A 144179-nucleotide genomic window follows, 5' to 3' on the forward strand; every position below is an offset into this window, starting at 1 on the left:
TTCTCTCAGATTAATAGAGCAGGGAATTAATAAATGGTTCTTATTCTGAAAAACAAGACTGTATGTGCATTTTACATCTGAGATGTGAACAGAATAAAACACTCTGGCAGAGTTTACTTTCTCTGGAGGCCCCAAGAAGACAAAACGCATTAAATAAAATAAGCTAAAGCGGGTAAAAATCAATATATTTATTACTTTGATTTAACTTTTTTTGATGAACCAGATATATTTGCACAAGCTGGAAATTAAAATAAAATGCAAATTTCTAATCAGCCAATCTCATGGCAGCAACTTAATGAATTTAGGCATGTAGAATATTGGTGCAAACCATGTCCATCCCTTAATGACCACAGTGTACCCATGTTCTGATGGCTACTTCCAGCAGGATAACAAGCCATGTCATAACGCACCAATTATCTCAGACTGGTTTCTTGAACATGACAATGAGTTCACTGTACTCAAATGGCCTACACAGTCACCTGATCTCAATCCAAAAGAGCACCTTTGGGATGTGGTGGAACGGGAGATTCGCATCATGGATGTGCAGCTGATAAATCTGCGTGATGCTATCATGTTAATATGGAGCAAAATCTCTGAGGAACATTTCCAGTACCTTGTTGAATCTATGCCTTGAATTATTAAGGCAGTTCTGAAGGCAAAAGGGGGTCAAACCCGGTACAAGTTAAATGTACCTAATAAAGTGGCCAGTGAGTGTATATAGCATTTTATGACTTTTTTTGCCAAGACATAAATAGTTACATCAGGTAGATAGCAAATAAGCCATGCGCTCTATAATTTAGTAATTTATGGGTTGTCAGCATTTTATAAGGTTACCATTCTCTTTATCTGACTCACTCATAAAAAGCATTACAACATTTACTATCAAATAAATGAAGAATCAACTGACAAAAAAAGAGATAATGGATAATGAATTAACATAATGGGTCATGATAATGCGCAACGAATTAACATAATGGCTGATGAATAATGTATAACCTGTAATTTGGTGCAACAAAACGTTTAGACGTAGCTCAGTCACAATCTGTTGAAAGCTAGTTTTTTCAACGTCATTTGTCAGTCAGGGGAATTTTACATACGGCAGGTTTATAATTCAACACGTGTTCCACAACAAGGACAATCTGCATGCTTGACATCAGGATCGATATCGAGTACCTGGCGATTCGATTTCCTCAATACACAAATGAGGCGATGACATTGGTGCATATTAATGGTCCATCAGTGACACCGAATGAAAAAAGATGGTAAATTTCTATTGAAATGTCAATATCAAGGTGGCGCCATTCTAACCATTAGCATTAGACTATAAACAAAAGAAGCCAAACATTATCAATTACATTAGTCGGTATGTGAGAATGAATTTAGAGGTTAGTGTAAAAGCACTTGTGGTCGGACGGCTTGAATTATTAAAGTGTTTGTCAACGTCACTCCTGCTATCAGAAGAGGACTGCTTTAAAGGACAAACATTAATGTAATGTTGTGGGAAAACCCAAAATATTCTACTATGTGAAGCCAGGAGACACTGAGCATCTGCAATGCAGCCCCGGCTCTCGTACCAGAGTCAGCATAAGTCTTGTATAACAGCAGCTGAACAGCAAGAGACTGAAAAATGAAAAAAAGAAAACAAAGCTAAATTAATAATGATGGTGGAGCCCACCAGCAGCAGGAGAGTGTTGCTGCAATATTGATGAGATCTGAATAGGAACAGAGTCTGAATTCTATGAGCGTTTGCGCTGAGGCTTATCCACGTCATGAAAAGCTTGTTATCGGTGTAACATATAATGTTACTTGCTTATTAAGCGACATAAGGCCCCCTTTTAACAAGACTCTGGCATTTACACGATAACTAAGCTCACAAACTTGGTTCACTAGTTTTGATGCCAATAGAGATTGGATAACTTGCAGTGCAGGTAAGGATGTTTACACGGTGGGCTAAAGCATGGTTTATCGGATTATGAAGCATTAGTAATCGCTCTAATGTTTTACATTTAAGTGCACTCAGAGTGCTTTTACATAAAAACTACATTTAGCAATTTTTCTGCAATGCAGTTCCTCTAAAAGTTATGCTTGAATTATTTGTGCTCCTCAAGGATAAGAAATAACTCACACTAGCACTGAATAGCAATTCATTTGCTTGGTTTGGCTTTCAGGAGTTTCAAATCGATATCTGCCCCGTCGTTGATGTGACTCATATGTTTTTGCAAAGCATATCGCTGGTTTATATAACCCATAGAACTGGGGTGCTTACCTGAAACACATAAGCTTACAAATTATTTCACTGATTTTGTCAGCAAAAGATTGAATAACATGGTAAGTGAAATCATAGTAATTATCTTATTACAGAACACCAATTACATTTTCCCATTAAAAACTAGGGTAATCTTTGACTGGTGTATCAAGCATTGGTAATCACTTTCATTCAATATTTAGACCAAAATGCAGTGATATTCTTCTAAAAGTGGAGCTTGAATTATTCTTGTTGAAGTCTTGTTGTGGTGAATATAAATTCATTCACTTGGCTTGGCTTTAGATCAATATCTGCAACATCCTTAACGTGATTCATCCATGTTGGCAAAGCTGTCAATGAAATTTCTGTCTCATTGAACCCATAAACTGAAGACATTTATGATGTCAAACATAAAAAGAGACCGTACAAGATGTTCATGGTGAGTTAAATTCAGGTAACTGTCTTATTACAAGTTGCAAATGATATACCTATTAAAAATGCAAGGTCAATATTGTCAAGTTATTTAGCATTAGTAAACCCTTCATGCAGTAGTGAAAATTTTTTTTTAAAAATTATACTCAGCTAAAGATACCATTACTCACTAAAACAAGTTAAGTACAAGCATAGCCTCTAAATAATACTCATGGCCCTTGTGAAAGTACTCTTTCTGAAGTATTCTGAATGCGTATGCCTTATATACATATCTGGAGAGCGCCAAATATGTCCCTGAATATGTTCGCCGGACTCTTTGAAATCGTTCTTTACCGGATTTATATCTTGTCGAAGTGGTCCTCTCTGCGTGTCAAGTTCACCAACATACACTGTAAGCCACTGGACAAACAAAACTTGTAACATCGGGAAAGCAGTCCATACGAAGGTAAGCAGGCAGCTGCTAGCATGGAAAGGAACGTCATCACACCCCACCGTATCGTTTGTTTTAAAGAGGAAATGCAGTCATACGTACCTCTATCTACATAAATTGCGATTTCCAGAAATGTAGTGCTACGTTTTCAGATTGAGTTAATGTTGTGTATTACACTGTAAAAATTACTCAGCTTATACCCTGCAAAAAAAATGTAGTTAACATCAAAGTCATTTGCTTTTAAGGGTGTTTCTAAGTCAAAGTTAAATTATTTACCATTAATGAACTATAATTATAATATTTTTTGGCGAGAAAACATTTCTTTATGCAGCTATAATATGCTGGCAGAAAGCAGGCTAATGCATTTACATGCAAAGCAAATTCTGTGTAACAAAGGGGCAAAAATCCAGCAGTGACGATATGTTAATGCTTAGAATATACGGCAAGAGCAGTCAGGTGTGGAATAAAACCTTGCAGTAGCGGGACAAAATAGTCAGTCCAGTGCAGACCTCTAGTTCAAAGTGCATATAATCTATGCAAGGTTTATTCTGAAAACGTAGTCCCGTGGACGTTTCTGAAGACCGTGAAATACATCCCGGGAGGTACGTATTTTTACAGTTTTTGGTTTCACGAATCCATGAGAGGCCGATGTGTATGCGTTTTCCTATCTTAAATGCACCCACACCCTGTTCGGATCCACGCTGTTCTCACGTAAACCCACCAGAAGCCGCTGTCGAACGACCGTCTGTCTGACTGACTGAATGTTTGACTTGGCGACCGGCCAATCGACTGACCCACCCTCCTCCTTCCCAAAACCTAACCAATTTTACCGATTGACCCACCCACCCGCTTACTTCTCTGAACCCAACCAACAATTTACAAAAGCCGTCCAGAAAAAGAAAAGCCCTCGTCTGATTTTTACCACGTTTTCAGATTTTACCACATTCTCACCCTGTTATGAAGTTGTTCACTCTATTTTTTGGATTCTGTTTTTGTCTTACCTGATTTCTGGAATCACTCTTCCCCAGACTCGAACCCGGTCGTCATCGTCATACATACCTCCGGCTACATAATTCGCAGTCTCCAGAAACGTCCAGGGGACTACTTTTTCAGAATGAGCCTGGGTTGCTTAGATTATGTGCACTTTGAACTAAAGGTCTGCACAGGACTAACTATTTTGTCCCGATACTGCAAGGTTTTATTCCACACCTGACTGCTCTTGTCGTATATTCAGCCTTTGTTCACCCGCTGCCAATTTGAAATCATTTTCTACACAACCCGACAGTTTCAGCTAAATTTAAATCTGGTTTCCAAAATCTCACATTTAAATTGGTTGCTACTAAAAGAGAGATAACAGATAAAACTGTACAAGGACTGGAGGCTAAATGTCAGTTTTGTTTGCTCCTTTGTGATGCGATGTTAGTGCCGCCTTATACCTGAGGTTCCAGTCTTATGACTGCTAAAGGATAAAACTTTGAGGTATTGTCACATTGCTCAAAGGGTAATTTTTTTCCATTTGCGTCTATGACACATGACAAAGACTCCCATACATCAGACTTGCCGGATGTGGGTTTTCTAACAGTAAACTGACCGTTTTCTAATGCAAGCCTAAGTACAGCGTATCTTCACTTTGCTCTCCCATGTTGGTAAATCCTGCTCTGAGGACCATTGTGCAGATGATGCATGCAGACTGTGTAGAAAGAAGCACCGATCCTCAATAAGAATAAGAAAATCACAGATTTGCTGTTTTGAAATAAATCAAGAACACTGTATTGTTGTTAGCAAACCTGCTCCCTTTGAAATTACACCACAGTTACCGACCGCTACTGCGTTTTATTTGGAAATGTACCCCCGCGCTGCAAAAAATGTGGTTGGGTCCCACAGAATACTCTACTTTAAACCATGACTGACAAGCTACGAGTGTACAGCAGCAACCAAAGACAAGAAATAGGTTAACACAAAAATTAATCAATACAGCACTAAAAAACTACTCAAGTCAAAGTAAAATTTCACATTTTTTAATCTACTTAGTAAAGTACAACTCCTGAGAAAAAAATACTCAATTACAGTAGTTTGAGTATTTGTAATCCATTACTTTACACCACTGACTACACGAAAGTGCATTCACAACGCTATACCAAATATTTACACAAAACTTTATATTGCAATGTTGCTGCAATCCAATCCATCTCAAACTTATGCATGAATTATTCCCATTCCTCAAAGATAAACAAAAAAACCCACACACACACTCTGAATATCAATTCATTTGCTTGGTTGGGCTTTTGCAAGTTTCAAATCAATATCTGTGCATCCTTAAAGTGACCCATCTGTTTTTGCAAAGTACATCACTGGTTTATTCAACCTATAAACTGCTGAATTATTTATACAGGGTAGACGGATAAAAATGTTGATGTAGGAACTGTGAGAAAAAGTACTGAGGCGAATAAGTTGTTTGTGAATAAATGCACAACTTGCTACTGCTAGGACAGATATATTTATGAAGGCTGATTAAGATGAATGATAGTGTTTTCGCTGTAGATCTACTCTCTTGTTGCTCTCCTGAGTGATTTGCACAGACTCAGAATGCACCTCATAACTGTATATCTCACCTATTACCGTTCAAGTATACAGTTTTGTTTGAGTGGGTCTATTGTTTCTCACAGGAGCGAAAAATGACCACTTATGACAATGATTACTGATGCTAATCAAGGCAATTTTAACATAGCAGTTTGTTTCCTCTGCTCTCTCATCAGTCTAAACAACAAACACACATGCACATGAACACACATACACACACAATTCAGTTAACAGTCACAGAAAATGAAGGGAAATTAATCAGGCTTACTGGAGCACAGAGGCCTATTGCTTGATGCTTAAAACAACAGAATAAAGAAAAATATCCACAATAGCAGATTAACAATAACAGATCATATCTGCTAGAATCAGTCTGTTAGGGTTGGGATTCAACCAGCAAAGGGATTGCAGGAAAATTTTCTAACTAAAAAACTATTTCATTTAAAACAAAGACCAAGGCATCCAAAAAAATAAAGAACATAGAGATTGAGAAGTTAAAATGGACCCGTAACATGGACATGTTCTCGTCTCATCTGCAAAAAACATTAAAAAGCACAATTCTGAGTCACAAATCTGAGTCATAAAGCCAACCACTTACAATCAATAACAGTAAAAAGCTTTCCTCTGGAAGACAACATGCTCAGACCTCAAATCTGAAACCATTACATAACACAGTGAAGATGAACATCCTCTCGCCATCAATATGGCTGCAAGATTGAGTGGTCTGGAATAAAATTTTTAACAATATGCATCATTTTATGAGCATAACTCATTCCTTAAGTGTCTTCGCAATGAGAGTTAACTTGCTTAAGCATTAAGACACTGATCAATAAGAGATTTGGCCTTCTTATAAAATAAATTAAATATCCAGTGGCACTCCAGAGTATCTGAACATGGGTAACCCAATCCTGTCTTGTGTATCAGTTATGTATCATTATTTCACAGGCCAGCTATCTTACCATGCCTGAGGGTAGAGTAGAACCAAATTGATGCCATGATCTGGATAGTAGTGAGGTTTGTTGGATGAGTGTAACAGAGGCCAACTAGTAATTGAGTGTAAATGCCATGGCTTTGTCATACCTCACATGCTAATAATGCAGACTTGAATTTCTCACAAAGTGTGGTGAGTCGAACCAGAAGGATTACACTGGTGCCATGACCCGGATGGAGCACTTGCAACTGATGTTAGTGGTAATAGTCTTTAACACATTTGTTAACACAGACCTTCCAATTTGAATCTCCATTAGTGAAAAGCAAGTAAAACCAGAACATTTTCAGGATTGGTGTTATGACACAGATGGTGCATTAGCAACTAATGGCCTGTTTCCACTGACTGGTACGGTACGAGTCGGTCCCCTTTATCAGGCTTGCATTTCCACTGCCTAAAGCCTAAAGGGCTTTTGATGGGCGTGGTGTATGACAGACAGGTTCAGTCGCCGTCATTCTCGCTCGAGGAAATGTCAACGGAATGCTGTACAAGTCCTTCACATATCATATGAGAAGCTCCTCTCACAAAACAAAAGCTTTATACAAATGAATACTTGTGTATAAATGTTCATTACTAACCTTTCCATGAACATAATTTGATTATAACTGCAGATCAATGAGTGTGAAATAGCATACCGTAATCTCTGCAATTGTATGAAATGAATAAATAAATTCTACATATATGAACACATACAGACCCATACAGTCTCTGATATGTTACCAAGTACAGAAAAACTACACCCAACATATATTTAGTCCTTATTTGGGTTCAAAAACAACGTGCAACATGCCCGGTCAGTATTGTTAGTCTTCACTAGCACATGTAACCTCTGGTTGAAAGTAATGTCTTCATTCCGAGTTCTTAATAGTCCAACAGCCGATGATACACATGGCAGTTTGTTCATGATTTAGGTTGCTGAAACAATTTGCTCCTGTGTTTTGTCGAGCTTCCCCTTTTTTTTCACGATACACTCTCGCGTTAATTCTTTTCTGAAAGGATCAGATGTCAGAAACACTTTAATACGCACACAAATTATCATCAACTCAAGAAGTTCCTTATTTCAAATATAGACACGCAGCGAGCGAAGAAAGCAAAACCCCTCGCACTTTTAGACAGCCTCGTAAAACAAAAACAGGACAAGGCAGATTTTATTCTTCTAGGCTTTGTGGTTGTACATCAAGACAACGACAAGATTTGTTTGAGCTCGGGTCATCCATGGCTTGTCATGTAATGCATATTGTATTATGATGTAATGTCTCAGCTGTGTATTTAAAACATGACGGTTCTTTTGTTTTTATTCTGGCTAGCTCCACGAGCGAGTGACAAATCTATGTAAACCAATAGCGTCCAGCTGCGCGTCTAGTTCTGCCTTTTGCTACCCTTTAGACCTGTATGGTACCCTTGCAAAGGGTTACCAAAAAGTGGTACGGTTCGGTTCGCATTTAGGTACCTTTTGACATTGGAAACAGCCATAAAAGCATACCGAACTGAACCACACCATACTTGTACCACTCAGTGGAAACGGGCCATAAGGCAGGCGTGCCCAAACTCAGTTCTAGGTATAAAATCGCATACTTCCATACTATATAGTACGCTTAAAAGAGTATGCAAAATGAATAGTATGTCCGAATTCATAGAAATTAAAAAAAAACTGTACGCAAGAAGTACCCGGATGACCTACTACTTCCAGTGAGATTTGAAGTGCCCATCTGGATGGATGCTACGCTACCCATGATGCGTCGCAAGAGAATTCATGAATGGGAGTAAAATGATGCGACTGACATGGGTAGGTCAAGTGATTATGACAAAATGGTAGATGTAGTACATCCGAGTTCCATTCATACTACTGACACTCATACTGTATAGAATGTACTTTTTTCACAGTCGAGTAGTCAATTCATTTTCAAATGATGTACCTTCTGAGTAGTAGGTGACTTCAGACGCAGCCCTAAAGGTTTAGTTCTCAAAACACCTAAGTTAGCTAATCAAGTTCTTTCTAGGCTTTCTAAAAACATCAACTACATATAAACATTGTTGAAGCAAGTTGGAGCTAAAATCTGAAGGGACACACGGCCCTCCAGGACCAAGTTTAGGGGCCACCTTGACTAAATTATCTGAACTAAGATCTAATTTGAATATTGAAAAATAAAATTATGACCAAGGGGGCTGAATTGGTGAAATGACCCAAAGACAGGTCAAGTTCAGGTACTTCAAAGCTCAAATATCCAACTGCATTTCAAAATGCCTGAACATTTTTAATCTTGAATTTTGAAAGTATCACTGTATCAGAATCCAGCAAACTGACCATGCCAAAGACTGTGGTTCAAATCTTGCTCAGAGTGGGATTGAGAAGGACCAGAGGGGCTTACATCGGTGGTGTGGCCAGACATTAGTGCACCTGCCTCACATGTTGGCAAAACATTTTAAAAGCCCTTGGAGCAAGTACAAACAAAAAGAATACATTGGTAGAGTGCACTAACAACTTTGGCTTTTGGTTTTTATTCATACAGCTTTCTTTGCCGACAATAAGGATTAGGATCCCGCATAAAGTAGGGCAAAGTAGAACCAGAAGGATTCCATTGGTGCAGTGACCCAATGGCACACTATAGCAACTGACACAAGTAGCTAAGATCTTTAACATTCATGCTAGAAATGCAGATTTGTACCCTACTTAAAATTGAGGAATTAGGAACAGTGAGGTTAAACTGGTACTGGGATCCAGAGACAGGTGGGGTTGCAGGGGGTTATATGGAGCTTTATGCTCACCACAACCTCTAACACCACTATTGAGCATCTTGAGATCAGCACAGTGAGGTTTGCCTGCACAGCATTGATAAGCTTGCCTCTAATACATTCACCTCTAAACTTAATTTCTACACGGGTCACGGCACCAGTTTTATGTTGTTTACTCAAATCAGTGTTTTCAACATGGTAGGCTCACTAACAAGGATGCAAAAGAGAACAGTGCCAGTTACTAGTGTGCCTTGAGGACAGGGAAGTGAGGTTTACTCTTGCTAGCTGACCTCTGTTACATCATCACCAAATAAATCTGTGATTTCAAGCTGCTCAAAGCTTTAATCGAAGCAACTGTTGAATCCACGAAGACCGAAGTGATTATCAAGCATAAGTGGAGTGACGTGCACAGAGCTGCCCTCTTGCTGTTGCAGAGATGGCACAACATGTGACTCTTTTCTCCTGAAAAACACGTTGGGCTTTATTAGAGTACAAATTACGCATAAATGTGGATTAGAAGGCTCACTATGCAGCAGACACCTACAGTGCAAAAGACTAGTTCATTTGTGTACGACGGCAACGGTAAATCCTGTTAAAGTGATGCTGTAGTGGAGTAATTGGCTTGATGTCTTCCCACGGCTCTTGTGCCAAACTGTGACACTCGACTCATTCTGTACTGCCAGTGAAATTCACTGAGGTGGGTTAATGTGGTCAGACAGGAGTCTTTTTTATATCAGGTCTTATGAGTCAACATTCTCCCAAACCACCTGTGTGTTGGGATCAATATTCAATATCTTGTGCGGACCTCAGAATGTGTTTCAGGTGATCTTAGGAGGTTTGCTGGATAAAAACAGAGTGCATATCTCTTTACACGTGCCTCTCATCTGTTCAGCGACTGAAACATCAGCCATCAATTATGCATGAGAAGTAATGCACACTTTGTCTATACTGTAGAGTGCAACTGGCAAAAACTGAAAGCTCCATGTAAACGTTGTTAGGTAAATATTAGTTAAACAGATAGTTTGCAATGTTTATCCTAGATTTGTCTAATTCACTAACAAAAATCTTGAGTGATTTTTTTAAAAGTCAGATTATCTAGTTTACAAAACTAGTCTAGTTTATTCACATATTGATCATCAATTCAGTGATTCACAATTAACAGCTCTCTGGAAGAAAGGATTATTACTGAAAATGGACTTTTCAGTCTGTTTATTTGAATGGAACACCGGTTTGATTTTCATTAATTAATTAATTAATTCATTCATTCATTCATTCATTCATTCATTTTCATTGGCCCAGTCCCTTCCCAGCATGTAAATGTAGAGAAGTAGGCTAAAACAAGGGTAAACTTGGGCTTTTAGATATGTAGTCATTCATTGTTGTCACTAACAGCCCAAAATTAGCCTTGTTTTAGCCAAGATGACAATGTTTAGACATCTATTAGACATCTTTTAAAAACAAAAAGTGCTTACTGGGTAATTTATCAGTGGTCACCACAGCGGAATGAGCTGGCAACTTATCCAGCATATGTTTTACAAACAGAACGCCCTTCCAGCTGCAACCCAGTACTGAGAAACACCCATATACTCTCACATTCACACGCAGGGGCGGATTGGCTATCTGACAAATGCCAGAAGGGCTGGACCATTTTTTAAATGTGGGCTGGTCATTTTTATTTTATTTTTTCTACATTTTTAAAAATATATATTGTTTTTAAATGCAGTCAGCTTTTATCTCTTGCAAGATGTGAATATGATAATGATGATGATATTGATAATGATGATAATAGTATTAATAATAATAAATGTTAAGCATTTGTTCCAATTGGCGACGGCTGGCTGGTTTTGAGATGGACCAACCCAATCAGAGGTTACGCGGACGTAATCAAAATCTGGCAAGAATGTCAAATAAACAGTCAGTACGTGCAACACAAGCTTATTGTCAAAGATGGACCATAAAAAAGCAAAGGCGGTGCTGAAACGGTGCTGGAGAAACATCAGTCTATAGCGATCAATGATTGGCTCCTGTTCTAGTATAGGCAGGCTTCATTCGCCATATTAACGTTACACTTTTCCCCATTCAAAACTATGCAGTGACATGTCTTGTGTATTATATAGTCTTTGCATTTATCCTTACCAGCATTCTATTTTTTAGTTCGGAAATTACCAAATAAAAAGGAAAGGAATCCCACTGATGTCAGTATCGAATTCTCTTCACCAACGACATTTCTCTGTTTGATGCTGTTTACTCAAAGTCTCTGTGAAATCTACTGTACAAGTGTCTCTTACCCTTTCCATATCTCCGCCATCGCATTTGATTAGGAAAATGTCACCACTTCTTGTCAACTGTACAGCAGAGTGTCTCTTTTTATTCCTAGCCCGACTGTCAGATCACAGCCTGGGAAAATTTCACATGCGGCTCCCTCATTATAATGCTATGAACAATGCTTTTGACACAATTACGTTGAATTTCAATAAGTGCTAATCTCATCTCCGTATCTTTTCATGTCCAAATACTTTGTAACTTGCTCTGTTTACAAAGCCGTCAGACTCGGTGATAAATAATTAAAGGAAGAATGAAAGGGGATTTGAAATCAAACCACATACACTATTCCCTGTAGTGCTGAGCAATATGTGCTCCAAGACCTTCTGTTTAAGAAGCTCACGATCAAAGAACCAGAGCTCAGCCTTGGCTCTTATGTAAACATCCAGCACATTTGCAGCAGTCCTTCCATTTAAGTCCAATTTGAGACCAGCTTCACATGGGAGCGATTTTAATTAATGTGGATTGCCCTAATTAGCCTCTTTGTGACTGTCTTAATTACCAGGACAAAAACCGGGACACCCCAGTCTGAATTAGCGTCATGCTAGTGGATTCTGAACCTTATTTTTATGCAGCAAGGTCAAATGTTTCCGTTCTGCTCTCCCTGCATTAATGAGGCTGAATTTGCATGTGTATTGAATTATATTTGACAGATTATCGTTACTTAGCTAATCTCTGCCATTGTATCGAGGAAGTATTTTTTTTCAACATAGGCTCATTTTAAAAATGTACCCCTATATACATTTCTGGGGATCGGGAATTATGTAGCCAGAGCTATGCAAGGCTGCATTTAATTTTTGAAACGAACGCTACAGGGCGGTGTGACGCAGTTCCTTTTTGTGCTTACCAGCTGAACGCTTACCTCTGTAAGGACAACTTTCCCACTGTTACCAGCTTGTCCAGTAGCTTGCCATGTATTTTGACAGACTTGAGACGCAGAGAGAAGTTGACCATGATGACAGGGTTCAAGTCCAGCAAGAATGGTTCTAGAAAGAGGGTAAGACAAAAACAGAAGCCAAAAAATTTAATTAACAAGTAAATAACAGAATGAGAATGTAGTAAAATCTGAAAAGGTGGTAAAAATCAGATAAGGGCTTTTCTTTTTCTGGATTGTTTTTTAAAACTGTAGGTTGGGTCTAGGGAAGTGGGTGGGTCAATCGGTGCTTTTGAATACACTATAGGTTGGGTTTAGGGAAAGAGGACAGTGGGTCCTCTGGTGGATTTACGCGAGAACAGCAGGAGCGAATGGCACTCGTGAAAGAAATTTGAGATCTCAAAAAGCATACACAGTCACCTCCGGTGGATTTGCAAAAACAAAAAAAAACAAAAAAAACCTCCTGGGACAAATTTGATGCTATATATATATATATATATATATATATATACTGTTTTCGGAATGAGCCTGGGTTGATTTTTTTTTTTCAAAACAAAAAAAATAATTAATTAATTAAAACAAAAAACACTGTTGCCTCACAGCAAAAAGGTCAATGGTTCGAGTCTTGGCTGGGCCTGTTGGCTTTTTTGTGTGGAGTTTGCATGTTCTTTCCGTGTTTGCGTGGGTTTCCTCCGAGTCCTCCAGTTTCCTCCACAGTCCAAAGACATGTGCTATAGGTGAGTTAAGTAAGCTAAATTGGCCGTAGTGTATGAGTGTGTGTGTGAATGAGAGTGTATGGGTGTTTCACAATACTGGGTTGTGGCTTGAAGGGCATCCGCTATGTGAAACATATGCTGGAATAGTTGGTGGTTCATTTTGCAGCGGTGAAATAAAGAAAATCCAAAGGAAATTAATTAAATAACCTGACATATAACGTTTTTAACGTTTTTGAGATCTCAAATTTCTCTTACGAGAGTCATTTTTGCCTGCTCTTCTTGTCTAAATCTACTAGAGGCTGCTGTCGACTGACTTACTGACTGACCAATCCCTCAGCACCCTCTTTCCCTAAACTCGACCGATAGTCTTTTCAAAAGCACCAATTGACCAGCACCCACCCACTTTCCTTAACCCAACTGACAGTGAAAAGCCCCCGTTTTAAGACTTGTTTACTTTATTTTTTGGCTTTTGGCTGACATCCTTTCTGGAAGCACTCTTCAGCGAACTTGAACCCCGTTATTACGGGCAACTCCTCTCTGTGTCTTAAACTATGTATGTAGCGAGCCACTGGACAAACTGGTAACAGTAGGAAAGCTACGTAAGTAGTCAGCTGGTAATCGCAAAAAGGAACAGCGTCATATCACACCATATCATTCATTTAAAGACGAAATGCAGCCATACGTTCCTTTGGCTACATAATTTGCGATCTCCAGAAATGTATATAGGGGTACGTTTTCAGAATGACCCTATGTTGCAACTATGTACAGTGGCTCGTCACGTACATGAGAGAATTTGAGATGCAGAGAGGAGTTGACCACTTCGACAGGGTTTGAGTCCAGTGAAGAATGGTTCCAGAAGCGGGTAAGACATAAGCAAAAGCCAAAAAATAAAATTTTCTTTTAAATAGCAGTGTGAGCATGTGGTAAAATCTGAAAACATGGTAAAAATCAGGCTGCCCACAATGGCTTTTCTTTTTCTGGATTACTTTTGAAAACACTGTGAGTTGGGTTTAGGGAAGTGGGTGGACGCTGGTAAATCAGTGCTTTTTAAAACACTATTGGTTGGGTTTAGGGAACGTGGTTGGTGGTGGAATCGGTCAGTCAGTCAGTTGACAGCGGCCTCTGATGATGAAGGCATGAATGGCACCCGCAAGAGAAATTTGAGGTTCTCAAAAATCATACACAGCGACCTCTGGCAGATTCTCGAAAACAAAAACTGCAAAAAAGTGGCTTCTGGGATGTATATGGTGCACTACTGAAATGTTTATAGAGGTATATAATCAGAATGAACTTGAGTAGCACATGACACTTAAAATCTTATTGGCATTAATAGTCGTATGAACACCCCTTCAAGTAAAGTGTTAAAGAAAAAAGTTTTAGTCGGAGAGAGATTTGAGATCTAAGGATGGGATTGTGTAAAATTAAATTGCAAATATAAACTAGAACATTGCAGTTATGAGATATAGTGTGACACTGTGTGAGATATAAGATGGCTTCAGTGCCAAAGTGAGAGATTGATTTATTGTCGTGAATGGAAAATGTCAAAATTCATAAAAATCTATTGAAAGGCAAAGGTTTTCTATCTGCAATGAGTATACATGTGGCTTCACACGCCATTTTTATGAATTTCCATTGCATCCGAGACCCTCAAAGGAGACAAGAATATATGAAAACACTCAGAAGCTCAGAAATTCCCAGCATTGCCAGCAGCCGAGGATTTATGATGTTCCATAAGTTTGCCGGCCACGCAGCAAGAGTCAAAACAAACATGATTTGACAGAGCTGATGTACGCAAAGTCGTATGCCGAACAGCCTTTGGCAGCTCAGGAGCCTTAATTAAATGGAGATTGAAGAATGAGAGGCTTCGCCAAAAGGATTGAGCTTCCATGGCAACAAAGTTGGGAAGGTTTAATTTGCGCATGAGGATTTTCTCTCGGTTTTTCCCCTCATATTATGGGGATTCTCAATAAAACATCAGTGAATAGTGATGACATGGCTTCTATTGGAAAGCCTTGTCACCCAGGGCTACTCATTGGTCTGAAGATACAGCTCATCAGGCGCTGTAGATTTGGTTATTGGTCTGGCCTAAAAATAGCAGCAGGGCCGCTAACAGATGAGAGCAGACAACTGGTCCCTGGAGTGAAGGAGCATTTGCAGAGGCATTCAGGCAGTGGACATCTAGCACACACTAAAACGCAACATGTGGAAGTGAATTGGGGTTTGAATTTCATTTAAGAGCAATATCACTTTTAAATCTAATATAATGCCATCACTGATTAAAAGCGCATAAGAATGAATCTCGAACGGTGCTTGTTGGAGATGTGAGCTTATATTTGACAAATGATAAACACAGAATAGGTCTGCACAATATTGGAACAATCTGACATTGCGGTATTTTGTGTTTCTGCGATAAATAGTGCGATAATAATACAGGTTCATCAGATGCTTTGAATAAATCTATTTGGAAAGTGTTCATCAATTCAGACTGATTGCAATAGGGGATTGAATAAACAAAATTACATGTATTGTTGCCTTATGTTTTTGTCAAACAATATTCAGGAACAGAAATTGGAAAAATTAAATGTAAAAGAACACCGCATCATCATCAAACCCAAAAAGTTAAGGTAACTAAAATCCTTTGAGCAAACCGATCACAACAAACCATTTAAGTTCAAAAAATAATCCTAATGAGTACTGTGAACTTAATCCATTTGAGTAAATGAAGCAATTTGAGAACAGTAAAACCCAATAAATGAAGAGAACTCAAACCAACTGATACTGTAAAACACAATAAGTTAGCTCAAACCATTTGAGGAAACCGATTACAACAAAACATATGAGTTAAAAAAAAAAAAACAATAATCTACATGAGTACTGTGAACTTACTCCACTTAAGTTGAAGTAATGAGGTATTTAATTAACTCATTATTTTCAACACTGAGTTCAAAACTCTTTTCAAATGAGTAGAATTAACTTCTAGTAAATTTTGAGTTAACTACACTCATTTCATTTGATAAAGTTGACTGTTGGGTTTTACAGTGTAAAGATACAGATGCACGCTTGAAATGTTCATACAGTTGAAGGTGGATAAAGGCAGACTTCCACTTTAAAGGCAAAACTATGGCTTCTGATCAACAATAAACCCAACTCAGGATTGCATATCCTGCGATGTGACTATTGCAGATGCACACAAATGCAATATTGATGCTAAAAGATTACTGGGATTACTGAAAGTTTGAAAATGCTTCTTTATTTATAAAAAAAATAAGAAGAAGAAGAACATATTATGATAAAATATCATTTATACAATGTATCAAATCTTTTTTTTTTTTTTTTTTGTAGTTAATCACAGTTAAGCATATTAGTCAGCCCATAGGGGTGGAAATCAGACTTTTTTTTTTCTAAAATGAATAAGTTTGATCTTGAACAACAGGCAGTTGTTTATTACAAAATATATTTGGTTATTTATTGAATAATTTAAAAAAAAGTTAAACTATTGCAAAGATTTGGGTTCAACAAAGCAGATAAAAATGGTATGTCTTTAAAAATTAAATAAGTTATTGTTAAAAAAAAATCAATATTGGTAAAACAACATTTGGGTTTTTTGAGTACATTTTACAAGGAAGAAATTTCAAATTCCCAGTTTTATTGATTTTATACCTTGATTTTTCTTTGTAAATAATTGTGATTTTTAAGTCAATGTTTGGTCTCTTTTAAAGTAAATTTTACAAGAAAGTAAAATTTCAGTCATTCTACTTTTTTTCAAGTCTACCAAAGTCCGAGTTTATTCCATTGTGTGCTTTGCTTTTTCTTTCTATCAATGTCTTTCTACACCAATAATAGAAAAAAATTAACCTATTTCTTACCTAACAATTATACGGAATTTTAAATATTGTTAGTTTTATAGTTCAGTAATCTTTCAGTTCAAAAATTTGGTTTCAAATTCTCACACAATCCAGGCTCATTCTGATTATGTACCCCTATTTACATATCTGGAGAGCGCCAAATACATCCCAGGAGAATTTTTTTTTGTTGCAGTTTTTGTTTTTGCAAATCCACCAGAGGCCTCTGTGTATGGTTTTAGAGATCTCAAATATCTCTCGCAAATGACACCCGCACCTGCTCTTTTCGCATCAATCCACCAGAGGCCTCTGTCAACTAAATCACAGACTGACTGACCAATCAACTGACCCAACCTCCTCCTTCCCTATACCCAACCCAAGTATTGCCCTAAATTAAAGTCTCTATTTCTGACTCGCTTCAGGAGCTGGTGCTGTTTGGGTTAGCGGGGAGGCTTCTGATGTAAAGCTATTGACATATTTTATTGGAATCCCTCATGAGGAACAGACACAATATTATTTGCACTGAATTATGTACTGTTAATGCGCACTTTTCCAGAAGGGCCAACTGAACAGATTCTGTCAATGCGCAACCATATGATCTGAAAGCGGCCCAGTGCACAAGTGGGTTGCCATGGTGAGAAGAGGAAAGGTTCTCCCCCATGGAGACTGACTGACTCTCAGACTAATTCCAATTGGGCAAAAATCTGTTCAGTTGCTGCTTGACGGATGTTTAGTCTGGGGGACCAATTAATTTACGGCAATGCTTTATCTTGTGAAAAGAAGAATATATACTTTACCTTACTGCGGGATCAATCTACAAACAAAATGCCTGAGTCAGTGTAGTAAACATTCATGTGTAATGAAGTGCAAGTCAACAGCTCGCCTTAAAATATAGGTGAAATTAAAATTTAATTTGTGGCTTTTAGTTTTCCAAAAAGTTATTTTAGATACCCACATTATTCAGTGATTTATTGCTATTAATTAAGTTTTCATTTTTGAAACGTCTTTTTAAATGTAATCACTTTAAATAAAAGAATCCTTTTATGCAAAAGTGACAATGAAGACTTTTATAATGTTTCTATCAAAACAAAACTGTGCATTCTTCAACGAATCCTGACAAAATTGTATCCCACAAAAAATAGCAAGCAGAACAGTTGCTTTCAGCATTGTTGATAATCTAATGTTTATATCACCATCAGCATATCAAAACGTTTTCAAGCAGTACTATGTCATCCAAATTCAATTATTAATTTGTCTTTCATTTCAGTTTACTATTTGTTTCATTTTTAAGTAATATTTTTCATTCAAAACATTGTTAAAAGGATGGCTGCAATAGGCTCAGTCTGAAAATGTAGCCATATATACATTTGGAGACTGCCAAATACGTCCCACCAAGGGACGAATCCACCAGAGGCCGCTGTGTATGCTTTTTGAGATCTCAAAATTCTCTTGCGAGTACCATTCATGCCTGTTGTTCATGCATAAATCCACCAGAACCTGCTGTCACCTGACTGACTGACCAACTGACTGATAAACCACCCTCCCTCTTCCCTAAACCTAACCGACAGTGTTTTGAAGAGCAATTCAAAAAAAGAAAAGCCCTCGCCTGATTTTTACCACATTTTCAGATTTTACCACATTCTCACCCTGTTATTTACTTGTTGATTTTATTTTTTGGCTTCTGTTTTGTCTTACCCACTTTTTGCAATCGTTCTTCACCGCACCCGAAGCCCGTTGTCACAGTCAACTCCTCTCAGCGTCTCAAGTTCACATATACTGCGAGCCACTAGACAAACTGATAACAACAGGAAAGTTGCTAGCATGAAATGGAATGAAGTTATACCACCCTTTGGCATTAGTTTTAAAGATGAAAAGCAGCCATACATGCTTCTGGCTACATAATTCACAATTTTTCAAAAAACTATATAGGGCTACATTTTCAGAATGAGCCTATGTTGCTGCATTACACTAAAACTGAAAATTCAGTAGCCATTAACTCTTTACTTAGTTTGGTTTAAACCCGTTTGTCTTTTGTTTTCTTCTGTTGAACACAAAAGAAGATATTTTGAAGGAAGCCGGAAACCTGTGACCACTGACTTCCATAGTATGTGTTTTTCCTACTACAGAAATATCTTGTTTTGTGTTTAACTGAATATAAATTCAGAAATAGTTCTGGAATCATTTGAAGGTGAGCAAATGGTCAGAAAATTTAAATTATAAGATTAACTATCCGTTTAAACATATATGTAAATATAAATATTTTTTTATTAAGAACTCAACGTCCAGCACATGCATTTTAAACATGCTTATTAAAAGCTCGACCAATAAGCAGCTCTTCAAATCAACAGTCTGTAGATCAAACATGATGAAATAGTTACCCAATAACACATTTCTGAAGATTATATATTCATTCATTCATTTTCCTTTAACTTAGTCCCTTTATTCATTAGGAGTCGCCACAGTAGAATGAACCGCCAACAAATCCAACATATGTTTTACACAGCGGATGCCCTTCCAGTAGCAACTAAGTACTGGGATACACACATACATTCTCACATTCACACACATGTACTGTGGACAATTTAACTTGCCCAATTGCCTGGTAATCGCATGTCTTTGGACTGTGAGGGAAACCGAAGCACCCAGAGAAAACCCACACGAACACGGGGAGAATATGCAAACTTGACACAGAAATGCCAATTGACTCAGCCGGGGCTCGATTTAGCAACTTTCTTGCTGTAAGGCAACAATGCTAACCACTGAACCATCGTGTCAACAAGATTATATATTGAGTTAATAATAAATATATTATTAATTATATATAATTATATATATATATATAATATATGTTTTATGTTTTAACACTGCTATTAATTCAAACCTTTTAATGTTAGGCTGAGGAGAAAGTGTATCACCATTGCCTGCAGTAGTAATGAGGCTGGGAATCCATATATGCAGTGTAATGCGAACATTTAACTTGCGCATATATTACAATAAGTTCCTGCTCCTTTTCCTTACTCCACCTTACATGAGGTAAGGCAGAGTAAACTTCAGCATTTCTTACTCTTTTATTAGTGTTATTTGTAAATAGCTGATATAAGGGATTTATCCGACCACACGTTCTGAAGCAAAGAATGAATAATTTCTATTGGGCTTTATTTTACATAGCTCAAACTACTCATTTAAAATAATTGCTTGATTTATTTTTATTTTTATTTTGGTGGTGGGGGGGTTAATTGTTTTATGTTCAATCCACTTAAATTTGTAAAAACAATTAAGCTTAATTCCTTCATGTTGTCACAACACAAATTGTTTGTGTGGAACCCAGCTTTTTTACAGTGTAAGTTGGGACAGTATGGAAAACACAAATAAAAAAAGGAAAGTAGTAACTTGTGTGTCATTGCAGACAATTTGAACACAATATATACATACAAACATTTCATGTTTTGTCTGGTCAGCTTCATTTCATTTGTAAATATACATCCTGTCCTGTCATTCAGACCTGCAACACATTCCAAAAAAAGTGGGGGCAGGAGCAATTTAGGGCTAAAAATCAGGTAAATTGATTAAATAATTATGTGATTTGAAACAGGTGATGTCAGCAGGTGATTGTAATTAGGATTTGGTACAAAAACAGCATCCAAGAAAAGTCTAGTCCTTTAGGAGCAAAGATGGGCCGAGGATTACCAGTTTCACAACAAGTACGTAAGGAAATTATTATTCAATAATTATTTCACCTTCGACAGTGCATAACAAAATTAAATGACTCAATGAATCTGGAGGAATTTCAATGTGTAAAGGACAAGGGTGCAAACCTAAGCTCAACAATCGTGACCTCCAGTCCTACTGCATCAAGAATCGTCATTCATCTAGCGATATCACCATATGGGCTAAGGACTACTTTGGCAAAACTTTAAGTACCACAATACGTAGTTACATCCACAAATGCCAGTTAAAACTGTACTGTGCCAAAAGGAAGCCCTATGTTAACAGTGTCCAGAAGCGCCATTAACTTCTCTGAGCTTGGAGGCATTGAACGAACCACCACACAGTGGAAACGTGTACTGTGGTCAGATAAATCAGTATTTCGGGTATTTTATAGGGGAGAAATGGACGCCGTGGGCTCCAGACCACAGAAGAAAAGGATCATGCAGACTATTACCAGCAACCAGTCAAAAAGACAGGGCCTGTCATGGTTCTGGGGTTGTGTCAGTGCCCTTGGCAAATGTAACTTGGACTTCTGTGAAGGCACCATTAATGCTCAAAAGTACATAGAGATTTTGGAGCACAATATGCTGCCTTCTTTTCCAGGGATGCTCATGCAAATTTCAACAAGGCAATGCAAAACCACATTCTGCACATATTACAGAGTCCTGGCTGTAGAACGAGAGAATACAGGTACCTGACTGGCCTGCCTGCAATCCCGACCTTTCTCCAGTAGAGAATGTGTGGTGCATTTTAAAACATTTCACAACGAAGACTACATAATATTGCCGACCTTAAGATTTTTTTGCAGTAAGAATGGGACAAAAATACACCGGAATCACGTCATCACTTGGTGTCTTCAGTCCCTAAAATTTTTTTAGGCGGTAGAAAAAGAAATGGAAACACGATAGAGTGGTAAATGCTTTACTGTTCTGTTTTTTTTATGTGTTGCAAGAACCAAAATTGGAATATGTGTAAATTTAGAAATCTCTTCTTTTTTATTTGCGTTTTCCATGATTTTTCTGATTTGGCCTTGTAGATATATAATTGTTGGTTTTGCTTTTACCATCAGAAGCACAAAGAAGCTGACTGAAAAACATAGAGTGTTATATCGTTGCCTAATGACTCAGTGATAAGATTCTAAATGATGCCTGGCTTAAGGTGCATAATCTGCGTGACCTCAGAGGAGATGTGTCGTGTCTGTGCACCCCGGGTCCCTGTTATTACATTACTGTCTGATAAAGTCACAGAGAGAGACGAACGCAGCCATTTGAGGCTAGCGGTGCAGCCTGACAGGGAGTGGAGATCAACAACGTCAGGGGGGACGCCTGTTGTCCAGTATCAAACTGACAGAGACATCAAATAACCCTGATTTCCGAGAACAAGCATTTCACACATAGGGAGAAGTGTGACTCAACAGTTAAAATGTCACTGGGAGGTGAACAAGTGACCTTTACAGCACATTTCGGTTCTAATAAAAAGCCACTAAAATTAGGCCATCAATATAACTGTTGGAGGACAGGCGCACATCTGGAGGCAGTCGGAGTCTATCAGCTCCCCTCCTTCATGAGGCTGAAGAGACGGCTTGGTTTTTTATTCTTTTTTTGTTTGTTTTTTTGTTTAAGATTTTGAATACCAGAAGTATTTTTCAAACACTAATGCTACCCAGCAGGCACACAAAGACATGGGATGTTAATATTAGGTTAAATTTAGGTAGGGATGTCAGGTGACCAAAATTCAATGTCTAGCCAGCGTCTAAGAAAAACTTTATTTTGATGTCTAATAATGATGTCAAATGACGTTAATATTTGGTTGATTTTACGTTTTGTTGGAAAGTGACCAAAATCTGACTTCGAGCCACTGTGCCACTAACTTAAACCAACATCATATTAATGTCAAATTCTGATATGTATTCGTCAGGTATAGCAATAGACATCTAAGTGGTAACATCCACGCAATGTCAAGCTACCTGTATAACATCTTTAGACGTTGATATTTGGTTGTTCTTAGGTTGCATTGGAAAGCGACTAAAATCCAACATTGGACACTGATGTTGGTCTGATGCTGGGTTCTGACATCAACCAGATGTACATTTCCACCCAAAATGCAACGTTTCCACGGCATTGTACAACCTCAATCTGGCGTCATGTTGACGTCCTGTGCCTGCTGGGTACACTGTAAAAATGTTCATATTTTGTGATTCACAGATGTTTTCCATTTATTTATGGATTCTTTGACTTTCTTTGGATTTGAGTTTCTTTATTGTCCACAATAAATCTTCCCATAAATCGCTTAATATCATTGCATAAATCACATAAATTAATAATAATTTAATAATATCATTGCATAAATCACATTGAAAACTCAATTAACCCTATTCAAACTTGACACCCAGTGTGTAAAATTCTAATCGCAGTTGGCACAAATCACATTGGCACAAAAATTTTTTTACTTGAGGTTACAAAAAATTTTTTGAGGCCAAATTTTTGAGGCAAAAAAAAAATTTTGAGGCCAAAAATTTTTTACTTGACATTACCTAAAAGTCTTTTTGATAGCAAAAATTGAAATTTTATATTTAAGGGATGGGAACTATTTTTATTAATGACATGTTTTTTTGGTGTAATTCTCATTAGATACACTTCATTTAGTTGTCGTTGTGGTTTACCTACAATTGCACTGGCAATTTAAACTACTCGACACAGTTTTTGCTGTTCTTTAAGAGGCAACAGTTGGTTCTCACAACATTTTCAAGAGTTAAATTTAGCTGATGATTGATTATAAAGCGAGTTTGGCGTGCTGTCCCAGGAGAGAGCCCTGATCTCATAAGATCCTCGAGCCCAGGGCTCCCTCCCGTTTGCAGGGCGAGAGAGGGGAGTTTGAGCTCAGGTAGGTCTCGAGAACTCACCCCTATTTAGAGCTGATATACTGCTGGATAAGAGCTCACCTATAGTGCTATTTTAAAGTGATAAAATCAATGACGACATACGTTTTTGGTCTGTAGGAGAAAACCCACACGAGCACAGGGTGAACATGTAAACTTCAAACAGAAACATCAACTGACCTGTTAAGGATTTGAACCAGTGACATTCTTTCTGTGAGGCAACAGTGCTAACCACTGGGCCACCATGCCACCTTATAAAGAGAAAGGCGGAGGAGCAGGAGTGGAATTCTTCAAGGAGAAAATAACTAAAGTAAGAAACTCTGGTTATATAGAGTTAGGAATCATCTGATTGGTGAATCATGTGTTAGTTAATGCAGGACCAGCGGTGGTCAATCACAAGCACGCAATCCTCTCAAAATTAGTTTAAAAATAAACTTCACTTTGAATCATTTCTTATATACCACCTCCAAAATATTTTGACTCCAATAATTTGACACCACATTGTTGTAATCTCCAAATAAGATGTAATCTCTGCATTGCTTTTTTTAAATATAATTCTACATTTCAAGCAAAAGTCAATTATAAGTTGCTTTGTGGGATTATTCCATTCAACTTCGGATTTTTCTAAAGCCATGAATCACAAAATATGAAAAACTGTTATTTTGCGACTGTTTTTTTTTTTTTCCAGAGTTTTCAGTAATTGCCAGAATGACCTTTTCTGTAAATAAACAAATGTGCTGTTGACACTAGCAATGGCATCTGGGGCCAAAATATCAGTAAATGACATTTGATTTCTAAATATTTATCATCAATACAGATTCAACATCCATTCCATGTGACTAGTTTTCTCAATGACAAGCCAAAAACTCTTAAAAGTTGAGAGCTTTCCGACTCGTAATTATTGCAACATTCATGTAAATTCAACTCATAAATCCAATTTTTCCAACATGAGACATTTCACTAGCATTTTAACCAGGCCAACCAACTTGTTCACTCACAAGTTCGCAACCTCAGATTCTTTTAATTCATTATATTTGATGGGTCCTACTGCTTAGGAAACACCAACATTCTTCAGCATATTTCAAACTATCTTCTTTTTAAAGGCCTTGAAAATTACTGTAAAACTGCAATAAAAAAATGCAATAGTAAATGCAGAACCTACAGCAAAAATAATGCAAAAAACAAACCAGGTTCACGAGCATGAACGTTCAACTAGTTTTTTTGTAACAAGCCAGTCAATTAGTCAGAACAAATACCCAGAGAGTCACAAAGCAGTATAAACATTTAAAATGGTATTTAAATTAATCTATTAATCAAAAATAATAGCCACCTTTTACAAATGCATGATTTTGAACAAATGTATCCAGATCAGGGAGAAATGTTGGGGAAACTATAGACTTCTCATCAGTATACTTCAAGTAAATTTTGGTACAGTTTTTTCCAACTGCTTACACGCTTTTCAAAACAACCACCTTTTTTGAAACTCTACACAAAGTTCAAAACTGCACACACAAATTGGAAAATGCCACACACCTCCTTCAAAATGTAACACTGCATTCAAAATACCATAAATACATGCCAGAATGAAGTATCTGGCCCAAATGGCAAACATGCCTTTTGGTAACTGTTTACATAAACCATGTAAACAGGGATTACGTTTATAAGGACATTAGTAATCTAATTATTTGCCTTATCAGCTATTATTTGCCTCTGAATAAGATAATAATATAATTAAGGTGTTTACATGAGTTGCTATTTAAATGTTCCTTTCATGATCCTGTTCACATTCACATTTCCTCTGGTGTTTCATGTAATTTTGGGTGTTTAATTTTTAATTTGTCGACTTTAACTGCAGTTCGGCACTTTCACTTTCATTCTAGACCATTTCCTGGATGCCCCCATGACAAACGAGGTATCGGATGCGAATATGAACTGCTGGATGAGTTATTTTAATAGAATTTGATACCACACATGGTATAGGAAAAAAAAACTCTGCATTTCACAATGCTTTGGACCTTGACTCGGTAGGTGCAGAGATTAAATTAAATTAACCGCTGTTTACATGGTAAACTCTTTATCAGAGTATTGTCTTAATTGTATTAAAATAAATTATTTGTGTCCATGTAAATGTACTCACTGTTGTTCTAAATCCATTGCCTGGAGAAGCACCATGAAGGCATAGGTTTGGTGATCATACACAGTCTGAGAAGAATTCTTCTATGGGATTTAGAAAAGGTAAATATTGGAGTATGTTTACATGGACACCAATAATTTGATTTTAATGCGATTAAGACAATACTCTGATTAAGAGTCTACTATGTAAACAGCAATTTTGGATTAATTTAATCAGATTAAGGTCATAATCAAACTTAAGAGAAATCGAATTAAGAAATGTGGAGTATGCTGATTTTAGTCGCATAATTGAAGCGCAGTACAGACATGTAAACACCTTAATTGAACTATTACAGTCATGATAGGACATTTCGCCACGTTTTGCAACAGGATAGTCTAACACCCAAACACACACACGGCTGTTTGACACTCTCTGCACCTACCGAGTCAGTGCAGACCACAGACAACTGCATCATATTATACAGAGGTTTTTTTTCTTCCATTCAGCATGCGATCTAACTTCCATTAAAACAATTAAAACATTAAACATTGCTGCTCTTCCAGCTGTTCATAGTAGCATCCAGTATCTCATTTGTCAAGGGGGGCATGCATGAAATGTTCCTGAATTAAGGTAAAAGTGCCAAACTGCAGGTAAAGTCGACAAATTAAAAATGAAACACCCGAAATTACATGAAACTCCTGAGGAAATGTGAATAGCGTGGTGACGCAATGACATTAATCAAATTATGTGCTATAACATGTAAAATGGGATTATGAAAGGAACATTCAAAAAGCAACTTATGTAAAGCCTTAATCTTATTATTGTCTTATTATTCAGATTAAGGCAATTAATTCTATTACTGTGTGTGTGTGTGTGTGTGTGTGTGTGTGTGTGTGTGTGTGTGTGTGTGTGTGTGTGTGTGTGTGTGTGTGTGTGTGTGTGTGACCAGGTGAATAAGTGTAGCAGTTTGATTGGTTGTGTTTGGAAAAGGTAAGCAGCAGGCTGCTTCCTGTAAGATTTTTGTGTTTTAGGTAGAGAACTGTGTGTAGTTTAAAAAAAAAAGTGTTTTATGCAATAGTTCAAGCCTTTCAAGGCAAGGTTTTCTCCCTACAGTCCAAAGACATGCATTATAGGTGTGTGTGTGTGTGTGTGAATGTGTGAGTGTATGGGTGTTTTCCAGTCCTGGGTTGCAGCTAGAAGGGTATCTGATTAATAAAGGGACAAAGCCGAAAAGAAAATGAATGAAATAATTGTGTGACATGACAAGATTGCGTGTACGCAGTTGGAAAAACCTTCAGCAATTAATTGCAGCAAAAAAAATGTATAGTGTCAGAAGTCTACTGCACAGTTGAAGGAAAACAATAGAATTAACAACCCTGCTGAGCAATTTTAGCCAACCTAAACTGTAGTTTCATGCTCACTGATATATTGCCTGAGAAATCCCCAAACCCCCTCAAAAAGCTTAGCCAAGCTGGGAAACCAGCTAATTCCAACAAACCAGCTTTGACTGGTTTTACACCAGATTTTACACCAGAGAAGGAACATACACGATTAAGCCGAGCACATCTAGTTCTCTCTTTGTGCTCTCGCTTTGTGCAGTAACACAAGGATCTCCTCATCAGATCAATGTCTAGACTCCTACAGACCAAGAACAACAACCCAATTCGAAAGTGAATGAGTCCTGACGGATCCATCGAGCTCTACCAAAACGCCTCTGATCAGCTTGAGCCATCAGTTCTGGATGACAGGCCTGAATAGATGACAGCAAGGAGGAAGGAGCCAAATATCGGTAGAAAGCTCCGCTCCCTTAGCGACGGCCCTACTGAAATGTCTCCATAAGCAAGCATGCAGATCTAATCGATAAGCTCATACACTGCTGGGCATTGATTTCCGTTGTGACTAAAAGCAACAGTTAGACACATTCTTCTACCTGGGTCTAAAAAAAGAACAGCGGTTTTCTTTATTTATTTTTTTCTTTGCCGCAAAGCATCAATGTTGAGTCTCACGGAGGCAGAGAAGAATTACTTCAATTTGTTAATGCTGACATCTTGGCCGCATGCTTAAACATCTGATGTTAGTACAGAGAATGTTTTATAGCATGCAATTTATTAGCAATTTATTTTCCTGGTGTTGAACGTGGCTTCGGTGGTCCACAGGAGGAATCCATGGCAACAGGATGGAGTTGTCCCTTGGTGTGGGCAATCTATGGTCCATCTTTACAGTATTTATTAAATTAGAAACAGCTTACGACTGTCTCCATAGGAACCAGAGCCCAACTCGCACCATTAGAGAAATCATGCATGACTTGTGTGGAGCTCCACCACAGTTAAACAGGGCTCTTTTTAATAATCAGCACCTTCATGAGTGAACTCACATTTTTTAAGTGGAAGGAAATGCATTTTTTTTTTTTACTTATATATTTAATCATGCAGCCAACATCTACAGTTTAAATATATACAAGAATTTACATTTTAGATTATTAGATTTTATATGTTTTTATTTTTTAAGGGAATGGTCCACTACGGCATCATATTTTAAACTTTAGTTGGTGTGTAATGTAGCTGTGTGAACATAAACAACATTTCTGAATGTAATATGCTCAAAGTTCAATCCAAAGGGAGACGCAAAGCCTACAGCAAACAAAGTTTGGGGACTAAAATAAATACATCTAGGTTAATGAAAACGCTTCAGGTTACACACATTCAGCACGCACAGCGAAGGGGCATGGCCAGAGGCACTGTAATGTTATCCGCTTGTAAAGTGGTGACATGTTGGTGATGTATGGAATACTGTTTCTGGATAAAGCTGCCACTCATTTGAATTAAGAAAATATTAGTTTATGATCACTTTTTATCCATTTCAAACATTTAAGTGAATTTTATATAAAATCATAGTGTACACATCACTCTCTGGACTTCATCACAAATACCAAAATTTTAACAATTTATTTAAAATTGTTATATTAGGCATGGTTATATATATTGTGATTGTGATTTTCGAAAGTATTACATCGCTGTTTATTATTATGATTTGATGAGTCTCCCCATACAGTTTGATATAGCTATTGGACACACTTAACAAGCGGATAGACTGAGGGATGTAAACAGGAATCCAGAAAGTTCCACATGTTGATAATTTTTATAATGACAGCATCATTATAACATTAGTTATGACTGAACAAAATGCTTCTTGTTACAGTTCAGAAAAAGTTTTAAGACAAGCAGGCGATGTTTATGAACCAGTGATATCGCCGGATTGAAATAGTCTATAGCAGAGAAAGCTAAAATGGCGTCCAAACGCTGCTTTTTTCACTAAGCTTTTTCTGTATCTGTATTTGGGTTTCCAAAGGACACGACACTGAGAAGTGCTTACAATTTGATTTTAATTATGTTCCAGAGAATTCTAAAAAAAGATGTAGCTAGCATCTGACAGAATCGAGAATCTCTTCCAGTTCAGAGCTGGATTCGGCTAAAAAAAACTCGTCAGAGAAGGAGCAGTTCCAACCATAATAATAAAAGAAGCTGTGGATTGTGAGCCACAACCTGTAAGAAATTTTATTTGTTAAAATTGATCTATGACAGGCAAAATTTCTAGCGTTAATGATATAAGAACGTAAACAAGAATGTAAACAACAGGAAATGCTGTTTGGCACCGCTAACAATTTAGCTACAAATTCATATTTATCAGACAAACCCCTGTAAACACCAATAATCTTCAGCAGCGCTACCCTTATTAGTCTTGGATAGATAGTGCCCTTCCAAAATGATCTGAAGTGCCGCCACGACAACCCCCCCCCCCTCTTTAGCTGACCAATCAGAGCCTCTCGAGGGCAGGGCCTTTCTGAGGAAGTAGGAAATATGACTGTACAGCTGAATAGCTGTATGTATTCAAAGTAAGATAAATGAAAAATCTTACATGTTATAAACACAACCAAGCCTTAAAAATTCACTCTGGACTACCCCTTTAAAGCAAGACTGTACCATTAGACCCATAAAACTTATGTATTTATTTAAATTCTTGGCTATTTTTACTTGTGTATGTGTACATTTGAAATTGCATATGTTCATAATAACATTAAAGCACTACAATTCAAATGATAGTGATTAAGTGTATTTATAAATTTACTATCAATAACTGGAGAAATTATTACTTATGCTATAGCAGAAATGATTACTCATGACTCTTCTTGCACTGATATTTAACATTTGCAACCTTATTGTGAAATACAACTGAACTGTCTAAGTAAGCTTGACTGGGATACATCACTGACACCTTGACGTAACCTTGTGGTCAGGCTGTGGGTGGATGTACTGTAGCAGCGGTGGGTGGCTGGATCAGTGTTTTCTGCTCCCCTGTGACCATCAGTACTGCAGAGATTCCCACTCAATCTTGATAAACATGCTGTGCAGACCTTCTGTTTGAATATTGTCAAAATCTTGCTTAACCCTCAGTTTATTTACATGGACAACAATATTTTAATATAAGCACGATTAAGACTATATCTGATTAACCATCTACTACATAAATATTTTTAATTACCTTATTTCCGGCTTATGTAGTTATTATTGTTATTAATCTGAGATCACCACAGAATGAACCGCCAACTTATCCAGCACATGTTTTACGCAGCGGATGCCCTTCAAGTTGCAACCCATCACTGGGAAACATCCACACACACATTCACACACACACTGATACACTATGGACAATTTAGTCTACCCAATTCACCTGCACCGCATGTCTTTAGACTTGTGGGGGAAAACGGAGCACCCGAAGCAAACCTACGCGAACACAGGGAGAACAAGCAAACTACACACAGAAACGCCAACTGACCCAGCCGAGACACGAACCAGCGACTTTCTTGCTGTGAGGCGACAGCACTAACTACTGTGCCACCGCGTCACCCATGTTCTGTTCTTATTGTTTTATTTAATTCACTTATGTTTTGTGCACATACTTTACTTACACTTATGTTTTAATACACTTACTTATTTAATTCATTCTTATGTTGCATGTCTTTGGACTTTGTGAGGAAAACAAAGTACCCCGGGGAAACCTTTGCAAGCAGGGGAGAACATGTAAACTCAGCTGGGACTCAAATCAGTGACGTTCTTGCTGAGCTGAGCTGCCGTGTCGTCCAATCCTGGATTAATCCAGAAAAGAGGAGGAGAGAGATTTGGTGGATGGGGGTTCTTCATAAAAACAAAGATGAAGGAGACAGGAAAGTTAGACAGGATATTTATGTTAAGTTTGGAATGATCTGATTGGCTTGCTAATGATCATAGATGAGAGACGAGCCGTGATCAATCATATCACGTGCTCCTCTCAAAATTAGGTTGTGAAACTTCCCAAAGTTTTGATCATTTTCCAATTTAAAGCTTGACTCTTCTGTACAACATTAGACTAAAGCTGAGGTCATACTGCACTATTTTCCCCATATTTTTTTTTTTTTTTTTGAATCAAACAACTCAAACTCTAGTGTGACTGCAGATTTACTAATAATTAAAAGTAGCTAAGTTGTAGGATGGCTAAGAACTATTTTCTCATTCTGGCGTAACAATCAAGGAACTTTGCTGCCGTACCATGAATGCAGCAGATGCAGAGATATTACCGGCTGAAAATCATCTAAATTCTGTTAATATAACCAATGACCACTTGTTTATAGGTTACTTGTTGGAAATGATTCTGAACATATTTACTTTCATTCAGATCCTGGACCACATCTATTTGAATCAGAATACACAATAGTTTAACAATTTTCAGGTGCTGCATATATATCAATGCAGCTACAGACATGGTACAGTACACTGCAAAAAATTAATAAAAACTCAACTTAACTTAAAATTGTAAGGCATATTGCTGCAGTCAATGATTTTTTTTTTTTACAGAGTAGGAAGTTCACATTTTATGTCAGTCTTAGTATGCAATGTTGTCTCTTGATTACAAGCAAGTCAAGCTTTAAATAGGAAAATTATCCAAACTCATTAGCATCGGTGGGGGAGTTGTAAAATGAGCTTATTTTCGAAAAAGGAGTGTTCCTTTAAATGTGCACTAAGCAAATTTTCCCTAATGATGTTGATATTTGAAAGCACTAAAGCAAACACGCCCCAATTACCCAACAAGACCTCAATCCTTTTTAAAACCTCTGCGATTATTACTAGACACACCCCTTACAAAAGCATTCAAAGAGCACCTTTAGTCATAACATTGTAAATAATTAAATTTCTGATGTCCATGTAAACATACTGATTGTCCTCAAATGTTAGTTTCTCTGCAGTAAAAATGAAATAAAAATGTGACACGCGATGAAATTCTCTAATTGTGAAGAGCTCTCCTAGTCTGTTCGTGTCTGATGAGGCAGAAGGAGTTAACTGAGCCTATCAGCAACATCTCCAGATGTTACGCGCAGCGGCGGCTTGATTGAGTGCCCCGGGATTGCGTGCATCCATGTTGGCATTGAATCCCTTAATTTGCATCTGCCATGGACCACTTAAAGATGAATTTCTTTGTCTTGAAAACAACAACGATGGTTATGGGGAACAATACAGTACAATTTATACAGATTCAAAAGGGGGACACTGTGACTTCAGTATTTTCATAATGAATACAATATCTTTAAATGTATTGTAGCCTGTACTGTACATCTACTGTAGGTTTTGTTGTGATTTTGCTGTCCGTACACAAGTAAACATGTACTTTCACAGACAAAAAGAGCAGTTGCCTTGAAGAAAAGCAGTGTTTTTTTGTGTTGACTCAAATTAAAGTTATTGTTCACTCAAAAATGACAATCCTGCCATTGTTTAACTCTTGTGCACTGTTCAAATGTACTACCTTTTTGTAATGTTAGGGATCAAAACATCCACTAAATTAAACTGCTGTAAAAATACAACAGATAAATATTTTTTTCAATTTGTTCCGCATAAATCTGTTTATCAACCTCAGTCCTGATTAAAACTACTAAATTGTTTAGAAAATTTCAGGATTTTAGCTCCTCAATTGCCAAACTCACAAATGATATCACTGATTTGGTGAAAAAAAACACACAAAATTACGTATTTTCAATATAAATAGTAATTATGGACTGTTTTTTTTTTTTTTTTTTTACATTTTATCACAGTCTTAGACATGTGAACGATTTAGCAACAACATTGGCTTTGATGCATTGTTAGATTTAAATTTTTTCTCCCTAATTTACTATTGGTGGCTGTTTTTGCCCCACTGACTTCCATTATATCCACATTCGATGGTGCATAAATGCAGTCTCTGTTTTTATTTACTCCATGTAGTTCTGAGAGCTGAGATGCACATTTTGATTTTCTCAGACACAAATCGCATAAAGGTCACTCTCACAGACACACACTTTAATTTGTTGTTACACTCCATATACTATGCAGAAACTAAGCTTTTTTGCACAGGCCTATATAAAGAGTTTATGGTGTCAATGATGATCAACAGTACAACTGACAAATCTGACCTCTTCCCAACAGGGGAAATCACCAACAATCAAAAATGCATGACTACACGGTGTCATGGTTTTGCAATCAAAAAATGTGATTATAATGGAAGTCAATAGGGCAAAACCAGCCACCAACAGTAAAGTTGGGAGAACATGTTAATCAAAAACAATGCATTAAAGGCAATGCTGTTTCAAAAGTCAAAGACTTTGATAAAAGATTTTAAAAATCCAATCCACAGCTACTTTTCAGATTAATAATGTCATTTTGTGGGTTTTTTTTCACCAAAATCAGTGACATCATTTTTGAATTTGGCAATTAAATAGTTAAAATACTGTAATTATCTAAACGTTTAGTAGTTTTGATCAGGACTGAGGCTGATTAACAGATTTATGCAAAGAAATTAGAAAGAAATATTAATCTGATGTCTTTTTACATCAGTTTTTTCAATGGATGTTTTCATCCCAAACATAACAAAAGGGTAGTACATTTGCCCAGAGTGTATTGTTTAGTTTTTCAAAAAATTCAAAGAATTTTCTTAAAATATGTTTCAAATTAAGATTTGTCATCAAAAATCATTTAGCTAGCTGAAACATAGAAAAGGGTATGGCCAAATTTAGACTTAAAGTCCCTCCTGAGTGGATGAAAACATCCCCAACAGTACATAAGGGTTAAATACTTTACTTGTTTTAAACTGACTTTTTTCTTCTGTTGAACATAAAAGAAGATATTTTTAAAAAATGTTGGAAACCAACCATCCATAGTAAGGAAAACAAATAATATGGAAGTCAACAGTCACAACATTCTTTAAAATATCTTCTTTTTTTGTTTAACAGAACAAAAAATGCTCAAAATTTTTTTGGAAGTCAAAGGTTAGTAAATGTTAATAAATTTATTTCTTTTGAAGTGAATTATCCCTATAATTTCTTATATTTAAATAATTATGTTTATTGGCCCAACATTGTCTGTGCATTAAATTCACATTTTAATATTGGCTAACGTTGGGAACACTGAACAACATTGCCTGTATATAACCTGTTTTATCTGGCATATGTTCACATGGAGAAAACCATTAGGAATAGGGCAAAACAACAGCAAATTCCCTTTAAAGCTCAATTGTGTGGTCAGTGGATTATAATGATGATTAACTCCCCAGGTCCAGACCCCGTCCAATCTCACACATTTTCCCTAATGAATTCCCACAGCAGCTGATAGGGACTAATTATTGTTATTAGTTCAAAGTCTGGCAATTACCTCACTATTACCTCATTGCCACAAAGGCCAATTCATTGGCTAGCATCAAAGGGCCATAAGGCTATCGATTTCAGGCCGGATATTAAACATTAGGTGCTGATGAGAAGATGTTTTTCCTCCTGAGGAATATATTTGCTAAAGAACTAGACTGAATACATATAGACACATCAGCAGTGGAGACCACAAGATTAGCTGAAGCGAGGGAGGGGACGACCTTGCATTGTGGCAGCAGATCATACGAGTTCGCAGCACTTCTCTCCATCTGTCAGCACCAGGTTTAGATATGGCTTCAGCTCACCAGCTCGTAAAAAATCGGTCATAATCTACCACCCATCATATCACAGCAGGTTCAACGTAACCCTACAGGATGTAATGGTGCAAGCACAGCACACACAGACTGCCAAAACACACTCGCATCTTGTTGTGACTAAAAAAGGCTATTATCCTTGCATTGTGCGCTTTCTTTTTACAGCAGCTCTAATTAGCTTAGCCTGGCAAATGTCATAACAGAGCAGCTGTCTAAAGTATCTGGTTTGTTTGGATTTGTGTGCATGTTGACTAAAGATTGTTCTAAAAAAACACTCATTATTTGAACACAAAATGCAACTTTTATGTGGCTCTGACAAAACTAGTGTATCAAAAACCACAAACTTGCCCTCGACTCATCATGTGAGACCTTATCAAGTCAGTGCACAATGAAACAACTTCAGGAAGGAAGTGAAAGTGTTATGAATTTCTCTTCCTTAGTGTATAACAAGACAGTTTTCCACAAGCAGCCAAACTAGTTTTAGCACCACAATCAATTTACAGCCTGAATGTAGTTTCTGTGAGCATTATCAAACATAATTTGAGGGCAAAGTGTTTATAATGTACCCTTGTTCATTTAAAAGTCCCATTATTATGCTTTATCTGACATTGTCTTTCATCTGTGTTTGTGAATAAAGGATGGGCGTTATCTGTTTTAAATAAATGATATGGTACGAGGCAATGCTGTTTTGTATTGGCATACAATAGTTTGCAATGAATTCATCTGAAAAATAACAGTGTATGGAGCCAGATCAGTCTCAAAAATAATACATTTAAAAAAATTAAATGTATACATTCACTGAACAATTCACATTTACAAAATCTAATTTGTACATCTGTGAACACAATTCATGAATTCATAAGTGAAAATCATAAATATTTTCGACAAATTAATTGGATTTGTGTATTTTTAACACATTTTTTAATTAACAAATTGGATTAGCATATTTTTATTAGTTTTTTTATTTACAAATTGTATTTGCATATTTTTTATTGTTTTTTGAATTTAGAAATTGGATGTGCATATTTTTAATCAGTTTTTGAATTTACGACTTGAATTTGCATATTTTTAAATAGTTTTTTTTTATTGGATTTGCATATTTTAAATCAGTTCTTCATTTTATTTTTTAATTGTATGTGTGTATTTTTTATTAATGAATTGGATTTGCACATTTTTAATAGTTTTTTGAATATACAAATAGGGTTTGCATATTTTTGAATGAGTTTTTTTACTTAAGAATTTGATTTGGATATTTTTTAATAGTTTTTTTTTTAATTTAGGAATTGGATTTGCATATTTTTGAATCAGTTTTTAATTTATTAATTGAATTTGTGTATTTTTTTAATAATTTGTTTAACTTACAAATTAGATTTGCTTTTTTTAATAGTTTTTTATTATTTGCGAATTGGATTTGCATATTTTTAAATTGTGTTTTGAAATTACGAATTGGATTTGCATATTTGTAAATCGTTTTTTGAAAAATTAATTTGCATGTTTTTGAATCATGTTTGAACTTATGAATTGGATTTTGTAAATGTGAATTGTGTTGTGGATAGAGTTTTTATTTTGTAAATGTATTATTTTCGAGACTGATCTGGCTCCATAAAAGTAAGCTGCTGCAATCCAATTTATCCAAAAGCCATGCTTTATTAAAGGGCTTTAAAACAACTATTAAGATAACTTTACACACATAATTTGAAGCAGCAGAAGAGACACATGTGCTGCTGACAGACTGTGTTTCAGATGCGGTGTTTTCCTCAGTGTGTAACTTACATTTCACAGATACAAACTCCATCTGTATGTGTGAGGAGGTCATGGAAATATTTTTTGTTTTGCTGATGACACTTTGTCATGCCAGTTCCACTTAAATTTAGTAACTTAAGTGACCCACTGCCATGCGCATGCGCGCCAACAATGGGAATGTAATTCCCACCTATTTTTCACATAGCGACCTCCAGTCTCATTCACTTCTATTCTAATTGTCATAAACACAGATTTTTATCACAAGCAGTTTTACCATTTACTCCGATTTATTATGTCTATTCTAGTCATTTGCAGCAAATGAATCAAAGAAAATTAGCAAAATAACCTACTTCCTCATTGCACAATAAAGTAGTTTTATATTGTATTGCTTGTTTTGCTTTTATAGGCAACTGTGCTGTTACAATGTTAGAATGCCATGTTATTAAGAATACCATTCATTCATTCATTTTCTTTTTGTCTCAGGGTGCTTTCACAGCTGTGAATCGAATCAATTGTTCTGAAACAGGGATTTTAATCGTTTCAATGTTGTTCCTGGTGTGATTCGCTTTCACACGGCAAAGTTTCTAAACAGACCAAAATAGCTAAAACAAGTCATGCGCGAGTAAACTCTTCTCACATTGGTCAGAGTTTCAGGGTTTATTTTGCAGAGTCCTGCTCAGCTGTTATGCGTCCTTATTTTAATTCATGACGATGAGCAATAAGACATTATAAGCTAAAAGCTGCATTTTAATTTTGAATGTTGACACCCACAGACATCATCACTATAGATCAGAGGTAAGAATATACATAGCAGATGGCTTATGCATTATAGGCTTTACATTATAGAGAGAACTAACAGATAAACTAATGCAGTTCGGTCAATTTTCAGATAAACAGCTCTTGTTAATAGTTAGCATGTTTTCACTTTCGAAATTTACATGAAACGCACATTTATCAGTAGGAATGACATCCCGCCCTACTCATTATTCTCTCTTCATTTAGCCCTATAAATTGCCTATTAAATATCTATAATACAGTGTGATATAGTCGGGCTCAGATCGTACCATTTTTCACTACAATCGATCGGCCCCAGAGTTCATTTCAATCAAGCCAAGACCACCTCATTCAGATTCATGTTTTACACAGCGGATGCCTGTCCAGCTGCAACCCATTCCTGGGAAACACCCATACACTCTCATTCACACACATACACTAAATACAATTTAGCTTACACAGGGAGAACATGCAAACTTCACACAGAAATGCCGACTGACCCAGCTGAGGCTTGAACCAGCGACCATCTTGCTGTAAGGGAACAGCGAAGCGATACTGCACCGCCCTAAAAATAACACTCTATATAAACATTGTTTGAGTGGTAAATAATGGGCAACATGTAAACAATATAAAAGACAACATATACAGAGTTTTCCTCCTCGATGTATACTGTATATAGCAATTCGGGCAAAAAAAAATACAGAGATGTGAATTTTTATTTTATTTTTTTTGTCATCCATATCATCCAGCCCTAATTATGAATCTACCAAGTCTGCAAAGTGTCAAACATCAAAATGTACATTAAACTGTGATATTGAACTGTCTGAAATTAATTGTATAACATCAGTCTATGGTCTTCATCAGTTACTGTTCATCAGTTTCTATTTTGTCCCTCAGACAGTCTAATTGTAGCAGAGGGTTGAGGGGTATTGCACAAAAGTAGAATTAAGAAAGCCAGGATAACAGAGTAAGTGTGGTTTGAATTAGTCAGCTCATGCTGGCTTTGCACGTTTGCTGATCCAGGATGTGCTGCTACTGTATGCTTACCCTGGTGTAGATAGCATTCATATCCAGACCACGGAAACAATCCCACAATAAATAATGCAAATGTGGGCAAAACTTGATGTGAGCCAATCAGGGGAAGAGTTCAAAAGTGCCACTCTTGTCCGCCAATCCTATAACTCCCACTGATATTAACTCCCATTACTTTCCTCCAGAAACTGTTCCTTGATGGAAACATATGAAGAGGTGAAATGTATTAACAAATAAGCAGTTGTTTACGCTGCCTTAAATGTGTCCAGTGGACATTCATGTTACTCATGAAGTTTTTCATGAAAATGAATCGCAAACACTTACCCATTTATATTTTAATATTTATATTTTATCTCTAAAAAAAATATTTTTAGTTATCTAACATATCATCATATATGTACTCTTGTGAGCTTTTATCCCTTTCATTTAAAATGAGACTTTTTTCTAATCTCAGTGTTTCCTCCAGGATTTTTTCCAGCTGTGGCGGCAGGCCTTTTTTACATAGATCTACCAACTACCTGAGGCGTTATTTCAATGACATGTCGTGGGCCCAGTATTACAATTCAAGATCGCATTTATGTAATAGCCTACGAGCATACGAATCTCTCTGCTTGCGCGCCGATCTTCTTGTGCGCTCTCAAATAAACTTTACTGCAGTGCGATTTAGTGTACTTATGTATAAGTATGACTCCAACATTTATTAGATTTGCTAGGAATATTTCTGAATTAATTTTATTCCTAGCAAATTATTATTTATTAATTTTTTATGTTATAAATTATTAATTTATAGGTCTCCAATAGACCTATAAAGCGTTATTAACGCATCCTGAAGTAAAGTGAAATGGCTACATGTTGCGTTTGCTGGCTCACGCATCACGCACCTGTCAGTCGGCCAATCAGTCAGTCTGTCAGCACGTTACCCTAAAGGGTAAAACAAAAGCGCACAGCACCACTACGGTTACAGAAAAGTTTACTCTGTTATAATTCATCTAAATTTTAATACGCTTTGGTGCGATTATCACCCGCTATTTAAAAAAAAAACACGACAATGTTTTGAATGAAAAGTTGTAATGTAGCCGTGACAGTATGAATTTTGGCATGGCGCCCCGCTATGGAAGAATGAAAGTAGCGGAAACCATGCATCTATATTATGGGGTATTATATAACCCAGGAAGCAAAGACTACTGGCCCAGACTTGGCATAAAGCTGGCACAGCAGGCGTTCATCCGGCACTGGCATATAGCATGTGGGCCAAAGATGGAAAGGGTTAGGCAGAGGTGGAACAGTCTTTAAATGTGGGCCACGTAGGTTTGGCCTATTTTAACCCACATTTAAAATACATAAAAATAGATTTTAAGTAAAGAAAAAAAATCTACCAATCAAGTTGCTTTGAGAAAAAGCACGCCCATAGTGTGCCTAAAAACATTTTAAATGGGATAATGATTTTCATTACAGTCGTGACACACCAACCCATCTGGCCCAGTTCAAGCCCAAGTGGGTTATTAAATTGGCTGAGACTTGACCCAGATATGGTCTATGTTTGGCCCATGTCTGGAAGCCATACTTGGTCCAGTCATGTACCATAATTCACTGTAGCATGTGGGCCAAGCAAAAACAGATTGTGTGGGCCAGAGAAATTTCAAAAGTATCTGGATGCAGCCTTGATGATGCAGGCTGCGACTGCATATCTCAGTGATGCAGTGTCAGACACAATGCACTTAATGGAGCTAGTGACATCGTTGTGAGGGGTGGGGTTAGGTGAGCGCATTACAATTTTTCTCAGTCGCTTTGGTGCATTTCTCACAACACTATTTACATTTGCACAACAGTTAATGCATTTCTCAAAACAGCCATTTGGGCACATCATAGTAGCAGTTTCTTATTCCTTCCAACAAATTGCAGATGCTTTTGAACATGCATCAATTGCTTTCATACAACTCTCTGCTGTTTATACTATTATCATTTGCTTAAGTCATGTCAGTGAAAATTAACTAAACTTGTGAATGCTGAATAGTCATTCCATATAAAACCAATAGTCCTCATTTCATTACTTGAGTCATTACATACAAAAATGTTGAACTAGTAGTCAAAATCTATCAAGCTAATTTTATTTTTTTTAAATTTAAATCTTTATTTTCCTGAAAATGTCTTCTAAATTGAACAATTTCATGAATGATTTACAGAGCTGTGTATGTTGTAGGTTCAGTTCCAAGATGCACTGCAATAGTTTACAGTTGTGCACAGCTCTACCCAAAGGGAGTTTATGTTTCTTGTAAATAAGTGTGTATTTATTCTTTTGCACAATGCTGTGAATAAATTAGAATTGTAAAGAGCATATGCAGTAAAATTGTGAAACATATTCAGTGTCCTGTACTCAGATACCTCACTAAATGCAGTGATTTCTAACTTTACTGTAGTTTTCAAATGGCTGTCTAAATAGTATACAGTGCTGTCTTGAGCATTTTCAGGAAGTGTCACCAAAATCTGACTTTTTTGCATTGAAAAATATGCAGAGTAAACTGTCATGATGAAAATATGACAAAGCCATTTGACTATCTTGTTCATAAACAATGGTTTCAGGACTTTCATTGACATAAATACTTGCTTTTGTGGAATGAGATATCCATTTTGAGCAAGTGACATGCCTTTGCAGATTATTAACTAGGTTTTGTAATTTGTACTAGTTGTTTTGAGAAATGCATTAACTGTTGTGCAAATGTAAATTGTGTTGTGAGAAATGCACCAAAGCGACTGAGGAAAAACTGTAAACAGCATTCAATGCAACTCTGATTGCGCTGCACCAGGTCTGCACCCAGACCCCTCTCAGAAATTTTGCTAAGTGGGAAGGGTTTGATCATATAATCATTGCTTTTCAAGAAGATTATTTGAATTTCATTTGATATAAATAAACCAACAGCATATGCTATTAAAATCACTAAATGTTTGCAAGTGCTAAGGAAGGATTGAAATTGTACTTAGGCTTTTGTTACCAACAATGCAGTAGATAGTGAAACACAGCAGACTAGGTCATTCCAATCAAAGCAGAGTAGATGCTCTGAAAGGCACGGTAAAGAAAGATTGGATCCTTGAACAAACAATTTCAGACACAGGAAAGAGGTGAGCTGCAGTATTTTAAGTAAAAAATAAAGTGTTATTTCCTTCATGAAACAACAGCTTAGGGTTGGCTGGTTTTAGCTGATTGACCAGCCTGTTTTTTCCATTTTCAGGCTGATGTTAGCCATTTCCACCCTAGCTGGTCAGACTGGGAGATGGCCAGCTAAAACCAGCTATGTCCAGCTTAAATTAGGTTTTAGCTGGTCATCTCCCAGCCTGACCAGCTAAAACCAGCCTGGAACTGACCAAAAACGTTCTAAAACCAGGCTAATCGACAAGCTAAACCCAGCTAACCATCGTATGCTTAGATGGGGTTTTTTCAGCAGGGTTGACGTCAAAGAATTAATTATAAGCCCTAAATTTGTCTGAAGAATGGAGAATAATACAACAGCCATTAGCCTTTCATTAAAACATTCAGGTTCATTTTGCAGTTAAAATGAAGGTGTTGTTTAAAATGCACCCTGTCTGGTTTTCCTAATCAGTAATCAAATGGCTATTTTCATTGAAAGCCTACTTAGCTGAAGACTTTCATTTGCTTATTTAAAAAGAGTTTGAGACCAGTGTGTTAATAAAGCGAGGCAGATGGCAGTAGTCCCTCCCCAGCACTTCTGCAAAGTAATAAAATGGAAACCATCTCTGATCAATCACTACACATGGGGTGGACAACGATGGCCTCATTACCACGATGGCGCCTCAGAGGCACAGTTGCTTGATAGCCCCTCTAGTTTATCTGCGCTGCAGTTTGGCGAGCCTTCTGGGTAATTGGCACCAGCAGCAACAATCAACAGAGAGAGCATTCATTTCTCCTTTTTTTTAGTTTCAAAACCTCGCCGAGCTTTAAAAAATGCTTGGAAGCTAAAAAATGTTAGGCCTTTTTTAGCATCTAAGCCTGCATTCAAATCTCAATGAAATCTGATTTGATATTATAATACAAAATATCGTTAAATCTGTATACATTGATTAGCATTCTTGTATTTTCTTAGGATTGTACCTGCAATGTTGTTGAAGGTTTTAGACTCCTCTAAATTTTAGAGCTTCTTCGGTTTTTAAAGAATAACGCATTGCTGCCATCTAATGGCAGGCTGAAGACGCGCATGTCAGGATTTCTATGTAAGCTGCGGTCTGAATTATTATTTTATAGTTCCTTCTTTAAACTGAACTAGGAGCAGCTGAAGGACTGTTATGTAATTTGTGTTTTGTTTATACAGCGTTTGCAAGTGAAATATGCTGACGGTGAAACTAATAAGACTTTTTGTGCCGCGTTGCACATGCGAGAAAGTTCTGTGTCCTCATAAAATTCTGCATTCCTCGAAGTTTTACCTTTTGTTGGAGGTAGATTTTCATATTAGGCTCCAAAATACAAACAGACCTGGACAAATTCGTTCAACAGAATGTCCTGTAAGTGAATGAGTTCAATAAATGTTCTCCACGTTTCCATCACTGACAGTTAGCATTAGCACAATAAAAGCTAAGATGATTTATCTTCTTTACTTTTCATAGCTATTATTGACTTTATTATCCTATTTTACGGTTTCGTAAGGAGAGTTATTCAGTAGGCCTATTGGAAGTGCTTTTCATGGTGTTATTTGCTATTATGTCTTTATCTTGAATGTTATTAGGTAATTTTCTTCCCATTTTAAAATGGCGTCGACCTATTAACTATACTGTTTTCATTATGATGACTTAAAATATGATAAACAAAAGTAAGTTAGACCTTCTTTTGACAGTCATCCTGATCAAAAAGTGACCTATTTTGTGTCAATAAACCTCAAATCACATAATCTATAAATCTATAATTATTATGTATATTGTCCTTCATAATACTGACATTCTCAGATTATCCATGGACGACAATATTTATCATTAATGATGATTTAGATCACCTCATTCATTCACTTTAATGACAGGCTATATAAGTTAGGAAATAAATAACCCCTGTATACAGGGGTAAACTGTACACATAGATGTTTTTTTATGTATTTTTAAGAAACGACAGATATTATTGTAAATAATGTTGTTGTTGTTGAGTTCAATTGTTACAGATCATTGTAAATGAACAGACGGTTATGGAGGAGGCAGCTTATCTTTCACATTTCTGTAGATTTACTGAGGAGAGGTGGATTAATTTAAAGAGGCGGGCTAATCACTTGTGTCAACTCAATTTGTTTCGGTAATGTTTATTTAAGGACAGACCCTGCTAAACAGGACGACAAGAAAAAGAAAGCAAGGGAATGAAACACAAATAAACTAGAAAATTATTACTTTACTATCCTAAAGGACAATGGTGATATCTTTTATTTGGATTGTGCAAAACAATAAGGATATTTAACTACATGTACACTAAAAATACAGTTGAAGTCAGAATTATTAGCCCCCTTGTTTATTTTTTTTCCCCCAATTTCTGTTTAAAGGAGAGGTTTTTTTCAACACATTTCTACACAAAATAGTTTTAATGACTTCATCATTTCTAATTTATTTTATCTTTTCCATGATGACAGCTAGCAATATTTTACTTGATATTTTTCAAGAAACTTCTATACAGTTTAAAGTGACATTTAAAGGCTTAACCTGGTGAACTAGCAAGTTATAATTACCTGGTAATTAGGCAAGTTATAATTCCGTCTTTAACTGTATCTGGGGGAAAATAGTGGCAAGTAATGTAGATTCAGTATTGACATATTAAATAGGCCATAGCAACAGCATTTTATTGACAAATGTAGACATATTAGACCGCTTCTTTTTCATTTGCATTGGTTTTACTTACATTCATTTCCTTTGAAATGCTGTATTTTTCCAAAATGTAAAGTTTATATGAAACTCTATATTCATTTGTCTGTGGTGAAATTAAAATAAGTACATAAATATGCAGTTTAATTTATAAAATAGATCAGACCTTGGTAACTTTTTTTGTCTTCTGCTTCATGTAGAACAAAAAATAAATCACTTAAAATTGCTACATTATTTTCAACAACTTTTTTCTGTCAATACCAGAATATAACATTACAATGTTTTCTTTTTGAATATATAGTAAAATGTAATTTATTAACTGTCAAAACTGAATTTTCAGTGTCAGAAATCATTTTAATTGGCTGAATTGATTAGCATTTTTATAATATCAGTGTTCACTGTAAAAGAGATTAGTTGACTACCTAAAAAAATAAGTAAACCCATTGACTTAAAATCGAGCAATGTGCATAATTTAAAAAAATAAGTCAACTTAATAGTTCCAAGTTCCAACATGTTTACTCACTTTTTTAGTCAACTTGTCACATTTAACGCAAGGGGTTCACTCACTTTTGACTAATTTTAAATTGATTAACAGTGAAATCATAAGTCATGTTGCTTAATATTTGTGATACACTTTTACTAGGATTAAAGAAATGCAAAAATCACAGCATTTATTTGAAATAGTGATCTTTTTTTCCTTTTTAATTGTCTTTGATCAATTAATTCCTTTCCCCCACAAAAATACTGACCCCATACTTTTGAAAGACATTCTATATTGAATGCAGATGAGAAAAACATAAACTTACAAGTAACACTTTAAAAATGAAAATATACTTCAAGTTTCTAAATATATCTATAGATTCTCAATACATTTCATCTTCTGAAACGTAAAAATATTATGGCTTCCTTTAAGTATCGCACATTACATTACAGGCTTTATCCATCATACACAACCACATACATTGCGTAAAATTATTTTGTTGTTTTGCTCGCACACCGTCAATAAACAAAACACAGTCCATTGCTGAATAACAGTGCAGGTCCAAACACACACTGTGTAAACACTACTATTTGTCCTGTCACTTGACACATTCGCTTTACATAAGAATAGCAGCTTGCATTCAGTTTTAACAGTAAGATGATGTAAAACCCCAAATCAGAAAAAGTTGAGACAGAATGGAAAACACAAAGAGAAAGATGAGATTTCTAAATTTACTTGTATTCCAAATTTTAGTTCTTGCAACACATTTTAAAAACAGTTGGGACAGTAAAGCATTTACCACTTTGTAATCTTGCCATTCCTTTTCACAACACCTAAAAGATGTTTCGGGACTAAAGACACCAAGTAATGAATTGTTTCAGGGGTTATTTTGTCCCACTCTTCCTGCAAACAAGTCTTAAGGTTGGCAACAGTACCATAGGCCTTCATTGTTGGAATTTGCACTTCAAAACGCACCACTAATTCTCTATTGGAGACAGCTCGGGACTGCAGGCAGGCCAGTCAGGTACCTGTATCTCCTTCTTCTACAGCCAGGACTTTGTAATGTGTGCAGAATGTGGTTTTGCATTGTCTTGTAGAAATATGCTTGGTCGCCCCTGGAAAAAGAAGGCAGCATATTGTGCTCGAAAATCTCTATGTACTTTTCAGCATTAATGGTGCCATATACTTTTGCCAAGGGCATTGACATAACCCTATACCATGACAGACCCTGGTTTTTGAACTTGTTGCTGGTAACAGTCTGGATGCTGATTTTCTTTTTTGGTCCGGTGCACTCGGCGTCCATTTCTTCCAAAAAAAAAACAAAACCCTAAAATACTGATTAATTTGACCTCAGCACATGTTTCCATTGTTTGATGGTCCATCTCAGATGCCTCCAAGCCCAGAGAAGTGGACGATGCTTCTAGACACTTAACATATGGCTTCCTTTTGGTACAGTATGATTTTCACAGGCAAATATGGATGTAACTACGTATTGTGTTATTTGGCAAAGGTTTACCAAAGTAGACCTGAGCCCATTTGGCGATATTGCTTATTAATGAATGATGATTCTTGATGCAGTGCTGCCTGAAGGATTGGAGATCACGGTTGTTCAGTTTAGGCTTGCCCCCTTGTTCTTTACGCACTGTTAAAGGTGAAATATCCAAATGTATTCCTATCTTTCTTTGAGGAAGATTGTTTTTTTTAAACATTTGAATAATTTTATCATGTATTTGTTGGAAATCTGGAGATTTCCTCTGCCCACCTTTGCTGCTAAAGGACTAGACCTTTCCTGGATGCTGCTTTTGTACCAAATCAAAATTACAATCACCTGTTTCAAATCACAGCATATTAAACCAATTTACCTGATTACTAGCTACAAAGTACTCCAGTCCCAACTTTTTTGGAATGTGTTGCAGGTCTGAATGAAAGGAAAGGATGTTTCTTTACAAATTAAATGAAGTTGACTAAACAAAACATGAAATATTTGGTGTTCAAATTGTCTGCAATAAAATACAAGTCAAAGTTAATTTAGAAATCACTACTTTCTTTTTTATTTGTGTTTTTTCCATAATGCTCCAACTTTTTCTGATTTGGGGTTGTATTTCCATGAAATATCATAGAAAAGTGTATGCCTATATGAAAATGACCATTAGTCGCAGTGCTTCACCAGAGGCACGTTGGTCATTCATAATGCATATTTCAAGAGTCACATTGGGTTAACCCAAATGAAAAAATCCTATAGTAATTAAGGTCTCACTTTATATTAGGTGGCGTTAACTAATATCCACTGACATTACATCTGCAATTAATTTCTGCAATTTTTATTTCTTAATTACATCTTTAATTACACTGTTGACCATTCCTCAATAGTATCTGGATGCAGCCTTTATGATGCAAGCTGAGATTGCATCACTCAGTGATACATTGTCAGACACAATGCACTCAAATGGAGCGAGTGAAGTCACTGTGAGGGGTAGGGTTAGGTGAGCCCATTAAAAGCATTGGATGCAGCTCAGATTGCACTGCACCAGGTCTGCATCCAGACCCCTCTCCCATTCCTTACACTCTAACCCACCATTAAACCTACCCATACACGCAAACCTGTCTCTAACCCTACCCAAATCCCACCTCAAGTGTTCTGAAATGCATTATGAACACAGTAAGTACATTGTATTTATGTTTTTGATCCAAGTAGTAGGCCACCTAATATATAGTAGGATTGTATTTTAAAATAAACTTTATAGAGTTTTTGAACCACACTGTAGTACAGTATTTAAAACAATCTGTTGTGGTAAATATATAGTTGCTATAATAACACAACATATAATAATATTAAGAAATCACTTAATAATGAAATTTTGTACAACTATAAGGTACATTATAATACAATACACCACAGTATACTGTTGTAAAAACAAATGTAGACTACAGTATTTACTACAGTTAGCAGTTCACTATAGTTAATACTACATCATGCTGTAGCTTTCTTTCACAAAGTGTTGTAAATACAATATTATATACAGTTTAAATCACGTTACTATAGTATGGTTCAAAAATGCTACTATAAATTACTGTAGTCTTTAAGTTACATGTTGTATGTAGCCTTGTTTAGGTCACATGGAAAAAAAGGCCAAGAGAATACACTGCGATCCTGATCCAAACCGAGTTTATAAAATAAAAATAAAAAGTCTGCAATTTGAATGTCTCTATTTGCTATTTTGCTGTATTGCTGCTTTTTTTATGCGGGTATTTCTGTGCAATCCCATAGGGCACGTGGGCAGCGATGGCACCCATTTCCACGGCTCCCTCCACATGGAACATCTGGTCATCAAAGTATATGTGGGGCCGGATTTTCTCCAGCATGGGGCCTTTTGGAGCCCCGGCCAGGAAAAGAGCCTCGTCTGTTTCGAGTCCCCAGGCACGGAGAGTCTTTAAGGCGCGGATGCCTGAGCTGGCTGCGCTGCGGGCCGTCACGAGGTAGGTGCGAATGGGACAGTCCAAACGGTGGCCTTTAGCGTAGAATTTCTTCTGAAGCTTCCCGAGCACTTCCAGAAAACCCTTCAGTGGCCCCTGTGAAGTGGACAGAGACATTATTTAGCATATATGAAGTGTAGCTTAATAAATAGAAAGTTCTGTCATGAAACTCTAGATGGCACAAGTTGATATGGTTCACCTAAAAATGTAAATTCTGTCATCTTTTTTTGAGTTCCGCTATTTATGTTCAACACAAAGATATTTTTGTAATTATGAAAGCATCTAACTTCTATAGCATTAATGATTTCTGTATTTATTTTGCTACTATGGATGTGAATGGTTACCACTTTACATCATTCTTCAAAATAGCTTCTTTTGTGTTCAGAACAAAACAAGAAACTCCTAAAAGTCTGAAACCACTTGAGGTTGAGTAAATTGTAGGTAAATTTGCTTTTTTGGGAGGGTGAACTATCGCTTTTACTTCATTAATAACTCGATCATAGTACATAGTGGTGCTAATTGGTAGCTGTAGAAGCTGTAAAAAAGAAGATATAAGTTGTACATCTCTGTTGTTCTTAATGCGGCCAGTAGGGGGTGGCAGATATACAGCCATATTATAATTTGAATACAGTGTGAAGTTTATACTGGATTTGGAAAATCATGCGTTACAGTCTATTTAGAAATCCAAAGTTTCCAGTGACGGTTGGGTTTATGGGTAGGGGTGGTGTAGGGCCATATAATAAGTGATTTTTGATCATGATTATTATTATGATAATGTTCTGAAGGCTCTTAATATTACTGTACAGGCATAACACTGCATGGGTCAGGATCTGCCTGGCCCCAGGTCTGCAGCCTTCCCATATTGTTTAATGGGGGATGGGATACTATTGCTATATTTTAATACTATTAAGCACTGCCAATGTGACAATTAAATTAAAATCACAGAGAAATATAAATATATTTACTTTAAAAATGTGGTTGTATCTGTGGAGTCAATATAGAGCATAGGTAGATTGATTTGGTTATGTCATTTACTACTTCATGGAAGAGAACAAAACTAAAGATAATTTGGTGCTAATTTTTTTTTTAGCTGCAGCTATCTGATTGGTGGATATTTTGTACAGTATCATGGTTATTGTAGAATTTTTGTAATTTATCAAGCACAAGTGCGTTTTTTTTTAAAGTTTCATTAATTTTTCAACATTGAATTTTAAAGTTGAATTAGATATTTAGGTTCAATAAAGGCATGCAGAATCTGTAAATAATCTCAAAGTTCACAACAGGTTTGTCTTTAAAGGTTTATAAACATAAAGGGGTCTATTATAATGATCTCGGCGCAGTCGAAAGTGCATGGCACAAAAGCATTAAGGATGTGTTGGAATTCACTTTTGCTATTGTAAGAGCAGAAAAAATATGGTTTGCACCCTGGCGCATGGTCTAACTGGGTTGTGCTTATTCTCTTAATGATTTATGGGTGTGTTTTGAGTATAATGTGCATTAATCCAATCAGAGTCTCATCTCACATTCCCCTTAAGAGTCAGTTGCATCGCCATGCGCATTTGCTATTTACATGCTGGACTTTGTAAATGGAAAAACTGAACACTTCACTAGCAAGAAAACAGTTAACAGACCATCTGCAGCGCAAGGATAAAGAACGAGCCTCCTCCATTTTGCATCTTTACTTTTACTTTACTTTTCCTCTTTACTCTTTTACTTTAATGGATAAGGAAATGGCGTTGTACGCACTACACTTAAGACACCCATCATTAATGAGGTCATCTACAGCTTTAATTTTGTTTGTTAAGCGCAAAGATTTGTTTCAAATCTATTTGTAATTCAGTTTTAATTAATAGCAAACGAATGAATGAACAATAATAACACAGTGTGGTCAAAAAACTGAGTTATATCCAAGCACACGTCCTGCTGTTAAGCCCCATATGGTTATGCAGATGTCTTCAAAACCAGGTGGACAAATCTAAACTTGTTTTTATTAAAACAAATATAAATATGCATATAATAAATAATACTGCTAATAATAATAACAACATACAAATGCAAATTTTCATGAATATAATAAAAAAAGCCAACACAAGATGAAGTAGGCATGGAGGCAGTGGTTTTTATATTTATGCATAAAATAGTATTTTTTTTTACATTTTGATCCTTATTTTTTTTTTAATGTAGAGATATTTGTGTATTGCTGTATCTTGTGTGTATTAAGCAATGTGTAACCGCTTGAACCTGCGTAGGCACATAACTAACGAGCTCTGTGATTTAGGACTTAAGACCTGCTTTCAGTTGGTCAATGGCGCAGTCTATTTCAGTTCCTCAAAATAGCAATGCGCCAACAATGCGCCTTAACACACCTCCTTTCTAGACCGGCACACCCATGAGTCTACAAAGTGGCGCAAATGGATTTGCTATTTAAAAACATGGTGCAAAGCGCGAGAATTAGTGTTGTGCTGGTCTAAAAATAGCAACAAATCACTCCAAACACATCTTGCGCATTATTGTGCCGCGTGTATGATAGGACCCATAATGCTTTAAGTGTGCCACACTTTTGAGATCTGATAAAGTAATTAAATAAAGTAATCTAATCTAATAAAGTAAAAACTAATTACAATTTTAAATATAAAAATGACTCTGCTCTTTAGCTTTCAGTTACAAACAGCTCAGATGGGTAACTATAAAACTACATACATGATCCAGCAATCTGTTTTCATTTTCCCTCTCATGCTCGAAGAACTTGTCCAGGCCGTGGGCTTTAAAAATGCGCTCAGACTCATCAGAAAAGAGAACGGCATCGCCATCAAATGCCACTCTCAGCTGCGTCTCGGACACCTCGATCTGTTTTTCTGGCATAAACATGGTGGCTGCTGCAATTCCTGTAAGAAGACACAAAAACAAAAATAAATCTCACCAGCCTAGAGGAAAAACACAGTGATGAACGACATTTAAAGTGTGCTCTTTAAAGAGATTAGGGCCCATTAAGCCTCAGCAAAACAAATAGGTCATTGGATTGCTAAGCATTCAGTCATTCTGGAGCTCAATGCTTTCCCACATTTCAATTACTTTATTTCGATTTTGAAATTAATTTGTGCAGTAATTAATATGTCAATCTGTGATACCAAACAAAGCAACACACAGTGCGTGGCGCACAGTCATTTAATGAAATGGAAAACCGCAAGAGTGATTCCTATGACCACTGAGTCATTTTCATAATTCAAAATCAATGACAGGTCACCTCTCAAATGACCTCTCCAAAAATACCACAAGCCTAATGTCTGAAAAACACCTGTTCAGACTGTTCAACAATTTTTCACTGAGTTAAAGGGAAAGTTCACACAAAAAAATGTACATTTTACTTACCGATAACTTCAAAAACCAATTTGACTTTCTTTTTTCTGCTAAACACAAAAGAAGATATTTTGAAGAATGCTGGTAGCTGGCACTCATTTATGTTAAATATCTTCTTTAGTGTTCAACAGAAGAAAGGAACTCATAAAGGATTAGACCCTCATGAGGGAGAGTAAATGATGAGGTAATTTCCATTTTTTGGTAAACTATCCCTTTAATTCAAGTGCGTAGCATCATTGAGGCACATAATATAACTTTTACACATTATTTGTGAATCAAATTTGATTGACACCTTTATTGGTAAGTCTAAAAAAAGTCATATAATTATTACCTTTAACATCAAAGGTAACTTTGGGCATGTTATAAAAGTGAAACATGTAGCACATGTTGCAATAAAATGTCACATTTCTCTTTTGATTTGTTGAAATAAAATGTGCTACAAGATTAAGTACAAAACACCTGCTGTAGTTATCACATGTTTACGTTGACAGTGTCCTAACCTTCAGAGAGGGCCTCCTGAACCTTTTCGGCATCGGCAGACAAATACAAGTTTGTATGAAACGCTTTCAGGTACCCAATGGGGCTACTGCCTCCCGTCATGCAGAACCGCTCGATGAATAGATCTGAGGACAAGAGAAGAATATTAACTATTCATGAGAGCCAGTTATTATTGCATTTACAGTAGTACATTTGGCAGAAACTTTAATCCAAAGTGGGTACATTTAAATTTAAATAATCTCTTGTTTATTTTTGTCTATTTTTATTTAGAGTACTCTGCTAGGTCAAAAAAAGGAAGTAGTCTAGTGGTGTCACTATATTTAGAAGAAAATGAGTTATGAATGGCATTGTAGAAATGCAATTAGTAGTGAACCCTGAGAATAAAAGCCTAAATTAAATCTGTTCATCATAAGAAGCAACTGTCTTTTCAGAAAGTTTGGATTAATGGTCTGATTTTTATGAATGTATTCTTTTAGCCTCTTTGTGGACTTTTAAAGGAATGGTCCACCACAATATCATATTTTTAACTTTAGTTGATGTGTAATGTATCTGTGTGAACATAAACAACATCTCTAAATGTAATACGCTCAAAGTTCAATGCAAAGGGAGACATTGGCTTTTACAAAGTTAGCTAAGCAAAGTTTGGCAACTACAAAAAATACATCTGGGTTAGTGAAATCACTGTTCAGCTGTGTCCTCTTCATTTTCTGTCTAATTCAGGCTTACATGCTAGTAGATGTTAAATTCTAGATCTGATATGCGTCTGGCCAGAAGTGCGATATGCACAGAAATATATCAGCATTTTTTATGAGACTGCATAACAATAATTCATATTTTTACAGTACTGTGACGGTTGGGTTTAGGGTTGGGGTGGGGCTAGGTGTTAAAAAATACAATTTATTGGGTAGTTTAATAGATAGCATAAATAATGCTCATTCATTCATTTATTTTCTTGTCGGCTTAGTCACTTGACTATGAACCGCCAACTTATTCAGTTCGTTTTACGCAGCGGATGCCCTTCCAGCTGCAACCCATCTCTGGGAAAATGAATAATCCTCGGTACAACAAATTTTTTGTTTGTTGCTGTGATGGTTGAGTTTTGGGTTGGGGTGTGGGTAGACGTTACAATACAATAAATGGGAAATTTAATGAATAATGATAATTCTCTAACTTCCAGCCGCAATCGTATCTGATCTAGCAACAACCCTAGTGATGCATCCTGGTGGCGTGGAGGCAATCCGCAAATCACAGAATTTTATGTTAGCTGACCAATCAGAGCCTCTTAAGGGCGGGCTTTTGAAGGAACAAGAAAATATTCATTCAATAATTTTCTTTTCGGCTTAGTCCCTATTTTAATCCGGGGTCGCCACAGTGGAATGAACCGCCATCTTATCCAGCATGTTTTTACGCAGCGGATGCCCTTCCAGCCGCAACCCATCTCTGGGAAACATCCGCATGCACTCATTCACACTCTTACACTACGGACAATTTATCCTACTCAGTTGACCTATACCGCATGTCTTTAGACTGTGGGGGAAACCGGAGCACCCAGAGGAAACCCACGCAACGCAGGGAGAACATGCAAACTCCACACAGAAACACCAACTGACCCAGCCGAGGCTCGAACCTGTGACCTTGCTGTGAGGCGACAGCACTACTTACTGCGCCACTGCGTTGCCAACTATAGGAAATATGATTGTCGTTTTCATTTCAGCTGAGTAGCTGTGCATAATCTAAGTAAGATATATGAAAAAGTAATGTGCATTTTTACCAATGAAACCCATAAATTGTTTTGCATCTTATAAACACAACCACCCCTTCAAAGTACTTTTATTGTAAATAGAGTCTTTTACATAAGTCGTATATTTGAGTAAAAATTTCTTAATTTGTGTTCTGAAGAGTCTTACGGGTTTGGAACAAATTAAGGGTGAACAAACGATGACAAATTGTTAATTTTGGGGTTAACTGTGCCTTTAAATACTAATCAAAATGAGCTTCCGTCAAAAATAACACAGAGCTATGTCAATGGAGTCAAACAAGAGCAGCAGATCCTAGATTTTATAAACCAGTCATCATAGATGTAAATATAGTTGAGCAGCTCTCAAATTTGAAGTATTTATACACAATTATTGAAAATAAACTTTAAACATGTCATATAGATCATTAATAGAGAGTGTTATCACATATAATATTAACACAAGACTTAAACAGAAGAAGAAACTATCGCAAATTATCAACCAGGCAGACAAGATAACTGGTTACAAGCAACATTCCCTGCAGATTCTGTTTGGCTCCTTTATGGAAAAAACAGAAATTGTGATTTTTTTTTAAAGATAATACACATCCCCTTCACTCAGCTTTTGGAAATGTTACCATAAGGACGCAGGTTTAAAATTCCCAAAGCCCAAAGAAAGGCTTATTAAAAGTTATTTATCCCGATTGCAGTCATAGTATTGAATCGGATCACAGTTTAATGTGAATGGTGCAGTTGTTAAGAATGATCTGCAGTAATATGTATGAAGCTAATTTGCTTTTTAAGTTTTTAATTTATGTTGTTGTCTTAATGAGTGTTGCTATTATGTAATTGGTGAATGGTTGTATCTGTGTTACCAGTGTTAAAGACAAATTTCCTTTCTGTGCCGAGCAGGTACTTACACGGTACTTTGCTGGTTGTAAAAGAAAGCGTTACCTAAATTTTAAAATAAACTAAACTAAACTATTCTTCATATATTTTTTTGTGCTGAACGAAAATATAAGAAATCAACAATTATCTATAACCACTTAATAGTACAAGTAAATGGTAAATATTTTTAAACTATCCCTTTAAGATAATGTTTGTTTGTGAGAAGATTTGACTATTTAGACACCTCATGAACTGTTTAGCAGATGGAAAACTAACACTGATGGGAAATGTTAAGCTAATGTGCTCTTTTTAGCTTTTGACACATTGGTGCACGAGTGCCAGCTCAGTAAAACATCAGCAGGAGGTTTGATTTACGTGACACGTCAGGGCCAAGTTTGCCCAGGGGTAAAGCAAGGGATAAGGTACAGTCAGATGACCATTATCGTAAAATGAACCCCAGTTCTGACGCAGAGTAGCTGGGTCTCACATAATCCTGAAGGGGTTTATTTTGCAATATTAAATGCTAATGCTACCAAACAGTTGAAGTCAGCTTTATTAGCCCTCCTGAATTATTAGCCACCCTGTATGTTTTTCTCCAAGTTCTGTTTATTAGATTTATGAACATAATAGTTTTAATACCTCCTTTCTAATAACTGATTTCTTTTATATTTGACATGATAATATTTTACTTGATATTTTTCAAGATACTAATATTAAGGTTTATATGATCAATTAGTCCTGACAGCATATGTTTTAGGTCATTGTAACCTTTTAAACTAAAGTAATCATGTTCTAACTTAATTTTATAAGTTATGCATGCTGTTTTTAGTCAGTTTTTAGTCAGGTTAATTTGATTCAGCTTAAAAATTCAAGGCAACTAGGATTTTTTACAGGGTGGGTTATTTAGGCAAGTTAGGGTAATTAAGTCATTGCATAACAATGGTCTGTTGTGTAGATGATCAAAATAATAATATTGGCCTTAAAATGCCTTTTTTTTAAAAATAAAAACTGCTTTTATTCTAGCCTAAATAAATCAAATAAGACCTTTTTTCCAGAAGAAAAAATATTATCGGAAATACTGTGTACAATTTTTTGCTCTGCTAAACATCATTTGGGAAGTATTTGAAAAAGAAAAAACTCACAGGAGGGCTAATAATTCTGACTTCAGCTTTATATAACACAATAACTCTACATTATCACACTTATTATATGGCTACTTTGTAAATATGTAAACACATTCATTTTATCCTGTCAGAAAAATGAAACTGCTGAATGCAATTAGAGAAACACCAAGGGAGATGCTAGGGATAAGTGATGGTAAAAATATAGTTATTACCTATATAGTTGTTATTATATTACCTATTTTCTTTACTGCCGAAGTTTTAAATACTGTAGCTCAGTGTTTCTCAACCACGGTCCTGGAAGACCACAAACACTACATGTTTCGGATGTCTCTCTTGCCCGACACCCATTACAGGTCTTCCATTCTGCTAATTCCTGCTAATTTGCTGAAAATCTGAATCAGGTGTGTTTGGTTAAGGAGACACGAAAATGTGCAGAGCTGGTGTTCCTCCAAGAACGTGGTTGAGAAACACTGCTTTAGCTCATCCAAAAATGTGATTGCTGTAGGAGTCCCATAGGATGTACTAAAGGTGACAACTCGTATGATTCCCCAAGCCATGACCTCATCAAACTAGTCTCATCAATATATTTGTTTGTTGTGAATGTGCGCCATCTAGTGGCAAACTACATAATGTGCCTTTAAAAAATGTCTGCATAGAAAAATCATTAACAAGAAGCACAACTATATTTAAAAAAAAATAAGAATTGTCTATTTTGATTTCATTTAACTCATTCAATCATTTTTCTTCGGCCTAGTCACTTTATTTATCAGGGGTTGCCACAGCAGAATGACCCGCCAACTTATCGAGCATATGTTTTACACAGTGAATATGTTTTACATAGTGAATGCCCTTCCAGCTCCAATCCATCCCTGTAAAAACACCCATACACTCTCATTCACACACATACACTATGGCCAATTTAGCTTATGAAATTCACGCATGTCTTTGGACTGTGGGGGAAACCGGAGCACCCAACCGGGGCTTAAACCAGTGACCTTCTTGCTGTGAGTGCTAACCACTGAGCCTGTGCTGCCAATTTTAATGAATGACTTTTTTGTTTGGCTACTAAATAAATCAGGTAAAACGTGTATCATTATAAAATATGAATTTATTAGTGATGTGTATGTAATATTTTGTATACATCTGGAAGCTAATGGGACTAATGTTCCCCACAAAAAATGCACTTAGTATTTTAGATCAAATAGTATTTCATGCAATCTGACTGGCTCTGCTTGTGAGCCCAAAAATAGCTGGAGAATAATAACTATGCTTTAAATGAAAGGAATAAATAATAATATTAATAATGGCCCATTCTCATTTTCTTTCATATGATTTTTGTTGTTGGCTTTGCCGTCAAGGGTTTTGGAACTCTAAGACTTGCATTTATCTTCCAACTAACATCTAACATATTTTGTGGTTCAGAACATGGAGTTCTGACTTCAAATAGTTCTTGAAACGTCAGTCCATATCCTCATATTTGTTGTTTTGTCCAAAGAGAGGCCAAAAGATGGAGCGGTGTTTGTTTTCTCTGCAGTTCGCCACCGGAACGATCAAAACCAGTCCAGCTGTGGCGCTGCAGGGAGCTGAGCAGGAAGTGGCTGCTTTGTGATACAGAGGTTACAGGAGTCATATGCATCTCTGTGGGAAGATGTGATTGGCCAGCTGGAGATCTATCGTCTAAGAAAACATTTGCATTTACAGTTCTGTGTCCTCAAAGTTTTGAAGCTACTTAAAGGGATAGCTCACGCAAAAATGAAAACATTCTCATCATTTACTCACTCTTCATTTGTTACAAACGTTTCTCTCTTCTGTTGAAAACAAAGATTTTTTTGAAGAAAGCTAAAAACCTGTAATTAGGGATGCTCGATCAGGATTTTTGCAGCGGATACCGAGTACATTCCTTGTCATGGTGATCGCCAGATACCGAGAACCGATTCTGATGCTTCAAGCTTTATAATGTATAAAGCACATTTTCCCTTTAAGTATGATACTTAAGTGGAGTTTCCTCCTTACCTAAGAGAATAAATTAAAGATCTGCATAAAATCCCCTAAACACGTGTATTATAACCATTAATGTGGACATGTCATGGTCAGAAGGAGAGTTACAGAAAATAATAGGTGAAACAGCTTTAAAAATTGGTAAGAAATGATTAACAACGCAATTTGGAAACATTGCAAATAATGAAAGAAGCATTCTACATGTCTCAATCAAGAAAAGGTATGGAGCACATATATGATGCATAAGAAGTTAATCTAACCAATGTAATGCTTTGAACATCACCGTGCCTCTCTCAATCCGTTCTCTTGCTCACTCAATATCATCGGCATTATTTGCAGGGTATTTTCTCTGATTTGCGGGTGTCGTGGAGCCACTTTGCGGGAGACTCACGGAGGTAGGACAGCGGTTGAACACTAGATAGGAGCGATCGCTCTGTTCGCATCACAGCAGCTCAAAACACTGGATATACAATGGCTGCAACAAAGAGACTATCACTCGCACGAGTTGCACCACATCTGGATATATTTTATTTAGCTGTTGCGACGTGAGCACAGCGATCGCTCATGCCTCTGCGCATTATATACCTCCTAACATGTTGTGGCGCTGCTGATGTATAATATACAGGTGCACACATGCCTCTTCCTCTGCTTGTAAACTCGTAAACAAACATTTGCGATAGGTTCATGAGATTGGCGAGTACTGATTGAGTCATGAAATGTGATTATGGGCCAATACCGATCTCCGGCTGATCAATTGGAGCATCTCTACCTGTAACTATTGACGTCCATATTTGTTTCTCCATACGATAAACGTCAATGGTTCCCAGTTTTCAGGTTTCTTCAAAACATCTGCTTGTTTTAGTTCACCAGAAGAAAAAAACGCATAAAGGTTTGGAACAACTTCAGTCTGTGTTAACAGTATGATGGCCAAAATAATCGAGCAAACCGGTGATGTTTGCGGCGAGGAGAAGTAAACCACAAGAAGATTACAGACCTACACATGAGGAAACGAGTGCTCGCGCACGCACAGGGAATGTTTTCATTATCATCTGTGCGCACAATGTATGCTCTCGCAAGCGAGGTTATGCCTCACAGCGCGTGCGCGATCAGTTTTCCCACTCACTCGCTGGCTCTTCTCTCTACTAATGGCGTAATCTTTAAACCTGCGTCCAATCCCGGCTAATTTCCGGAAAGGGAGGGTAACCAAGAGCATTAGAGAAAACAATTAAACCAAGTCCTGCCCCAAGACTGACAAAAATCCTAAAAATTTTGCACGAGCAAAGAGAAGAGCCAGCGAGTGAGTGAGAGAACTGAAGATCATGCGAGCGCTCTGAGTTCCCCTGTGCACTAGTTTCCTGGTCTGTAATCTTCTCGCGGTTCACTTCTCCTTGTGTTAAAAGTTTTTTGTGACAGTTAATTTGAGTCATGAAAATATCCATAACTACTATACAATGTTATATATTTTGCTGACTTATGTCTACATTATCCCAAATTTAAACTTAAATTTTAACTTGTAACATGGAAGTTCTCCTCTTGTATCAACATGCTAATGATGTAACACCTTCAATTTCTGGTTCAGTTTTATAGAAATCAGGAAAATTCAAAGACGCTGTAATATGTTGCGCGTTTTATTAGACTACACAGCAGCATTATTACAGAATCATATGATATAACAAAACTACTTCTTCTCCTCATGATCACAACCAGAAGAAATAATGTGCTTGACTGTGGCATAATAAAAGCTCTGCTGTTTTTGTGTGGCGCTCGTCAGCAGTTGCCTCATCGCCCTCATTTCACTTCGACAGCTTTCAGTGTAAATCTGCATCATACTACCTTGATTTTAAGTTTTGAATACTTTAGCTCATCCATCCCGTAGGATATATTAAAGCATTGTTTTAAATTACAATTTTAATAAAATATTTAAAATATTGTTTGTAAATACATGCCCTCTTGTGGCAAAAATAACATACTTTTCCTTTAATAGCTGTTCCACAAAATTCTTTTTGATCATTTAATACTGATGTACATGTAAATAGGTAGTACAAATGCAGGTTATGAAAAGGTCAGCAATACACTTACTGTGGTAATTGATGGTGTTGATGAGTCTGACGCCAACATGGGCATGGTTGTAAGTTACCAGCACAATGTCAAAAAGCTCCTCGCTTTCTGGATAGAGCTCCCTCAACCGGGTGTTTACTGCCTCCAGAGCCTGAGAGCAAAAAAAACATGTAATAGAAGTTTTACAATAAAATGAAGCAATCGCAAACTAACGTGTAGTTTTTTTAAAATAATCTAATAATGCTTCATATTTTTAGAAAGTATGATTAGTTATCATTGTGCATTTTTACCTTGACAAATGGGAATGCTGGGCCAGGAGCAAAGGGCTCGTTCTCGTGCTCCACCTGATACCTGAGGTACTCCTCGATGCCTTTCTGCTCAAACACCTTCTGCTCTTTCTCTGTGCGGAACATAACTCGGGAAGACACGGCTATGGTCACTGCGTTTTCTGGTTTGGGCTGAACAGAGATGAGGAAATGGCTATGAGACATTGGTCACAAATGCAAAGACATTTTTAGCCCTTAGCAGGCAAATACCTGGGTATATATTCCTAAAAAACATGCATGTTTTTATCAAGTTGGACTGTCTGACTGACTGTTTAGAAGTCTTCTGAAATCATGCAGTCAAAAAATCAGCATAGGCTCATTGTGAATATGTACCCCTGTCCAAATTTCTGGAGAGCGTGAATTATGTAGTCAGAGGTATGTATGGCTGCATTTCATCTTTAAAATAAACGCTATGGGGTGGTATAACACCGCCGTCGGCTTCTGTTCCTTTTAGCGTACAATTTCTGTATGATAATAGACATGCACAATATTTGACCGGTTTTTTGTTTATTTTTAAAAAATAGTAATGTCACAATCGTGGTTGGGGGAAAAAGAAGCGAGGACCCAAGTGCCGAGTAAATAAGTATTTATTTATAATAAAATAAATTAAAAGGCAAAATAAACAACCCAGAGGCGGGAAAAACTAATAAAACAAATAAATAATGAAAACAAACTAGGATGGAAAGGCTGGCGGGGATCAGGACTGGAACAAGGCAACATACGATGACATATGATGACGAACTGGCACAGGACCGCAGACATGAGGATAATATAAGCAGAAGTAAACACACAGGTGAACAAACAGGTGAATCTAATAAATGTTATGTACATGTAAACATGCACCACGTGTTAAACACAACACCAACAGAAGACTGAACGTGAGACAAGAGTACGCAATGAATGAAAACACTCACCATGCAATCACACACGCAGCGTGCATGTTTCATCCCAGCACCGACCAAAACCAACTAAACTGAGACGCTGGGAATGAAACACCACGCTGCAGACAGACGAACGGGGACACTCAGACGAGAGCGCGCAATTGCAAACACGCACAGACCTCACGCACCCGCATCAAGCGGGAATGCGCACGGTCCAATCGCATTCACAAATAGCGCTCATACAGAGACACACACAATGACAAAAACAGGACAAGACAGAGCTAGCTGACAAATAATTGATGCAGTCATGCACGTGTTTTGACAGCTAAAATGATGGGGATTTGATGCTTTGCAAAATTTGCAGACACTTTTACCGATATTAAAATGCTTTCTTTATGTAAAATTAATTTAAATTGCTTATGCCGATTAAGAAACTTAAATAGGCCTAGGCTATAAAAAAATGCGATCTAAAATGTAAAACTAAATAGATTGCTAAATATTCTAGACACATAACAAAGTGTAAAGCCCGCAGCTCACAACAAATGAAAGTTATTGCGTATCATATTTAACAAACTGTTTACTACAAATTGTATATAATTTTATATAAAAAAGTAATATGAATAATTAAATATTAATCAGATGATGTCATTATGCTGCTGTGCTGTCAGCCAATCATTGCACTGCCATTTTCACAACACATGCAGAGATCTCAGATCAGCCCATCCAGACATTTTAATCTGATAATCAAACTTGTTTGAAGAACCAAATTAGCCAGAGATCAGTATCAAGATAAAATGATCCAAGATCTGTCAAATCTATCAAAGAACAAACCCCAGGATTGCTGGTGATTGTGACACACACAAAATAAATTACACCAGATTAAACTTATTTTATTTTTTTAGGCACAAGAAAATGGAAATAAAACACTGATTTTACAATAAAATATATTATAAGCTTGTTGTAACATATTATTTTTGTTGTTTTATGTATTATTTTATTTTTAATACATGATTAAGTAAAAAATTCTGAAAATTTTGTCAAATTTAAATAATTTATTATAGAAAAAGTTTCTTTTTATCTTTAATTTATATTTATTTCAGTGGTAGAATTTACGTTATTTCAGTTCATTTTAATGACATATTTAATTCAATCTCAGTCAACAAACAAATTTGAATTTTAGGTTTGGTGATTAAAAAAAACACAATTGTTTACCCAAAAATATCAATTATGTCATCATTTACTCACTCTCGTGTAATATGTGGAGAAAATATTATTATTAATTATTTATTATTACTATTATTAATATTAACACACATGTTAAAATAATAAACAACACTAATATATTGCATGAATTAAAATTCAACTCAATTCAAACGCACCCCTTATTTTGTGCAGCACAAGCATTCTGCAAAACATATTTGTGCTGAAAGAACAACATCAGGCTGAGAGAAGTATTGGGTTATTTTCCACAGCAAAAGTGAATTCTGTAAAGTGCATAAAGCAGTAGGAAGAACAATATGAAAAACAATCATCTCTCCAGAGTAGGCAGCCATGCGTCATTCCAGATGATCTTGTTAAGTGAGGAGGCAAGAATAGCGTGATTAATGAAGAGCACATTAGGATCTCGGTGTTCAGAGCAGATCAGACTTGACCGGGACATTTGGGATTATCCAGATCATCACGACTGCTCTGTTCATCAATTTTGTAGGCCCACATAATCACAGCGGTGTAAATATAGCATTTAAAAAAAAGCTACACTGAAAAAAATATATTATTCATTGGGTTTACTAAAATTTTGTTAAAGTAAGTGGTTGCAAACTATTTATATGGGCTAAATTTAAACAAATTAAATTGAGTAAGGTTTACCTTTGTTTGTTTAAATCCAGCCCATATAAATTGTTTGCAACCACTTACCTTATAAAATTTAAGTAAATCCAATAAATATTTTTTTCAGTGTAACCGAGTAAAAAGTACAGATACTAAGCTAACATTAAAAAGGAAAAAAAATTGTACTTTAAATGAGTTCACCCAAAATACGTAATTCTGTTATCATTTACTCACTTTTAAGTAACAACAGAATATTTTATAAAGAATACTGAAAACCAATAACCATTGTATGGAGGATGAAACCTGCAAAAACAATAAATAAATACGTAAATATATAAATAAATGAGTAAATAAATGTAAAAATTCCTGCATAAATAAAACAATAAGTAAATAAATATGCAAATAAACTAATAAATGTATATATAAAATAAACAAATTCCTGTTTAAATAAATATATAAATAATTAATAGTGCGGACAGATAAATAAATATTTAAGAATGAATTAACATTTGAAAGGGGGTAAAAATAAACTTTCAGTTCATCATTTTCTTATTCCCCAGACATTTGTGTGTTTTATTTAATTATTTACCTGCCAGCACTATGAAGTATTTATTTGTTTTTTTACGCAGGAATTTGTGTTTTTTTATATACATTTATTAATTGATTTGTGTATTTATTTATTTTTGCAGTAATCTATGGATTTATTTACTCATTTATTTATATATTTGCAAATTTATTTGTTTATTTATTTATTGTCATACCACTGTCATCCATAGTAGGAAAAAACAAATATGGAAGTGAATGGTTGCATTCTTTAATATGTATTCTTTTGTGTTTGATAGAATAACAAAAAAAAAAAAACTCAAACCGGTTTGGAATAATTCAAGACTGAGTAAATAATGACAGAATTTTACATTTTTGGGTGAACTAACATTTTGACTATAAAAAAGTAATCAATATAAAACAAGACAAATTATTGAATCATCCTCCAAATCGATGGATGAAAGATAAATATCACAAAGTAACTTGTCAGACAGAACTACAATGTTTTGGTTAAAGGGGGAAATAAAATTGTAATGGCAAATGTCAAAAGCATCAATATATCAGTGAATAATAATCAATTAAAAAGTCATTCAAAATTAATATAATCAATATAAATAAATATTAAATAAACATATAAAAAAAACAAATATGCTCCTAATAAGATCAATAAGCAGTCGGGTTTTGCTCATTTTTAGATATTAAATGTATCAGCCTAAATGAAGATGTTGTGATGGCTTTTCTCAAAACTTATGGCATTATTTGCTTCAATTCATGTATTTCGCTGTGAAAATACACAATAAATAGAGTAAAATATTTAATTTTTTAAATCTAAATAACCATTGGTTTCACAAAATCCTGAATGGATGGCAATTTACCATAGAATATCCTTTAAAACATATACTTTAATCAGTTTTTTATATATATGTATCATTGCATCATCTTTTTTTAGAAACCAATACAATATATTTTGAATATTTTGCACTAAAACATGAACTGCAAATCAAATTGTCATCACTAAATATTATATGCACTCGATTAGCTAATGGATAAGTCAGTGGACAGCTTATGCTTAATACAGATATGGGGAGAATTTAAAAGGCTGCTTAAAAATTGGATCTTTTCTCTGGATTTATTAGATATATGGGTTTATGTAAAATGTTAATATTGGTTTTATTCAATAACATTTCTTCCGAATTTCACATATAATTATTGTCATTTACTGTAGATTTATTTTTATTTACCAAAAAATGACAAATGGTCAACATAACAAATATTTTTATTTATTGGAATGGAAAACATGCAATAAAAAAATTAATGAATAAATATATACATGAATAAATAAACAAATAAATGCATGAATAAATAATTAATTAGATACATACATAAAAATGCATTAATAAAAATGCTTGAATAAATAAATACATGAACAAATAAATTAATGCATGAATAAATAAATAAATACATAAATAAAAAATGCATTAAAAATAAATAAATGCATGAATAAATAAATTAATTAATGCATTAATAAATAAAATGCATAAATAAATAAGTGCATGAATATATAGAGACATTAATAAATAAATAAATAAATGAATGTATGAATAAATAAACAAATGAATGCATAAATTATTTAATGCACAAATGAATAATCTTACTTTTAAACAATACTTTAAATGATGACACTTTTATTTAAAATTTGGACAAAATGAAAAGTTTAAACATATTAGATTTTTGTTTTATTGGAAAAACATAAATCGTCATAAATCCAGAGAAACTGATCATTTTTAAGGGGCTTCTTCAGTGTTTCCCTTTTACATCCAAGTAATGTTTCCTACTCATTGCATTATGTTCTCTAGTTGCAAGTGCTGTTTATGTGATTTAGTGTAAAATCATATGACAGCTCATATACATCAGCTGACCGATGGCTGCTCCATATTTCACACAAAGCAGCAGGAAGATCAGGGCTAGTTAATTTTGGAAAGGGGCTACTGGATGATGCAGCCGGAGCCTCTGTGCGTGCTGTTCAACACGCCGTCAACCGAGCAAACAGACACACACACACTGCCTGGAGGGTTATGGGAAAAGGACAAGCCTGTGTAAATTGATCTGTCATGAGTTAAGACTGGACACAGCAGGCAAATAAAAACTTTTTTTTTATTGCACCTGTTAATCTTTAGGATTTTAAAATGATTTTTAGACAATCAAAAAAATATTGCTTAAAGGGGATAATAATATTTACACTTTTTATTATCATTATTAAAAACTGCTTTTATTCTAGTCAAAATAAACAAATAAGATAAAATAACTTTCACCAGAAAAAAAAAATATTATTGGAAACACTGTAAAATTTGTATAACAAATTCACAAGAGGGCTAATGATTTAGATTTCAACTGTATATGTAATGGCTTTCTATTGGCTTGTATGTTTCAATTTTCATTTTCACTATTAAAGAGCCCCTGTTATGGGCTTTTGAAAATGAACTTCTATGCAGTGTGTAATACAGCACTAAGTGAATGAAAACATCCAGCTATGTTTTGAGTCTACTAGTGCATTGTTTAAAACTATTAATTCTTTAACAAAATAGTCGATTAAATTTATTCATTTAATGATTCAATTGAATGAATGAATCATGTTGGGTTCAGATATTTTGCCTGAACGAGTCAACGTCAATAAGGTACGTCACCAACTAGTGCCAGATCCGGTAAAATGTAAATGCACCAATCCCTTCAAAAACTAGCGTAGCGTGGGGATCACAGGACTGATCATCACATGAAGATGACAATCACTGACATGTTCTTTTTTACTACAATACCACAGTATAGCCAACCTGTGTTTGTTCCTGCCATTTTTCTGTTTTTTTTAAACAATAACCTACACTGCAACGCGAGATTCGCTGGTCGTTTGCTATAGGGTATATGCCAAGCTAGTGTTTTTCCCATACTGATAAACTTCCGGTGACCTGTGTGGTTCAAACCAGACGCGAAACGCGCGTCAAGCGCGAGTGATTTACATGTTAAGTCAATGCAATTGCGCGAATAGCTTCTGATTGGTTAACGCGGCGCAAATGTATGCTGAAGTTCAGATTTTCAAACTCGAGAGATTCGCACGAAACACTCGTTAAGCACGTCAAACGCGCAAAACGCTCAATTCGCCCCGCGCAATTTGCATCATTCGCTCATATCGCGTAGCAGGATGTCTATTCGCGCGTTTGCATTGACTTAACATGTAAATCAATCGCACTTGACGCGTGTTCAAGCATGAAGCACCGCTGAAAGCCTCCGTCATCCAGGTTCAGCTTCTGGAGGAATTTATGAGCTCACAGACCTGGATGCACCTCTGAAAGGATGTAGTGGACTCAGACTTGACCCTAAACGTATCGACGCTGTTTTTCAGTCTTCATAAAGCACATAAACACTGTTATTTTCTTCATAAAATCCATGTTAGCCATTTAGCTATGAAGCTAGAGTCTTCGGGCAGACAGAAGCCCTGCCCATCACGCGAATCCGCGTCTGTTCTGAAGTGAATTTGACACGCGAATGATGCAGGATTTGACGCGCGAATGAAGCGAGTAAACTCAAATGTTCACGCAGCAATTTTAGCGCGAATAGCGCGATTTATCCGCGCATTCCGCGTCTGGTGTGAACACAGCATTATTGTGAACTTTTTTTCCATTTTATACGGTTCCTTTTACAGCATTGATGTTGTAATGTCATTAAAATACATTCAGTTAAATAAACTTAGCCATTCATTTAGTTGCTCAAGCATAAAATGAGACAAAAAGCCGTTTACTCGCACGCGCCCGTCAGAATCGGCAGGCTAGTGCAGAAGCTCCATTGAATATACTAGGGTAAAATAAATGCTCAAATTATAAAGACATGGTGAGGGAAAATGTAATTTAATGCAGTGCTTCTTGTACAATCTAAGACCTACTTTTTATCAGACAACACTCAGCTAGTGGAGATTGCTGATTTTTATAGAAAAAAGATGTGCCGGTTTTTGCATTGGCATACAATTCGCTGGAAGCGCTTAACCCAGGTGAGTGGCAAATTAAAAGTCCTATTAGCATGCTTCGGCATATACCCTATTGAAGAAAGGAGCAGCAGAGACTATTATGTATAGGACTTTGTCAGACTTTGACAGGGACTTTGTCAGTAACTGTTAGAGTTCATATGGACCAGTTTCTTCTTCCTCTGGATCATAACATGTAATTAAAAGTTTTTGCCTGTTTGCAAAAATGTGTTTAATTGTGTTGTCACTCTGCACGGTTTGAAAAAGGCGACGCATGCTTCTTCCTTTAGCGATTTAAATGTGTTTCTGAACTCGTGATCCTCTGCCGCTCATCTTTGCTATGGCCGCCATCAGCTGTTTCTCACAAGAGCGACACAGTCAATTTTCAAAATAGTTCAACTTTTGCCACAGCATGTGTGGATTAATACTGAATGTGTGTCGCTGTTATTACTTGGGGTTAGGTTTAAGAGTAGAGTAATATGCTGGTGTTTAACTGCATTGATTTAATGCACTCCTGCATTGGGATCACACATATACTCTGTGCTACTTCATAGCCATGGTGGGTGTTTATCTCTATGCTGAACCCAGTTGACCAATCAAAACAGACTGGATTTTCGGACCAATCAGCGCAGATTAGCTTCACGCTAAGGAGGGCTTTGGGAACAAATGAACCACTGAACAAATCATATGGGAGTCGTTGGGATAATCAGGTAAAAATTAATGCATGTTATAAGACATAACAAGTGTTTGTTGATCTTGCATGTATATCAGCCTGTTGTTGGAGACCACCAAACCAAAATATGACCTTTTATAATGCAAAATATGGGCTCTTCAATAGTGGCTTATTACCTGTCTATTATTAAGATAATGGTTGTTTATTTGTACTTAAAAAGTACACATTATATTATTCTATATCGTTAATAAACCAACTACTACATTAATAACTATTAATCATTTGGTTACCGTGATAAAGGCAAGTGTTTGCCGAAAGGCATAGGCATAGTTTTAAGGAATAGCCATGTCAATAAAGGCTTTTTAACATTGGTTTTCACATTTTTCGAGTGCCTTGTACTTACTTTTGCTGTTTATTCTGATGAATATCCGACTCGAAGAGCACCAACACGTTAATTAAGCTACCCCTGAGCACTTTTTTGTTTGATTTTGGTCATAGTTAACGGTATAATTAATTATATCTTCAAATAAAATGTTAATAAATTTCCCATCCTTTGGCATAAATCTTTACTTCAGCAGCTTTACATTCTACTATATCTATTCTGAGTTTGTTTTTCAGGCTGTTTACAGTGTTTTCTGAACTATGGAGTGATGAAAAGAGAATCTTTCAATCTTTTATTTTTAACCTAACCTCATCAAATATTCAGATTGTTGTGCTACTGTATGCAAATCAGCACATATTTTTAAATAATGACACATTTGCATATTTAAGCAATATTTTAGAAAGTTTGTAATACAAAACATACTCCAAAATGTGATGTAAAATAAAGTAATCAATCAACTGGAGAATAATTGAGATGATAATGACTTCTTTACCCTCTTCACCTGCAGTGTCTTGCCTTAAAAGTCTCTTTTCCTGCAGATTGGTAGCTGAGTTTGCAATTGCAGGTAAGGCGTGACACTGCTTTACAGAGATCCTAAGAGGTTTGAGCGGGTCTGGGAAATGTTTTCATGGTTGGGTGTTTCTGGGGGCTATCACTTGTGGAAATGAGGCATTAGAGGAAAATTAAAGTGGATAAGTGGCTGGAGCAGTGAGACCTGGATTCAATTATTCAGCATAAAGGTAAAGGAAACATTTACTCTAAAAGCTCTTTACTGATCAGGAATAAAAGTGAACATTGACCTGCTATTGAGAGTCTGACCTAATTGTCCATGGATTGCAACAGTTCTGCCCATTTAAAGGGGTAGTTCACCAAAAATGGACTATTCTGTATTTATTTACTCTTCAGATTATGTTTTTGGGGAATGCTGGAATTTGGTAACCATTAACTTCCACATTTGTTTATCCTACTATGGATGTCAGTGGTTAGCTTTCTTCAAAATGTCTTCTTTTGTGTTGAATAAAATGAAGAAACTCATAAAGATTTGAGGGAGAGTAAATAGCTAAATTTGTTTGCCTCAGGCTCTATTTTAGGGGTCACCACAGCTGAATGAACTGCCAACTATTCCAGCATGTGTTTTACACAGTAGATGCCCTACCAGCCGCAACCCAGTATTTGGAAACACCTTTACACACTCATTCACACACACTCATACAGCATGGACAATTTAGTTTATTCAGTTCACTCATTGGACTGTGGGGGAAACTGGTGCACCCAGAGGAAACCCATGCAAACAGGGGGAGAACATGCAAACTCCTTACAGAAATCCCAACTGACCCAGCCGACGGTCAAACCAGAGACCTTCTTGCTGTGAGGCGACATTGCTAACCACTGCATCACCGTGCCACACAATTTCCTATACAGTTGAAGTCAGAATTTTTTGCCCCCTTGAATTATTAGCTCTCATGTTTATTTTTCCCCATTTTCTGTTTAACTGAGAGAAGTTTTTTTTTTTTTCAGCACATTTCTAAACATAATAGTTTAAATAACTTACTTCTAATAACTGATTTATTTTATCTTTGCCATGATGACAGTAAATGATATATGACTAGATATTTTTCAAGACACTTCTATACAGCTTAAAGTGACAATTAAAGGCTTAATTAGGTTAATTAGGTTAACTAGGCAGGTTAGGGTAATTAGGCAAGTTATTGTATAACGATGGTTTGTTCTGTTGACTAATCAAAAACAAAATATAACTTAAGGGGACTAATAATTTTGTCCTTTAAATTGGGTTTAAAGAATTAAAAACTGCTTTTATTTTAGCCGAAATAAAACAAATAAACTTTCTCCAGAGGAAAAATTATTATCAGGCATACTGTGAACATTTCCATGCTCTGTTTCCACATCATTTGGGAAATATATCAAAAAGACAAATAAATTCAAAAGCGGGCTAATTATTCTGACTTCAACTGAATATATTGTTTATTCTTCTTTGATTTTATTCTCTCAATTTTAAAGTTATTAAATACATATCAAGAATGATATTATTTCAAGTAATATGTATAATAAATGATTGTTTCATTTGTAATGAAAAACATAATGTTATTATATTCAGTCACTTTTTTAAAATGCCCTTAACTTTTCTGATTTTGATTGTAATGCAATAATTTGCAACTTTTGTAAAGATGCTAAAAGCACTAAACAAATAAACTTGAATTTAATTGAAATAAATAGAATTTTTAGTTATGGACATAAGGGCTATTGTGTGATAATAATGTGGTTATGCTACTTATTTTGTTTTCTCATTCAACCAATTTTTCTGTGCTTGTTTTTGTGTCATCAGTAGGGCCAGAGAGCATCTGTAGACGTTTTTTGCTATTTCCTGCGCAGAGTTTTAAAATAAATCTGCGGATTTATGTGAATGATTTTGGGAGTATTGTAATGTGAAAAATGAATATATTCAATTTAAATAGAATACCTTTTTAACTTTTATTTAATGTTTACAATTCAAATCCAGTTAGATCCACTTATTTGGTAAACAAAGCAAGTCTCTCATATAATATATCTACTAAAAGACAGAAAATAATACTTTAGAAACTGTATTGTATGTAAATAAAATGAACATTTTCATATTAGTCAGTGATATTACTTAAAATAAATTCAAAACTAGTTAAATATAAATGTACACATATTTACTCAAGTAAATAAATAGACTCAATGATGGGTTAAAAATCTGTGGAAAGCAAGTCATCAGTCATAAAAAAACTAAATCTATAATGCAAACAACAAAAAATGGCCTCAGTAAACACCTTAACATACACACTACATCTCCAATAACACAGATTTACATTGATTTCTAAATATTTTTTTCTGCACACTCAAAACCTGATGTGACAAAAATAGCTGTCAAATGATCTGAAAGCACCATTAGGCAGAGCTCTCAGGAATGCATTACAATATTTGTTTGGATAAGTCCATACTGTGGGTCAACAGGTCATGCGTTTAGTAGAGCCAAGCAGAACAGATTGTTAATGAGAGACGGCAGAGATGAAAATCTGCATGACCCATTTGAAAATACTTACAAAAAATATGCCTCCCTCCACCTTCCTGGCCCGTCTCACAGGTCCCTTCATGGAATGACATTTCATATCAACCTCCATGTCACAAATTTTTGCAAATAACAATACATACATGTTCTGGTTGGGAAAGATTGCCATGGTTGGAAAACACAGATGGAAGAATATGTGAATGCGAAAGATGAAACTGGTTGAGGACAGAACCATCAAACCATGATATTAAGATGCAGATGAAACTAGAAACACTGAAAAGTTTTTAAATAAGAACACTAAAATGTGAATTATATATATATTCTAGTTGTTTAAAACTAAATGAAGAAATAATCAATTGAATGAGTTGAGAACTTGTTGATTCAAAGAGATTTAGGCTCTTCATGTGAATGACTCTCTCTGTTGAGTTACTGTGCGCCTCCATCACAGTAGGTGGCGGTAAGTTGGTTCACATACAACTGCATAAGAAGTCACTGCACATGCTTAGCTTAACAGACTAAAGTTTAAATTTCTGCAGTTGTGATATTCCACATACACAGTTGAAGTCAGAATTATTAAACAGCCTGAATTATTAGCCCCCCTGTTTATTTTTTCCACAATTTCTGTTTAATAGAGAGCAGGGTTTTTTTCAGCACATTTCTAAACATAATAGTTTTAATAACTCATTTCTAATAACTGATTTATTTATTTTATTAAAATATTTTGGACTAGATATTTTTTCAAGACTCTTTTATACAGCTTAAAGTGACATTTAAAGGCTTAATTAGATTAACTTGGCAGTTTAGGGTAATTATGCAAGTTATTGTATAACGATGGTTTGTTCTGTAGACTGTCAAAAAAATAGCTTAAAGGGGCTAATAATATTAAAAGTAAAATGTTTTTTTTTTATTAAAAACTGCTTTTAGTCCTAGCCACAATAAAACAAATAAGACCTTCTCCAGAAGAAAAAATATTATCAGACATACTGTGAAAATTTCTTTTCTCTGTTAAACATCATTTGGGAAATATTTAAAAAAGAAAAAAATTCAAAGGGGGATAATTCTGACTTTAACTGTATATGGACAACTTATTTTTGGTACAAGTAACTTAAAGACATAAAACATAAATGCACTTGGAGTTCCTTTTGCATGTTGACGATTTAATTTTTGCACTAACCCCTTCAAACAAGCTGCTGGGGCATGACCACTGGTGCATGAGCAAGGTGTAATTAAATGAAGAAGATGCATATTTGTAGCTGGACAGAAGTTCTCCTAGCCAGTGGTTGACACTGTTCCTTTAAATGGGGTGCTAGAGCAAGTAAGCTCGGAGTGGAACAATCATAGATGCTTAGTAATTTTTTTTTTTTTTGTAATTGGTATTTTATTAAATACAATATCAAAAAATGTAAACAATATCAATATCAATCAAAAATGTTGAGTTAAAGTGCTTTGCTGACATTGAATAAATAAGAATCAATTCAATCAGATAAGCACAACATAAATATTATAATCAAATTAGCTGCAAAGAAGTTACACAGACCCTTTTAAAGCCATGCTTAATTTACACATTTACAGTTTACTTAATTTGTTTAGATGCACAATGGGTGCTACGATTAAATCATGTTTATTCAACAAATTACTTTTTGAGTATAGTAGTAGTAGTAGTAATAATTGTTATTATTATTTAATATGTTTACAAAAATACAAAATACACATAGCCAATTAAAACAATCTAAGATGTCAGCGCCAATGGCATCTAGTTAGTATATTGACACATGGCACTCTGGTGCTCACGGCGACCCACCCTTTCCTGCGTATACTTTCTATTGTCCCATCGATTAAAGGTGAAAACCCCTCAAAATATGTATTTAAAAAAATTTTAATCTAAGATATAAAAAACTGAAAAACTTTTAAATAACCTTAGAAAATAAGTACAATTTTAAAAAGCTTAGATTCTGTGTATCTCTAATTTAAAGATGAAGAGTGTTAGAATACAATACTGTAAACACAATTTTGCTAATAAGAACAATAATCAGGCATGTTTATAGTCTAAAAATCTGCCAAAAAATAAATTAAATATGCATGTTTAACAATATACTATCAATAATATGAAATATGAAAATTTTTTAAATGTTTTGTTTGATTTGCTATAAGAAAATGGTAAAAATTTGACAAGGTGACAAAAAAAGAAACACCATGTGTAAATAAATATTTCTTGTCCTCGTAAATACTTATGATCAAAATCAAATCAACCAAACTGCATCTTAATACCAGGTGTGAACATTGGCCTGTTACACTAAGATTTAAGATGTGATTTTTTGCACTTTGTAATAAGTTTATATAGAAGGTTTTAGCTGTCCGTGTGTTATATAAACTGTGTGCTTGAAAAAGCTCCCCAAATGCTTGGTCAGTAGTATGTGATGTTATTCATGGTTCAAACTCTTGATATAGAGACGTTTAATTATACTGGCACAGATACAGTTACAGACCACAGAGATTCAAGACTGAGCATAGCCCGTATCAGTTCTCCTTAGAAAACAATCTCCTACTAAATAAACTAACAAACTGCTTTCTTTCCCTTTTCGCCAATTAAGTGGAAACAAAAAAACTTTGCACTCATTTACAATGCAGCCTTTACTTATGATGTTGATTGCCCCCTTGTACATTGTTCCCCAATTTCTGTAAGTAGTGGATATAGAAAGGCACCATTCCTCTGTTGTGTTATTGCCTTATATCTCCTAAAATGAGAGGAAAATAAATTGTTTAATTAATTTGTGACTTTGGATATCACTGATAGAACATCTACAATCATTGTAGAGATTTTGATGATGGATAGATTTTGGTCCTGGCTTTGATGTTGAAGGAAAGTATACACTACCTGACTGAAGTCTTGTCATTAATCCCAGTAGTAAGAGCAACAAATACTAACTTGACTAGTATTTTTGACTAGTAAGAAGGTAGATTTTTCTGATGAATCATCTGTTGAACTGCATCCCAATCATCACACATACTGCAGAAGACCTATTGGAACCAACATAGACCCAAGATTCTCACAGAAATAACCGGGGTGTGCGAGAGATGGATGGCAACATTAACACCCTGAGGTATCAAGACATTTGTGCTGCCCATTACATAACAAACTACAGGAGAGGGCAAATTCTTCAGCAGGATAGCACTCCTCATACTTCAGCCTTCAAATCAAAGTTCCTGAAAGCAAACAAGGTTAAGGTGCTCCAGGATTGGCCAGCCCAGTCACATGAACATTAATGAGCATGTCTGGGGTAAGATGAAGAAGGAGGCATTGAAGATGAATCCAAAGAATCTTGATGAAATCTGGGAGTCCTGCAAGAAGGCTTACTTTGGCATTCCAGGTGACTTTATTAATAAGTTATTTGAGTCATTGCAGAGATGTATGGATGCAGTCCTCCAAGCTCATGGGAGTCATGCATAATATTAATTATTTTTCCACTGCACCATGACTTTATAATCTATACTGGACATTATTTCTGTTAAGTGACAAGACCTTTGTCCAGACAAAGTCAGACCTTACTGTCCGAATTAAATATTTAAAAATCAAGGCATGATCATGTTTTATTTTAGTAAAATAAGTGTAATCTAGAAGCATTTGTCTTTCATATAAGCCACTTCTGATATAAAATTATCAACTAAAAGTCATGTTATTATTATTTGTTCCTAAAACCAGGATAGGCAACAAGACTAATGTCAGGTAGTGTAGATGCAAAGTTGAAAATTTAACCATTTATAATATATTTTCATTTATTCTTGTGAAGGTGAAATTGAATATTCTACATCATTACTCCAGCATCAGTGTCACATGATCCTTCAGAAATCATTTTAAAATCTTGATTTATTCCTCAAGAAACATCATTTATGTTAAATAATTGGGAAATTAGTTGTCAGTAAACATATAGAGTGCGATACTGTAAATGCATATACAGCAAGATAAATAGTGTTGTAAATGTACAGTATTTTTGCTGTAATTGATTCACAGTAAGTTATAGCGAACTGCTGCCAGTAAATTACTGTAGATTGTTAACAGCGTAATATTTTAACATACTGACACATTAGAATTTTAGTGTAGGTCACAGGTGAAAGTGACAATTTTTGGGTGATGACTTTATATACCCACTAACTACACGCTGCAGCGAACCACAGCCATGATTTACTGCTGGGTCAGTCTGGGGCAAGCAGTGCAAGTGTTGGAAATGGGAGAATACCAGAGGATAACAAAGAGGAGAACGGCATTGCGGGTTATTAATAGATCTGGAAAAGGCCAGTGACGCTTAGAGTAAGTATAGAGGCTACCGCAGAGAGAGGAATTATACACATGGTGTTGACCAGCTGCCTGTTGCACACGCTAAAGGAGCCTGTCAAAGTGCATGTAAAAGTTTTCTAATGCACTAAAATCTGTGGTAAAACCTCTTTGGAAGCAGTGTCATTACTTTGATAACCCACTGCATATTACAGATGGTATTTCCATATCTTTATGGCGGTGTTAGTAGAAGTCAAAATAAGCAGTGGACGACTTAAATTGATCTGCACCTGCTGCACCTCAGATGGCATTATCTCCTTACATTAGGACTGTTACCTAATAATGCCATCAGCCCCTCCTTTTCCATGAAACCTGCTCTGTTTCTGGCTTATAAACATTGACACCACAACCAGGCATCACAACATGAAAGCCAACAGCTACTTATAATCATATTTCACATAATTACACCACGCTTTGACAAAATCCAGGTGTCAGAGTGGGAAAAGTGAATCAACACACACATACACGTGGACTACTGTATAAGCAAATCACACCATCAAAGGTCTGAAATTGCCAATAAAAAGGACAAGGGCAATAGGAAAATGGCATCACAGATGAAATGCAAACTGATGGAGAACATCACTTACTGATTTGGGCTTCTTGGAACCAACATTTTCAAGCATATCCTTGTTGCTGTCCTCCCAGGATGCTTTGGTATCCCCGTTTGAGGCCGATGGGCAAGTGTTGGGCATAGGCTCTTGCCCCTTCATGACCTGAACAGGGTCAAGACTCATTCTTCCCTACTCTTATCATCAATGGCACACTGTGATCCAGAGCTGCTTCACGCTGTACTGTTAGCTCTGCTCTCATGCACACACACTCGGTGTATTTCCCCAATGCCGTATTCCTGCTTCAGCGTCTAATGACTGAGTGCTCTGGTTGTCTATATCCTCTCTGCTCTGCCTGCAATCTGCTGCTGTGACGCGGATGATATCTAACCCCTTCTCTCTCTCTCACTCTCTTTCCCTCCACATTTATCCCTCGCTCATGCACATACTGTCCTCCTCCCCTTTCCTCTGTATCATGCTATCGGAAATCCGCATGTGCTCTCAGTCAACAGAACGCAATATTACATATTCTGATAGGATCAGCCAATGAGTAATGGGTTTCCCTGACAGCTGTCCTTCCCAGTCCACATACAGTTTGTCCTGTAGAAAGCAGCCCAGATAGATAGATAGATAGATAGATAGATAGATAGATAGATAGATAGATAGATAGATAGATAGATAGATAGATAGATAGATAGATAGATAGATAGACAGGCACAGTCGAACGGACGGATGGATGGATGAATGGACAGATAGATAAAAACACAAACTCAACCGTTGTTTCTCCTCACTGTCCCCCTGATGCCGATATAATGGGGTGAAAGAGCCCATAACCCAATAATCAGTTGCTAGGCAGCGCTTCGACCCCATGCAGGACCTTGCCAGAGATTGGCTGGTTTCTTGCAGTCCTGACAACAGCCTGGGGCCACGAGGGACACAATATTATCCACACTGTCCTCCCTCTGCTGGCTGATGCAAGAACTGCATCATCTGTGCTCAAATGAATACAGTATGTTTTGTGCATAATCCTTTCCGTTTAAATCTAGACTACTAAGACTCTTTGCACTAGAAAATATGAAGGCATTCATTTAAAATCCTAATCTTCTAAAAGGATTGTTAGGCTGCATTCATTAGGCCAAGTGGCGCTGGAAATACTTCCCTAAAAGACATATTCATGCTCATGTCTGTCTGTTTCTTCTTATCCCAAGGTTCACATAATCATGGATCCAGGCTGTATTTGGAGCAGATGGTTGTTGTGGTCATTGATGAGTCAAGAGTGCAAGGTTCTTCCAGTGGCAGACGAATCTCTGCATTGATCCCGTCGGCTAGTATGAACACCTGAACATTGACCTGCACCCTCTCCACAATAGATGCGCATAGACTGCAGCTTTGCCCTTTTACATTTGGTCAGAGGAAAACTAATCACCTCGGCTAAGCCTGATTTATCCAAAAGTTTGTTCTGCATTTCCATCAGTTGGTGGAGTTCTGTAACTGTCCACGCCTTCTGACATTTGTGTTAATAACTGAGCTGAATCAGTTTTAATTTAACTGGAACTACACATTCAGTACTCACCTGTCTGTTGATATGCTGGAATGTTCTACAGTCTGAAACATTGCCTTTTTATTCTCTTTCCCTTATTTATGTTACGCTGTTTTGGCACAATCTACATTTCAAAAAGCTCTATATATTTAAAGATGAATTGAATGAAGAGACTCAGTGTAAGTGTGTTGTAGACATGGGCTGGTATAAGATTCTGACGGTATGATAACCTTGGATAAAAAAACACCATGGTTTCTCGGTTTCCCGGTATCACGGTATTGTGATTACTGCTCCAAAATAAGTTCTTGTTATAAATGTATGGGTAAAAAACAACTTTTTCCCTCATTGAACACAATATATTTTATTTTGAGAAATATTTAAAGTATTTTGGACCACTAGCTTTTGCTGTAAAAGTTCATTTTCTGCTGAAGATATCGTTGCCCTAAAATTTTTTCTTAAAATAGTTGTCAAAAACATGAAAAAAACAAACATTTTTTTAAGTCTTACATATACCTTAGAAATGGTGTAACAGGAAATTTTGGTGGTTTTAAAACCTTGACTTTTCCAAATTTAGTTATCACCCCATGCCTAGTGTTATGTTGTTTATACTTGTCGATAGACATGTGACGAAAACCGTTTTCGAAGTATACCCCGGTTTGGAAAAGTCAGGTTTTAAAACCAGCTAAATTTTCTGTAAAACCGTTCCTAAGGGATGTGTAAGACTTTTTATTAACTTTTTTTTTAAACAACATATCTCAATGCAGAATATTTGCCATTTAAATGTTTAATAAATCAGTTTTTTTTAAACAAATGAAGACAGCAGAAGCCAATGATTACTTTTCCAAAATATTTTAAATGTTACTCACAATAAAATACTTTGTGTTCAAAAGGGAAAAAAGTTTTTGTCCTTTACCCAGACATTTAAAGAGCCCATATTATACATGAAATAGGGTCATATCTTGGTTGTAAGGGTCTCCAACAACAGTTTAATATGCATGCAAGGTCAAAAAACACTTTCATGGTCTTATAATCTGCATTTATTTTTACCTAATTATCCCAGCGACTCCTGTATGAATCGTCCAGTGATTCATTTGTTCCCAAACCCCTCCTTAGCGCGAAGCTAATCTGCGCTGATTGGACCAATGACAGTCTGTCGCGATTGGTCGACTGCCTTCAGTCAGAGAGTAAAATGCACAACAGCTAATCAGCAATATAAAAGTAATCACAGTTCATACACGCTCGATGGTGTAGGCGTGGAGTTTAGCTGCCAGTGGGTCAATGTAAATACAGACTATGGACTTGAAAATACAAACGACTGACTATTTTATTGAGCAAAAACTCCAAAAGCAGTTGAGGAGATCTCCTAGCTTCTCACTCTGCTCTTTTCACAGACACACACACACACACATATTGCACAAACACACACACGCACTTAACCCTGCTCCGAACGACAACGCGCGCGCACACACACGCACACACACACACACAAACACACACACACACCTCCGGACGACAGCACACGCACACACAGACACACACACTACTCCTCGTCCACGGAGCTCCGTTAACGCAGCACGCGTCGCGTTTTTAACGTGACTTTGCACGCGATAAGAGAATATAGCCAGTTAACCTGATACAGTACACGCGGTTACAAGTAACAAATCACAACTAAATACATTTGCAAGCTAGAGTCAACGAGGCAACTTTAATCGCACGTACTTACACTTGAGAAATGGAGGAAGAAAAATCCTGACGTCCATCAATAAGTCACTCTTTACTGATCCTTCCTTTAACAAACGCTGATGAAGTATTCTTTGTAGCATGTAGCTTCCAGAAGTTTCCAGTAGTTTCCAACTGCTTGGTTATAATGCTGAGGTTTTATGTTTGGGTAGAGACTCAATATATCCATCTGCAGTGTGACTTCAATCGACCGGCATGTTTGTGTGTGTGTGTGTTTGTGGGTGTGTGTTTGTGTGTGTGTCTGGGTTTCTGCGTCAGAGGGCGGGGCCTCAGGTTTGAAATCTCCCGGGTTTGCGCGTGCACGTGAATAACTTGGTTTCGTTCGTACGTCATGGCGAAACACCTAATGAATCGGTATCAAGGCGACTCGTTTGAAGCACTATGAGTCGACTCTTTTATAGATGAATCAACCGTTTTAAACACTGTACACTAACAGATTTAAGCCTTAGCTGGATACTTCACTTCACTTAGAGCTGTGTTACACAATACATGGAGGGGAATTTTCAAAAACCCATAATATGGGCTCTTTAAAAAGAATATATTTTAGAGCAGTGGTACCGTGTAACCATAATATTTTCATCCAAGGTTATCATACCGTCAGAATCTTATACAGGCCGATGTCTGCTTGTCAATAAAAAAAGAAGATAATATTAAGAGGATAAAACTGAGAGAATGTATGCAAGTATTTCTCAGATAGTTTGTTCGTATTTTTTATAGTTCTTAAAATAAACAAAACAAACAAACTCCGTTCAAAGATACACGCAACTTGCAAGCTCGTCGTCAAACGAGTGAAAATTGTAGTATCTCATACTGTAAAATATTACGTTTGTAGGACTTTTACTTTGACGAGTCGTTTTTCATGGAAAATTACACACGTCAGCTGGCTTCACATCGTTGTTAGCAGCGGCACGGAAAGACATAGCAGTGCTTCCTTAAACTCCAAACAAAACATGCGTTATTGCTTTTTCCCTTAGGGTTTGAGCAAACAACTTTTACATTTTTACGCAAATTATATTTTTATCTGAATAACAAGAATGGAGCATTCGGTGCCCAAAAAGTAAGTCACTATCTCGGCTAACCAGTTAACAGCTAAGCTAATATTTACAGGCCTCATCTGAGCAACGAAACTGACACTTCAGATCGCCGACCGAACTATAAAAGATCGTTTGGTTTATATTTAGATGTTCGTATTTATAACTACATGATCAATACTTCAACGCAGTCTGACTTCATGCAGTTTTGTTATATTGTAGATTCTAGTTTTACGTTATAACTGCTAGTGTGGGATCCAATGATGTTTTATGCATTTAATAAAGTAACGTTTCGACTGTTTTGATCAACAGTAAGCTGAAGAAACTCAGTGAAGACAGTCTTACCAAGCAGCCAGAGGAAGTATTTGATGTTCTTGAAAAGCTTGGAGAAGGGTGGGTAGCATAATATTTGTCAACATAGGTAGTGAATATGAATGCTTATGTTTTGTTTGACACTTCTACATTTCAAATGCACTTTGCTTCAGATCATATGGAAGTGTTTTTAAAGCCATTCACAAGGAATCAGGCCAAGTTGTGGCCATTAAACAGGTTCCTGTCGAATCAGACCTGCAAGAGATCATCAAGGAGATCTCCATAATGCAGCAATGTGACAGGTAAAACAACATACTTAGTTTATATATTTATTATTAATGTAAATTTGGATGTGTGTGAAGAACGTAACAACATTTTCATTCCTCATTGTGTTTTAACAGCCCATATGTGGTGAAGTACTATGGCAGCTATTTCAAAAACACAGATCTGTGGATTGTGATGGAGTACTGTGGTGCTGGATCTGTGTCTGATATTATTAGACTGCGCAACAAAACGGTGAATAAAAATACTATGAATGCACTATATAGCATCATCAGTGTAATTTAAGTTAGATTATTATATCTAAGAGATATTGATGTATCAATAGAGCTTCATAACAGAGACTTTTATTTGCTTGACTAGCTTACTGAGGATGAGATTGCCACGGTCCTCAAATCCACACTGAAAGGTCTGGAATATCTCCATTTTATGAGGAAAATCCACAGGGACATCAAAGCCGGGAATATTCTCCTCAACACTGAAGGTCATGCTAAACTAGCTGATTTCGGAGTAGCTGGACAACTTACCGTGAGTTTTTCAACCTACCTGCTAGATTGCATAGATTGATGTGGTTTTATTTGTTAAAAAATAAATAATATTATAATAAATACATTGATATAAGTAATTTAACTAGGGATGCACAATATATCGGCGGCCATATCTTTATTGCTGATAAATTTTATTTTGTTATTGGTCCGAAATCAAAATTAGGCCAATATCTTAAAGCCGACAGATTACGTAATTGTACAGACCTGCCTGCCTTGCGCATGCGTTGGTCGACCTTGTTCAGACGTGTCCAGTGCACTATAACGTAGCTTATCTCACATTGTTTATTCATCCATCCTTTCTTTGTGTGGTATTGCTGTGCGCAAATAACTCTGTAAGTAACCATATCCCTTATCAGATATGTTTGATAGAGTATCATTGTGTATTTTGGTTTAAATCGCCTCAGGCAAAGTATTAAATGTGTAAATATAATAGCAGCGATGCACACATGCTAAGCAACTCGTTGGGTTGTTTGTAATCTAATATGATTATTTGTTATTATCAACGCGTTGCTTGCCATTCGTTGTTGATGTAAGATTGTATTCGGTTTGATTTTGTTATTTAACCTATTGTTTTTATGCAACGGTCTAGTTGGATGTTAATTTTCTAAGCAATGAAAGGGAAACCATTAAGTTTTGGAATGCTTATTTATGTGAAATCATAAATTTAGGCCTATAGTAGGGTTGTCCACACTCGGTCCTAGAGGGCTGGTGTCCTTTAGGGTTTAGCTCCAACCCAAATCAAACACACCTGAACCAGCTAATCAAGCTCTTACTAGATATACTAGAAACTTCCTGGCAGGTGTGTTTTAGCAAGTTAAGCTAAACTTAGCTGGACACCGGCTCTCCAGGACCAAGTTTGGACATCCCTGGTCTATATAATCACCTTACAATTTTGAAATTATTGCTTTTTTGTTTTGAGTATAGACTATTCAGTTCATAAAGCCCTGCTCACACTAAGATTTCAGCCACAATTTTGTCATCTGAGACGATGGGAAATCCTAAAAGATTCTTGAAATTCGTGATCTTTGATCGTTGGTTTGACATGTTCAGTGACAGATGCTTAAAGCCCGTTGCGATCAGATTTTTTTTGTGACAACAGCTGCAATCTGAGAACCAATAGGACCTCAGAATTTGATGTCACAATCTATGCAACAATTCAAATGACCATGTGAAAATGTCAAAGAGTCTTTTTCATTCTGGTTTTATTATTGAGACACGCCGTGTGCAAAATTGCAGCTACAGATTGCGGGGATAGTGGGATAGTGAAAGTGTCACGGGTGGATGACGTCAAACTCCGGGGGCATTTTCTTTCATGTTTGGTGCATTTTCATTGTCGTTCAGTCTGACTTTATGACAGCTGAGATCTTACAGTGTGGCATGGGAGCCATGTTCGAGCAGTCTGACATGCTACAATCATTTAGGATTATAAAAAAACAATCGCACAGTGAAAGCCGGCCTTAAGATCAGTTCAAACTTTTACAAAGTTTAAAAAAAAAATGAAATCAGTTGTTCACTGTATAAAATATAACATTTTGAGATATTTATATTTATCGGCTAATATATCGGTTATCGGCCTCCAGATCTTTAGTTATTGGTTATCGATATCACCAAAAACCCTTATCGGTGAATCCCGAAATTTAACATTCATATAATATCATTTAACATGCATGGAAATGTGTGAATTATAGTTTTGGGTTAAATTCTGTATTTTAGCTTTGTCAAACTGCACTAAAACGTTCAATAAAAATCTATTTGAAGAAAAAACATTTGATAATGCTTGTTCAGAACATCCATTAAAACATCATTTTACTTTTTTTCCTAAAAAACATAGTACTATATATATTGTTTACTGAGCTAATAAAATTCATTTAATCATAAGCGTTCATAAGAATATTTTCTGTTTTCTTTTTTATTTTATTGGATAAATTTAATTCAGCTAAAAGCTTGCTATTGAAATCAAAAAAACTTTCTCAAGGTAAAGTTTTACAGTTACATATACTATTTTACATCTTTCACAGTTACTTTTTTTTGTAAACCAATGAAATATGGGAGTTTTCCATCAGTGTTTTTTTTTTTTTTGTATCTCAGAAATCTCTGTATTCTGTATCTCAGACTCTTACATGATGGAACTCAAAACTTTTTCTCTCATCGACAGTCATTTATTTAATGTCTCCAAGCCAATTCTGTATATGTCTCATGAATCATTGTAATCCTGTTTGTTTATATTAACCACACAAGGACACAATGGCCAAGAGGAACACAGTTATAGGAACACCCTTCTGGATGGCGCCCGAAGTAATCCAAGAAATTGGGTACAACTGTGTGGCAGATATCTGGTCTCTCGGCATCACATCCATAGAAATGGCTGAAGGAAAGCCTCCGTATGCAGACATACATCCAATGAGAGTGAGTGGAGAACACTGAGAGGAGTCTATGACTTAAAAACATTGAGTAAATGCTGGATGATGGTGACTATATCTGTTTTTTCTGTCATTAGGCTATTTTTATGATTCCCACAAACCCTCCACCCACGTTCCGCAAGCCAGAACATTGGAGTGACGATTTCACAGATTTTGTGAAGAAATGTCTGGTGAAAAACCCAGAACAGAGAGCAACGGCAACTCAACTGCTGCAGGTATGAGAACTAAGAACCACATACAGCGGGGAAATAAGCATCAAACACGTCCTGTTTTTTTCCTGGGAATAATATTTCTAAGGAACTATTGACATGGAATTGAACCAGATTTTGGTAAAAACCCAAACAATACAAACAAAAACAAAAAATCTGAAAAATTAGTTGTATAATTACAATAAAATGACACAATGAGAAAGTACTGAAATACTGAAACGTATTTCACACTTTGTATAAAAGGCTTTTTTGGCGATGCCTCTCATTTGGAGACTGAAGTCGCATGAATTGCTCAGGTGTGAGTTTTTTCAACAGAGTGTAGAAATCTTGATGGTTTCTATTGGATTCAAGTCAGGTGATTGGCTGGGCCATTCTACAGCTAGATTTTCTTTCTCTGAAAGCATTTGAAGGTTTCCTTGGCTGTGTTTTAGATCATTGTCTTGCTGAAATGTCCACCTTGGTTTTATCTTCATCATCCTGGTAATGTAAATGTTGGACTGAAGCAGCTAATATTAATTTACAATGAGGAAGGGCAGAGGGTTGCTGAAAAACTACTGAGATTTAAGCTGCTGTCTGGGCTTTCACTGCCTTTCTACACCTTCCTTTCTTCATGTGTTCAATACTTTTTCCCTGCGTCATTTAATTTTATTTTGCATAACTAAATTTGAAACTAATTAGATGTTTTTTTTGCATATATGTATTTCTTTAGTTGTTATAAACATTTAGGGAAGTCAACGGCACCTTTAGAAATATGTTTTCTGAGAAAAATGGTGACAGGTTCAATTTTTATATTCTCCGCAGTATTACCAACCAATAGTTCCTATTTGTGACTCGTGCAGATACTCATTTATTATTTGAGAGGATGCTTTCCATCAAACCATGATACTTGGATGTTTTTTTAAAAAAAAGTATCCCCAAGAAGAATTTTGTTATTTATCATATATTAAATTGAAAAATCATATATAATGTTTTCAAATCACTTTTATTGTCACATCATCAGCAGCACGTGTGCTATGATGAATGAAAAGCTTTTTATTGTAGAATTAATTTATGTGTGAGTTATGAAGTTAATATATGTATATATGTATAAATGTAATATATGTATATGTAATATATGTTTATCTCTATTAGGGCTGAACAATATATTGTCTCAGCATTGATATCATAATGTGCTCATTTGGAGTTGTCACATCGCAGGAGCTGCAACATTGAGTTTGGATTATAATTTATCATTTGCATGTGTTTTTGAGGCTTTGGATGAGGATATCAAATGTATTCAGGCCGAAGAAATTGCACTATTTGTAACTTTAATAACAATTCATTTTTTTGGATTATTTATAAAACAAAGACTATGCAGTATTTTATTGCGTTTATCTATGCTTGGAGATTACTTACAGATGCACTGCCCTACTGCATCATCCCAATCAATCCAAAATGATAAATTCTTTCCAAAGAGGTATTCAAGTCATCTGGGGCCTCATGTATCAATTCTGCGTATGCACAAAAACTTTGCGTACGCCAGGTTTCACGCTCAAGTTTGCTAAATTTGCTAAAGATGAAATGAACGTGAGAATGTGCGTTGGTCCACGCTATTTTCATGCCTGGCGTACGTGCATTTCTTGTGTGTGTTTGTTTTATTTCCATTGGCGACTCTGAGAGGCAATTATGTTAAATTGCACACCACAAAGCACCTTTGAGCTGTGCAATAGCAGCTGTATGAGACGGGATCATCCGCATGTCTAGCAGGTATATAAGGTTTCCATACCATACCATACAGTTGACCAGCCAAACATTATAGCACAACTTGCAGCGATCACCGGTTTTCCCAATGTAATCAGATCGATCTACTGCACGCACATTGCTATAAAGGCGCCATCTGAAGACAAATTTGCATACCTGAATCAGAAACATTTCCATTCAATAAATGTGCAAATAATATGTGATGCTCAAATGCGCTTAACGTAATACACACACTTATGAATGATTCCTACTTCCTTGTGATGAAGAGTAGGCAAAATCTGATATGTAATGGGTAAAAAAAGAAAAATAAGTTGATCAGACACTGGGTTTGAACCTGGTTCAGGAATGATAGTGTCAAAACATGTTGCCATGCGCTTTATGAGCTACGTCACTCGCACTGCTGAAGTCTGCTCAACTATCACTCTTTTAGCTCATTCCAAGGTGTCCAATGAGACACCGCTGCGTTACCGTGTCAGCTAAACCCTCCCATTCTTTTTTTTCCCTTTTTATTAATTTCGGAGGACCAACTTGCAAAAAACACAGATTTTCTCCAGTCTGCCTCCGATAGGCGCACCACCAATTCACATTCTGTTCATAGTTTTTCTTTTTGCTTGCTTTTGCCATTGCTTCTTCATTTGGTTTTGTCAAAGTAGAGTCATTAGCATATTCATACGGAGGAGGAGGCAGGGAGGTTTTTGCGCTCGTGCATATTGCGCTCCGTTTCACGTTTATTCTGATGTACAAAGAGAATATGCGTGTGATTCGGCATACACAGTGTTTCATTCATCAGAATTTTTACTGCGTATGCACATTTACAGCTTTGTGCATACGCAATATTTTAGTATGAATTTAACGCAAGTCTTCAAACATAAGGCCCCTGGTGTAATTGTATTCATATCACAATCCATATTGCAGAATGCAAAATATCGCAATGTTACATTTTTCTAATTTCGTGCAGCCCTAATCTGTATTTATCTTGCCATTAAGTAGTGATAGCTTGTTGATGTCACAATAAATAAATAAACAAAACTAACCATGATTGTAAAAAATTCCTACACTTCACATTTTGTCTCCTGCAGCATCCGTTTATAGTCGGTGCTAAGCCGGTGTCTATCCTGCGTGACCTGATCACAGAGGCGATGGATATGAAGGCCAAGAGACAGCAGGAGCAGCAGAGAGAGCTGGAGGAGGATGATGAGAACTCGGTGAGAGAATTCACTGACATTGCATATTACTTTGGTTTACGATGAGCAAAGCATTTGTGTTTCAGCTAATATTGAATGTGACTGGCTTCTACAGGAGGAGGAAGTGGAAGTTGATTCCCACACGATGGTGAAGTCTGGTTCCGAGAGTGCTGGCACTATGAGAGCCACGGGAACCATGAGTGACGGGGCTCAGACTATGATTGAACATGGCAGCACCATGCTGGAGTCTAACCTGGGCACTATGGTTATCAACAGCGATGATGAGGAAGAAGAGGAAGATCTTGGCTCAATGAGAAGTGAGCGCTTATGCCTTTTTCTTTTTGATAAAATTTTTAGCATAACGCTTAAGACAAAGAAGTGATAGTATCAGGGTTCCCACACTTCTTAAAAGTACTTGAAAATAATTATTTTTTTTTACATACATAGTTCTTAAAAACAAAGATAGGTCATTAAATGTGCTTATATGAAATTTGAAATAAAATTAGCTTATGATATTTCAGCAATTGTACTGTGCTGCTGTCAAAAACAAAACTAATTTATGTGATATGTTGTTATATGATATTATATTATATGATATTCTAAATTGTATGATAAATTCTTAATTTAAAAATCTTAATTTTCAATATTATACAAGAACTATGACAAATAATGCACATTTTAGCAATATTTCACAAACCACATTTGAAAATTACCAGTATTGAATTCAACACATTTTATCAAAGTCCTTTAAAGATGACTGATTTAAACAGTCAGGAGTTTCATGGTGCTACATATGCTGAGGGAATTAAGAAATGTGCTTGATTTGAAATGAATGGTACTTTAAAGTCCTTGAATCTGCTGTTTATGAAAGAGTGAGAACTCTGTAGTTTTTTTAAATCATATAGAAGCGAAAATGTCAAAAACAGGATACACTGGTCCCTCACTCACTATAATACAGTTCACTTTTTGTGTTCCTGCAATTTCGGAAATTTTTTTTTCGTGCAATTTGACGTGCTTTTTTTCTACAGTGCATTGTGTTCTGCGTCCTGATTAGTGCATTGTGTTCTGCGTCCTGATTGGCTGTAGACCATTGTCAATCAATCTTTGTGTCGTGTCTCCTGTACAGCTCAGAATGCGTTCAGCTTGCCGAATTTACATAAATCTTTGATCGCTAGCAGTGGGATTCTGAAGTGCTGAACTGTATGTTTACATGTTTTCTCCCCACAATGTCGACGAAATGTTCTGCGCCGTCAAAGGCACCTGTGGTAGCACCCAAAAGGCAGAGGAAGATTCTAACCATCGCATAAAAAGTTGAACTTCTGGACATGCTAAAGGAAGGTAGAAGTTACGCAGCTGTAGGGCATTATTATGGAATAGATAGATGAGGATCAAATGGTTTTGATCTTTGGTTTCATTCTATAATACTAGATCTTCTACGAAGGTTTGAACTTTAAGACTGTGTAAATGAGAGTAAAGTTTGAAAATGTTAATGCCTGTTTTGAGAAAAGTGTATAAAGTGTAATAAGAGGTTTTACCGCCCTAAAGCATCTATAGTAATTGTAAATATTAAAGCTGACTAATGCATGGATTGTGTATTGCGGGTTATTCTTAGAACGTAACTCCTACGAATAAAGTAGGACCACTGTATATTGCCCTCTGAAGGGCACTTAGGAGTGCAAAAATCAAAGCCGCCATATTGAATTATTGTTCCAAACCAAAACGCCAGGTAGTTGTTTGGTGTCATACTCCACTCCATTCAGAGGGGCTCATCCCTATGCTCTAATCTCTTCAAAGGGACATGCTACAGAGATTAGGACATAGGGATGAGCCCTTCCAACTGGAACCTAGTGTATGTCTCGATAAAATGTAGGATGGGGCTTGATGTTTGTCTGTTGAGTTTAATTGGATGGATGGTTGTGGTTGGCTATTGGTTGATGTCATGAGAGAGCGTGTTTCTTTTATTTAAAAGGCCATAAAAACCCCTGTCTCAGCAGGGTGTTTTCACACCTCTAGTTTAAAAAAAGTCAGGAAAGTGGGTGAATCCAGCTTTGTTTAGGTGGGAGTGTTGAGTAACGAAAGAGGCAAAGGTTTGCATGAAAAGGGGAGCTTCAGTTTGAGCATGCGTTTATTTTCACAGAGGCACAACAACACACAGACACAGTGACTATGTATACATAGACTTCAATAATCAAATTATTTGCCAAATTATTAATTTGTCTACTTTAACTGCAATTTGGCTCTTTCGCTTTCATTCAGGAACATTTCATGCATGCTTCTGTGACAAACAAGCTATTGGATGCGTGGAACTGCTGGAAGAGTGTAGTTTTAATGCAATGTAAATATAGGGGGGAAAAAAACTCTGCATTTCTAGGTAACTTAGATGCACTCGGTAGGTGCAAAGAATAGTGTCAGAAAGCCGTGTGTGTATGGACTACATGTTTACATTCTGAGAGCAGCATTGACATTTATTTATTTTTGTCGCGTGTTAGCAGACCACTGTAATCCACATGTGAGTCCAGCTGTGGGCTCATACCGAGGAATTGAATACAAAACCTTCGTTGTGGCACATTTATAAACACAACGATGACCCAATTTTCACTTTTTCTTGTGAAATATGTGTCCTAACAGTGTTTTTTTAGCAGTGTGGGACACATATGACTGTCAACATCTCGAAGAATGTCCCAGATAAGTCATGTATAATAATTCTTCCAATATTCCCCAAACCATTTTAGGTTTTAATATGACTCATATGGGACAGCACACCCAAAATTTACAACTCTGTCATCATATACTCTTCTTCTGCTTATTCCAAAATAGTTTGAGTTTCTTTTTTCTGTGAACATAAAAGATATATTGTAGATTACTGAGAAGCTGGAAGACATTGACTTTCAATAGAAGTCAACTGAAGTGAATGTTTCTAAGATGCTTCAAAATATCTTCCCAAATATCTAAAACAGAAAAAAGAAACTCATACATTTTGGAAACATCCTGAGGGTGAGTAAACGGTAAACTATTGTGAACACTATATTTTTCCTACATGTATAATATTTGTTAATGTTACCAAATGCCATTGCAGAAGTCAAGTCAGGTTAGAGTACAGTAAATACCTTAAGCTTCACACCAGGAGTGGAAACGCAGCTATTGCATTTTGACCAGTAATTTCTTGCTGTCTTTAATAGGTTGTGTGATGTCATCAAGAAAGTGGAATTAGTGACTATGTTGGTTGTTTTCCCCAATGACATGGTATACCAGATAAAACAGGATTTTTTGAGTCTTGTTTTATTCATAATTATAATAAAAATAATAATTCCTTACATTTATATAGCACTTTTTCTGGACACTCAATGCGCTTTACACATTGGGGGAGAATCTCCTCATCCACCACCAGTGTGCGACATCCTCCTGGATGACACGGCACCAGACCGCTCACCACACACCAGCTGATTGGTGGAGAGGAGACAGACTGATGAAGGCAATTATGATATGGGGATGGTTAGGAGGCCATGATGGACAGATGCCTGTGGGCAAATCCTGGACATCCTGGGATTTTTAGTGACCACAGAGTCGGGACCTCGGTTTCACATCTCATCCGAAAGATGGTGCTCACTGAGCAGTATAAAGTCTCCATTCATATACTGGGGCATTAGGACCCACATAGATTGAGCGCCCCCTGCTGGCCTCACAAACACTACTTCCGGCAGCAACCTAGCTTTCCCATGTAGTCTCCTATCCAGGTACTGACCGGGCGCAGCCCTGCTTAGCTTCAGTTTACGACCATGTGAGAGTTGCAGAGCTAGTTGGCGGCAAATTCAGTCATTTACAATCGTGTCACCAAAAAAATCAGGCTGATATTGTGTAGTTTGAACCTAGCATGCATTAGCTAACAAATATTGTTGTTAAAGTGATTCACTGAAGGTTGAAATGTTTTGATCATCACATTTTTGTGCTACTTTGAGAGTAGACTAATCTGATGTTTTATCCTCTGAACAGGAAATCCTACGTCTCAACAAATCCAGCGTCCATCTTTCATGGACTACTTTGACAAGCAGGACTCAAACAAAGCACAAGAAGGATTCAATCACAACCAGCAGGACCCGTGTTTAATCTCCAAGACTGCTTTCCCTGATAACTGGAAAGTGCCTCAAGATGGAGATTTCGATTTCGTAAGTGCCATAATAGTAATCTTAATTACATCTGTTTTCATGACTCGCTTTCTAAAAGGACATTTGTTTCTGTCTACGCAGCTGAAAAACCTCGATTTCGAGGAGCTCCAAATGCGTCTTACTGCTCTGGATCCCATGATGGAGCGAGAGATCGAAGAGCTGCGACAGCGCTACACAGCCAAGAGGCAACCCATTCTAGACGCCATGGATGCAAAGAAACGCCGGCAGCAAAACTTCTAACTATTGCTGAAGCTTAGAAGAGATCTAATGTGTTTAATCTTTGTACTGATCTGCATCTTACTCTAGATTCCTGCTGTTTGTACGTTTGAAGAAGCTCCCACATTCAAATCACTTTTCCTACTCAAAGATCTTTAATATTAGTTGAAGTTAAAATCATTCACAATCTTAATCAGTCTCACCCTGTTATTATTATGAAGTTTAGCCAATTCGGTTGCTCTTTAATTTCCGATTCAGCCATTTTAGCATCAATGGGTAATACTTTCTTATTACTGTAAATCAGACAAAGTTGAAAAATAACTGTGAAGATTTTGTGGCTGGATTCATACGAAATGCTGGTTGAACTTTTTTAGGTGTGAATAGATTACTAAACCAAAGACAATCAGACATAGAGAATGCCTTAGAGCGCGTGTTAACCCTCATTTTTGAAGTTTGCATCGCCAAGCTATAAGGTGGTATTCGGATAATATGGGACCATGTTACAGTAGAGAATGTACAACGTCTTTACTGGAATCAAGTTTAAGAGAAGGAGAAATGCTTTCCATTCCATCGCAATCTTTCCCTCTTCGGCACAAAGTGAGCTTTGAACACATCAGTCCACGGCTTTGTAAATATGCATGGCTTATTTATGCTGAATGTCACTTTCTGAATGTTTCTGTGTGACGTCTTCCCTATGTTTGCTTCACGGTCATATCTGTGTGAGGAAGTGAGAACTACTTTTCCCGTGCCCCATTTTTAAGTTCTCGCTTTATCTCAGGGGTTGCTTGGCTTTGAACTGTCTCTCTTTCTACATAATAACAATGCAGTGATTTTGCATTTCCGATTATGGTAATGGTACCATCAATACTAGGCCTATTGAGTCTCTCTCTATACCTACAAAAAGCAATACGGTAACTCAAGGATGTAGTAATGTAACAATACGAGTAATGTAAATGGCTTACAAACATTGCTGATTCTTTTAAGAGAAGGATGAGTTGATTTAAATAGACCTTAAAAGTCTCACAAGAACTCTTATTATGGACTGATGATGTCTCTGAAGTATAGTCTGTTAATTTTTTTTCTTTTTTTTCTTTTCTTTTTTTTTTTTTTTTTTTTTTTTTTTTTTTTTTTTACAAAAGCGTATTAGTAAGATAGTTAGGGATGTTACCAATGCCTTACGTTTCCTGCAGTTGTGTTATATCAGTTTATTTCATACTCTGACATTTACATAGGCACATTTTTACTGAACACTCTAATTTATTGTGCATTATTCTTATTGTATGTTATTTTTGCACTCTGCATAGTTTGAATAAAGGTCTGTTACTTGTCTCCCTTAAGCATGTGTTTAGACTTTTATTTAACAACAATACATTTTGGCTATAATATACCGAGAAACACCAAAACAGAGAGATTAAGTGTTTTCCTGTCTTGGAAAAATCAAATTTCACTGTTTTAGAATGTTTTTTGATGCGGGGCACTGATCAATCACATCCAAAAATGTGTGTGTGTATTATATATTTATTTTGGATATGGGATACACAGACTAATTAATAATCCAGACATTGGCAGTTGTTCCGTATTTTGTGATTCATGTTTTTATTTTTCCCATTTATCTATGCTTTTGAATTGCATGGGACCTTGATCTTTCCTCTGACAACTTTAACCTTGAAAAGTTGGAAAAAGTGACTTATTAACACTTTTAATAGTTAAAGTGATACATAATCTGGCTTGGGGTTGTATATTACGATAAAAACTTTGTAATAAGCCGCCAGTACATTTTCTGATATTTAACAGATTTATTTCTATATTTTTTTTGTCTTATATATTATGCTACATTATTTTAAGCTACTAAAATGTCAATAAATATCACTTTAAACTGTAGAGTTGAATTTTTAACATCAAAAGTCTAGAACGCAGAGATCAACGTCCCATAATGCAATTCACAACCACAAATAAACAGTAAACACAAAATACATTGACAGATGTCATTACAGTGTACAAAACTGTTTTGTTACATTCAAATCATATGTATATTTAAATATTAGTCATATATATATATATATATATATATATATATATATATATATATATGCATACATGTACACAATTCTTTAACTATTACTTGCTAAAACTATGTAAAAAATAATTTCCCAGTACTGGGTTGCAGCTGGAAGGGCATCCTTATAACAGAGGCCTGCTAGTAAGTGCTGTGCAGGTAAACCTTAGTCCTCTTACCTCTAAAGGTGCTCTAGCGACTTATGCTAGAGGCCATGGTCTTTCGCCTCCTTGTTAGAGCACCTGTCTCCCATGTGGAAGGTCGCTGGTTCAATCCCAGCTCGGAGTGGGTTGAGTGCAGTAGGACCGGTGGGGTTACATTCGCAGCATAAATCATATGCTGGATAAGTTGGTGGTTCATTCGACCCCAGATTAACAAAGGGACTTAGGCAAAATGAAAATAAATGAATGAATGTAAAAAATAAAATCAGCAAAATAATGGGCGTATTCTGTTAAAATTGTTTCAAATATGAACTTGTCACAATTTATTGATGCGTTATACGAATTGTATCACATTTGATGGATAATTGTGGCAAAATTTTACATTTAAGCGATGTATGTGCTAAATGTAATCTTCCTCGTTTAGAGAAAGTAATCAAGGCCATTCCAATATACCCACAAACAATGGTTCAAGGGTGACCCCTCATTGACAATGGTCCAGATTTTGTCCCATACATGAGCTGATTTGACTTATTTTGACTTTTATGCCATAATAAATTGTGAATATAACCATGGAAATAAGGCTAAGACCAAGCGGAATTCTCTGCCTGTTGCTTCAACGTGACTGAGGAAAGTTGAATGTGCTGGCCAGATTGCCTAATAAATGACAATAGGCTACTTTTTAATTTTAAACTTAAATAGCATCCTTTTTTACTAATCATGTATGATGTAATAAGTTTGTTTTCTGAAAAATAAGTATTATTATCATATATTTTTCTTCTACTTTAGGAAATGTTTTTGGTAGGCTACATCGTGGTTGATCTGACAAGCTAATCCAGCAAGAGAATGTGCTTAGAAACTATTCAAACCTTATAATTTGATAGAAAATGAGGCTAATAACTGCAAAAAGGTCCACATTAAAAAACACTCCTTTCACCAGCCTGGATTGTCGAAAATGTCAAAGTGGTTTTTTAAGAATTACCGTAATCACCCTACTACATATAACCTATTACACTTTTAACATACTTTAGCAAAGTATATCTAAACAAAATGACGCATGTTTGCTTATATGAAGTCTACAATTCCTTTCCCAAAAACCATTACAAGGTATACTTTCGAGTGACCACTGCGAAATTCTCTATATATGCAGTGTCTCTATGTGTGTCGTTACGGTAAATAATCGCTGACACACACTGGAAGTGAATCCCTACAAACCTGCTGCGCTACACTCATTCATCTGCTCAGCTGGAGGTTCACTGACACTCGCTTTTCTCTGTTTTTAGTTAAGTTCTGAGTGTTGAGATATGTCTGCTATTATTAGGAAGATCATCCACACTGCAGCTGCTCCAGCCGCTATCGGGCCCTACAGGTGAGAATCTGTTCATGTTCCTCCATAAACGCACACGTGACATGCTACGGCATATGGTGAAGTCTGATTTTATCAAAGCTCCGGCAGTTATGCATTAACAGTCAGCCAAAGTAGCAGTTATTTGTGCGGGGCGGTCCTTCAGAAAGCGCACTCAGACACTCTGACACACAGTTTTTTGGTGCAACTTGTCATATCGTCTGGACGAAATGTCTTCTGTTAAAAAAATCATACATGCACCTAACACGCCTATATCAGGCATATACAGGTAAGATTCTTCTACAATAAAGGTAGCATTTCAGAAAATTGTAGTAATTTTAAAATTTTAAATTGTAAAATTTAAGACGTGTGTTTTAAAAGATGTTGTTGAATAAACTAAATTGGCTGTAGTGTATGTGTGTGTGTAAAAGTGTGTGTATGGATGTTTCCCAGTACTGGGTTGCAGCTGAAAGGGCATCCGCTGTGTAAAACATATTCTGGAATAATTGCTGGTTCATTGTGCTGTGGCGACCCCCTAATAAGTAAGGGACTAAGCTGACAGAGAATTAATAAAGAATGTTGTACTGTAAATTCTTCACGCTGCCTTTATTTGCATTTTCTCAGTATTAAAAATCAAAAATGATTAATTTGTATTATTGTTTATTTGTAAATAAAATGCTTGAATGTCACATTTGAGGGTGTTTGTGGTTTAACCAATAGTCAGTAAGAGGAGGTGTCCGGTTCAATGACTTGACCAAAGGTGAGGCTTCTGGTTATGTTTAAACTTGCTGTAGTAATTCATTTCTGCAACAAAATAATGATTGGTGTGTGTGTGTGTGTGTGTGTGTGTGTGTGTGTGTGTGTGTGTGTGTGTGTGTGTGTGTGTGTGTGTGTGTGTGAGTGGAAAAAAACAACTTTTGCAACATTATAGATAAGATATTTAATTTTTTTTTATCAGTTTGACTGCCGCTTTACCAAAGGTTGACCATGTTTTTACTGTTTTAAACAATGGTTTACACACAGCATTGTTGGTTTACAAAAAATCAAACAAACATAATCCTGTTGCACTACAAGACATGATTTTGTTTTTATTGAAAAAAACATAAAACCAAGAAGACATGTAAATGAGAATCGGAAATATTTTAAATTTGTATAAATTTGACTAAGTATTCAAAAATGTTTTATTTGTATCTTACAATTCATATTTTCAGATTTTTCATAGTAATGTATTAATTCCGGTACTTTTACCATGAACCGACATAACAACCATATGGTAGAGGTTGATATATTAGAAATTATGGGATGTGTTGGAAAAAAAAAATGCATTGAGTGTGTTAACTAGCGACATTAGGAGTTACGAAATGCCATCCAACATTTTTTTTTTCTTGGTGGTGTAATTAAAGGGTAAATGCATATTTGGTCAATGAGTAGTATTATTCATTTTGAATTACTTTAAGCTTTTAAACATTTTGTTAATGTTTCATGGTTTTTGAGCACTAAATTGGTATAGTAAACAGACGCTGAAGGATCACATGAAACTACGGTGAAGACAAAATGAGGAAAATTCAGCTTAGCCATTAGGAAATGCAAAGTACATTTACACTACATAAAAAACATGTAGTAGGGCTGCACAATATTGGAAAAAATTTATATTGCGAAATTAAAATTTTCTGCGAATAATATTTTGAAATGAATATAGTTTTAGAAGATGGTTTGAGTCGCTCTATTTGATGGTTTCCTGGAGAGCCTAACAGTATTCAGGTAGAAAATTTGTATGCAAAAAATGCTTTTCTTACTTTGCTTTGTCTTGTTTCTAGTCCAAATATCGAAAAATTCTGAGAGTAAAAATCTAGTCAGAAGAAATAAGTAAAAATTATGAGATTTTTTGCTTGTTTTAAGGAAATTATCTGCCAGTGGATTAAGGGAAATAATTTAGTTTTTGCTTTGAAATGTTGATATTTGGAATAGAAACAAGACAAAAAAAATGTAAGTAAGAATTTTTGTTTTTGCATGCATCAACTTCATGAAATTAAATACAATTATTTGGCTCCTCGTGAACTATAATTTAGTAGTAGTAAAGTAGTAAAACTTGATTGTCTTTGACAGGAAATTTGTTATGGGAATCACCACATTGCTGCAGACATTTTATAAAAACAAACAGAAAAACAATTACCACTATAAATGTTTATACTAGTAAATTTAAAAAGTAATTACACATAGATGTCAGCAGCAACATGTGTCAGTGTCGCCAGCAGTGCAGCGCCACCGGAAGTAATAGTGAACTATACAGTCTGAACTATAATTCAGAATGGACATTGCATATCTTTATAAAATAATATAAAAAAATAACTAAACAATTTCTTAGTACAAATACAATTAATAAAAACACAACAAAATTAATGCATTAAATCATAATCTAGTATGGTTAATATTTTATATAATAATTTATTTAATCATAGCGTAATATTTTATAGTAGAAAAAACATGTAAGCAGGTGGCACTGCCTGGGAAAATGATAGGTCTGGAATTGCAGGTCTAAGCATGCAGGTGGGTCTTCGGGCCTGCAGCTTCATAATGTTGGTATCTATGCGGTGTGATTACTGCGAATGTGCACATTGCAATATTGATGCTGAAACGATATATTGTGCAGCCATGAAATATATGTGGTAATGGTCAAAGTGATAATTCTCCAGTTGCAAACAACTGCCATTAATAATTATCTAACGTTCTTGTTTGATTTTGTGTTAGATACATATTAACTTAAACTTAGTCTTGTCTTGGACTGATATCTTAAGCTGAACTAGTGACACATCGTGACAACTTTACAGTATTAGTTTTTATACTATCTTGTTTACAAAATGAAGAAAGGAAAACTGTGACCTGTTTATAACAGCAATGTACCTTTTCTACCAGCAGTGGGCGAAATAGCACATCATTTTCTGAGTATATCAAACCCGTATTTGTCTAAAATGAAAGCAAATATTTAACTCACGCTTGAAATAATGTTGCTTTCCCATTCAGCCAGGCTGTTTTGGTGGACCGCACAATGTACATCTCAGGACAGCTGGGCATGGATCCAGCATCAGGACAGCTGGCGGCGGGAGTTCAGGCTCAAACCAAACAGGTGACAAGACCATTAAATGAATCATTCGCAATATCACATACTAGGACTTATTAAAGTTATCGTATGGTTTCTGTGCTACACAGCAGAGTAAACTATGAGGCAGATATATTTTTCAGAACATTTGAAGTCGAGAGACGACCCTTCCCATAAACCCTGTTCTTTAATAAGATTATTATTACCCTTTTAACAGTTATTTTACATAGGGCTATACAGTGAAAGTTAGCTTTTGGTAAAAAACGTGCTAGCTTAGTCAGTGCTTACCTGGGATGTGTTTCCCAAACAACGACGTAACTCTCGGTTGAACTATCATAGTACGATGTATCGTTTGGGAAATGAATGATGTAACGTTAGTGACTACTATGTTGCCAGCAAGTGTGCCGCAAGCCTGCGTTTGAGTGAAGGTCTCGGCCGTTAGATCGCCCCCTGGGGGCTGGCTGCAGTACAAGTCATAAAGCCCGCCTCCTCCGTGTTAATGAAGGAGACTTGAGCCCAAATAAAAAAAATAATTACACTTGCAATAAAATGTCCCGAAAGATGGTTCTGGTCGATTAAGGCACTGGTTATTGTGCTGAAATAGGTGCAGATCTTCATTTTTGTAAACAGTTTGTTTTCAGCAGTAATTTAATGCTGGGCGTGTCATCGTGATTGACAGCTGTGATTGACAGTTTCTCAAAGCAGCGCGTCTGAGCTTCGGCAGGAGACTGAAGTGTTATTATTCGATTTCTATGTTATTTTACCTTGACAAAATAAGTTCAGCAGTAAACTATAATTTCTGACATACATGATCCTGGTGGAACACTGTTTATTCGCTAAGGTCGAGGCTTTTTTTCGGGCTTTACTAGTTTGCTGATACACGCCTAGCCACCCAGATAGCAAAATACACTCGGGCCAGTTCCGGCTAGATTCTCGCCTGCCGGAAACTTACCCCTCAGAGCTCAGACTGACTACCTCTGCTGGACCTACTCCGGATGCCTGGACTTACTGCCCGATTCCAGCCCGAGTCAATCGAGCCAGATGCGGCGGCCGAGCGAGCCGGTGCTGCCGCATGCGAGCCGCAATCAGCCCGCGACGCCACGAGTAGGTTATGCGCTGCGGCCCGGAGCTGGCGCGATTGAATATATAAAACCCACATATTTGTTAACGTTATTACATCCGTTTGTGTTGATATGACAGCACATATCTCAGCATGCTGAGAAGTTCAGGGGCCTGGTTGATTTTACATAAAGCGTTTGGTTGGAAGCTCGACTCCGCTCATTTTCGCGGCTCCTCCTCTGGCTCCATCAGACAGTCCTTCTGCGCATGTCAAGGCTCCAATTTCAGCAGTCTTTTGCGACAGTTTGTGCCCGTCAAGCAGGCGTTTTGCCCTCAAGGCGTTCAATGGGTAAAGGGGCTGTCGCATCGTCCATATTTTTTACAGTCATTGGTTGCCAGAGCAGTAGCTGACTAATTCCAGCCCAAAAACTAAATCCCGCTGAATCCCTATCCATCATTAAAATCGCGTTAGTTATAACGTAAAATGCCTATAATGATGCTCTAAACAGGGTGGAGTAATAACTTCTTTAGAGAATAACCCCATAAATTCTTTGTGCAAATTGTATTGTTTTACACGCACAAGCATTTAAAAAAAATTTAACATTAGTTTTGGTTAAAACATGCACTCGTTTTCAGTATTAATTGAAAAAGATATAAATTACACGTATAGGGCTTATGTTTCCTTTATTAATATTATTGAGAACATTCCATATTCTATTCTAAAACATAAAATCACTTACAAAAGCTAACACATGTTCTAATATCATATATAAATAAATTAATAATCAGGCTATTTATTAAGAAATGAAATTTTATATTTATTATTTATAAGGGAAATGTAAAAAAAAATCCTCCTTTAATAATAATAGTAACGATTATTATTAGGTAGGATATTTTTTATTTTTTGAAAAGTCTACTTTTACAATTTGACACATGCAAATGGGAATAGAACACAGCCAGGAGCTATGTTTCTAACTACAGCTCCAGAGGTGTAGTTGCAAGCATACAAGTTTGCAACGCAGTTTGTAAATGTTCGTTAAAACGACGGATTTGGGGAAACGGCAAATCAGCGAACTATGTTTGTAACGATGCAACTTGCAACCTTAGTTGGCTAATGATGGTTTTCGGAAGCACACCACTGATAAAAAGTTAATGAAAACTTTTTGTTTGAAACCCAAACATTACATTAAATTTCTCATTTTTGTAAAAGCATTGTTAGTTTTAGCTTAATTCAACAGTCTGCCTCTGAAAATTTTGTAGTCTTTTAATATTTACCTTGCTGACTTGCTCTATAAGCAAATTCCTCATGTAATGTCAGTCAGTATAAGTAACAACAAAAGTCTGACTCACCTGCTATTTATAGCCACGCCCCCAAAATCATGCTATTGGTCGAGATATAAAAATGATTGCCAATTAAATCTCAAACGTTTTGATAGTGCCAGGGAGGCTCAATGTTTACACTTTCAAGGGAGAAGAAAACTATTAATTGTTTCTGGGTCCAAGCACTATATCAAACTGTATGAGGAGACTTGTCAAATGGTAATAATAAACGTTTACAAAGCGCTGTAATGCTTTCAAAAATCACGATCGCAAAATATATATATCCATGCCTAAAAAGTGATTCACTTTTTATAAATTGTTAACATTCTGGTATTTGTGATGCAGCAAGTCCAAAGACTGTTGTGTAAACATGATTTTATATAAAAGTCACTTTAATGTGTGACATGAATAAAAAGTTATCATAAACTAATATTTTCTCAATTCAAATGAGTAGCGACTTGAACCCGGAAAACAGTATTCCATATGTCATGACTTAACAAGCGGATTACATGGGGGGGTTTGGGGGAATTGACCCTCCTAATTAAGGCTTGATCCCCCCTGAAAGACGTAAAACAAGATGTGTGGTAAGCGCTTTGAATCTGAGATCACTCTGATCAATCTGTCCGCAATCTGGGTGTCATCTTTGATGAGTCATTGAAACTAGACAAACAGATCAGTTCGGTTATTGGCTCCAGTTTTTATCAACTACGTCTGCTGTCTAAAGTTAAACACTTTAAATCCCACAACTCTAGAGATGGCTGTCCACACTTTTATCACATCACGATTAGACTACTGCAATGCACTTTACTGTGGCATGTCAAAATCCCAGGTTTCACGCCTTCAGCTGGTCCAAAACGCTGCTGCTAGATTTATATGTAATTGCAGAAAGTATGACCACATTACCCCTCTTCTAAGAGACCTTCATTGGCTGCCTGTGAAATTCAGAATTGATTTTAAAGTGCTTTTACTGGTTTATAAATCCCTCCACAATCTAGCCCCATTCTATCTCGCAGAGCTGCTTCATCCTTACACTCCTGTGAGATCTCTCAGGTCGAGTGAGCAGAATCTTCTGTCAGTTCCACAATCTAGGCTAAAACGTAGAGGGGACAGAGCTTTCTCTGTGGCAGGTCCTCGGTTGGAACACCTTGCCCCTTGAGATTAGATTGGCTCCATCATTATCCACTTTTAAATCACGTCTTTAAACATACCTTTTTAGCTTGGCTTTTTAAGATTATTTTAATAGTTCATTCTATCGCTAATTTTTTACATCTTTACAGACGTTTCGCTTGCTTGTGTTTATATTCTGTCTTTTATTTTTTATCTTGTCTCATGTACAGCACTTTGGTCAGTCTTGTGACTGCTTTTAAATGTGCTTTATAAATAAAAATGATAGACATCCATTTGAGCACCCCTGTAATGGTTCATACCATTGTAAATGCATAATAATGCCAATCAGTCCATGCAAGAAAAAAGTCATTGAGCAGTCTGAAACTGGCAGATGTAGAGCACCGATAGACACCGAAAGAGTTCACAAAACTTGGAGAAAACCATGTTTTTCCATAAAATAGATGTGTGTTTCTACATTTTGCCTAAATAGGCTCATAGTTTGTTCTAAAGTAAGAAACAACGCACAAAACACTGAAAACTTAAATACAATCTATGAATAAATGAGATGTAATTTAAATAAACACATGCATTTGATTCACTGAAGCATGTATTACATAAACTAACATTACCAAAAAAGGTGCCCCAATTGTCAATGTGTAATTCACACACTGTATTCAGTCATTATTTAGCCACCCTGATATTGTTCCAAAGCTACAGTTGACGTCAGAATTAGCCCCCCAGAATTATTAGCCCCCCTGTTTATTTTTTTCCCCAAATTTCTGTTTAACGGAGAGCAGATTTTTCCAACACATTTTAAACTAAATAGTTTTAATAACTTATTTCTAATAACTGAATTATTTTATCTTTACCATGATGAGAGTAAATAATATTTGACTAAATATTTTCAAGACACTTCTATACAGCTTAAAGTGACATTTAAAGGCTTAACTAGGTTAATTTGGTTAAATAGGCAGGATAGGGTAATTAGGGCAAGTTAATGATGGTTTGTTCTGTAGACAACCAAGAAATATATATAGCTTAAATATGCTAATAATTTTGACCTTAAATTGTTTTTAAAAAATTAAAAACTGCTTTTATTCTAGCCAAAATAAAAAAATAAGACTTTCTCCAGTAGAAAAAATATTTTCAGACATACTGTGAAAACAACCTTGCTCTGCCAAACATCATTTGGGAAATATTTAAAAAAGAAAAAAAAATTAAAGGGGGGCTAATAATTTTGACTTCAACTGTATGTGCCCCATCCTTCATTATTTCCTTCTTTGATTAAGAACATGACATATTTTACAGATGTTGTTTTGCAATTTGTTTACAAAAACACAGTCATCAACAAAATATAAATGTCAGGATTTTCATTAAATAATACGTTGAAATTCAGTTTATTTTTCACCAAACCCCTATTATACATCACAATAATACATAGAAATATGTTTTTTTAAAGTACAAAAAACAAAAAAACAAAGTATTAGGAACAACTTAAGCATAAAGCGTGTATTTTTCATTATCATTTCATAATTATGTCCTTAGGGCTCATTTAAACATTGTTTTACCTTACAACCTTACAGGCACTCATTAACATTGGGGAGATTCTGAAAGCTGCAGGATGTGGATATGAAAACGGTCAGTCATTGAGCTTAACCTGCTTTACCTGTCATGATATTCCAAGTTTCAGGCACTTTATAAAGTCAAATATTTTTTTTTGCAGTGGTCAAGGCCACAGTGCTGATGACAGACATTAATGAATTCAATACCGTCAATGATGTTTACAAGCAGTGTGAGTATGAATAAATGAAGGACTCATAATCCACCACAGTGTCACATTTAACCCTAAACACACAACCACAGACTTTCCTTACACTTTTAATAGTCTAATTAAGCTAGAAACCCACATAATCAGGAATGATGTTGGCATAAATTGCTGCGGTTTCAAAAACACACGACTCCTGTTGATACCTTCCCTAAAATACCTTTGCTTCCCATCATGCACTTGGGTGATAATTCTTCAAGCAAGTTATTGATTATTCAAATGTCACACAATGATGCCTCCGTGTGGCCCTCCGGGTATTTCCTCTTTAATACAATGGCGATGGGTAATCCTATCCTGTCTGCGTGTAAAAGGATATAGTGCAATTCTGTGAAACGAAAGCCTCCTCTGCAATGAGGACAGCCCATCATCTCTGCCTCCACCTCACTGAACTTTCCATGACATGCAAAACCTACAGCTTGAACAAACACTCGTGCCGACTCTCGCTTTAATACTCATCATGTAATTGATTAGACATATGAATGTAGTGATGAAGGATTGTTTTTATTATTTCACAAGACTTGAAGTTGTCAATTTATTTACATTCTGTTGTTTTTCTTAGTTTTCAAGAGCAATTTCCCAGCTAGAGCTGCTTATCAAGTCGTGGCCCTGCCCAGAGTAAGTATTAAAGATCCAGTGAAATTAACATAATGTTTTTTAAATGTTAGCATTAGTATGTTAGTCTTCTAAGGATATCTATAAGCTAGTGTGGTACAAAACAATGACAACATTCACATTTAAAATATATAAAACTGATGTAAAGCTTGTAGTTTGCCACTATATGGATCAACTTTTTTTTCACATCACCGCATACCTCAGTTTCTCATCAAATCTTGACCAATCAGATGCTCTCTAGTATCTAACATGCCCCGCCCTCTTCAAGATGCTTGACATTTTCTTTTCATTTGATGCTCTTGAGCTCAACCACTCTCACCGGCAGAGCTGCGATAAAACAAAACCCTATTGGCTGCTGTTTTTAAAAGGGAGGAGCTAATCTATGTCCTGCCCTCTTTATGTTTTTTAGTTGAGATTACACCAATAATCAAAATAAAAAATCCATATTTCAAAGCACTTCACAGGACCTTTAAGAGCAGACTAGTTGAGGCATTTGCCAAATGAACCAGTTAACTATTGATCATAAATGAATTGTTGAAGCCATTTCTATGGATGTAATAATATTTAGAGTTTTAGTAAAGTCCATGTGTTGCAAATGAAATGTAGAAATTGTAATGTGAACAGTTAACCAGTGATGTAGCATAACGTAATTTGATTGATTGTTAGATTTAGAACCCCGCAAATCAGTCAGAAGGCACTGGACTTTAGAGTAACACAGTCTTTTGACCTATGCTAACTGCAAAGTTAATTTGTAAGAAAATAAATAAATATAATATTTAAATATAATAAATATCCTACGTATTTATGCTTTAAGATTTACCATTAAACAGTCAAACGAAGAACTTTGGATTCAAGACCGTTGTTCACTGACATTTTTGTGTTGAGTACAAAAGAACCCTAAAGTCCTAAGCTTAAGTCCTAAGTCGGCCTATTGTGCTTGCAGGAATTTTTTTTATTTGTCGAAAATGAAAGACGCTGATAATGTTAAGAAAAAAATTATGTCAAATTACTGCAGCTGTATTAAAATACTTGTAGAATACATTGTAGAATCTTGTTGGAGAATGATGTATTATAGTTTGCTCATTTATTTCCAAAGAGCAGCCAATCAGGATCACATGACTGATTAAGCAGTTGCAGGAGTAATATATAAAAAAACAGTTATTTTATATTTTAATATTATCTCTAGTCTGGACCACATAACCACTCCTAATTTGACAAGTATATTTTTAGAAATAGCCAAAAAATACCTTGCATTGGTCAAAATTATAGATTTTTCCTGAACTATGAACTAAAGATCATGTCTCATGAAGATATTTTGTAAATTTCCTAATGTAAATATATCAAAACATATATAGATATTTTTAATTAATATGAATTGCTAAGAGCTGAATTTGGACAATTTGGTAAAGGTCATTTAAAAATGTTTACCCAGATATACAAAAAGTTCAATACATACTGTAACACCCACTATGCTACTTTAATGGTTGGGTTTAGGGTTGGTGTACATATTAATAACACACCATGTAATGAGCACTTCAATAATTAAAAGAAATAGTTCACATTTCTCGCAATAATTGCCTATGCATGCACGGTCACTTCATATTGGACCTGATCCAATACACCATCATGCTGCAGCGAGGACACACTCAAATATTGTCCTGTCATAACAAACCATACATCTAATTTATAAAGCTCTCCATAAAATCATAAACGTGATTCAGGAGGGTTTTCACTGTATTTTTATGAACAACAAGACCTCTAAAAAAGAAATAAAATGGTCTAATAAACTTTGCACTACTAAAAACACCCATTAATATTAATAATAATAATAATAATATATAGCCTAATTTACAAACTTCTAAATCATCTATTTTCAGATCATGGAATGTCTGAAAATTTACAAGCTGCAATCTGGAAAATGTTTTTTTGTGTGTGTGTGTGTGATGACTCCACTAATATTTATAAAATGCAGTAAAATATAGTACTTGTGCTTTAACTTCACTCTGTTTCACAGGGGGGGCTTGTTGAGATTGAAGCAGTCGCTGTACTGGGACCAATTACAGAGGCTTCCTGACTATATGATCCCAGCATGCGTCACAAATTGTAAATACAGTTCGTTATTTGGAGATTAACCACATAACGCATTACAAATTCCAGCATGACTGGATGACCATAGAAAGAAAATCATTCCCTTCCATCATCTGAGGCCTTTTTCACTAATCATTAAAAGATTTTTACTTTGTGATTTATTGTTGATCTTTCATCATTATATGGACTTGATTTATTACAGTAACCATTCAAACAACGTTCAAGTTAAACTTTATTTCTTAACTCCAACAAATCTGTCAATATCACATGAGATCCAACCCCACCACAAAATATTTCCTCCATTCGTAGCGTTCTGATCTCTTCTGTTATTCGCTGGAAAACATTAGCATACATATAATATAGGCCTGTTTATTAAATATTGTCATTGTAAATGTATACAACATGTAATTATGATTTTTATGATTACAGTAACAGTTTAAACAATATACATATATAAATAACATTTATTTGAAAAATTTCCATTATTTATCTATTTTTTTGGCTATTTGCAACTTTTATTCAGGTGGTACAGCTAGGCCTGTCACAATAATCAATATATTGACTTCTCGCACAACACACGGACATGACCTCAATCATTTTTGGTGAAGCAATATTTATTGCCCATAAATAAAAAACAATTCTAGCAAGATTTTAACATTGCACAGCTTCTCTATCTCTAATGGGGGTATCAGTATGATAAAAAAACACTATAGCATTTATATAAACTACTATAGTATATTTTCATGTGGGTGCCTGATAACACAAATACAAAATAGATCTGGTAGCAGATATCACAGCCTCTTTTACTGTATACCTTGCACTTTTTGTTAACATTTATTATTATTTATTTATTTAGGATATGCGTTTTCACATTTTGATTCCAATGGCAAACTATTGAATAGTTCAAATTAACTTTAATTAATATTCTTATGAATAAATATGATGTGCTCTTTTGAAGACTGTACTTGCATCGTGATGACATTATATTGTCCTTCTGGCATTATATAATTAGTGCCATAAAATGACAGTAATATTGTTTATCGCAACATATTTTGGTGCAATATATTGTACAACAAATATTGATATCATGACAGGTCTAGGTACAGCTTCTCAATGAGCCACTAATATGAAATGTTAGGAAGGGAAAATTAATTGAAGGCAGCCATTATAATTCACAAAACTATAACTGGGGTGCTTGTATTTAGTGTACATAAAGACAGGCACAAAGTCTTTAAAGACCACATGGTCTATATCTTGGCAACAGACAAGCAATATCTATAATATACAGTTGAAATCAATATTATTCACCCTCCTGTAATTTTTTTATTCTTTTGCAAATATTGAGCAAATGATGTTTAACAGAACAAGAAATTTTTCACAGTATTTCCTACAAAACTTTTCTTATTATTTGTTTTATTTTGGATAGAATAAAATCAGTTTTTAAATTTTTAAAAACCATTTTAAGGTCAATATTATTAGCCCCCTTTAGCAATATCTTTTTTTTTTTTCGATTGTCTACAAAAAAAAACATCATTATATAATGACTTGCCTATTTAACCTAATTAACCTAGTTAGGCCTTTAAATTGCACTTAAAACTAGTATCTTGAAAAAATATGTACATGTACTGTCATCATGGCAAAGATAAAACAAATTAGTTACTACAGATAATAAACTATTATGTTTAGATTTGTGTTGGGGGAAAAAATCTTGGGGGGGGTATAAAGGGGGCTAATAATTCAGGAGGGCAAATAATTCTGACTTGAACTGCATATAATAAACTAATGTTCAATTTTATATTTAAACCATTCGCATGAAATCCAAAAACAGGTGGTAGAATCTGGATCCTGTAGTAGCCATGCCAGTTAATGCACATTTAACCATCTTGACCAGAGGCTGAAAGAGAATAATGGGAAATCAGACGTTTATCCTCACGAGAAGCTGACGTTGTTAGATCTGTCTTTGCATCATATTACCCTACTTACCTGGTGTTTCCTCTGGAGGAGAGGATTCTGCTTGATCTACAGTTGCGTTTTCTGTGAAAATAGAGATGTAATCATCATTAATTAAAACTCCATATGTTGTTTCTAATTTTCAATTTCAACTTTAGTCATAAAGTTGCAAACAATATAGACACAGTCCATCACTTGACAGCAACGTTTCGGCATCTAGATGTGGTCATCCTGACGTAGGCATCTAGATCTGCTTAAGTTCAAACTGAGCATCAGAATAGGGAATAGGGAATAAAAGAGATTTTAACATGTTAACAAGAGATGTTGGTGCCAAACGGGAAACTGCTGATCTACTGTGATGAACTTACAAAACTGTCTTTAGGGTTTACAGAGAATGGTCAGAAAAAAAGAGGACAAAGTGGCCTTGTTGTTGCCAGATATCACTGGAGAAAGATCAGACAGTTTCAAGCCGATAGAAGCTGAAATAATCACCTTTTACAACTGCAGAAGAGCATCTCTGAACACACAACATGCCAAAACTTGAAGCAGATGAACTACAGCATCAAAAGGGTCCATCCTGGGGTTTTTAATCAACAGTTTGTGCTTCTGCTGGTGATGTAATGGTTTGGGGTTTCATTTTTTTTTTGGCATGCCTAGAACAAGCTAAGCATCATTTAAGCTCAACAGCCTACAAGTGTACTGTTGCAACCCAAATCCATCCGTACAGCGTCCATCTTGTGGAGGCTGCTATTAACACTCCACTGTCCGCAGATCTCAATCCAAAGCGAGGTTTATTTTCTCTGGTCTCTAATGATGGGTTAAACCTAGTATAAAATGTTCTTAATTCACCTGCTGAATCCAGAAGATGCATGATTTGATTTTGTATTCTGTTCTGTGGTTTTTTCATTATGTATTTGGAAATGTCAAAGCTTTTTTTCCACATTGCACCCAACCGACCAAGGTGTTTGCATCAGTGAATAATCTGTCATTTACATTTGAAATTCAGACAGCGAGGCATGCTGTGGCCCTCGCCACATTGAAGATTTGCCCAAAAGAAGGACTGTTAAGAATCCACTACTCCAAATTCAGTTGTTTGTAATAAATCTACAAGGACAAAATGAAACCTGTTAGTCTAATTGTGGATTCAAGCAACACAATATCAGCCCAATTTTTGTGTTTAGTGTTTGATGAGGTTATCGGGTTAATTCAGAAATGGGCAAAACTGGGTATCTAAATAAAAAAGTATCATTTTGTCGGCGCAATAGCCTAATGGTTAGCGCCGACATATGGTGCAATAGCGAGTTCGAATCCCGGCTCGAGGACATTTCCCTACCCTACCCCCCCCCCCTCTCTCTCTCTCTCTCTCTCTCTCTCTCTCTCTCCCACTTCGCTTCCTGTCTCAATACTGTCCTATCTAATTAAGGCAAAAAGGCCAAAAATAAATCTTTAAAAAAAAAATTTTTAAAAAAGTATATTTTTATCTAGTGCAGTAAAGTGTCATTTAAGTCATGTATAAGCAGAGGTCAGAGCCAGCTCCAATTGGGCAGGTCTGCTTCAAATAGGCAGGACTTGAGCTTTAATTGTTCTGTACAAAATTTCTTAAGGCTTTTGATTGATTTATATGTCTTAATAGTCTACCTATTGTGTTTTATTAACATCTACCCCTTACAGTAATTCTTGTTTTACATGGTCACAAAAATTACACTATACTGATAAACTACAGTGCACACCGCATACCTAAAAGCCACAGCTATATCCAATCTAACCTTAAACCTGTGTTTTAAGTCCATTCCACTTAAGGTGTCCGGGCTGCAGTTATACACAAGACATGTCACTTATAAAGATTTGAATGGGGAAAACTAACAGTCAATTTGGCAAATGAAGCCCCACCTACTAGTACAGGAGCCAATCATTGATCGGTATAGACTGATGATTCTCCGGAAGAGACAAATGGACCAGATGTGATTTTCTGCAGATTTTGTGTCAATCAAACATTTAGAAATGAAACTGAAGTGACAGTTGTTGTATAATTTAAATAATGATCATAATATGAAATTTAATCGGACGCTTGGCAATCTATTTTGTAGAATTTGATGTTACCCCATTCAAGCAGAATCCCCGAGCATACTGCCTGCAGAGGCGGTTTAAAGATGGCCGTCAAGTGAAATGACTTGCCTTGCCAGGGACTTACACACACTTGTGGTTACATCTGGGATATCTCTGTTTAAACGGCTTTCAAACGTGAAAATATCTATTATTATGAGGAATTACTATGGGAAAATCATGAGATTTGTTTCTTATGGGGGCTTTTCTGATAAGACAGCAAGTACAAAACTAAGGACGGCTATATCTCTCCATAATATTAAACCCTGAAAACTGTTATGGAACTCCACACGAGACAAGACCACGAGAATGGTCAGGCACTAAAACAATAAACGTTCTAATCTGAGAAGAAGAGCAGCTAGGAAACCAGTTGTTCAGGTTGTCTCAATCATGCATCCCCCCTCCTTTCCCTGGACTTTACCTTCTCCACCAGAGCAGCTCCACACGGAATGTCCAAGTTTTTAATATGGTGCATCTTATGGCTCTATATTCATGTTTGGTGTCATTTTAAAGGTCTCTGTGTGATTGGTAAAGTGGTTCTAATTTCACTGTAATATTTTACAATCTCTCTTATATCGATTAATTTGGGTTTTGACTTTGATAAGATCTTTGCCAGATTCTCTACTCCAGAGAAAATGGTCTTCACATCAACTCATGACCAGGCAAGAGTCTTGGTGAAGCTTTTATTGTCTTGACATTGTGGTAAATTAAGTATTTAAGGGAAATGTGGAGAAGTGTCTGTGGGATTCTGTAGCCAGGATACCCCGTTGCAGTGTATAAGTCTCTGAGCACTGAATGTATTTCTACATGGTCAGGTATTAATCTCTAACTTATAAATGTATCTTTGAGTAATTGATGTTGTACAATCTTAATTGGCTTTTTTGTTTAATTGTGTGAACTGGAATGGAATATCTTTGTCTGAAAAATTTATGTAAAATTGTAAAATAAATGTAAAGTCTAGTAGATTGTTTAGGCTGATGTTTCCGCAGCCTACGGCCAGGATTAGTCATACATTCAGGCTCAATGGAAGGAGCATAGGCAGAGCATTAAAGACCTGTTGATTTCTGACAATCACTGACTTGGTATGATATAATCTAGGGGCTAAATCAAACTTTCTCTAAGTATGAGCAAGCATGGGGGCGGCCTATTATTACTTAAAGGAAATTAGCTTACAGTTATATCTTCTAGCTAAGCTAAATCAAACTTTTTTTTTAAGTATAAGCAAGCATGGGCGGCCTATTATTACTTTAGAAATTAGCTTATCTTCTATCTAAGAACCAAAACTGGCGAGGATGTGTCTGTGAGCAGATATAACTGGCCAGCATACTGACTCGAAACGACTTCGGGTAAATCAGCTTGAATTAGATTAATCAAAATTTAAAAATTATTATAAATTGGAGTCAGATTAAAATTCAGAGTTGGAAACAAATTAAAATAAATTAATGAATAAAATTATTTCTTTTCACATTTGCTAAAAAGGCTTACACGCATTTAACCTTCACCCATGCTGTTAGTTCCGTCATAGGACTAATAGATGGACCCTTACAAAACCCTACAGCTATAGCCATAGATTGTTTATGCACTCTTTCTTGAAGTCTGTCACTAGTTCTGCCTTTTTGATGACATCACACATCATTAAAGATGGCAAGCAACATTTAGTCAGGAATCGATGTGTGGTTTGATGTTTCTAATGCACAACATGACACGCTTCAGAAATAAAATTGCATAATCTGACTTACATGACAAAAATACTGTGTAGTCTGAACCCGAAATTACTACTAAAACCATTAATAACCTGGATTTAGTAGAGTATTTTTTCAAGATTCAGTTCATCGCAACATTGTCAGACCATCAGATAGAAGCGTAATTGTATGCTAGAAATACTAGAAAAAGTTTAGTTACAAGGGTTGGAAAATAACACTATGAAATGGCCACAGCCATATCCCCCTGCAGGCAAAGACCGGCTACTTACTGAAGCAAGGCTGATTCTGGTCAATACCTGCATGGGTGACCTCATGGGAAAACTAGGTTACTGTTGAAAGTTGTGTTAGTGAGTCCAATGGGGGTGCTCAAACTGTGGCCTTAGAGTCCTAATGCCCCAGTATAGTGAAGGGAACATTATACTGTCAGTGAGCGCCTTCTTTCGTATGACGCCTGTTTCACACCGCAAGCGTCAGTGGCGCGTGAGCAGAGCGTGAGCAGCGCGTGTGTTTTCGGCATCCATGTTAACAGATTAGAGCTTTCATACCGCACGCAGCAGCAGCGCGTCAGTGCGAGGCGTGAGCGTCGCCGAAGCAGCTGTGCAGCGATAGTTTCGGCGCTGGGTCTATTTTTGACGCGCTGCTCACGCTCAATTAAAGTGACAGTGCATTGATAATGACCAAAACACAATGAATGACAGTAAAAAGTAGCAATTTTACCCAATAAATACGTTGATAATGTCAAATGGTATACATATAGTCATTCAAATGAACTTAAAACGATTAAAAACGGCAACAAACATTTATTTAGGCCCGAACTACAAAACCAAATGTAAAACAATTTTAGTATCAGTTTTGCTTAAGTTGCACACTAGTGTTGTAGGAGAGGGGAAATAGAATATTTACGGGATTTGTAGTCCATAGTGAAGTGTATTGTGGGTAGTGTAGTGCGACACGCATACTGGATTATGTGAGCTCGCTGTGTGCTGTGCAGCTGAGCAGAGGAAGAAAGTTTTAATCGGCTTTGTTTTATGTTCACTCGAGTTATTCCTACCGGGAGCTGTTTGCACTGTGAATCTGACAACACGAAAATAAGTAAAAGAATGGCATGCATTGGTAACTTTTGTCCATCTCATCATCTGCACGAGCATGAATTAACGAGCTGTTATTCTGCCGCTGGACAGATGAAAAGTTTAAAAAGTGTATTTGTATATAGAGAGACATGGGTAACTCGATAAAATAGACAGAGATAGGTTGATCTCTGCAGCAGCTGCCGAAGAGCTGCGCGCTGCAGACGCAGCTGGTGTGAAAGGCAAACGCCTGCGTGCTGCTACTGCTCGACTTATACGCGCTGCTCACGCGCCGCTGACGCTTGCGGTGTGAAACAGGTGTGAGACAGTAAAACCGAGGTCCTGACTCTCTGTGGTCATTAAAAATCCCATGGCACTTCTCTAAGGATGTAATCTCTGTGTCCTGGCCAAATTCCCTCAGTCGGCCCATACCCATCATGGCCTCCCAATCATCCCCATCCACAGAACTGGCTCTATCACTGTCTCTCCCCTCCACCATTAGCTGGTGTGTGGTGAGCGCACTGGCGCTGTTGTCCTGTTGCTGCCGTCGCATCATCCAAGTGCACACTGGTGTTGGTGTGGAGGGATCCCTCTCATGATTGGGGAGTGCTTTGGGTGTATAGCCATACACAACAAATGTGCTATATAAATACACATTACATTTATGAAAGGCAGAGTTGAATTATTGGGTCAAGAACAGTTAGTAGGACACTTTCCAGCTTACTTAAAGTACACTGCCATCACCTTTTGCTTTAAGTGTAATGTTAAGTATAAATGTGTAAAATGGTCAACTGATACAAAGTTACTTCAAGCCCTCAATGCTAAAGTGAATGATAGAGGTGTTTTGCATCTAGAGATACATCCCTCAAAAGTACCAAAGTCATTTGCATATACAAGCACCCACGCGAGGAAGAATACAATGTATCTTAAGTGCAAGAATTGCTCTGAGCCTGGTTTTTAAAACACTGCAGTTACTGTTCTTTAAGCAATGAAACCTGGGAAAAATATCATTTAAAATGTGAACAATACCACTGGGTGCTGGATCTTCAGTATTTTCAGCTGTGGCAGGCGGGTTGGATTCAGGCTGGTCGGGGTTGGACTCTGCAGCAGCTGCTTCAGGTTCGGTGTGAGCTGAAGCAGCAGCAGAGCATTGGACTTCTTCATTTAGGTCTAGGATTGTCTCACTGTCTCCTGCAGGGCCGCCATTTTCATTACTCGTTCCTTAGAGATTAATACAAATAACAAGGTAATTAAATGTCAACCCAAAGGAAAATGGTTTTATTACTTAAGATTTGATTTAAATCAGCAAATAAAATTATATAGAATTTTTGTAAGTACTAAAAAATTACCTTAAATGTTATTTAAAATAATAACACACAGCAAAATCATTATATAAAATCGATACATAAAAAAAATAACTGTCAAAATCTACAGCAGCATATTAATCATAATAAAATAGCATTTTGACAATTTACCCCTAACATGATTATCCTAATCAAAGTAATAATACTAATAAAGTGTATTGTCACTATTATCGGCCTAATATCTTACTGATCACACATTTAGGCAGATTTTAAATAGCTTACAATAAGGCTTATATACATTTTGTGACCAAAAATTCACTTGAAAACTGAACAGATTTAAAACAGCCATGATACACACGTGTGATTATTCTCAGTCTTTTTCATAACTGCATATTGAAATGTTATATAAAGCTGTCTCAAAATGCTGTATCAATATGGCTCAATTTAAATTTCATTTAATAATTTTTTTATCAGCCAGTATGAGTTTAGTATCTGAGTGTAAAGTATACTCGGTTCAACACATTTTACTATATTTAAATACTTTCCACAGAATTCTCGTCTCATAAACACAATGTTTTATGTCATGACCTTTCTCAAATTCTGTATCAGCAAGTTAACTCTTTCATAAGTGACCTTTAAAATACATGAGAAACCCTTAAACTAGTCTATTGTTGATTAATTTTATGACACTGTAAGCAATACATGGACATCCTGGATAAATGATGAAAGCTGAAGTGCTTAGAGAGAAAGGATGCACTAAAGCAGGCAAACTAGCAGAGGTTTATGACATCAGACTGAAAGTACACAACATTTACATGAAACCTTCTTCTCAGCTCCATATATAACACTATTTGTTTAAATGTCACCGCTGACATGCATCAGGACACATGATGGGGCTCAGGATCTCCTCTGACCACCCTCTTAAAAATATAATATCTTTATTAGCATCAGTGAAGATCTTTTAATATCCGCAGAACATTTACATTAAGCAAAGCGTTCTGTATGTTGTTAAAAATTCAAAAATAGAAAGAAATTTTTAAGGTCAGTGAAATGAAAAGTGTAAATGTTTCTTCTATGGCACCACTCTAAAAACAAAAAAACTTATGTTTTTATACTTTAAGTTCCACAAATTCACAACAATGATGGTTCAGAGAATAAACATAATAGGAACAAGAGAAAATGTAAACTTCCCTGATTGGTTTAACAGAAAATGCATCACTAATTGGCCATTTTATAATGCTTTTTAAACATATGGATGCATATTATTTGATTGTTCATTTAAAATAATACATTGTATTTTTATATACACAAGTTGTTCAAACCTGTTTTTAACATTTATTTTAATAATACATTTTATTTGTAATGCGCTTTTCTCAGACTCAAAGCTCTACAAGGCAAAGAACTAAATAAAACAGTGAAGAAAACAGTAAAACATTCCAACAATAAACACTACAATATTTATATTTTTACAATATTTATCTATATTTTATTTTAACAACACAATTATTAGGTCATCCAGTGAATTCACATAACCACTAGTTTTTGGTAAGTCAGGATGTTGCGTTACATAAAATAACTGTATATTACAGTCCTGCTGTTTTATATTTAAAAGCAGAATCTGAAATCTGAAGTTGTCACCTTAACCATAAAACATGCATTTCTTCATACTCGTTTGAAGTGTAATGTTTTAGTATCTGGGCAAGCCATTTAACCTTAGGATTCACCAGAGAGACTTTCAGTGTAATGAATACTGTAGTTCCTCTGGAAGAGAAACTGGAGTCAAGTAGATCTAAACTGCATGGCGAACTGATGACAGCCCTCTGGATAAAGATCTGGGTGACTTACACAAAGGTTGAGTGTTTCATTTCAAGTTAGTGTGAGTCCGGATCCGAAAAGTAACTAAAACAAAATCATCCCATCATCCATTTTGTCATTGCTGGTGCTGTATACATTGTATTCACATGGTCAACATTGACACAAATACCTGAAATGCTTCCTGAACCTCAAGAAAGTCCAGAAAAAAGACAAATAAAGCTCAAATGGGAATTTGTGTGCTGTTAAGTCTTACCTGCTGCGCATCCATCGTGTTTGGGTCTTGTTGTGTCTTGAGCCGTGGTCTGAGTGCTGGAAGTGCAGCCCATCGTGTCCTGTTCCTCTGACAGGACTGAAGTCGAGCACTTGACAGTGAGTGTTATCGTCACACATCCACTTCAAGTGCAGGAAGAAGCGCACTTGATAAGAGACAGCAGTCATTCCCTGCTCAGGGAACACACTGGGTGTATCTGAGTGGCGTTCATATGCAAACCTGCTCTTAATCGAGGTAACTTTACAGGTCACGGTTCAGTTTGCATTGCTAACGCTGAAGCACCCATCCATCTCTTGCCCGATTCTTAATTTAAAAAGATAAATGTTTGTAAATAATTTGGCTGTATATGTGATAATTTAAGCGTAACGTGAGTTTTATTGTAGTAATTATCTAAACTTAAAAAATACTTGTTTAAATGAGAGAAAATGCATTAAAATTAATGGCATCACGTAGTAAGTAAAGGTTTTGGCGACATCTATAGGCGACATCTGGACTGGCAGTGGTCAAAACTTAAATAATGTATTTTAGTCTTATTAGGCAGGGGTGCCCAAACTTTTTTATATGAAGGGCCAAAACCAAACACCATTATGAGCCGTGGATCGAAGGTATATACCAAACCATATTTCACAAGTTGCCATGGTTAACTTCCTAGTTTATTTCATAATATTTAAAAATAAATAAGTAAACATTACTTTAAATTGTATTAACTAATGCTGTATAACTTTTAAAAAGATAACTTATTGCAATAAACACTTAACAGTGAACAGTAGAGTTAGCCTTGATTTGCTTACCAAAGTCTCTGCATTGTCCTCCATCACGTGACAGTGCATTTAAACTAAATCTGATTAATTTACAATATTTAATCAAAACATTTAATTTCAGTTAGATTTTAACAATATAACGAAAGGCAATATTAGATTTGAAATGACAATCTCTTAAACCATCCCTCCATTCTTCCACTCTTTTCAGATCAAAGGTTACCATGGGCCAAACTTTGGGCATCTCGGGTCTAAGGTATTGTACTACAAAGATATTATTTTTGTCAAAATAAGACCTTTATGCTCTTATTAATAATGCATACGCTTATAAATATATTAAATAAAAATATTTAGATAATTAAAAGGTTAATAGAAAAAAAAAAATAGAGAGAGAGAGAGAGACCCTTCTAAATTGTACTATTTAATCGATGTTGGCAATATGCTTTAATCTTTCTTCTTACATACAAATAAAATTTACTTAATGTTTTTTTGGCATCCCAATAGACTTTTGATGGCCTAATTACTCTAAAGAAAAACTCTAGTTTGAATAGAAATATTTTCCATAATAAGGTGCAAAACAAACAAAATTTCATATGCTGTTTTTAATGCAACGTTTACATTTTGTCCCTCTACATAAGGGCTTTTTAGTTTAACAGAACATAACACAGACATATTACATATTTAGGCCTATATTTTAGCAGATAGGCCTATTGGAATAATAATTTATGATAAAGCTTTAGGCTATAGGCTAGTTCTGTGACCAAATTTGAAAATGTGGATATCAAACAGGCTATAAGACAATTCTGAAGGGAACTTCTTGAAAAATGTCATCCTATAGGCCTATAATCAGGAGATGTGAAGATAGGCTATGAAAAAAAAGCCAAAAGCAAGCTCGAGTAGCTACTGGGAGTACAGGCCAAATCATCATTCATCCAGCCTTGTTACTACACCTCTTTAAGCAAAAGCCCATAAGGACGGATTGTGCTCTCCACTATTTCCCTCTCTTTCTCAGCAGAAGTGCCTTTAGGTATAGGAACCAACCAAAAGTTCTTCTTAATAGTGATTTCCCTCTTCTGGGGGTTGATTCTGTTCTGCATAATGACTTTGTAAGTCTTTCCGTTGTTTTGCGATGTGAATTTCTTGGTTGTCGCGTATCCATCTGCCACATTGATGTCTGGAGATGAATAGATCCCTCTTCCGTAAGCCTCTCGGTCTCCAGCCTTGTAGTGAGACTGAATGATGCCCTCAGCTCCTTTCAAATCGGTTCCATGGTAGGACACTGGCCATTCACCCGGCGCGGAACGGTTCCTCCATCCGCCGGTTCCCAGCCAAGCGTTCCCGTCCGGGTATTTGTTCCGCACCTTCAGCGCGAACCGCATCCACCCGTAGGGCCGCATGTACGGCTCGCCCCCGCGCATACAACCAGAATCATCATCTAACTCGGACATATTGGTGAAGTCAAAGTCATACGCTGGGTCGAAAAAGTCATCTGAAATGACAAATAACTGCTTTCTGAGTGACGATCTCGAGGTTTCTCTCATAGGGGTTTCTTCTATTGTGTCCCAGTCCCACCGATCATGGATTCTCAAACCCCACATATGAGAGGCCAGAAGCGAGTCGGGTTCGACCAAGCGAGCTTCATTATTAAGCAAGGAAAGAGATGGCAGATTGACAATATGCAGTTGAATGGCTCCATCTAAATCTTTACAGTCTGATTTAAGTTTCACGGTGACTCCCGTGATGGCAGAGATCGCCTCGGTCAAGATAGATTTGTCCACATACATGGCGTTATCTTGTTTATTAAGCGCTGTTTCTGATCTGATAATGATTTGTCGTGAGTAAACTTTCAATAGTTGTTTTTGGACTTTGTAGCCTACCAGCGACCCACTTTATATTGGTCTCTGTCAAGTGCTTAATTACAACACCTGCATCAGACCATTAGCTCATTAGCAGAGAGCTGCGTTAAAGGGATAGTTCACCCAAAAGTGAACATTTACTCAATATTTCCTCTCCCTCGACTCGAGTGTCTATTCAAATTTACCCATTTCTTTCTCTTGTTAAACACAAAGGAAGATATTTTAAGGAAAGCTGAAAACCTGTAACCATTCACTTTCTTCAAGATATCTTCCTTTGTGTTCAACAGAACAAAGAAAGTCAAACAGATTAAATATCATTTTTATTTTGGGGTGAACGACCCTTCTATAGAGAGAGATTTACATGTAGCTCTTAAAAATTGTATACATTGATAAGGGATGGGCAGTATTTATGATACATGTATTTCAAATGTATTTTAAAAACAAAACAGTATTTTGTCATTTGCATTTACACTCAGGAAACTGTTGGGTTAATAATAATGCTGTTGGGTTATTTTAACCCAGTCCATTGAGTTGTTAAGGTTAACCCAACAATTTGGGTTACAAAAATAATTTATTTGTTGGGTTATTTTGCCAACAAAACTGGCTTAACTACTATATAATAATAAATTATTGTTATTAATGGGTTGATGTCTCTGCTGGGTCCTAAAGGCGAGAATGATGGCTGAATATTTCAAATATGTGCATCATTTCCTAAAAAAAAAACATTATAAAGCGTTTTGAAGCGTGTGTTTGTATCATAAAATTAAGAGTGCTGGTGAAACAGATATAACAAACACAACACGGAGAGGTAATCTGATAAAAAAACAACAACAATATTATTGCATTAGAGCTTGAATAAACTTTATAATGCAAAAACAACATTATGCAAACATATAAATACAGCTGTTTTGTGTCAGTTAAATCAGTTGACTGTTAAAATTAAAAAATGTAACCCAACTGGTTTAGTTATTAAATAAATAACCCAATAAAAACTAAAAAATAACCCAACAAAGCACCAAATATTTAACCCAACTGGTTGAATTATTAATAAATAACCCAATAAAGGTTAAAAAATAACTCAACAAAGCACCAATTATTATTATTATTATTATTATTTAAAAAATAACCCAAGGTTTTTAGAGTGAATTGTTAATGAAAATGGCTTAATATTTTGTTTCAAAATACTTTATTGTCTTGTATTTTTTGTGTTTTTAAAATACTGTAAAATACTTTGGAAGAAGTCAACATCATGACATCATAAAAATGTAGCCAAGGCTTGAGATCAAACAAGAAAATTGATTAATAATGAAGAAGTTAATCAATACTTTGGATGGAAATTATGCATCACATAAAGAAAGTAACAGACAAATAGCATGATAAATTTGGGAGCAGGACAAAATCAGACAGCAAAATAAGAATCAACATAAAAAAGTCCTACACTGACGTACCTAAAAAAAATAGGCTGTTTCAACTGATCTGCAGGTCTTTATAGTTAATTACAAACATTGACATAGTTAATCAGTAAAGACAAAAATATTAAATAATATTCCAGTCTACTAAACTCCCAAATTTTTTGAGATATCATGTTTTATATTGCGTCTTGAAGAGTACAGCTGCAAAATACATGATTTAGAAACGACTAAAAGGACATTTTTGTTGTTTTCAGAAATCGAGATTTTACATTGAGTATTGAAGATTTCAATTGCAATATGTTGAAAAATAAGACTTTTAAGAGATGGTAGCATTAATAAATGGTTTTCCCTTAAAAAGATCATCTTCAAGACAGGACTTTCAGTATGAAATTTGTACAAAATCTATACTAAAATCAAAGACAAATACAAGTTTTATAAATAAAACAATCAAAGAGAAATACAAGTTTTATAAATAAAACAATCAAAGAGAAATACAAGTTTTATAAATAAAGGTACAAGTTACATTTTTTATGAAATCCTCCTCATGTACAAAAGAGATGAATTAGTTCAAGAGACGCTGTCTTAAACTTCATTCATTCATTCATTCATTCATTCATTTTATTTTCAGCTTAGTCCCTTTATTAATCTGGGGTCGCCACAGTGGAATGAACCACCAACTTATCCAGCATATGTTTTAGGCAGCGGATGTCCTTCCAGCTGCAACCCATCTCTGGGAAACATCCACACACTCATTCACACAAACACTCATACGGACAATTTAGCCACCTGTACCGCATGTCTTTGGACTGTGGGGGAAACCGGAGCACCCGGAGGAAACCCACATGAACAAGGAGAACATGCAAACTCCACACAGAAATGCCAACTGAGCCGAGGCTCGAACCAGCGACCCAGCGACCTTCTTGCTGTGAGGCGACAGCACTACCTACTGCTTCGCCCTAAAAATGACATATTAAACTTAAATTAATAATAAGGGGCAGCATGGTGGCGCAGTGGGTAGCACAATCGCAGCACAACAAGACGGTCGCTGGTTCAAGCCCCGGCTGGGTCAGTTGGCGTTTCTGTGTGGAGTGCATGTTCTACCCGTGTTTACGTGGGTTTCCTCCGGGTGCTCTGGTTTCCTCCACAGTCCAAAGACATATGGTACAGGTGAATTGGGTAGGCTAAATTGTCCGTAGTATATGTGTGTGAATGAGTGTAGATGTTTCCCAGTACATGTGCTGCATAAAAAATATACTGGTTGAGTTGGCGATTCATTCTGCTGTGGCGACCTTAGATTAATAAAGGAACTAAGCCGAAAAGAAACTGAATGAATAAATAATAATATCTTACAACTTTTATGGATGGACTTTATAATGGTTTTGTTGTCCCATGTTCTTTGGGGCATTTTGGACAAGAACATTCTTAGAAAAACATTTTAATTTCATCCTTCCTTAAACATCATAACCTGCAGCCGAACTCTTCAGAGGAATATTTGCTTTTACAAAATCAAAAGCAAAATGCTCTGATAAAAAGTACAAATATCTTGCTTTAGGGGCGGTGTGGTGGCGCAGTAGTTGTGATTCTTGCTTTGAAGCTTTTCATCTCTGAAATCTAAATAGAATTTTAATGGAAAACTTTTTTTAAAACCTTCAATTTAGAAAAAATTAAACATTTTTAATTTAATGTTGATTTAATCTTTAACTTAATATAAAAAAGGGAATAAGCCGGAAAAAAATGAATGAATAAAAAAATTAGCAAAAGTAAAAAAAAAAACATTATTGCATAAGATATACTATAATTTATTATTAATACTAAAATAATCAGTTGAATAGCCTATTTAGATGGTTACACTTTAAAAAAAGTCAAGTTCATATTTCTGATATTTAAGTTTTTCTTCTTTTGTCGTGTCTGTATATAGTTCAAGATTTTTAAGTGCAGGAAGTGTGTAAAATTAGTCCTGATTGTAGGCTGTAGGCTACTTCGCCCATATTATTAGATTATGACAAATATTGGAGAACGAACGTGGTAGTCACTATCTCAAAAATCTAATAGAACATTTTTTTCACCAAACCTCCGTCCCTAGCGAGACTTAACCCTAAACTACATTGACCACATGTCCCAGAATGACTGTTCTGAGATCAGCCGTCTCGATGCTCCGAGTTCTCGCGATGCGCGCGCGTGAGGTTTAGCCACGCGGTGCACGCTGGGAAGCCCTTTCTCTACGAGGCCATCTTGGTGTGATCAGGAGGTGAGCGCGGCTCTGGTGGAAATTACAAAAATATTAATCTTTCAGACGTTTAGAAAGAGTACACACGCGATATTGTGAAAGCGTGAATCTTGATCTGTTGCTCTTCTGTGTTCAGGTTGGCCAAATCGGACTAATCAGGAAAAATGGTGGCCGCAAAGAAGACGGTAAGTGGAGCGCAGAAGTTCACGTGGAAGCGCCATACAGGCCTGAATACACAGACGCACAGTTTTCACGCAGAAATATTGATATATGTGGTTACAGTTAGGCGGTTAAAGTGTTATATTAGGTTTTGTATTGTGCATGTGTTTGTGTCTGGTCGCTGCTATGTTGTTGTTGTGTAGGTCGTATGTATGATAGTCGACGAGCGCAGCTGCTTGACAGCGAGTTTATAGATCAGGAAATGCATGTGTGAGAGTAACGTTATTCGTATTATTGTATTTGCCTAAATCAGGCTTTATCAGATACGAATATTAATGAACACACATGTAGATTAGTAATTTTCCGCGTCAAAATTTGTTATACAGCACGGAAGATGCCTCCAGTGTCAGTAAAATAACTTGATTTGCAGATACACGTGAAGTGAGGTTGTGTATTTGCTATAAACAGTATCATGGTGCCAAAATCTCCTTTACTGATCTCTCAAATTATATTTCAACTAATCATGTAAATTATTGTAATGTCAACTAATTTATCACTTATCATTTGTAAATGCGTTTAAAAGTGACTAACGTTAAACTGGTTTTACTCGCATACATATTTTGCAGTAACGTTACATACAAAATATCCACAAAAATTGTTGTTTGTATACGTTAAACCATGAAATGCTTTTATTTAACTGACTAAACATATTTGAAATGCTTTTGTTTACTTGACCAGATTCTAATTACATTAATAAAAACTTGGGAAGATGTTTGGCACGCTACATTACAAATGATCAGATTTGATGAGCCATATTGCATAAAGTAATACCTGAAGTATGTAAAGTAATAAATAGACATGGGCCGGCACAAGATCCTTACTGTATGATAACTTTGAATAAAAATATCATTGTTTTACAATATTGTCATAATCTAAAAATATATATTCTCTAAAATATTTTATGCTCTAAAACAGGGGTCACCAATCTCGGTCCTAGAGGGCCGGTGTCCCTGCAGGGTTTAGCTCCAACTTGCTTCAACACACCTGCCTGATGTTTCAAGTATACCAAGTAAGACCTTGATTAGCTTGTTCAGGTGTGTTTGATTAGGGTTGGAGCTAAAATCTACAGGACACCGGCCCTCCAGGAACAAGTTTGGTGACCACTGCTCTAAAATATATTCTTTTAAATGTAAAGTTTTTTTTTTCCGCTTTAAACACAATATAATTTTTTTTAAGAAACATTTAAAGTATTTTGTAACATTAAACGTTATTGACTTGTGCTGTCTTAATTACTTTAAAAAACATATTTCTTTACAATTTAAAACAGCATCATTGGATATCTTTTCTGCTGGAGATACTGTTGTCAAAAAAACGTGAAGAAAATCTTAGATGTACCATAGGTGCAGTATAGCAAAACCTTTTGTGGTTTTAAAACCTTTTCCCTTACAGCAGTTTACCTTGAAAACATTTATCGCATGTCTAGTATTAAGTAATAAAAAAAGTTTTCCATCATACCTGAAACACTATTTCATATGTTTGTGTTATTGTGATGCTTGGTATTAAAGGGATAGTTCACCCAAAAATAAATATTTACTCAATAGGTTGACTAACATAGAAGAAACAAATACTATGGAAGTGAATGATTACTGGTTTCCAACATAGTTCAACTTTTTTTTTTTTTTTTTTTTTAGCAAGTGTAGGGTGCATAAACGATGACCTTTTTACATTTTGGGTGAAGATTTTTTTTTTTTTATTGGATGCCTTTAATACATACTTAATCTTCATATGCTATTTTTACAATTTAATTGGAAAACTTTATAGTCTAACAAATTTAATTTGATTAACTTGAGTCATATGGAAGCAATGATCTCAAGTAAAACATGTTAGTCGCAAGATTATTTCTCATCTCTCTGTGCTGTTGGTGTGTGTTATTCATGGTTTAATTTTTCAATCCTTCCAGAAAAAGTCCCTGGAGTCCATCAACTCCAGACTGCAGCTCGTGATGAAGAGCGGTAAATACGTTCTTGGATACAAACAGTCGCAGAAAATGATTCGCCAAGGAAAAGCCAAGCTGGTGATCCTGGCCAACAACTGCCCCGCTCTGAGGTGCGTCTGCGCTCATGAAGCCTACACCATACTGAGGATATTAATGAGTGTCGATATAAACGACTTTTGATATTTGTTCCCCAGGAAGTCCGAGATCGAGTACTATGCCATGTTGGCAAAAACCGGTGTCCATCATTACAGTGGAAACAACATCGAGCTCGGCACAGCCTGTGGCAAATACTACAGGGTCTGCACATTGGCCATCATTGACCCCGGTGTGTGTTCATGCATCACTACTACTTTCAGTCAGAAAATCCATAGAACTCAGACTCAAATAGGATCATTAGTTATTTTGTTTGCTTAAATATTTTATTGAAAGTGTTTAGTGCAAAACATGTAAGAATTTTACATTTTTTAGATAATATCCATTGTTTATATAATTTGAATCCTGACCCCCTGCATGAGAAATTATAATTAAAAAAATAATAATAAAATTAAATTGTAATTAAACTGATAAAATAAGGACATAAAATGCAAAATTATTTTACAAAAAGGCAGATTACATTTCTTTTTGTCCTGGCTGAGTCTTAACAGACAGGCTTTTAGTCTTATGTTGCATTTATACCATACGTGGATGAAGCATCACATGCGAGCGATATACATGTTAAGTCAATGCAAAGATGTGAATAGACATCCTGCGGCACGATTCACGTGAATGAGGCGATGCAAATCAGAGCTTGCTATTATAGGAGCGTCATTATGATGTTAGTGCCTGTTGGTGTCATGAGATGAAATCCTGTTTTCGACACCTTGATAACCATTCATCAAACTGGGCTCGGTTCATTCAGAAGTACACAACGGCGAATGAATAAAGCCTTTCTGAAGCACATAAACAGCTATTCTCTCAATAAAATCCATGTTAGCCATTTAACAACAAAGCTAGAGTCACTGGGCAGATAGAAGCCCCACCCAGGATGTGAATCTGTGCTTATTGTGGAGTGAATTTGACACGCAATTGAAGCAAAGTTGACATGCGAAACGAAGTGAGTAAACTCAATGTTAACGTGTCTATTTATGTGCGAATAGTGAGATTGATTTGCGTTTGCCACATCTAGTGTGAATGGCATTAGATACTTAAAGGTTCCCCGATACCAAAGAAAGGATCTCAGGTCCGATAAAATGGGAAAGGTTTGTTCTTCATAGTTGTGGAGAAAGCCTCAAGTGAGGTTGAGTCGATAGACGATGCCATTGCCGATGGCTGATAGACATCACGATGCTGAGCCAGCATCGCAATCCTCCGCCCTGCCCCCTTCACAGCATCATCCAGCTTGCGAAAAATACACACTAAGGCCCTGTTTACACTAATGCGTCTTCGTTTTGAATTGGCGTTTAAGAACAAAAATGATCCACGTCCACACTGACGTTTCATCAAGCATTTCTGAAAAGATCTCTCCGTCCACACTATATTGCTGAAAACGCAAATCACGTGACCCCAAACTCTGTCATGTGCTGCAGCGTCTGAGCTCCAGCAGTCAGCCCAGAGAGCAGTGCACGTCGTACAGTTTATCAAGGATGTACTGCTGGATCGCGTCTCACTATAGTTGGTAAACGTGATATTTAATCTTGACTCTATCTAACGACTCTGTCTTTTAAATATATCAGGTTACGTGTCACAGCGTCAACATTGCTTCAATCTTTCACTTTTACACTTGTACTTAGTCATTTTAGTAATAACCTCAGATACTCTTGGTTTGTTCTTGTTGGTTTTGCAGTTTTTTTTTGTTTTGTTTTTTACCAACCAAGTTTATCGATGCCATTATAACGACACAGATCACTCTGCCTAATCATGCCAGAGTGAATATAATAATAATAATAATTCCTTACATTTATATAGCGCTTTTCTGGGCACTCAAAGCGCTTTACACACAATGGAGGGAATCTGCTCATCCACCACCAGTGTGCAGCATCCACCTGGATGACACTTTTATGGGTAAAGCAAAAACCATGCAGGTCAAGTAGTTGAAATGGTAGGCTACAAATAAGTAGTTAATTATTTGTAAATACTTAATTCACCGCCGCCTATGGCCACGATGCCATCTTCCATCGCGATGTTTTACATAAGACATCGTACGTTGCCAAATTGGTCGACATCCCCCAGCTCTAGCCTCAAGTGGGATTATGCTGCAGACTGCAGGCAGCCATTGATTTAAACTGGGAGGTTCATTAATCCACTTAACAAGGAGACATTTATCTGGGTAAAAAAAAAACCCAGATGATTTGGATTAATTGGTAATAACATGTTAAAGTCATTACGAATTTAAAATGTTGCTACATTTTGTGCTTGGGTTCGGAAGACTTTGGCAAGCAGTTAAATATTAAGTATCAATTTATATTATATATTATGAACATTTAAATGATGTAATGTGCTGGTATCTGTGCTCATACTACAGGTGTATATGTACTAGTATTTTTTCTATTCCATTAATTAGCCCCTAGTGATTATTCTTTAGGTTTTAGTTCATTTTTTCAGTATTAATCATTACATAGTATTTTCAGTTTATATTCATTAGATGCTAGTGATGTTACTATTATATAGTTAAGGTTAAAAACATTTTTGCCTTTGACTTCTGTGGATCTGTCCTTTTTTCATTTCATATTTGACTAGTATATATTGCAGTTCATTGTCAACCTAAGCTAAAAAACACCCGTTGTTTGCTTAAGCTCTACTGTTATTATTCTTGCTAGATATTCCTAAGACAAGTGTAAAAAAGAGCTAGTAATGATTGCAAAACATCCTACTCTGTAAATAATACTAGTATCAGATAAGTGTTGCCTAGTGTGCATTGCATATTAGGGTAAAGTTTGTTTTATATTGGCTTGGTTGCCCTTTTTCAGTAATACAATTTCAGAAAAATATTCTTTGCAAATTCTAAATGATAAAATTATATTCGCAATTATTGACTGTTAAAGTACAACATTATTCAGTTAGTTAAATAGTGCTAATGTTGTTTTGAGGTCACACAAGTTCTAAAATGAACAAATGTGCGAATATAAAACCAAGCGTAACTCGGTTGTATTGCGTTTGTACTTTGTATCTTATGAATAATTTAACTATATAATCTTGTTAATAGGAACTAGTATCTAATTAATATATAATATTAATCAAATGCATAGATATTGTATTGGATCATTTGCAAAATGATTTGGCCTAAAGACTAAGCATTTGGTAGCTAATGAATTCATACATAATAGGAAAACTAGTAGAAAAGTGAAAGTACTGCTGCTGTGAATGCTAAAACTGCTTGCCATCGGACCGAATGGTGAGGTGTCCAGTTTGTGTTGTGTATTGAAGGTGTTTGTGTTGTTGTTTACAGGTGATTCTGACATCATCAGGAGTATGCCAGACCAGCAGCAGGGGGGCGAGAAGTAGAGCCTTTTCCACCACATCTTATTGCTTGCTAATAAAATTGGTTGAAACGGTCACTGTGGTTTCTGTCTCTGTTTATACATGACGTGTTTATTTGCTAGACACTGTTAAATACTAAACCAAATTTTTGATAATGTTGGGAAACTGAAGTTTTTGTCCCACATGTTCAGCCACAGTGTTTGTTGATCAGTTTTGTTTATTAAAATCACCTTGACACTATTGCTCTTGCTTTGAGATGCTTTTTACCAATTTACAAGTATAAAAGTATTCAGAATCATTTTATTCACAAACTAGAATCACATTTTTTTTTATTTATCTGTTATATATATTTTTTAAATTAATTTTTGGTATTACTTTTAAACTTGAAATAGAATACTAAAGACGTAGAGTTTACTAAACTAAAAGAGAATTTACTAAAGTGATAGTGTACAAAGAAATGATGGGAAGTAAAAGTCATTCAGCACAACATATTGATCAAAACTTGAAAATTATTCTGACCTGTATTAAAGATTATAGAATAGCCATTTGCCTTAATGACTTTGCCTGTAATTGTTAATTGCAATTTAAAATGTTTATACCAAAGTTAATATGTAAAACGTTTGTTTGGTGTATTATGCAAAGCATAGTAAAATGTAGGTTAAAGTATTTTTCACTGAAAGATGCACACATAAACACAAGCAAGTATTATAGGTTTATTTTGATGCTTTTAGTGAATCAGTCAAATGGGAAAAAAAACTCTTTCAATAATGCACTAAAGATCTGCCGCTGGAGGGCGCACTGTTTCATGCATTCGCTTCAAAACCGAGTGAATTCTATTTCTTACAGTCGCAAAATGTTTATGAAAGACGTCATGCATTTGGTAAAATAGCCTAAAACGTTCTACAACATAAATCGTTACCTTTTGCTCCATTGCTTGTTTTTCATTTATGTTAATGAAATAAAGTAGGATGGTAAAAAGGCAAAGCATTTGAGTAGATTCATTCCAGTAATTTTAATTGAAACACATTTTTTATAGCCTACCTCATGTTGCAGTGATGTCACTATCATTGGATTGTGCAGTAAAAAAATAAAACAGGATACACCTAAAACGCTGGGTTCCACAGAATCCCTTCCTTCGATTGAGTTAACTTCTCTATTGAGTGGATTTTACATAAAAACAATTCTTAAGGTTTCTTGGTAGACAACATAACTGTTTTTTCAACTCATTTTAAAAAAGTAGTTTAAAGATGCAGCAAAAGTCATGTTTTAAGTAATTTGTAAACCAGGCATGCGTTTACGCAACAATTTGACCATTATAAATACAAATGTTTAAAACATCTAGATTTGCTGGATTTATGTATGTTTGAGTAAACATTAATATGTGTTTATATAGATTTTAGATGAAGTGTTTTCACTTGAGGAGAGTTTGGTGGAAATTGTAGTATTCATTTTTGGTTGAAATTCCAAATTAATTCGGCTTAGTCTATTTATTCATCAGAAGTCGCCACAGCAGAATGAACCACCAACTTTTCCAGCATGTTTTACACAATGGATTCCCTTCCAGCTGCAACCCAGTACTAGGAAACATCCATACACGTTCATTCACTCGCATTCAATACGGCCAATTTAGTTTAGTTTAGTTTATTGGTTTATTCGAAACAGCGACTTCTTGCTGTGAGGCGACAGTGCTAACCACTATCGTTCTGTGGAATAACTGATTTGCAAATTGCAACAAATGAAAATACGTTATTCTGATAGTCATTTTCTGGAACAAAAAGCTCTAAATGGCAATTTAATTAAATAATATATGTAATATCAAATATACATTTAATATTAAATATATGACCATTCCCCATAAATAAACTCGTTTGGATCAGGCTGAAGCATCTGAAACGTGCTGCAGCATTGACATACTTTTTTCCTGTAAGGATTTTCAGTCTGGAATAAAAATCTGCCAGGCCTAAAGCGCTTGTGCAGATAGAACATCAAACGCTCTTCACTGAAGTGATTGCCCCAGTTTCCTCAGTCACGTGCAGTCAGTCAGTTTTGAAGTCTAATTCTTAAATACCCACACAGATAAACATAATCAGCCTCAGCCGAGCGTGTTCGGTGAGCTAGCTGAAATGAACAGATAAATGGGGAACTGGAGTGATGGACACGAGCTTCAGAAAAGACCTCAGGCCCTGGGTTTAGTTTTATTGCTGGAATACATTGAAAATAGGTCAGAGGATGAGGATCGTGTATTGGAAATTCCTGCAACTAAAGTAATTGCGGAAACCCTGACAGAGAAATGTTGGTTTATCCAGCACAGAATGTAGGTGAATCTGTCTCTGTCACGCAAAGGTAACGACACACTTCTAGATTTCAGTTGTAATCACTTCAACAACAATTCTTATATTAACAAAACATTACTTATTGGTTTTAGCTCAATAAACTCCTCATTCTCTCATAATTTTAGTTGGGTTAGGGATTTAGAATAAAAGCATGCAGAATATCTACTTTATACGTAACAGGCAGGTAATATAAGCCACTAGTTATTAGAGAATTGGTCCTTAAACTTGTGTAACCAAATGTTTTAAATAAAAAAAAGTTTTCCAAAGTCGCTCTATTCTTCAAAGTTTGAAGGAATTTTAGTAGTGGACACTTACTGTAATTGTGGAGCTTCTCAATCAGGTTTAAATCAGGACTCCAGGCTGCCATTTCATTATTTTGCTGTTTCTAACTTCAAGAAGCTGCTTTGCACGTTTTGCTTTACCTGTTTTGACATCCTGTTTGAAAACGATTGACCTATGCACACGGTAGGAACCGCATTTTACCAAACTATGACACCACCACCACCTTCAACAGACTTTAGGTTTAGTCTCTCCCCAGTATGACAACAAACATGAGATTCTCAAATACTTTCATCCCTAAAGTGAACTTTGGAGCAGTTCTCGATCCACACGCTCATCAGCAAAGGTTAGATTTGCGATTCTTTCAGCTGATGAAGGTTGGGTCACCGCAGAAACTTTCAGTCTAAACTCTCTTGAACTTTCAGACCATGTGTGTGGAGAAGATCTTTATCGTGTTCAGAGCTGATCTGATGATCAGTGTTGAACCCAGTAACGTTCTCCACATTATCCTGTTTTCTCAGGTATTTTGTCTTTCATGGACGACCAGCCTTTTTGGAGGATTTGAAGGCGTTTTTGACAATGTAAAGATGTAATATTCAGTAAATCACAGATTTAGAACAATCTAATTTCTCTTCCTGTGGCTGAAAGGATGGTCTCTTTAGTTTTCATCTGAACAACCTGCTGTTGGAGGCTTTCAGAACAGCTCTCCATCTAGTGCAGTCAATAAAACCTGAAAATTTAGGCTGCCAATTAAATTCGAGTTTGTCAGGTGAAGATTAACAACAACTAATATGAATCTGAAAGTGTTCTCTAATTTGATTGTGCCCTAAGTCCAAATCTCATGTTTCAAGTTTTTATACTGTGCTTCGGAATGGATGTAACTCATGTAATATGCATATAAATCTGCTCTTTCACATGTGTCAGGACAACTTCGAAACTTGAAATTTGGGAAATTGTAGATTGCTCTCTAATTTGATCTACACTGTGTCCGTACCTTGTATTTTTGATGGAATTTTAGTTGTGGACATAACTTTATTGCCAAGGATTTTCCACAGTTTCTCAATCAGGTTTAGTTCAGGACTCCGGGCTGCCATGTCATTATTATCGTGTGTATATGTGTCCCTTCTATTCCTTATGTTGTAGGGATCCAAATGTCTAAAACTACTACAATACCAGTCAATTTTGACCTTGCGGAGACATTTTTTTTGTCCCCATGAGGATAACGGCTCATAAATTACACAGAATAAAGTATTTTGTAACTGTAAAAATGCAGATTGTGTCTCGTGACGATGAAGTAGAGGGGAAATATACAGTTCATTACATCTAAGAGAAGCCCTCGTGAAGATAGCTGTACAAGCGTGTGTGTGTGTGTGTGTGTATAAAAATATGCCCAGCCATAATGAAGCATTACTGGAATATTTTATTGTTTACAAAGGAGACATAAGCCAGTGTCAACCCAATACAGAATGTGTAATAAGACAAAAGACAAACACTCACAGACTTTCTACCTACTGACAAACATTGTTCTGGGTTTCATTTAGTAATATCCACTGATAATTACTTCATTTTCTTGAGAAATATCGTGAGAATATTATAACAAATCGGACCGGTCACGCTCGATTCCAAAAAGCGATATTCCAAACATTTTGAACGCTAAATGCTGAATTAAAAATGAAAATCTACGCACAGAACAATGAAAGTGAATGTCTACATCTGTCAGTTTCGAACACTTTTCTTAACGCCTTAATATCTAAATGTAACTGTGATGAATAAATGCAAGGACATAGTCATTTTCAGCTATGGATACATGTTACAAAATACCTTTGCATAGCCACTGTATATAAAAAAGAAATCAATTATGTTCCCAATAATAGAAGCTACGTCAAGCTAGAAGGTGGACTGGTGGAAATGCCAGTGTCATAGATCTACTGTCAGGGTCACATCGTTTGCTTTTCGTGATTAACACACACACATCGTTCATCACAGACAACAACATGAATGAATAATATTCATTTGTGCAAAAATATTGCAGTCTGCGGTCACAACTTGTAACATAGTAATGATGACAGGGAAAAAAAGGGACGCTACTTCTCAGACCAAGAGAATAACCCCCAACAATGATGTGTTTTCTTACACACACACGCGCACACACATACACAACTCCCATTTATTCATTTGAGCACTGCCTGGTTTAATGCTTTTGTTGACAGTATTTGTGGCATGTTGTTGATTACCACAAATATGAAGGGTCTTGCCACTTGTTTTCAAAAATCACGTTTAGAAACATTTATTTTATTATTAAAATGTGCATTATTAGTTTTATTTTTTTAATTTTTTTTATGAATTTAGGCTTCAAGTTTTGCCATGATGACAGTTATTTGGATACATAGTTGTGTTTTTAGTATGACTTTAGTTTGTCTTAATTGTTTACATTAGTTTAGACTATTATTTTGACTAAAGCTTTATTAATTTGGATATGTGTTTTGGTCATTGTAACTTTTTAAAGACGTCTATACAACTGTAATATAGTTTTATTTTATTTTAGCTTTATTTTAAACTGAATGACTTATAAATATGTTGACACTAAGTACATTTTATTTGATCAATTTTCAGTTCAGTTAACATTTATTTCAAGCAACAAAATGTTGTTTAATGGTTTCAGCTAACTATAATAAACCGGACTGAAAATATGATCAAGATTTCTTTTTTTAAATCATGTTAATCAACATTTTTTTTATTTCTTGTAACTACATAATGCCTGGAAATTATGAAAATTCACAAAAAATTTGACCCTAATCTCTTTTCTTTTTTTTTTTAAGAAAATAAATGACAAGTCCTTTAATATCAACAAAAATAGTCAACAGAATCAAAATTCAACTTGATTTCCTACCTAAACCAGAGTCGTCACATATTATGAGTTTACAGCTTTTTAACAGCTCACAAGCAGCAGAATCATCCGGTCTCTGCCACATTATACACCATCTAAAAGTAATAATTAGCAATTGGTTAATCAAAAAAGAGAATATGATTGCATCGTTTGTTTAAAACTTTTTAATATATATATTAGAGCTGCACAATATATCGTTTCAGCATCGAAATCGCAATGTGTGCATTTGCAATAGTCACATCACTGCATCTGCGATGTGGAGCTGGGATTATTATAGTTGATCAGCAATGAATACAGTGTTTCCATTTAAAATTACATTACATTATTTAATAATAGGGGCAGGACAAATGCATGAGGTGGCGCTTCTCATAATGGCAGATCGAACATTTATCAATGCTGCAATTTTTAAAAATAAATGTGCTGTTAATAAAAGAAGTACATCTTATAACTTTTTGATGCATTTTTCCCTCTTCGTTTACAAATATCATGATATATTGTGGATGGTTTTCTTGTGATTAATCGCTGATATTGTGATTGTCATTATCGTATCGTTTTGTATTACTGTATCTTATTTCTTTTAATTTATATCTTTTTTATAATGCAATATAAATCGCAGCGAAATAAAATATGGCAATGTCAGATTATTCCACTATCGTGCAGCCCTAATATATATATCAAGTCAATAAAGGAAGACTTTGTTAGATGAAATGATTCACAATTATTTCTAATCAATTTAGTTTAACCGGATGCAAATTTTCCTTTTATATTCGTACAGTACAACGAAATAGACGCGAAAACGCCGGCTCCTACATTCAGCATATTTTTAATTCCCATCTGAAAAAAAGTGCTCTTACATGTTTACTTCTGTGTTTATCATGCACACCGCATTCAAATCTCAGGAATATCAGTAGACGGCAACACTACCGACAAGTTCACAGTATTGAAAAGGCCAGTGCCACACATAATCGCCGAAAGTGCAATTGAGATTGGAGCTGACGCAGAGCGTTGGGTTTGCCAGGACAGCTGGGCAGCCTTGTCGAAGAGAAGGGAAGGGCATCTCAAAGTCAAACCGCTGCCTCCGGAGAAGAGGAAAGAGACTTACGTCACACTGAGACAAACGGCAGACCGGGGCGACGCAATAGGCTTCGTGAGAGAAGATTGTTTCTTTGGAGAGGGTTTGTTGGAGGAGTGTTGTGTTAAGAGAGCGTGCGATCCTCAAGCCGAAACGTACTGAGGAGGTGGATCCTTCGGCGGGATAGCGATCGCCTCTTCATAGGGTGGAAGTAGTACCTGAAAAAAAACACACAAGTACAGATTAGTGTTCAGATGATTCCTGTTTACAATGTTTTTACCACTTTTCTGTTTGCTTTATTAATAGGGAGTAAAATAATAGTTTGGGGTGTAATGATTAAGACTAAATATTGTTGTTTTTTTAATGGAAATGGCAACTAGATTGATAAATAGTACAAGAAATTGAACATATTATAAAAAACTACACTAAAAAAGTTTTATTTTTTCCCCAATTTCTGTTTAACAGAGAGAAGATTTCTAAAGATAATAGTTTTAATAACTCCTCTCTAAAAACTGATTTATTTTATTTTTGCCATGATGACAGCACATAATAGGGAGGTCCAGATCTAATTATGTGATTGGAAATCAGGCCTGATCATGCGGTTTAAGACTCGATCGGAATCAGACATTATTATTACCTCTTATTTGTTTTATTTTAGCTAGAATAAAAGCGTTTTTTAATTTTATAAAAAACAATTTAAGGTCAAAATTATTAGCCCCTTGAAGCTAATTTACTTTTCGATAGTCTACAGAACAAACCATCGTTAACCATCGTTACAGTTGAAGAATTATTACTGCATTATTACCAAATCCAGTATTATTTTCTGTTGATTTGTTATATGAAATCAAAATCGCATGCCAAGATTAAAAAAATGTCACTATTGCTTCTATGGCGTTACGCAATTATGTGTTTTATTGATATATGGGACAATATTGCAGTACAATATGCAGTCTTCTTTTACAGGGACGTTCCATGTATATTTCATCAAGACAATGCAGACAATACATTCTGCACACATTACAAATGTCCTGGCTGCAGAGGAAGAGAATACAGGTACTTTACTGGCCTGCCTACAGTCACGACCTGTCCCTAATTAAGAATGTGACAAAATGTGACAACGAAGACAGATTGCCCACCTTAAGACTTGTTTGCAGGAAGAATGGGACAAAATTACACCAGAAACACTTCATTACTTGGTGTCTTCAGTCCCTAAACATCTTTTTAATTGTTGTGAAAAGGAATGGCAACATTACAAAGTGGTAAATGCTTTACTGTTCCTTGTGGGCAGGAACCAAAATTGGAATGTGTGTTTATTTTTAAAATAAACAATAAAATTAATATAAATAATGCCTGTTGTAATAAAAAAAACAAGTCAAAGTAAATTTAGAAATCACTACTTTCTTTTTGTATTTGTGTTTTCTAGACTATGTCCTAATTTTTTGATTTGGGGAATTTCCAAACTGAACACTTATTACTGGTTTTGTAGTACAGGGTCGCATATAATACAAAAGGTCATACAGGAATCATTTTGGCTTTCATATCTTTAAACAATGGCATTTTATCATTGTTAACATTGTAAGCAATTTTATTCGCGATATGAGTGACATACTTGATAACAACAGCTTGCACATTAACAAAACAATAACGTCAATAAATGTCTGACATTCCTAAATCCAGTCCTGAGAAACGCGAGTGTCATGCTGTGGGGTTTATCTGTGCAGTTTTAGATGGATATTGAGACGTGCATCACAGCGGGAGGATGATGACGCTCTCCCCATGCCCTCTGTATCGTTGAGTCAGTGTTTATGGAGGGCATTAGAGAGGGCAATGTGCTGTGTGCCTGCTCTGCCTCTAATCCAGTACTGTCTGCCAGAGGTAATCTTGTCTTACTGCTTCTCTCTGTCTGTCGGTCTGCCTGTCTGTCTGTCTGTCTGTCCTGCTGCTCTGCTGACCCTTACAGCCCTACAGTCACTGACAACTTGCTTATACGATGAGCTACATTTATGCATCTGACAGTCGGGTTTTTTCCCCATAGAGATTTACAGTTAAAGTCCGACTCATTAGCCCTATTGTATTATTAGTATATTGTTCCCCAATTTCTGTTGAACATGAATAACACATTTCTAAAAATAGTAGTTTTAATAACTATTTTCTAATAACCGATTTCTTTTAGCTTTGCCATGATGACAGTAAATAATATTTTACTAGATATTTTTCAAGATACTAATATTCATTCAGCTAAAAGTAACATTTAAAGGCTTAACTAGGTTAATTAGGCAAGTGTACAGTGCATCCGGGAAGTATTTATAGTGCTTCACTTTTTTCCACATTTTTTTGTTACAGCCTTATTACAAAATGGATTAAATTAATTTATTTCCTCAAAATTCTACACACAATACCTCATAATGACATTGTGAAAAATTATTTTTTAAAAGTGTAGCAAGTTTATTAAAAATAAAAAAGCTGAAAAATCACATGTACATCAGTATTCCCAGCCTTTGCCATGAAGCTCTAAATTGAGCTCAGGTACATTCTGTTTCCACTGATCATTCTTGAGATGATTCAGCAGCTTAATTGGAGTTCACCTGTGGTAATTTCTGTTGATTGGACATGATTTAAAGGCAAACACCTGTCTATATAAGGTCCCAGGGTTGACAGTGCATGTCAAAGCACAAACCAAGCATGAAGACAAAGGAATTGTCTGTAGACCTCCTAGAAAGGATTGTCTTGAGGCACAAGGTTGGGGAAGGTTACAGAAAAATATCTGCTGCTCTGAAAGTTCTAATGAGCACAGTGGCCTCCATCATCCATAAGTGGAAGATGTTCAAACCACTAGGACTCTTCCTAGAGCTGGCCGGCCATCTAAGCTGAGTAATTAGGGGAGAAGGGCCTTAGTCAGGGAGGTGATCAATAACCCGATGGTCACTCTGACAAAGCTCCAGCATTCTTCTGTGGAGAGAGGAAAACATCTGTGCAGCAATCCACCAATCAGGCTTGTATGGTAGAGTGGCCAGATGGAATCCACTCATTAGTAAAGAGCTCATGGCAGCCTGCCTGGAATTTAAAACATTTGAAACAAAATTCTCTGGTCTGATGAGACTAAAATTAAACTCTTTGGCGTGAAAACCAGGCACCGCTCATCACCAGGCTAACAGTGTAGCATGGTGGTGGCAGCATCGTGCTGTGGGGATGTTTTTCAGCAGCAGGGACTAGAAGACTAGTCAGGTTAGAGAGAAAGATGAATGCAGCAATGTATAGAGACATCCTGAATGAGTGCCTTCAGAGTGCTCTTGACCTCAGACTGGGGTGACGGTTCATCTTCCTGCAGGACAATGACCCAAAGCACACTGCCAAAATATCAATGAAGTGGCTTCACAACAACTTGGTGAATGTCCTTGAGTGGCCCAGCCAGAGCCCAGACCTAAATCCTATTGAACATCTCTTGAGAGATCTGAAAATGGCTGTACACCGTCACTTCCTATCGAACCTGATAGACCTTGAGAGGTACTGCATAGAGAAATGGGCAAAAATTCCCCAAATACAAGTGTGCCAAGCTTGTGGCATCATGTTCCAAAAGACTTAAGGCTGTAATTGTAAATTTCAGGTTTTTTATTTTTAATAAATTTGCAACAGTTTTAAAAAATATATTTTTTTCAGTGTCATTATGGGGTATTGTGTGTAGAATTTTAAAGAAATAAATGAATTTAATCTATTTGGAATAAGGCTGTAACATAAAAAAATGTGGAAAAAGTGAAGCGCTATGGATACTTTCTGGATGCACTGTATAATGATGGTTTGTTCTGTAGACTATTGAAAAATATTGCTTAAAGAAGCTAATAATATTGGCCTTAATATGCTTTAAAAAATGTAAAGCTGCTTTTATTCTACCTAAAATAAAACAATAAGACTTTCTCCAAAAGAAAAAAAAAATTTATTAAAAATCCCTTCTCTGTTAAACACAATTTGGGAAATATTTGGAAGACAAAAAGATTCACAGGAGGGCTAATAACTGTATATGTTTAGCTGTACATATTTAATCAAGTCTCTTTTTTTCTTCAGTCGGGTGATCAAACTAATTGGATTGCCTGGTTCGTTCAGTTGAATTCCACAGATTTCCTTCCAGCACAATGAGCGGTTGGATGCTTTTTTAAAAAAAAAGAGGCAGAAAGAATCTAAATAAAAGGCCATTGAGGAGCGCAGGGCTTTTTCAACATTGAGCTGCAGGCTGTTACGTAACTGTCCTAACTTGTTTGGTTCATTCGAAATCCATTGCCTTGATGCTTTCCAGCCATCCTGACAAGGTGAGAATGTGATTCCCTTGGGACATTCATGACCAGATTACTAATAAGCTCACCTTTTCATAACACGAACAATGTTTTTGGCTGGTCTATTTCTGTGTAGGGAGGATGACATTTTCTCTGGAGTTACAGATGGCATTAAAATCTAAGGTGAAGCCATTCTTTCTCTGTCTCTCTCGAAAATAAAAACCAAGACTTGAAAAAAAAAAACATTATTTCTGATAAATTCCAAAGCAATATTTCTTCTTTTCTCTTGAAATTATGAAAACCTAATAAACTAAAATATAGGCTAAAATGTAGCTCAGAACTTGTTAGCAATATGCTAAAACAATGCATGCAAAGCGTGTTAAAACAACAGTTTTAAAACACACCAGTAAATATATGGTAAAACATGACAGAACATTTTTAATAAAATACATTTCTGTCACTTTTTACCATTTAATACATCCTTGCTGAATAAAAGTACTGATTTGAACAAGTTTGGAACATCATTCATGTGTATTTATTATAAAACAATTTGTAAATGTGAGTGTACGTGTTATAATATGCTAGACAAATGTTAGCAACATTTTAATCTAGGAATTTACTGTCGCTTTTTACTATTTAATAATGTAATGATGTATTCATTATAAAAAATCATTTGAATATGTGCATTTAAAGAAACAATGTTTTAAAATATGCTAGAAAAACGTTAGGAACAAGCTGAAACATGTTAGCTAAACACATTAGAAACATAAAACATGTTAGCAACATTTTAATTCATGATTAATCATTTTAATTAAAAAAACTATCACTTTTTACCATTTAACACCTTCTTGCTGAATTAAAATATGAATGTATTTAAAACCAAAACCTTTTCTAATTTCAAAGTTTGTAACAGTATGTGTTTATGTGTGTTTATTCCAAAAACATTTGCAAATGTGATTTTAATGAAACGATGTTTTAAAATATGCTAGAAAATGTTAGCAACAAGCTAAAACATGTTAGCAACAAGATAAAACATAGAGAAACATCTTTAAAACATGTTAGCAACTTTTTAAATTTATTATTAATCATTTAATCAATACAAATACTGTCACCTTTTTTATTTAATATAACCTTGATGAATAAAAGTATTAATTTACTCAAAACCAAATCTCTTACTAACCCCAAAGTTTGTACCCTAACCTCAAAGAATCTACCCTAACATGTCAGCAGCAACAAGCCAAAACTTATTGGAAACATCTTTAAAACATGCTCGCCACATTTTAATCTATTTATCATTTTATTTTTTTAAATTACTGTGAATTTTCACAACTTTATATATGCTTGCTGAATAAAAGTATTAATGAAAATGATTCTAAAAACATTCGTAAAAGTGAGTGTAAAAAAACTTTAAACAGACTCCATTAAACAGTAATGGTCAAATAAACCCTTGACTTACTGTAGTGTCATTTGTAGTGACATAAACCAGGACCTCAGTCGTGCTTCTTCCACTGACGTATCTGTAGCAGTTCCACACACAGGCAATAAGGTATGCCTAGAGAGAAAGAACAGCCGTCGATGATGCTAAATAAAACACCACCATAAATCATACACATATGTCTGAGCAATAAAAATGAGCCACAAGTACTGTAGCTCATCTACACGGTTTGATTCACGGATAGCAAATAAATATAACAAGAACATATGAGACAAATATCAAGAAATAAATCTGTTAAAAACAAAAACTCAAAAATTATATTTGCTTTTTGTTCAAACTACTTATTTTAAAATGAGCACAAATGTTGATATTTTTTTGTGATAACGTAATCTTTTTATGTTCAATCCACTTAAATAAAAAAAAATTATGAATTAACTTAATTTCTTTATGCAGTCCCAAAAATATACACACACAAAAAATGACATTTATTCAAACTACTTGAGCTGAATCCTTTAACAATTCTTGAGGTTTTCTGGGACAACTTAATTTTTTTTATGTTCAATCCACTTAAATTTGTTATAGTACTTTAATAAGTTGACTTAATTCCTTTATGTTGTTCCAACACAAATCGATTGTGTGGAACCCAGCATATTTTATAGTGTATATTTAATCCGCTTATATATATACATGCATACATGCATACATGCATACATGCATACATGCATACATGCATACATACATACATACATACATACATACATACACACACACAGTTACACGTCTGATAGTAAATCATACTAAATGTCTACTAGTTTAGGTCCATTAGGATTACCTAAATGATTTACATTTGCTAATTGCCAGAATATTGAGAGAACTTTTTTTTTTTGAGAATTGTTTATTAATTTCTAGACAGTCAAAAGTTTACATACATTTCCTTGGTATTTTCTTTTTATCTTTGCTTTTAAACTGTATAACTTTGGTCAAATGTTTTGGGTATCCTTCCACAAGCTTCTCATGATAGTTGGCAGGAATTTTGGCCCATTCCTCCTGACAGAATTGGTTTAACCGAGTCAGATTTGTAGGCTGTCTTGCTAGCACAAGCTTTTTCAACTCTGCCCACAAATTTTCTATATTTCTACATAATGTACTTTCTTCATGATGCCATGTATGCTGTGAAGTGGACCAGTCCCTCCTATAGCAAAACAGCCCCACAACATGATGCTGCCTCCCCCATACTTCACAGTTGAAATGGTGTTCATAGGCTTGTGAGCTTTCCCCTTTATCCTTCAAATGTAACACTGGTCATTATGGCCAAACAGTTCAATCTTAGTTCCATCAGACCACAGGACATTTCTCCAAAATGTGTCTCCCAGTGTAATTTAGCAAATTGTAATCTGGCTTTTTTTGTTGATTCTGGCTTGTTGATTTTCCCATGTTGTCACACAAGAAAGCAGTGTGTTTGAGGTTTTCCTTAAATACTATTCTACAGTTGTGCCTCCAATTAACTCAAATGTTGTCAATAAGCCAATCAGAAAAGTCCAAAAACCTTGACACCATCATCTGAGCTTTTTCAGAGGCATAATAATCTTATTGTATGTACTTGTCAAGAAAAAGTTTACATACAATCATTTTTATTATTGCAAATTGGCTATAAATATGGACAGACGAAGTCTTACTTTATTATGCTTTGTTATTTGTTGGGTTTGTTAGTCTTAGGTTAGCGTTGGATATTTGTTGGAGAACGTGTGTTTTAATTCTTTATTCGCTTTTGTTTAGTTATAAATAAATTTAGTTTAGACTAATCTGGAATCACGCATCCTCTTTATGCTGTGTTTCCTTGTGGATTAAAAGTTTTGAAAAAAAGGGAGTTGTTACACCAAGGGATACTCCAAAGAGGGTTAGCAAAGAATCAGGGTCTTTACTGATTTTGAGGGCTTTAGTAAATGCATCAAAAATACCTGACCAAAAGGTGGCGTGACCAAATTTTTCTGCAGTTTGATGAAAATCAATTCCATCATGACAAATCACAAAATGGTCAACCAAATATCTGATTTTACCATTTTATATATATATATATATATATATATATATATATATATATATATATATATATATATATATATATATATATATATATATATATATATATATATATWTTTATTATAATTATTATTTATATTATTATTATAATTATTTTGGCATCACTGTCGCAGTGGGTAGCACGATCACCTAACAGCAATAAGGTTGCTGGTTTAAACTCCGGCTGGGGCAGTTGACATCTCTGTGTGGAGTTTACATGTGTTCGCGTGGGTTTCTTCCAGGTTCTCTGGTTTCTACCACAGTCCAAAGACATGCGCTATAGGTAAGTTGAATAAGCTAAATTGGCTGTAGTGTATTAGTGTAAATGCAAGAGTGTATGGGTGTTTCCCAGTGTTGAATTGCAGCTGGAAGGGCATCTGCTGTGTAAACATATGCTGGATAAATTGATGGTTCATCTGTGGCGACCTCTGATTAATAAAGGGACTAAGTCGAAAAGAAAATTAATAAACAAATTAATTATTAATAGTAATAAAAATAATTATTATAATAACTTCTTACATTTTTAAAGCACTTTTCAAGACACTCAAAGCGCTTTACACAATGGGAGGGGATCTCCTCATTGACTCGATGGCAGCCATTTTGCGCCAGACTGAAACCAGCTGACCAGTTTGGCCAGGATGCCGGGGTGAAACCCCTACTCTTTTTCCAAGGACATCATGGGATTTTTTATGACCACAGAGAGTCAGATACCTCGGTTTAACGTCTCATCCGAAACACGGCGCTCACTGAGCAGTATAGAGTCCCCATCACTATACACGAGCATTAGGACCCACACAGAACACAGGTTGGGCGCCCCCTGCTGGCCTCACTAACACCACTTCCGGGAGCAACCTGGCTTTCCCAAGTGGTCTACCATCCAGGTACTGACCGGGCGCAGCCCTGCTTAGCTTCAGTGGGTGACCATGTGAGAGTTGCAGAAAGCTAGCTGCCGGCGAATATTAATATTATTATTATTATTATAATGCAAAGAGGTACACAAATGACATGGAGTCAAATGCAAATAAAAAACAGAAAAAAAGTAAATAACAGAAAAATTAAAACAGTCAGGTAAAGCCAGGTGTGTGTGCTTGTGTGTGTGCGCATGTCAAGGTAACTGGATGGACAGGTTAAACTATATAATCAAAAGAACATTAAAAAAAACATACAACATCATTCAAAAAACGAGGCAGGAATAATATAGATATAAATAGAACACATAATAGATAGCAAGAATTGTATAGTTTTCAACACATTTATCA

At 35.9% G+C, this 144179-nt stretch overlaps 7 protein-coding genes and 2 long non-coding RNA genes across 14 annotated transcripts in view; 3 read left to right on the forward strand and 6 right to left on the reverse strand.

Moving 5' to 3' along the window:
- Positions 1-12589: 12589 nt before the first annotated feature.
- Positions 12590-42558, reverse strand: LOC141379137 (uncharacterized). Its single transcript, XR_012395139.1, has 3 exons — positions 42528-42558; positions 30847-31050; positions 12590-12713 (listed from the first exon to the last, which is right to left on the reverse strand). It is a non-coding gene; the product is annotated as an uncharacterized lncRNA (long non-coding RNA).
- Positions 42559-44933: 2375 nt separating this feature from the next.
- nt5c1aa (5'-nucleotidase, cytosolic IAa) lies at positions 44934-76848 on the reverse strand. Of its 4 annotated transcripts, XR_012394640.1 has the most exons (8): positions 76484-76848; positions 71601-71645; positions 60167-60334; positions 59898-60027; positions 52076-52198; positions 50919-51103; positions 47448-48314; positions 44934-47000 (listed from the first exon to the last, which is right to left on the reverse strand). XR_012394640.1 is itself a non-coding variant. In XM_005159633.6 (7 exons), the coding sequence occupies exons 1-7, from the start codon at positions 76628-76630 to the stop codon at positions 47958-47960; spliced, it is 1155 nt and encodes a 384-aa protein (XP_005159690.1). In that variant the 5' UTR covers positions 76631-76848; the 3' UTR covers positions 44934-47957.
- Positions 76849-80642: 3794 nt separating this feature from the next.
- On the forward strand, positions 80643-93163 carry stk3 (serine/threonine kinase 3 (STE20 homolog, yeast)). The gene is given in 11 exon segments (NM_199672.1): positions 80643-80781; positions 81068-81148; positions 81241-81369; positions 81469-81583; positions 81710-81874; positions 84133-84300; positions 84392-84529; positions 87343-87468; positions 87563-87764; positions 91438-91610; positions 91692-93163. Coding segments are annotated over 11 exon segments (1479 nt in total). The 5' UTR covers positions 80643-80758; the 3' UTR covers positions 91851-93163.
- Positions 93164-95218: 2055 nt separating this feature from the next.
- On the forward strand, positions 95219-107138 carry rida (reactive intermediate imine deaminase A). Of its 2 annotated transcripts, none has more exon segments than NM_001012315.2 (7): positions 95219-95409; positions 98407-98509; positions 103552-103606; positions 103692-103760; positions 104353-104408; positions 106420-107085; positions 107119-107138. In NM_001012315.2, coding segments are annotated over 6 exon segments (408 nt in total). In that variant the 5' UTR covers positions 95219-95344; the 3' UTR covers positions 106480-107085; positions 107119-107138.
- LOC141379139 (uncharacterized) lies at positions 96448-97775 on the reverse strand. Its single transcript, XR_012395141.1, has 2 exons — positions 97363-97775; positions 96448-97171 (listed from the first exon to the last, which is right to left on the reverse strand). It is a non-coding gene; the product is annotated as an uncharacterized lncRNA (long non-coding RNA).
- A 1141-nt stretch (positions 107139-108279) lies between the features above and the next one.
- Positions 108280-116876, reverse strand: si:dkey-284p5.3. The gene is given in 4 exon segments (NM_001044842.1): positions 108280-108387; positions 108477-108527; positions 114346-114537; positions 116689-116876. Coding segments are annotated over 4 exon segments (336 nt in total). The 5' UTR covers positions 116762-116876; the 3' UTR covers positions 108280-108367.
- Positions 116877-118051: 1175 nt separating this feature from the next.
- Positions 118052-119327, reverse strand: LOC137488533 (uncharacterized). Its single transcript, XM_068218937.2, has one exon. It carries the CDS (start codon positions 119246-119248, stop codon positions 118409-118411), a length of 840 nt encoding a protein of 279 aa, XP_068075038.2. The 5' UTR covers positions 119249-119327; the 3' UTR covers positions 118052-118408.
- A 3619-nt stretch (positions 119328-122946) lies between these two features.
- rpl30 (ribosomal protein L30) lies at positions 122947-128808 on the forward strand. Its single transcript, NM_200028.2, is given in 5 exon segments — positions 122947-122980; positions 123096-123144; positions 125079-125224; positions 125309-125439; positions 128539-128808. Coding segments are annotated over 4 exon segments (354 nt in total). The 5' UTR covers positions 122947-122980; positions 123096-123123; the 3' UTR covers positions 128595-128808.
- A 3774-nt stretch (positions 128809-132582) lies between these two features.
- Positions 132583-144179, reverse strand: part of laptm4b (lysosomal protein transmembrane 4 beta) — a 24360-nt gene continuing 12763 nt past the window's right edge. The window contains 2 exon segments of one of the 2 annotated variants that reach the window (NM_200098.2): positions 132583-135359; positions 140863-140958. In NM_200098.2, coding sequence (NP_956392.1) covers positions 135285-135359; positions 140863-140958 — 171 coding nt within the window. In that variant the 3' untranslated portion in view covers positions 132583-135284. 2 annotated transcript variants of the gene reach the window in all.

Source organism: Danio rerio, chromosome 19 (assembly GCF_049306965.1).
Source record: "Danio rerio strain Tuebingen ecotype United States chromosome 19, GRCz12tu, whole genome shotgun sequence".
NCBI classification, from domain to species: domain Eukaryota; kingdom Metazoa; phylum Chordata; class Actinopteri; order Cypriniformes; family Danionidae; genus Danio; species Danio rerio.

Bases quoted from the DNA above. Each gene is read 5' to 3' on its own strand.
- nt5c1aa (XM_005159633.6), bottom strand. From the start codon at position 76,630: ATGAGTCTTGACCCTGTTCAGGTCATGAAGGGGCAAGAGCCTATGCCC. The intron at 60,028-60,166 runs GTAAAAATGCAC...TTTTGCTCTCAG, and splicing joins CAGCATTCCCATTTGTCAAG to GCTCTGGAGGCAGTAAACAC. The intron at 51,104-52,075 runs GTTAGGACACTG...GTCTTCTTACAG, and splicing joins TCAGGAGGCCCTCTCTGAAG to GAATTGCAGCAGCCACCATG.
- LOC137488533 (XM_068218937.2), bottom strand. From the start codon at position 119,248: ATGTATGTGGACAAATCTATCTTGACCGAGGCGATCTCTGCCATCACG.